The 138874-nt window shown below is 38.2% G+C and overlaps 2 protein-coding genes and 1 long non-coding RNA gene across 4 annotated transcripts; 1 reads left to right on the top strand and 2 right to left on the bottom strand.

Moving 5' to 3' along the window:
* Positions 1-24126: 24126 nt before the first annotated feature.
* Positions 24127-73486, bottom strand: LOC309870915 (charged multivesicular body protein 3). Of its 2 annotated transcripts, XM_082743517.1 has the most exons (6): positions 73277-73486; positions 49806-49866; positions 40295-40474; positions 29162-29283; positions 25859-25973; positions 24127-24728 (listed from the first exon to the last, which is right to left on the bottom strand). In XM_082743517.1, exons 1-6 carry the CDS (start codon positions 73319-73321, stop codon positions 24583-24585), a joined length of 669 nt encoding a protein of 222 aa, XP_082599643.1. In that variant the 5' UTR covers positions 73322-73486; the 3' UTR covers positions 24127-24582. The 2 variants fall into 2 exon arrangements, with proteins under 2 accessions (XP_082599643.1, XP_082599642.1); XM_082743516.1 differs by lacking the exon at positions 49806-49866 and having other exon boundaries at positions 73277-73449.
* On the top strand, positions 73458-75649 carry LOC309870927. Its single transcript, XR_014314872.1, has 3 exons — positions 73458-73539; positions 73883-74082; positions 75187-75649. It is a non-coding gene; the product is annotated as an uncharacterized lncRNA (long non-coding RNA).
* A 32354-nt stretch (positions 75650-108003) lies between these two features.
* Positions 108004-128902, bottom strand: RNF103 (ring finger protein 103). The gene is made up of 4 exons (XM_082743471.1): positions 128667-128902; positions 125977-126116; positions 117014-117129; positions 108004-110019 (listed from the first exon to the last, which is right to left on the bottom strand). Exons 1-4 carry the CDS (start codon positions 128890-128892, stop codon positions 108444-108446), a joined length of 2058 nt encoding a protein of 685 aa, XP_082599597.1. The 5' UTR covers positions 128893-128902; the 3' UTR covers positions 108004-108443.
* Positions 128903-138874: the final 9972 nt, after the last annotated feature.

Here is a 138874-nt window from a genome sequence, read left to right as displayed (position 1 = left end):
TTGGACAATAGGATTCTATAAAGAGATGTTAACTGATAAGCAGGACACCAAAAAAATAACAGATCTGGTGATCAGGGACTGAAAGCCGAGAGGATGGTGAGTGGGGGGTGTTGTCTTGAGAGATAGTTTCTCAGTACTCACAAAGTCATCAGGTTGTGAGAAGCCCACCTGTGTGAAGCAAGGTACATTTTTAAAATCCACATACAATAAATTAAAAGAATACTTAAACAAGTAGATTCTTAAAAGCAGCCAGAGTGGGGAAAACCTGATCCTCAAAGAAGTGACTGACTAACAGGTGACTTCTCCATGACAACAGTGGAGGTCAAAAGAAAGTAGACTCTGTTCTCTCTGTGCTAAAGACCAGAGCCCGAAACAGCAACACAGACCCAGCCAAATTCTTTCCCTGTACTTTATGGAAACTTTCGGACAAAAACCAGAATTTATTTTCGGTCCTTCACTGAAGGAACTTTTAAAGATCTCCTTAGGAGTGAAAATTAACCCATAGCATGCAAGAAAAAATGGAAGACAAGGGAAATTACAAACTCCTGGATACACCGAAACAATAATAGCATTAAACAATACTTTCAGAAGGCAGGTTAATTTTTCTTAAAAAGTTAAACAGTTAGAATACAGCTACTCCACTCTTAGGTTTACTCAAAGGATTGAAACTAAGGATTCAGATACCTGTACACACATGTTCATGGCAGCATTATTCACAAGAGCCAAACAGTGCAAACAACCCAAGAGTCCATCGCAGATGAAGGGATAAACAAGATGTGGCTTATACATACAATGGAGCATTTTTCGATCTTAAAAATGAAATTCTGGCACATGCTACAATATGGATAAATAAGCCAGACCCAAAGGACAAATACATGATTCCACTTACAGGAGAAATATAATCATATTCCTAGAATAGCCAAATTTCATAGAGACAAAGTAGACTGGTGTTGCCAGGGCTGGGAGGAAGGGGTAATGGGAGTTCCTACTTAATGGGTACAGAGTATTTGTATCTGTCTGGGTTGATGAAGGTCTTGGAGGTGGGTGGTGGTGATGGTTGCACAGCATTGTAAATGTACTTACTACCACTGAACTGTATCCTTACAAGTGGTTAAAATGCTCAATTTTTTATTATGTATATTTTACCAAAATAAAAATGAACTCCCAAATAGGGAAAGCCTTTGAAGTTGAATGAGAAAATGACCTCCTTGTTTTTTAAAAACTGAGTAGAAAAGCAGGAAAGAAGGAAAAAATGGGACTTTCCTGAATACTCCGAATGCAAGATAAAGATGGTCTGACTGTAATAAAAGACTCAACTATATGCTGCTTATGAAAGGTATGGATTGACTGTAGGTTCATGTAAACACTAGTCATATGAAAGTAAGTATGGCTATATTGATACCAATTTTAAGTGTTTAAGAGAAAGTGTGTTTTTTTACCAGAAAGTGTGTTTTGTTTGTTTGTTTTTAGGGGGGAAAATTTTTTTTTTTAGAAAATTTTTTTATTTGCTTAGAGTTGATGCTGTTAAGTCAGTTTCAGGTGTACAACATGATTGAACAACTCTATACATTATATATGCTCACCCCAAGTGTAGCTGCATCTGTCACCTTACGGTGCTGTTACATGATTGTTGACTACATTTCCTATGTTGTACCTTTTATTTCTGGTGAATTAATCGTCCTGCAACTTGGAAACCTAAATCTCCCCCTCCCCTTCACCCATTTTGCCCATCCGCCACCTCCCTCTCCTTTGATGATCATCAGGTTATACTCTATAGGTCTGGTTCTTTTTGTTGTTTCTTCTAATTCTTCTTCTTTTTTTTTTTTTTTTTAATTTATTTGACAGAGATCACAAGTAGACAAAGAGGCAGGCAGAGAGAAGAAGGGAAGCAGGCTCCACGCTGAGCAGAGAGCCTAATGTGGGGCTCGATCCCAGGACCCTGGGATCATGACCCAAGCTGAAGGCAGAGGCTTTAACCCACTGAGCCACCCAGGCACCCCTTCTTCTTCTTCTTTTTCTTTTTCTTTTTTTTTTTTTTTAAAGATTCCACATATACATGAAGTCACAAGGTATTTGTCTTGAGAGAAAAAGTTTCAGCAGGCATAGCAGGGTTGGTCAACTCAGTTGGAAGATACAATAATCCTGTTGGGTACACACTTAATAGCAGAGCTTCAAAATGAAGCAAAATTTGACAGAATTAAAGGGGAAAAGAAATTCACAATTACAGCTGGTCATTCTGCCTCTTTCTGTAGTAACTATAAAACCAGTATAAGTACAAAACAATTGAACCTATCAGCCAAATCAACATTTATTAGAACACTAAAACTAACGCTGTAAATAACACGCTTCTTTCAAGAGCATGTAGATTGTTCACCCAGGAAGACCAGACAGCTGCATGCATTTCAAAGGATTACATAAACTGAAATTTTATAGAGTATGTTCTTGATGGGATGATAGTGGGATTTAACGAAAAATCGGTAAAAAGATAACTGCAAAATTCCCAAGTGCTGAGAAAATAGGCAGCATACTTCTAAGTAACCCATTGATCAAAGAAGAAATCAAGATGGAAATTGAATATTTGAAACTGAGTAGTAAAAATATAACACTTCAAAAAATAGTAGGATTTAAAAAAATAGGATTCAGTCACAACAGGGCTTAGAGAGGAATGTATAGTTTTCAATGTATGTATTAGAAAAAGGTTTAAATTACACAAGTAATATAGAATATTTTGGAGATTTTTGCATCTTTGTTAATGGAAGTGTATGGGTCTAAAATTTTGAAATGTTTTTGTAATGTCAGGTTATGATATCAAAGTTACGATAACCTAAAACAAGTTGGGGAATGTTTTCATCTACTCTGAAAAAAATACATACAGGTGGTCCTTGAACAACAACAGCCTTTGCACTGCACACGCCCATTTATAAATGGGTTTATTTCGATAGGAAAATTTTTTTGAAGATTTGCAACGATTTTAAAAACTCTGATAAACCCTGAAGACTAGAAATATAAAAAAAAAAAAATTAAAGAGGTATGTCAAATGCATGAGATGTAAATAGGAACTAGTCTATTTTTTCATTTATACCATAAAATATACACAAATCTATTATGAAAAGTTAAAATTTAATGAAACTGAGGCACATAAACAGACTGTGCATGCTGCCATTCCCACTCAAGAAAACATAAAGATGCAGTGTGAAATAACTGCATGAAATTAATTGTATATATTGTGCCACTTCAGTAATTTCATAACCACCTCCTCTTGCTGTTGAGGTGAACTCACTTAAAACACCATGTAACACTAGTCATCTCTGCATGAGTAGTTCATGTCTTCAGTAAATTGCATATTGTTGTACAAAGTGCTCTTGGAGTTGTCACTTATTTTTGTATTTAGTGCAATAGCATAAACAGAACACCAGGGGACCCATACGAAGTGCCACTAAAGATGCTGGAGGTGCTCCCAAGAAGCAAAGTTATGATTACAAGAAGAAGTTGAATTGCTTGATATGTACTGTAGATTGAGATCTGCTGCAGATGCCCACCATTTCAAGATAAATGAATCAAGCTTGTTGTTAAAATAAGAAAAAGAAAACGAAATTCCCGAAGTCATGGTTGTGCTACACCAGCAGATGCAAAACATCTTTTGTGAAATACCTTTTTAGTGTATTGAAAATATTTATGTGGGTGCAGGATTCCTATAAGAAAGGCATACCCATAGACTAATATCATTTGGCAACAGCTTAAAGCAAAAGGAAGGTAAAGGATTTAAAGCTGGAGACTAGTGCCTGCAAAGGATGGTTTGATAGAAAGGTTTGGCTTTAAAAAATGTCAAGATCAAATAAACTTTTGGGACTTCATTAAAATCAAAAGCTTCTGCACAGCAAAGGAAACAGTCAAGAAAACAAAGAGGCAACTTACGGAATGGGAGAAGATATTTGCAAATGACAGTACAGACAAAAGGTTGATATCCAGGATCTATAAAGAACTCAAACTTGACACACACAAAACAGACAATCATATCAAAAAATGGGCAGAAGATATGAAGAGACACTTCTCCAATGAAGACATACAAACGGCTGTCAGACTCATGAAAAAATGTTCATCATCACTAGCCCTCAGGGAGATGAAAACCACATTGAGATATTACCTTACACCAGTTAGAATGGCCAAAATTAGCAAGACAGGAAACAGCATGTATTGGAGGGGATGTGGAGAAAGGGGAACCCTCTTACACTGTTGGTGGGAATGAAAGTTGGTGCAGCCTCTTTGGAGAACAATGTGGAGATTCCTCAAGAAATTAAAAATAGAACTTCCCTATGACCCTGTCATTGCACTCCTGGGTATTTACCCCAAAGATACAGACAGATGTAGTGAAAAGAAGGGCCATCTGTATCCCAATATTCATAGCAGCAATGGCCATGGTTGCCAAACTGTGGAAAGAACCAAGATGCCCTTCAACAGACAAATGGATAAGGAAGATGTGGTCCATATACACTATGGAGTATTATGCCTCCATCAGAAAGGATGAATACCCAACTTTTGTAGCAACATGGTTGGGACTGGAAGAGATTATGCTGAGTGAAATAAGTCAAGCAGAGAGAGTCAATTATATGGTTTCACTTATTTGTGAAGCATAACAAATCGCATGGAGGACATGGGGAGTTAGAGAGGAGAAGGGAGTTGGGGGAAATTGAAAGGGGAGATGAACCTTGAGAGACTATGGCCTCTGAAAAACAATCTGAGGGGTTTGAAGTGGTAGGGGGTGGGAGGTTGGGGTACCAGGTGGTGGGTATTATAGAGGGCACGGATTGCATGGAGCACTGGATGTGGTGCAAAAATAATGAATACTGTTATGCTGAAAATAAATTTTAAAAAATGCAAAAAAAAAAATGTCAAGATCACAAAAGAAGCAGTTTCTACTGACCAAGAGGCCGTAGAGGAATTCCCACGAGCCATTAAAATCATTGTGGAAAAAGAGTATCTGAGCAGGTTTTTAGTATAGACCAATGGCATTATTTAGGGGGAAAAGTCACAAAGAACATTTATTAGGAAGAGAAGCAAGTACTATAATTTAAGGCAGGAAGGGTTAGATAGGCTAATTCTATTATTACATGCAAATGCAGTTGGATTTCTGATCAGGACTGCCCTTATCTTTAAAGCTCCTGACACGCAGGCATTGAAGGGAAAAGATAAATACCAACTGTGGGTCTTTTGGTTGTACAAGGTCTGGACAAATGAGAACCCTTTTTCTGTATTGGTTACATTCATGCCTTGCCCCTGAAGTCAGGAAGTACCTTGCCCTCAAGGGACTGTGTATTCAAGTTCTTTTGATACTGGGTCATGCCCAGGCTTCTCAGAACTCTTGAGTTTAATTATCACTGAAGTGTCTACTTGCCCCCAAACACATCAATTGAGCCTCTAGATCAGTGAGCTATAGATATATTAATGGTGCATTCTACTCCATGGAAAGGATTGTCAATGCTATGGGAGAGAACTCTGATGGAACATCATGGAAATCTGGAAGGATTACATCATTTTTTGATACTGAAAAAGCTGTGAAAGCCATCAAGCCTGAAATAATGAATTCTTGCTGGAATAAACTGTTCAGATGTTGTACATGACTTAATGGGATTTATGATAGCCAATCAAGGAAATAGATTGTGAATATGGCAAACATGGTAAGGGGTGAAGGGTGTCAAGAAACAGACGTTGCAGAAACTCAAGAGCTAATAGACCCTGTATCAGAGAAATTATTGAAGACCTGATAGGAGTTAACAGTGCTAAACATTGATGGGAAAGGTGCAACGAAACAATGCCCGGAAACAAATTGACATTAGACAATTTGGGAGAAGAGTTCTGATTATTCCAGACTAATTTGACTTACTTTATAATCTGGACCCTTTGATGATACAGGCACTGGAACTAGAGCAAATGGGGGAAGAAGGATTGCTACCAAATAGAAACATTAAGAGAAGTGAAATAACAAGTTAGACATTATGATATATACCCGTAAAGTTACTGAGTGTGCCTGTCTTCCTCTGCCTCCTCTTCCACCCTGCCACTCCTGAGACAGCAAGAGCAACTACTTTCCCAACTCTTTAGACGACTCAACGTGAAGATGAGAGTGAAGTCTTTTATGAGGATCCACTTAGTCAATCGTAAGTAATCAAGCCACACAGTTAATAAGCTTAGTTGTTGTATGTGTGCCTGCATTTGAGAATATAGTAACTGTGTGGCAAGAATGGTATGAGGCATCATCAAGTATGCATTGTGTAGAACATCAGATGTAAGACTTGCATGGAAGTGGACAGCCTATCCTTACATAGGCATAAGGTGAGTAATATTTAATATAAAATTACTATATTAGTTTTTTTACTGTTCTGTAACTGCTTTCAAAGACTTACATTACCATATAGTATGTAATTTGAGAAATTGTGTGCCTGCCCATTATCACCTATCCCAGGTTTTTATGTAACATTCCCAATACTATGAATATGCTACATAATACTGTATGTCATGAAAATCTTACAGTAATTCATTAGTGCATAGGCTAGGGTATTATGAAGCATCTGTATCGATTGTACTAGGCTACATTACAGAGTCCTATTGCTGCTTCATTATCAATGCATGAATTGCTTGTAAATATGAAGTTCTTTTTCACATCTTTTCATTTATTATATCCAAAGTTAGTAATACATGTAACATTTACAGTGTTTTGTATCATATAAAATAATACTGATGTAGGTACTGACAGATGATCCATCTTGTAAACAGATGACATAAGTTTACAGTATTGATAAATACCATACAGTACTGTAAGTGTATTTTTCTCAGTGATGTTCTTGACATTTTCTATTCTCTGACTTACTTTATTCTAATAATATAGTGTATAAAACATATAACATGCCAAATACATATTAATCGACTGTTTACATTTTCATAAGACTTCTAGTCAAAAGTAAGTTATTGGGTTTTTGGAGAGTCAAAAGTTATAGGCAGATTTTTGACTGCTTGGGAGGTCAGCACTCCAAACCTCTGTGTTTTACAAGGGTCAACTGCACAGACTACTCCAGTTTCATACTTTATAATTTCAGTGTTTTCTAATTTTATTTTAGCTATTGGCCTGTCCTATATGGCTTTTACTCTGTTGAGGTACATCCTCCCTATACACACTTGGTTGAGAGTTTTTATCATAAACATGTTGTATTCTATCACATGCTTTTTCTGCATCTATTGACACGATCATGTGATTTTTAAGCTCCTTTTGTTAACATGTATCATGTTGATTTGCAGAGGTTGAACCACCCTTATTCCCTTAGGATAAATCCCATTTGGTCACGGTGTATGATCCTTTTACTGTACTGTTGAATTTGGTTTGCTAATATTTTTTATAAGATTTTATTTATTTGAGAGAGAACTTGCAAGCACAAGCAGGGGTAGTGGCAAGAGGGAGAGGGGAAAAAGCAGTCTTCCCTCTGAGCAGGGAGCCCAATAGTGGGCTCCAGCTCAGGACCCTGGGATCATGACCTGAGCTGCAGGCAGACGCTTAAGTGACTGAGCCACCCAGGTGCTCCAGTTTGCTAATATTTTATTGAGATTTTTGCATCTGTGTTCATCAGGAATATTGGCTTGTAATTTTTTGTGGTGTCTTGTCTGTTTTTTATATCAGTGTAATGATGGCCTTGTAAAATAAGTTTGGAAGTGTTCCCTCCTCTTCTATTTTTTGGGAAGAGTTTGGAAAAGATAATTTCCAGAGGATAAACCTTTGGAAAGGATTATTAATTCTTCTTTGAATATTTGGGAGAATTCACTAGGGAAGCCATCTGGCCCTGGACATTTTTTTGTTGTTGGGAGGTTTTTGGTTACTAATTCATTGTCCTTACTCTAGTATTCAATTTGTTTAGATTTCCTGATTTCTATTTCTCCATGTTTCAGTGTTGGTAAGTTGTATGTTTCTCGGTATTTATCCATTCTAGGTTGTAAAATTTGTTGGTGAATAGTTGTTCGTGGTAGTCTCTTATGATCCTTTGTATTTCTGTAGTATAGGTTGTATTTTTTCTTTTATTTTGGACTTTAATTTATTTGAGTCTTTCTGCTTGGTGAGTCTAGTTAAAGGTTTATCAGTTTTGTGTTTTGAAAGAACCAGCTCTTAGTTTTGTTGATTTTATTCTATTGTCTTTTTAGTCTCTATTTCATTGTTTTCTATTCCTCTTTGTTATTTCCTTCCTTCCACTAACTTTGGACTTTATTCTTTTTTTTTCTAATTCCTTAAGGTACAAAGGTATAATGTTGGGTTGTTTTGAGATTGTTCTTGTTTCTTGATGTAGGCTTTCTTGCCATGGACCTCCCTCTTAGAACTACTTTTGCTACATCCCATAAGATCTGGTATGTTTTATCTCTGTTTTCATTTGTCTCAGGTATTTTTTTATTTGTCTTTTGATTTCTTCTTTGACACACTGTTCATAGCATGTTTAATCTCCACATATTTGTGAATTTTCTAGTTTTTTTCTTTCAGTTGATTTCTAGTTTCATACAATTATCACTGGAAAAGAAGCTTATGATTTTATCATCTGAAATTTAGTAAGCCTTATCTTGTGGCCTGACATATGATCTATTCTGGACAAGTTCCATGTGCACTGAGAAGAATGTGTATTCTTTTAATTTGGGGTGGAAAGTTTCTAGTATATATCTGTTAAGTCCATCTGGTGTAATGTGTTGTTGAACACTGATGTGTTCCTTACTGTTTTTTGTCTGGATAATCTATCTGTTGGTGTAAGTTGGGTGTTAAGATCCCCTTCTACTATTATATTACTGCCCATTTCTCCTTGAGATCTGTTAATATTTGCTTTATATATATTTAGGTGCTCCTGTCTTGAGTGCATAAATATTTATAAATGTATATCCTTTTGTTGGATTGACCCCTTTATCAATATGTAATGCTCTTTTGGTCTCTTACTATAATATTTTTATTATATAATGTTAATTATATAATTATTAATGTATATGTTAATAATATCTATGTGTGTTTTACATATAGATATATTTTTTTAATTTTTTTTTAAGATTTTATTTATTTGACAGAGAGAGAGATCACAAGTTGACAGAGAGGCAGGCAGAGAGAAAGGGAGAAGCAGGCTCCCCACTGAGCAGAGAGCCCGATGCGGGGCTCGATCCCAGGACCCTGGGACCATGACCTGAGCCGAAGGCAGAGGCTTAACCCACTGAGCCACCCAGGCGCCCCCTACATATAGATATATTTAAAGGGTAGTATGACCATGTGGGTTTATCCCAAGGGTGCAAGAATAGTTTAATGTTTGCAAATCAATGCATTAGCTGAGGTAGTATCAGTAGGTTAAAAAGCTTTTGATAAAATTCAGCCTTTTTTGATAAAAATTCTCAGTAAACTATGATAAAGGGCACTTATTAAAGACTACTTTCTCCCAAAGGCAGAAATAGATCAGTTATGTTCTCTTTCTAACCATATGTACACAATATTATACTAGATATTCTAATCAGTTCAACGAGGGAAGAAAAATATTTGAAAGTAAGAAGTAAAATTGTCTTTATTCACACATGGCATGACTGTGTACACAAAAAATCCAAAAGAAATTATAAACTACAATAAACTAATTTAGTAAGGTCATAATAACTATATAAAAATCAGTTGTATTTATAAATATTAACAATAAACAAGTTTAAAATGAAATTTTTAAATGACATTTGTAGTAGCAGCAAGAGAAAATAAAATTCCTCAGAAGAAATATAATGAAAGATATGCAAGACTTTTACATTGAAGACTATAAGTATGACTAAAATTAGAGACTTACATAGAAGGAAAAGTATACCATGCTTCTATGTTAGAAGACTCAATATTGTTCAGATATCAGTTTCCCCCAACATTGTTAGAAGACAACACTTTTTGGTTCTCTCATGTTTCTGCATATACTGTGAGTGAGGCACTGACTACCCTTTATTTTGGACTATCTTCTCAAAGCTGTTTGATAGTAAATAGCCTTATAAGAGATATTATGTCCCTCTGGAAGAAAACTAGCCATTATAAAAGATTTGGATTCCTTAAGTTCATTATCCCTCTCCTGTAATAAACCTCTGTATATGGAGGTATCATCTGGCCCTCTTGACATCACTGTGGGAATTGGGACTTGCACTGCCCCCCAAAATTTTATATATATACATATATATATACATATATATGTATATATATATGTATATATAGTCTCAAATCCTTTACTGGCATCCATGAAAATGTGGCAAGCTAACTTGTTAGTATGTACATAGAGTAAGATGCTTGTAGAATGCAGTGGAATAGGGGCACCTGGGTGGCTCAGTTGGTTGGGCAACTGCCTTCAGCTCAGGTCATAATCTTGGAGTCCTGGGATCGAGTCCCACATCAGGCTCCCAGCTCCATGGGGAGTCTGTGTCTCCCTCTGACCTCCTCGCTCATGTTGTCTCTCACTGTCTCTCTCTCAAACAAATAAAATCTTAAAAAAAAAAAAGAATGCAGTGGAATAATGACACAGAAGGAAAATATGTTGCTTTAAAAGCACTTACTGGAAAACAAAAAGAACAAGTTAAACATGTAACTCAAAAAACTAGAAAAATAAGACAGTACACAAAAGGAAGAGACTAATACAAGCATACTAATACAATTTGTACTAATACAAGTTAAGAAATAGAATGACAAAATGGAAGCTGAATTTGAAAAAAAATAGTAAAGTAAACTTCTGGCAAGACTGATGAAGATAAAGTACAAGTGAACATATTGAGAGTGAAAATGAAAATATGAGTACAAATATGGCAGAGATTTAAAAAATCTTAAGTGAATTATTGTTAGTATTTTAATTTATTTTTTTAAAGATTTTATTTATTTATTTGACAGACAGAGATCACAAGTAGGCAGAGAGGCAGGCAGAGAGACAGAGAGAGAGAGGAGGAAGCAGGCTCCCTGCTAAGCAGAGAGCCTGGTGTGGGGCTTGATCCCAGAACCCTGGGATCATGACCTGAGCCGAAGACAGAGGCTTTAACCCACTGAGCCACCCAGGTGCCCCAATATTTTAATTTAAAACAGATGAAATAGTACTCTAGAAAAATTATCAAAATTGACTCTGAAAATCTGGATAAATAGTATTAAAATAACTGAATTACTAAAAACTTTTGCATTATAACCAGATGCTCTAAACGCAGCAGGCACAATTTAAAGGTGAGTTTATACAAGCTTAGAAAACAATCTTTTTTTAATGCAAAATCGCCTAGAGGATAGAAAACAAAGACTACTTAGTGGATTTTATAAGGCTTGTACACTTGATACCAAAAGAGACAAGAGTAGTAAAAGAAAAGGAAATTACAGGCCAGTATTACTTATAAACATACTGGCAAAAATCCTAGGTAAATTATTGATAAGTTCAAATCTAGCATGTATAAAACATGATGTGTCATTACAAAAAGATTAAGAAATGAAAGTCTCAGTATTTAGATATTAGCTAACATATTTAACAGAAGAAGGCAAAAATCCATGTGATCATCTCAAATATACAAAAAGTAATTTAATAAAATCAACATAGATTTAATTGTATAATTGAGTGGCATTCACAGATCTCTGTAACTAGCAACATTATCTCTTTCCAAAAGATTTCATCACCCCAACAGAAACTCTGTACCCTTTAAGAAATAACCCTCTTCTCCCTTACCTCTAGCACTTGATAGCCTCCAGTCAATTTCTATGAATTTATATATTTTAGATATTTCTTATAAATGGAATCTTAATATCTATGCTTTTGTGTGTAACTTATTTTACTCAGCATAGTGCATCAAGATGCATCCGTATTGTGACATGTTACCAGAATTCATACTATGGTATATACGGCTGAGTCATCTACTGCATAAGGCATTTTGTTAATCTGTTCACTTGACGATGGATACTTGAGTTGTTTCCACCTTTTTACTATTGTGAATAATGCTGCTATGAACACTTATGTACAAGTATCTGAGTCCCTGTTCTCAATCCTTTGGAGAATATAACCTGAGAGTGGATATCTGAGTCAGTGGTAATTATATATTCACCTGATGGAGGTACCCCCACAGTGTTTTCCACAGTGGCAGTACCATTATACATTCCCACCATGTTGGTTTCAGTTTTTTAAATCACCAACACATGCTATTTTCCATTTTCTCATATTCATAGGGGTAAAATGTCCTCTCGTTGTTTGCTTCTTTCTAATGATGTTGAGTATATTTTTGTGTGCATATTGGCTACTTGAATATCTTCTTTGTAGAAATGTCTACTTAAGTCTTTGCACATTTTTTAACTGGGTTGTCTTTTTGTAGCTATGGGTTCTTTATATGTTTTAGATATTAAACCATTAATAGTTAAGACATGCCATTTGCATATATTTTCTCCCATTCTGTGGGTTGTCTTTTCACTCTCTTGCTAGTGTCCTTTGAGGCAAACAGAGAAGGATAGATCAGACTTACCTATTTTTTACTCTTTTGGCTGTGCTTTTGGTGCTATATTTAGGAAAAAATGCCAAATTCAGTCCTAAGATTTGCTCTTATGTTTTCTCCTAGGAATTTTCTAGTTTAACTCTTAAATTTAGGTTTGAACTATTTTGAGTAATGTTTGAAGCTCACTATTTTGAATATGGATATTTCTGTTTCTTAGCACCATTTGTTGAATAGATTGTTCTTTCCCCATTGAATGGTCTTGACACCCCCATTCAGAAAACAGTTGATCATAGATGTGAGGGTTCTACTAAGCTTCCAGTATCTTCTATTAGACTATATAGCTATCCTTATGACAGTGGTGCACTGTTTTTATTCTTGTAGCTTTTTAAAATAGTATATATTAAAATAAAGAGTCATAAATCTTAACTCTGTTGTTCTTTAATTTTTTTTTTTTTTAATTCAGGGTCCCTTTAAATTCCACATGAATCTTGAATCTAGGTCTTTCCATCTCTAAAAACTAAAATGCATCTGAGTTTTGAAAGAGATTACACTGAAACTACATATAATGGTTTGAGTAGAACTATCTTAACAATGTTAAGACTTCCAGTCATCAATATGTCTTTCAATTTATTGGTGTCATCTTTTCCCTCCCAGCTTTATGAGACATAATTGTCATATTGTGTAAGTTTAAGATGTGCGAGGTATTCATCTGATATATTTACATATTCCTAAGTGATTATCTAGTGGTGTCTTTAATTTATTTCAGCACTGTTTTCTAGTTTTCAGTGTACAAATTTTATGCTTCCTTGGTTAAATTTATTCCTATGTATTTTATTGTTTGATATTACTGAAAATAGAATTGGTTTTGGATCATTCCTTGATAGTATATAGAAATGCAACTAGTTTTTCTTTCTACCAGTTTTTGCATGATTTTTTATCCTGCAGCTTTGCTGAATTTATCAGTTCTGACGGAGTGTACGTATGTGTAAGAGTTTTCTACATGTAAGACCATAAGAACAAAAATAATTTCACATCTTCCTTTTCAGTCTGGATACCTTAACTTTCTTTTTCTTACCTATTTGCTCTTGCCAGAACTTCCAGAGGATAAATTTTATTACCAGTGGGAATAAAAGCACTTCAAAGTAGGCATCCTTGTCTTGTGATCTTTTTTTTTTTTTCTTTGCTTCCCTGCTTATGCTTATATATTCAAATAAATCCACACTACTCTCCCCTTGCTCTTTTCCCTGTATTTTTGTGACACACTTTCTTTTTTTTTTTTGGATAATTAGGAAAGTTGTTGCCATGGAGGATTAACTCTGGATTCCATTTTGCACTTAACTTTGTAATCCCACAGGTGTTTTTTTTTTCCCCCCTCCAAGACTTTCAGTTTCCCATCTTACCATCTAGATTTTCAGTGTCTGATTAAACTACAATTTCTTTCTCTTTCTGTAAGACCTGAGGCTGAGAAATTTTTTTTTAATTTCCATAGGAAAAACTAAATTTGATCACTTAACAAGTGTGCTATGTATGGAAGATGCAAGAGGAATAATCTAGCTCAGATACTAAGAGTGCTGAGTGAAATCAATAGCAAGGTTTTTTTTCAAGTCCCTCATCACTTGTTTTATTTATTTTTCCATTTGTTCCTTTTACTTTTGGTGTCAGATTAAAAAAAAAAATCCTCTCCACGACCTATGCCAAGTGGCTTACGACCTGTGTTCATCTTCTAAACATTTTATGGCTTCTGGTCTTATGTTCAAATCTTTAATCCATTTTGAGTTAATTTTTGGGTATGGTGTAAGATGATGGTCCAGTTTGATTCTTTTGCCTATGGCTGTCCAGTTTTCATGACACCATATATTATATACTTACTCATTTTTCATCCTTTTAATCACTTGGTTTTTTTTTTTCTTATCATTTTGTTGTTGTTGTTGTTTGTTTTGTTTTAAATGTAAGCTCTATTCCCAGCTTGGGGGTTGAGCTCTCACAACCCCAAGATCAAGAGTCACATGCTCTACCAATTGAGCCAGCCAGGCATCCCATCTTAAAATCTATTTCGGTCTGATAATAATATAGAAACCCCATAGTGTATCACATTTGAGTACTATTCATATGGATTATCTTTTTGCCTTTTTTTTAAAAAACCATTTGTACTGTTTTAGCCACTGAGTTTTTTGCTTTTATTCCACTATATTTAACATACAGTGTTGTATTCATTTCAGGTGTGCAGTATAGTGACCCAGCAATTCCATCCATCACCCGTGTTCATCATAAGTGTACTCCTTAGTCCCCATCACCTGTTTTACCCATCCTGGTAACCATCAGTTCTCTATAGCTAAGAGTCTATTTCCTGGCTTGTCTCTTTTTTTTCCTTTCATTTTTTTTGTTTCATAAATTCCACATGTGAATGAAATCATAAGGTATTTGTCTTCCTCTCACTGACTTATTTTGCTTAGCATTATACCCTTTAGGCTCTGTCCATATCATTGCAAATGGCAAGATTTCATTCCTTTTTATGGCTGAATAATATTCCTCTTTGTGTGTGTGTACATGTTCATCAATAAGATGAATGGATAAAGATATGCCACTTGGGCTGCTTCCATTATTTGATATTATAAATAATGCTGCTATAATCATGGAGGCATGTATCTTTTTGAATTAGCATTTTTGTATTTTTGGATAAATACCCAGTGGTGCAATTACTGGATCATATGGTAGTCCTATTTTTATTTAACTTTCTGAGGAACCTCCATACTGTTTTATGGAGTGGATGCACCAGTTTACATTCCCACCAACCGTGCACGAGGGTTTCTTTTTCTCCACATCCACACCAACACTTGTTTTTTGTGTTTTTGATTTTAGCCATTCTGACAGGTGTGAGTGATAACTCATAGTTTTGATTTGCATTTCCCTGATGATGAGTGATATTGAGCATCTTTTCAGGTGTCTGTTGACCATCATCTGGATATTTTCTGTGGAGAAATTTCTGTTCATGTCTTCCCATTTTTTATTTGGATTGTTTTGTAGGTGTTGAGTTGTATAAGCTCTTCAAGTATTTTGGATACTTTTATCTGATTTGTTATTTGTATCTTCTCCCATTCAGTAGGTTGCCTTTTAGTTTTGTTGTTTCCTTCATAAAGCAAACACTTTATGTTTATGTGCAGGAGGTTTTTATTTTTATGTAATTCCAATAGTTTATTTATTTATTTTACTTTTATTCCCCTTGCCTTAGGACATTTATCTAAAAAATGTTGCTATGTCCAATGTCAGAGATACTACTCTCTGTTCTCTCTTCTAGGATTTTTAATGGTTTCACATTACTACTTTAACCCATTTTGAGTTTATTTTTGTGTATGATGGAAGAGAGTGGTCTGGTTTCATTGTTTTGCATTTAGCTGTCCAGTTTTCCAAACACCATTTGCTGAAGAGACTTTTTCCATTTGATATTCTTTCTTGCTTTGTTAAAGATTAATTGACCATATGAGTTTATTTCTGGGTTTTCTATTCAGTTCCATTGATCTATGTGTGTGTTTTTATGTCAGTACCATCCTGTTTGGATTACTGCAGCTTTGTAATATATAACTTGAAGTCAGAATTGTGATACCTCCAGCTCTGCTTTTCTTTTTCAAAACTGCTTTGGCTATTTGGGGTCTTTTGTTGTTCCATATAATTTTAGTATTTTTTTCTTCCTAGTTCTAGGTCTGTGAAAAATGCTGTTGGTATTTTGATAGGGATTGCATTAAATCTGTAGGTTGCTTCTGGTAGTATAGATATTTTAACAATATTTCTTCCAATCCATGAGCATTGAATGTCTTTCCATTTCTTTGTGTCATTTAGTTTCTTTCATCAATGGTTTATAGTTTTCAGAGTTCAGGTATTTCACCTCTTTGGTTAGGTTTACTCCTAGTTATCTTACTATTTTTGGTGCCACTGTAAATGGGCTTGTTTTCTTAATTTCTCTTTCAGCTTCATTGTTATAGAAATGCAACATATATTTTTTTTAAGATTTTATATATTTATTTGACAGGCAACTAGAAAGGGAACACAAGCAGGGGGGAGTGGAAGAGGGAAATCAGGTTTCCAGGTGAGCAGGGAACTCGATGCGTGGCTCAATCCCAGGATGCTGGGATCATGACATGAGCCAAAGGCAGATGCTTAATGACTGAGCCACCCAGGTACCCCTCTGTATGTTGATTGTATTATCAGTTCTATTTCTGTGTGTGGAAATTTTTAGGGTTTTCGATATATGTCATCTACAAATAGTGAAAGTTTTACTTCTTCCTTACGAATTTTGATGCCTTTTCTTTTTGTTGTCTAATTGCTGTGGCTAGGACTTCCAACACTATGTTGAATAAAAGTGGTGAGAGTGGAGATCTTTGTCTTATTCAGGACCTTGGGGAGAAAACGCTCAGTTTTTCCCTGCTGAGTATGATGTTTGATGTGGATTTTTCTTGAGACTTTATTACATTGATGTATGTTCTAAACCTACTTTAGTTGAAGGCTTTTGTCATCAATGGATGTTGTACTTTGACAAATGCATTTTCCTGCATTTATTGAGATGATCATTATTGTTTTTAAAAAAGATTTTGTTTGACAGAGACATCACAAGTAGGCAGAGACGCTGGCAGTGTTGGGGTGGGGGGAGCAGGATCCCTGCTAAGCAGAGATTCTGATGTGGGGCTCAATTCCAGAACCCTGAGATCATGACCTGCACTGAAGGCAGAGGCTTAACCCACTAAGCCACCCAGGTGCCCTGGTTTTTATCTTCTTAATGATGTAATGTATCACACTGATTTGCAAACATTGAACTACTCTTGCATCCTGGGAATAAATTCCACTTGATCGTAGTGTATTTTTGTGGTGTACTTTTTTTTAATGTATTTGTTTTGCACATATTGAGAATTTTTGCATCCATGTTCATCAGGGATATTGGCCTTTACTTTTTTTGTGGTGTTTTCATCTGTTTTTCATATCAGGGTGATACTTGCCTCTGAATGAATTTGGAAGTGTTCATTCTTCTGTTTTCTGGAATAGTTTGAGTAGAATAGGTATTAATTTTTCTTTAAATGTTTGGTAGAATTCACCTGTGAAGCTGTCTAGTCCTACCTGGCCTTTTGTTTGTGGAGTTTTTTGATTACTGATTCAATTTCATAATAGGTCTGTTCAAATTTTCTTTCTTCCTGTTTCAGGTGGAGAAGTTACAGGTTTGTAGGAATTTGTCCATTTCTTCAAGGTTGTCTGGTTTGTAGGCATATAGTTTTTTATAATATTCTTTTACAACTGTTTGTATTTCTGTAGTGTTGGTTATTTCTCCTCTTTCATTGGTGATTTTGTTCATTTGAGTCCTCTCTTTCTCTCAATGAGTCTGGCTAGAGGTTTATAATTTTGTTGTCAAAGAACCAACTTCTGGTTTTATTGATCTTTTGTTTGTTTTGTTGTTTCTGTATCACTTATTTCTGCTCAAATATTTGTTATTCTCTTCTTTCTGCTGATTTTGGGTGTTGTTTGCTCTTTTTCTGGGTCCTTTCGGTGTAAGGCTAGATTATTTGAGCTTTTCCCGGTTCTTCTTGTTAGGCCTATATCTCTATAAACTTCGTCTTACAATCAGTTTTGCTGCATCCCAAAGGTTTTGGACCATTGTGTTTTCATTTTTGTGTCCCCGTAGTTTTTGATCTCTTTGATTTCTTGATTAACCCATTCATTGTTTAGTAGCATGTTAGTTAAACTCCATGTATTTGTGGTCTTTCCAGATTTTTGGGGGGGACTGATTTCTAATTTCGTATCATTGTGGTCAGAAGAGATGCATGGTATGACTTTGATCTTTTTCAATTTGTTGAGGCTTGTTTTGTGGCCTAATAGGTGATCTGTTCTGGAGAATATTCTGTGTACACTTGAAAAGAATGTGTACTCTGCATTTTTTTAGGGTAGAAATGCCCAGAATATATGTGTTAGTTCCATCTGGTTGTTTCATTCAAAGCCAGTTTCTGTTTTGTTTGGATGATCTATCCATTGATGTAAGTGGGGTGTTAAAGTCCCATACTATTATTGTATTACTATTGATTAGGTCCTTTGTTTGTTATTAACTGTTTTATGTATTTGGGTGCTCCCCTATTGGGTGCCTATATATTATTTACAATTGTTACATCTTTTTATTGGATTTTCCCCTTTAGTCCTTTTGTCTCTTATTACAGGCTTTGTTGACATTTGTCTGACAGAACACACTCTGAAATCGTATAAAAGACCGCACTCCCATTGTGCAAGCTATCACGTTGACATTGCTTCTTGTCAGGCTGTTCTCTTTCACTGGACTGGGACCCCTGGCTGTTACTCACTCTCCCAGCTTGCCCAGAGCTAAGTTGGCTGACTGTTTAAAAAGTTCATGGCTCTAAGTCACGCTGGTAATACCAACTCACAGAACTCAGCCCCTCTGGTTTTCAAGGCCAGACATTATGGGGATTCATTTTCCCAGTGTGGGCTCCTTGGCACTTTCTCCTCTCTGTTAACCATAGCTCGCACCCTGCTGTGGGAAGCTTCCAACCACCATTTTCTGCTCTTCCTAACTTTTCTGATGGGGCTTCTTTCCTACCTTTAGTTGTGGAGTTTGTTCTGTCAATCTTCAAATCACACTCTGGTTTATTGACTTGGAAGTGAATGATAATGTAATTGTAAATGTGGGACAGTGCAGGCTTAGAGGTGTCCTACTCGAACATCTTCCTTGGCACCCTCCCCATTTTTTACTTTCGACCTTTTGTATCTGTATCTAAAATGAATCAGCATATAAATGTTTTTTATCTGTTCTCCCAATCTCCCTTTTAGTTGGAGAATTTCATCCATTTATATTTAATTACTCATAAGACTTCTCCCGTTTAGCTCTTTTCTGTATATGTAGTTCAATTCCTTTTTTTCATACTTATCTAAATCTTGTACTGTTCCATTTTTATTCCCTTGTTCTGTACTAGGTATATTCTTGGTAATTATTTTTGAGATTACATCTTATAACAATCTAATTTGAATACCAATTACATTTATAGAATCCCAAAACTCCACTTTTATATATCTCTGCCCCTCTTTATATTGTTATTGTCACAGCTTACATCTCTATACATTGTGTGCTCATTAACAAGGATTTATAATTATTTTATACATATTTGGCTTGAACTCCTATGAAAAAAGAAAAATTACAAACCAAAAGTATAATCCTGGCTTTTGTTTTTCAATGAAGTGGTCTTTATGATGTTTTTTATTCATTTGGCTTTAAGTTATTGTCTATTGTCTTTTTTTTCATTTCAGCCTGAAGGACTCCCATTATTAGGGAATACCTTAATTTATCCTTCATTCTGGAAGGATAATTATGCTGGGTATAAAATTCATTTACAGTTTTTTTCTTTCAGAACCTTAAATAGGTCATCTCAGTGCCTCTGACTTCCATGGTTTCTGATGAAAAATTAATCTTACTGAGGCTCCCCTTGTACATGAGTTGTTTCTCTTCTACTGCTTTCATTATTGTCTCTACTGTTCTACAACTTGACTATGGTGTCTCAGTGTGGATCCCTTAATTCTGTTTGGAATTTGTCAAGATTTCTTGGATGTGTAGATTCATATATTTCATATGAAATGTTTTTAGCCATTATTTCTTTAAATATTGTTTCTGTTCATTAGTCTCTTCTCTTAGAACTCCCATAATGCATACGAGCTTGAGAGTCTCACAAGTCCGTCAGGCTGTTCACTTTTCTTTTTCCTTCTCAAACTGAATTTCAGCTGTTCTATCATCAGAGTCACCAGTTCTTTCTTCTGCTTACGCAAATCTGCTGTTAAACACCTTTAATGTATTTCTGCACTTTAATTTTTGTACTCTTCAGGTCCAGAATTTCCATGTGGTTTCCTTTTAAATAATGTCTTAATTCATTGTCTTACTCTTTTTTTGTTTGTTTTTTACCTTTGGAGTATATTTAAGGCAGTTGGTTTAAAGTTTTTGTCTAGGAAGTGCAATGTCTGGGCTTCTTTGAGGATGGTTTCTATTAATTTAATTTTTTCTTTTGAAGGGGCCATACTTTCCACTTTCTTTGTATGCTTTGTGATTGTTATTGTTGAAAACTGGACATCTGAATATGCCAGAGTAATTCTGGAAATCATGGTCTTCCCCTTCCCCAGGATTTGTACTTAACTGAAGGCTTTGCTGTGGTCAGTCAGTATTTTGACAGAGATCTCTTTGAACACCAGGACCTTAAAAAACAAAGACACCTGTCCCAGTCTTTATGGACTGGCCCTGTGCTTGGACATGCTTAACAGCCAGATTATTGACAATTCTGTCTCAGCCTTCAGTTCCTATTTGCACCAAGCCTGTAGATCAGCCAGTGGTGAAAGTCTGGGGTCTTCTCAGATCTTTTCTGATATTTCCTGTGCTGGACATGCATGTTGTTTTCTACATGCTTTTGAATGTCCTAATATCCCAAAGAAATGCTCTCCTTGGCTTTTCCTCCTAGGTTTTAAGCAAGCTATTGTATGTCTCAACTGTAACATGCTGCCCCAGGTGAAGGTTTCACTTTTTAAAAATTGTTTCCTTAACATGTTTTCAAGCAGTGCTTACTGCTTTTCCTCCCTAAGTTACAAGATAGGCAAACCAGAGATGAGCACCTTGTGTTAGCCCTTCATGATGGCCCACAGGTTTCAGACAAACAGGTAATTTGTGACTTAAGTATATATACTCTCTTTCACTGGAACTAGGGACCAGAGTCCTATAGTGAGAAAGTGAGCTCCTATCTTCAAGATTCTCCCAAGCCAAGCTGGGAGAGGGCTTTGGCAAGAGCAAGTAAAATGCCACAAGGCTTTCATACTGTTTTTAAGTTGCTTTTTTCTTAATACAGTGTTCACTTGGTTGAGGTAAACTCTTTCTTTCCAGTTCTGACAAAGCTGGTTCCCAAAGTTTCTGGTACTTTTTAAAATGTTCCTCTGGAGGAATGGGTATACAGAGCTATCTACACCATTTTGCTGATGTTACACTATATATTTTTTTAAACTATAATTAATATATGAAGAGAAATTCATTAGCTTAAAAAGTTATTTTCCTACTGTGGTTTAGATCTGCACTTATGCAAAGGTTTCAGTGGCTAAAGAAATGTTTCTTGCATCTCAAAAAAAACCTGTTTTGAATAAATTTGGGAAAAGCATATGAAAGGCTCTGAAAAGTTGTATAGAAACCTGCTTTTTGTTTATTTGAACCCAAAATTTCCCACTTATTTCATATAAGAGCCTTTCCTATTGATAATCAGCATTTGAAGAACGTCTGTGTCACTACATTAGGACAAGAAAAGTCCTAGTTCTTCAGCTAGGGTTGGGTGGCAGGAAAAGGTCAGAGGCAGGCATGGCTACTATTATTTAGGAATAAATATGAGTCTTAACCCCTTCTTTTAAGAATTTCCGAGACAGACAAGGAAATATATGACAAGGAGGCCTAAAGTCATGTGAGCTATACAAGTGGGAAGTGCTCAGGAAGGCATGGCAATATGGGAGAATGGGGAGGGATGAGGAAAGGGAGGTAACGACCCATCTAGAGGGAAATGGTGGGTGATCACCACAAGCTGGATGATTATTTTTAGATAGGCTATATTTCCAAATAAAACAAAACAAATGGATTGGTGGTATGAGATACTATTCTGAGTACTCTTGACATTATTATTGATTTTTTTTAGGGCATCAAGTAGATTCAGTCTGTAGTTGGGGCGGAGAGAGTGCTAGCTGGTGCTGCTGGTGCTGGCCCTATGTTGAGAGGCTGAGGACAGAGGAGAACTTTAGTACAGGTATTTACACCATTATTTCCTTTCCCAGATTGTGGACCTTCCAGGGCCAGGGCAGTATCTTACTGTGTTAGCCCTTGTTTCCAATGATGCCCAAAAGAATATGGAGGGAAAATGGACTATATGACATGTTAATAAGCGAACAATGCTCTTTCCTTAACCTGAAAGCAGGAATGGAGAAACAGGGCTTCTTCAAACAATGAAAACAAACCAACCCTACATTTAGATCATTTTATTTGAATGGTTGGAAGAGTGACTATAAATATTCTGTCCATCCATCCACCTGAATAAATTTTGATTATCCACATAAGACAAAAATGTTCAGGGATTATGAGCATCCCTTAATTCCATTATCATTCTGTGAATAAACTAGCCAGATAAATGCAATCGTGAAACTATATCCTGTCAATATGTCTGTTCTTCTCAAGTTGATTTACAGATTCAAAGCAATCCCAATTGAAATCACAGCAAGTTAGTTTGTGGATATTGACAAGTGAATTCTAAAATTTATATGAAGAGGCAAAAGACCCAGAATAGCCAACACAATACTGATGAACAAAGTTGAGGGACTGATGCTATCTGACTTCAAGACTTACTATAAAGATACAGCAATTAAGACAGGGTGATATTGGTGAAAGGAGGCAGACACATCAATGGAACAGAACCGAGAGCCTGAAACAGGCCCACATAAGTACAGTCAACTGATCTTTTGATCTTTGAAAAAGGAGTAAGGACAATACAATGCAGCAAAGATTGTCTTTCCAGCAAATCATGCTGGAACTGGACATCCCACATGCAAAAAAAGAATATACGCACAGACCTTACACACTTCACAAGAATTAAATCAAAATGGGTCAAAACCTAAATGCAAAACACAAAATTCCCCGAAGAGAACATAGAAGACCATGGGTATGACCATGACATAAGATCTAACACCAAAGGCATGATCATGAAAGAATCATTGGGAAGCTGGATTTCATTTAAATTTGAAACTGGTCTGTGAAAGACAATAGGAAGGAGTGAGAAGACAAGCCACAGGTGGGAGAAAATATTCAAAATAAAAGACACATGTGAGAAAGAAGTGTTACCAAAGTATGCAAAGGACTCCTCAAACTCAATAATAAGAAAATGAACCACTCAATTAAAAATGGGCAAAAGGCCTAAACACCTCACCAGGAAAGATACACAGATGACCAAAAAAAAAGCATATGAAAAAATGTTCTAGCATCATAATTTGCATAGGGAATTGCAAATTAAAACAACAGTGAGATACTACTACATACCTGTTAGAATGGTCAAGATCCAAAACACTGATAACATCAACTACTCCCAAGGATGTGAGGATTAGGAACCGAGTCATGGCTGGTGGGAAAGCAGAACGGTACAGCCACTTTGGAAGCCAGTTTGGCAGTTTCTTAGAAAAGCAGACAGTCTTACCAGTGATCCAGCAACTGTGCTCCTTGGTATTTACCCAAGTGAGCTGAACAGCAGCAGCAACAGCAGAGAAAAGCGATTAGAGAATGAGAGAATCCTGCTCTCACAGATGTCTGTTCTGGGTCCAGCTTGCACTGGGAAGGAGGGCAATGAAACCTACACACACACACCTGTCAGGACACAGGACACACATCCAGCCAACAGGACAAGGAGTTACCCTTCTTGAGGATCCTTTTGGTTAAACAGATGACAGAAAGCAGAAGTGTGGCTCCATACCACATCTGTGAAGGCTGGGGAATAGCATCCTCGGAGCAGAAGCCTCTCGTGCTGAGTTCCCACGTCCCATACGACTGGCTATAGCACCTCCTCTCTTTCCAAGGTCAACATATAATTTGAGACTGCAAACACCTTGAAAATTGACTGCACATGACAATCTACGATGAGACCAAGTGTTAATGCAGAAATTTATTAAAATCCACTTTATATAGTGTTTTAGGGACAAAAAAGATAAGAGTTCTCAACATTCAGGCAATCAATTCTAATTTCCGAAGTGCTTCTGGAGAGACAGATTCCTTTGCCCTTTCCTCCAAAAGAAACTTCTGTCTATATTCCTGAAGATGATGCACTGCGAGAAGACCAATTCCTTTGCCCCCCCGCCAAAAGATACTTCTATGTATACCCGTGAAAATGCATTTATAACCCCGCCTCTCAAGGACAAACCCGTTGAAATCCCAAAACCTCGGCAAAGATGGAGAGATATGAGCAGAGAACCTTCTCAGAACGCAGTGCTCGTTCAGAGGTGTAGTGCAAGAGACACATAAAATGGTGGCCGCTTCAGAGGAGTGTGCCGGCTCCTGGCAGGCGGGCAGGGAAGGAGCGCGAGGGCCCAGCGGGGCGGCCCCTAGCTGCGGAGTGTGGCCAGCCGGGACTGCATGGCCTCCAGGGCCTCCTCCTCCTCCTCCTCGTCTTCTGATGCTGCCATGGCTCCTGGAGGTTCTGGCTCTGGAAGGGCGTCGGTCACTTTACTAGGTGCTTTGCCCAATGCCCCTGAAGAGAAATAGGAAATCAATTAACCAAGTATCCTCTTAAAGTGGTCCCTCATCCTCTCTGCCATTCATGCCTGGACGAGGCCAGCAAGAAACAGAAAAGGGGCAATGAGCGAGCTGTTTGCATGGGGTTTTGCTCACTATGACAAACGTGCAAACACCAGCTTGTCAGGAGACCAAGGTTACAATAACTGAGAATTCTGAGTTTTAGAATTTTGGTTCTGACACACTTGGTTTAAAATCCTAAACACCAAATACTTAATTTTCAAGATTCATGAAGATGTTAAATGCCTCTCAGTCAAGCTAAATGGTTTCTAAACCTCCACAAAAATGTTTTCCTGGAGCAACTAGGCCTATTCCCAACAATTTCAAAAGAAAGAAATAATTAATTTTAAAACATAAAAATTAAATGTCACCAATTTTTTATTAAACCTAGGTTCCAAAATCCAGAAGTAAAAATGAAGTTTAAAACCTCATTAACAATCTTTCGGAGATAACTACTATTTTTGTTTATTCCCTTTCCAGACTTCTTCTATAGGCATGTTTTTCACACCAGAGTATGTATCAAAATAAACAAGACTTTTCTCACACATTGTACTGTGAACATCTTTCCATGTCAGTGAATGCATTTCTGCATTACCACAGCTATAAAGTATTCCATTCAAACAGATACAATACAGTTTAACCAATACTCTATTATTAGGCACTTAACTGGTTTCAAAGTTTTCAGTATGATAAATAATGCTCCTATAGACGTCCTTGAATTTATATCTTTCATTCACATCCTTAATTATAGAATAAACTCCTGGAAATCAATTTGTTAGGTCCAGGGCTTTTGACAGCTACTGCCAAACTGCTTTCAAGAAAGTCTTACCAACTTAAGCTCCCAATGGCAGTGTTGTGAGAGCACTGTTTCTCCTTACCACTTGAAAACTCTTAGGAATTTTTAAAAAATCTTGGCATTTTTAAAAAGATGGTTATGGATATTGTGCTTCTTTTTCAAATACTAATTTTATAATCTAAAACGTGTAGACATAAGATAGGCCTAAAGAAAAAGCTACTAGATAACTTAGTGGCTGCAAGGAGAAGGACCACAGGAGGGGAGAAAGAGGAAGAATCTCGAGGCCATACCTGCTGTGATTTCAAAAAGAATTTTATCAATTTCCATTTCTGCTGCTTCTTCCATTTCTTCCTGATCATCCATGCTTTCAAAAGTGTCCTCTAACATTTCTTCTATGATACCAGCCTAAAGACAGAAAAAATCACATCATTTCCCTCGATAGGTCAATCTGGTCCCCAGGGACTCCTCTGTGGGTCCAGTTCCACCCAAGCTCTAGTGTCCCCAAGTCCAGACCACCCTTCTGAGGGCTAACACCAAGACAGATGGCCACCGGAAAAAAACGATGCTCTCTCCCTCTCCGAAAAAAGGCAAAGGCCTCAGGTAAACTGTTCTCCATATTCAGCACCAGGGCTGGGAGTGGGGGGCCTCTCTCAGCAGAGCCTCGTGGTAACCCAGACTGTAATTAGACAGACTTGGGAAGAACCTGCTGAAAATGAGTGTGCTCTGAGCTCTCTTAGGAAGCATGTGCCCTGGGGCACCACCTGGTGGTGGTTAAGCATCTGCCTTGGGCTCAAGTCCTGATCCCAGGGTCCTGAGATTGAGCCCGGCATTGGACTCTCTGCTCACTGGGGAGCATGCTTCTCCCTCTCCCTCTTCATCTGCCACTGCCCCAGCCCCTGCTTATGCTCTCCCTCACTCTCTCTGTCAAATAAATAAAATCTTAAAAGAAAAACAAAAGAAAATGGAGTGGAGTCTTCATAGACTCTATGATAACATGTACTAAGAGTAGAGCAGGGTTCCATGGAACCCTGAAGAGGCATAAAGAGTACTTCAGCGTGTCTAGGTTACAGCTGCTGGTACAGGCCAGTCCAAGGGGAGTCTGGCAAGGATCAATTGGTTCACCAAAGACTGACTCCATTCCTGAGAGAATCAATAAGACAAGGTTTCTGGACCCAACAAGGTCACTCCCAGACTCTACTGGAAGCCTCATGTCTGGCAGCCTGAAGCCAATCACTCGGCCTCCTTTGTTCTCGAGGTAGCATGGCACCACCACCGGGCAAAAGAAAACCATTCTTGAGCACTGCCCAACACAAAATGGACCCACAGCCTTCCTTGCCGAGCAGTGTCCTCGGCTCCCAAGTGAGACCCTACTGTTTTTTGTTTGGTTTTGAAGCAAAAGGTCCTAAGAGCATCCTCTAATGAAAGAGGCCCCTGGTATCCCCGGGCAGAAGACATAGGAAGGGATGAGAAGCAGAAGGAAAGTACGGGTTTAGGCTTCTGAGAAGTGGCCAGACAGAAAAATCCTAATTCCTTTGCCATTTGCAAGAGCTGAGCCCCTTTGCTTTGTACCTTGATCCAGACTCATGGAGCAGAGTGTCCCTTGTGGCAGCTCTGGCCCTGGCTCCCCGGCATTGGCAGGGCACGGTGTGTGCTCATGGACCATGCCGATGACAGCAGATGTGAAGCAAGCCCTTTCTCCTGCCTTTCTGCTGCCAGACCATTCTTACTGACATGAATCAGACTAATAACCGTGTTCTACCCATTCTCAGATCCTTTCCTCCCAACCTAAATGAACAAATCAACAAATGCACAGGTGGAGCCCTGTGACCTGAAGGAATATGATGTCAGCTTGGTGTTGGAGGCTACCATGCCAGAGGTTCAGGACGTGCTCCATAACCGGCTGACAGAGCCTACTGGAGTCCTGACTGTAACAGCCTTCCACATCCCGGAGGCAGACGTCATTCAGTCATTTATTCACTTATTCTATCTGCAACCATTCGTCAAATGCATGCTCTGTGCCACACAACAGGCCAGGGTCTGGGAACAAACGGGATGACTAACATCACGTTTCCTGCCCTCAAGGAGCTGGGCCCCTACCAGAGGCTTCAGTTTGTACTTGAGGATGGAGCCTGGAACGGGTATCACATGCAGGTCTGCATTACTGTATTACTTTCAGCATTCAGAAACCGTTGTGAAGGGCGCCTGGGTGGCTCAGTTGTTACGCGTCTGCCTTCAGCTCAGGCTCAGGTAATGACTCCAGGGTTCCAAGATTGAGCCCCACATTGGGCTTCCTGCTCAACGGGAGGCCTGCTTCTCCCTCTACCACCCCCACTGCTTTGTTCCCTCTCTCGCTGTGTATCTCTCTCTCTCAACAAATAAAATCTTTAAAAAAAAGGGGGGGGGAACCATTGTGGAAAAGACCCCAGATTCTAAAAGGGGCTTCCCCTCAGATCCTGGTGGCTATGTAAGTAGAATGAGTGGCCTGAAGTCATTCTAAGACTTCTCTGTAGAACTTTTAATCCAGTTCTACATGGACAGTCATCACAACTTGGGAAAAAAGATCCACACACCACTTTGATTTTTTTTTTTTTAATTTTTTTTTTTTTTTTAAGATTTTATTTATTTATTTGACAGAGAGAGATCACAAGCAGGCAGAGAGGCAGGCAGAGAGAGAGGAGGAAGCAGGCTCCCTGCTGAGCAGAGAGCCCGATGCGGGGCTCGATCCCAGGACCCTGAGATCATGACCTGAGCCGAAGGCAGCGGCTTACCCACTGAGCCACCCAGGCGCCACCACACACCACTTTGAAAGGACACACACTCCTTACCCAATTTTCTCCTCCCTACTACTGCCCAAGCACTTCTGGTTCCAAAGACCTGGGTTCTAGGCATTATATGTTGTCATTCCATCAATTTTCTCCCGTTCCTCTCTCCCATGCCCTAGAGCTTCGCACAGATTTCAATTCATAAATGAAATTCCCAAGGAAGAAAAGAAATTTTTCTACATAAGCTAATATATAAGAATCTGAGGTATCCAATTTTGGGGCTCAGGTCACAAGTCCAAAGTGAGAAACACATCTGTCTGAGGAACTTACTATCACCACTTGTGACACAGCTCAGGCAATAAGGTCAGACATGTGTGCTCCAACCCCAGATCTGTCATTACTACCAAAGTCACTTAGGTAAATTACCTGGCAATCTGAAGACTTGATTTCCTCCTGTGTAAAATGGGGTAAAAAAAAAAAAACAGCTTCCTCACAGGATCACTAGGAGGACTCTCTAGGACCACATGTATGATATACCACTGGCTGGTGGGGGGCTCAGTAACAATGTTTTCCTGAGCCTTGTCCCTGTCTGAAGGCCATCCGTAGAAGTCCTTTTTAGGCCTTGATCCTGGGACACTGGCAATACGACCCAGCCTCTGCCATGGTCAACTCAAAGAGTTTCAACCAGCGTTAAGAGCTGCTCCTCTGTCTTCAAAATCCTTTCCGTCTGGCAACAGTGATCTATCCATTCCTGCCCACTCCTGGCCCTAGCCCCCTACCATCCGCTGGGAGTGACTGCTAGGAATGGGATGCAGGAGTGGCCCCAGTCACCTTCATCATCTCTTTGGACAGCTCCCTCATGGTGGCCTGGATTTCTGGGATCTTCACGAGACTCTGCATGGCCTTCATCACTTCTGTGCTCTTCTGCAAGGAACCAGCCACTCGCAAAACCGCTGGGGGAAAAGTAACAGGATTGCTTAACAGAATGTAACACAGGACTGGTACAAAGAGTAACAGTTATAAGGTATTCTAATAGAACAGCAACAGGTGGACTCCCAAAGCTAGTTACGAACATACAGACTACATTACTCTGCTAGCTGACCCAGAGACTGACTTTTCCGAATTGTATGTGACTTTGGCTACAACAGGTACACATTCTCTGAGCATGCACAGACTAGAGAGTGGCCTGAAGGCATGCACCTGATCTTTAAGGAAGAAGTCAGCTAGGAATGACTGCTGATACCCAAGACAAGTCACCTACAGGAGAACAGCCACACTAAAAAATTCAACACTTTAGGCTACCCAACCGGTGTTCCTCATACACCAGCCAATGGACAGCAGCTGCTCTGAGAGAGACCTGTCACTGGTCCTCAGGAAAATCAGAGAAATAAAGACAAGATCCATAGTGAGTCTATGTGTCACAATATGGTGGTTACTGTTCCTTGTTAAGGAAACATTTCTGGTAGTCTGATCATATCCATTCTATATATTCTATCTAAGAAATCACAAACATAGCAGCTGATCATCCCTCTGCCCTGCCCCCCCGGCCACACATACATCTGAAATGTGTCCAAATAGAGATTTCGCACCCCTCCAAATCTGTTCTGGACTTTCATGAGACTTAAAGTTCTGAGCTGTTCAACTACTGCTTTCACATCTAAGGGAAGACAAGAGGCAAGGAAATGAGTGACTGCGGAAATGACTAACATACAATTTTGAGGTTCTTCCGAAGGAGCAAGGAAGCTTGCTAGTTGGAGAATACTTCATCCCCTTCACATGAGCATGAAGAAGTAAAATACTGACCTATTTATTGAGATTACAGCAGAAATACCAAGAATCTGTATGGCAGAAATAATAAATTATATATGCCATTACAATGATACAAAAAGTTCTAAAATATTAGTTACAATTCATTATTGTAAAAAGGTAAGTGATGGGAAGAAGGGCAGAAATGAAGCGGATTCCATACAGTTCTTTCTGAACTGTCATGTTTCATGTCCACACAGGCCCAAGTTTTATCCTAATATGGATCCTGAGTCCAGAGAGTGTGCTTGAACATGACATGTGTTCAATATTTTATTGAGCTGAATTAGTAAAAACAAATAAAATGATGGGAGACAGAAAAAAAAATGGTGGGACCAAAGTGTTAAAATACTAAAACATTAGTACTTTGAAAAAGGTATAAATTTCTGATTGTCAAAAAAGGGAAGAGTCAATATAGTGGGGACAAGAGGAAGCAAAAATAAACCTAGAAATAAAATTCCAAAAAATTTAATTTGATAATCAAGATCACGGCAAGTGGATTTTTTAAAAGGCCAAAAATAAATGTGTACTGTATAATGAAAACACAAAATAAAGAAGATTATATATACAGAGAAAAATAAAAGACTAGACTATGATGTAGTTTCTATGTTCCACAAGGAAAGAAGCATGTGAATCAGACAAAAATTACAAAACTGGTCACCGCTACAAGAGAAGGAGAAGACAAGCTACAAGCTGGAAGAAAGTATTTGCAAAAGGCTTATCTGAGAAAGGACTATTATCCAAAGTATGCAAAGAACTCTTAAAACTCAATAATAAAATGAACAACTCAATTAAAAATGGGCAAAGACCTAAACAGATACCTCATATCAAGATCTACAGATGGCAAGGGGAAAAAAAAACAAATAAAACCCCCCAAAAACCCCCAACAAAACCCACATGAAAATATAATCAACATGTCACTAAGGAACTGCAAATTAAAACAAAGAGATACTACACATGTACTGAAATTGTCAAAATCCAGAACACTAACAACACTCAATGCTGGCAAGGATGTTGAACGATAGGAACTCTACTTCATTTCTGGTGGGAATGCAAAATGGTAGTATGCCACTCTGGAACACAATATGGCAATTTCTTACAAAACTAGACATATTCTTACTATGATCCAATAACTGTACTCCTTGGTATTTACACAAATGAGCTGAAATGTAGATCTACACCTACAGATTAGCAGCTTTCTTGCTAACTGCCAAAACTTAGAAGCAACCAAAATGTTGCTTGAAAGTTAGCAATACCAAAAAAAAAAAAAAAAAAAAATTAAATTAAATTAAAAAAAAGTGAACAGAAACAGATAGTGTGGTACATACAGACATCGGAATATTCACTACTAAAAAGAACTCCCAAGCCACTAACAAATGAAGGGGACTTACTTCCATGCATATTGCTAAATTAAAGAAGCCAATCTAAAAGGCTTACACACCGTATGATTATAACCATATGCCATTATGGAAAAGGCAAAAACTAGGGAGGCAGTGAAAAGACCAGTGGTTGCCAGGGGTTATGGGGGAGAAAGGGTGTGTGAACAGGCAGAACACGGAACATGTTTTCACTACATACATTTCATAAAAAAGGATCTCTGGGGCACCTGGGTGTCTCAGTCAGTTAAGCTGTGAGGCATGGAGCCTGCTTAAGATTCTCTCTCCCCCTGTCCACTCTACTCTCTGACCCTGTGCACACGCGCTCTTTCTCTAAAGAAAAAAAAAAAAAAAAAACCTCCAAAAGGTTAAAACAACACAGAAAACATTAATAAGTTAGCATTATAAAAACCAGCTGTCATTTAGAATTAGATCAAAGTCACACAGAAATAAGCATTTCCTGGTTACAGCTCTTTCTGCTAGCTCCTCCCCAGCCCACTGCCAGGCCTTCCTGTTGCTCTGCAGTGTTCCAGGCTCCTCCCTCAACGTGCAGTGCAGGGCCTTGCGAGCAGCTCTCTAGAGTGGGGACAAGGACCATCAAATCTTCTCACTACGGTACCATTCTGGTAATTCATGTTTGCCCAAGGGACAAGATGTTTTATCTGAAGTGGATTCATGATTTTACTCCCAGTGCCTAACATTGTGCCTGACATGCTGACACTCAAATATGTGTTGAAGAAAGCAACAAATGAATTCAGAAGACAAGGAAAACTATATTCAAATTTGACTTTAGGGGGTGTCTGGGTGGCTCAGTCGTTAAGCGTCTGCCTTCAGCTCAGGTCATGATCCCAGGGTCCTCGGAATAGCCCCCACATCGGGCTGTCTACTCAGCGAGGCACCTGCTTTTCTCCCTCTCCCACTCCTTCTGCTTGTGTTCCCTCTCTCCGTCAAATAAATAAAATCTTTAAAAAAAAATTGACTTAAAAAATGTTAAACATCGTCATGTCTTAATAGCAAACACACTGGTAGTTAAATAAGACTCAAGTGCACCTACCTACTTAAATATTGGCATATTTAAGTCAAAAATGTGGTTTTCCTTTCTTGTACTTATCATTAAAATTCCAGAACTTTTTTTTTTTTTACAGAAAATCAATTTCATACGGCAAAAGGGGATGGACTAAAAGTAATTAGTTCTCCCCAAATTTTCAATTAGACATAGAATGGCTACATACTAGTGACAATAACAGACCAAATGTGGAAGAAATTAAAACCCAGAAATAAACGTAAGAAACAAAGCATTTAAAACCCAGAAACAGGCAGCCGCCACACGGAGCTGGCCCTCATTGGGACCCCAGCTGCCGTGCTCCTCCCCACGGACCCCCGGGCATCCAGCGCCCGTGCAGAAGCTGGTTTACACTCGTGGAGCCGAACGCTGCTGTGCGGCCGGCGATGCTTCCAGTCGTTGACGCTTCCAGTCGTTATCCGATGACCACCGTGTTCGAGCCGCCACGGAAGCATCCACCTTTTGCACGCCGCCTCGTCTCTGCAGCCCAGGGCGGCAGGGCCCTCGCTGACTGCTCGTCGCCGGACCCCCCCTCGCTGAGCGTGTAGGTGTCAGGCCGGCACGGAGCAGCTCAGAAGATAGAGGAACAGTCCACTTTGTAAACCGCACCGGCGAGACATTAACAGCCAAAGGAAAAGTTGGTGACTCTCTACTGGACATGGTGAGGGAAAATAATCTAGATATTGATGGTTCTGGTGCATGTGAGGGAACCCTGGCTTGCTCCACCTGTCACCTCATCTTTGAAGAGCACATACTGGAGAAATTAGAAGCAGTCACTGATGAGGAGAATGGCATGCTCGCTCTGGCACGCAGATTAACAGATCTCGACTGGGCTGCCAAATCTATTTGACAAAAGCTATGGGCAGCAAAGCTGAGAGGGGTGAAAATGTGGCTTTTTGATGATCCAGCTTGCTACAGATGGGACCTTAAAACTTCGAGGACAACTATGTCATGTCACTCACTTAATGTCAATTATATGTTCTTGTACACTTACAGCTCCATAAAAGTATTCCTATCAACTATAACTAAAACTAAAAAGAAAATCAATTTGTTAGGGAGGTATTTTTTATCCTTTTAAAAACTTCTACTAATACTGTATTTTGTTTGTGCAAAGGAAAAATATTTCATTTGAAAAAGACCATTTGCTCTATAGATTTTGGATTTGTGAAAGTTTTAAAGGAAAACATTTAAAACCACTGAATAAACACATGGACAATACATAACACAGATACATATTTATTTTAGAAGATTATTGTCCAGCAAATCTTACAGAAATTGAGTTTTAATTTTGTATATGCTAGATCATATTAAACATTAAATGCCAAATAAAGGGAAAAGTCTATGTGTTCCTATGTGTTTATTTATGGGGTTAGATTTGGAAACGTGGGTAAGAAATATATACAGACATATCTATTACTATATTATCCATTATATGTAATACATATAATTTTATGTTTATGTACATAAGAACATTATGTCCTTATATTACGGGTCATTTATATGTAAAATGACACACTACTAGAGTAAAGAAAACAAACTACCCGGAAGTTCAAATGACACTGTAATAGTAGTTACTGGTGGAGAAGAGGCCTGAGGCCAAAACAAGGGAATTGGTGAACACTTTTTATTTTATATATTTATGTAGTACTTTTTTAATACAGTAAGCCTGCATAACTTTTAAATTAAAAATTTCTGATTGACCATCAGTTTAAATTTCACAAACACTGTGTTTCACCTCAAAGATCCACACTTGGCAAACTCACTTTCAGGTGCTCCAATCAAAGCAAGAAAACAAAACAGAGAGGCCACAGAAGGAAACCGGAACAGGTCCCTAGGTGGAGGGGCTGCCCTAGGCTGACCCTCTCTTTTCATTGCCTTTCTTGCTCCTCTGGTCACTCTGCCCCAACTACCCACGGGCTCAGAGCTCCCATTTCCACGATGGTTCAGCATCCAGGCCTGGCCCACTTTTACAAAATATGCATAACAGAAATAAGTCAAGCAGAGAGAGTCAATGATCATACGGTTTCACTTATTTGTAGAGCACAACAAATATCATGGAGGACAAGGGGTGTTAGAGAGGAGAAGAAGGGAGTTGGGGTAAATTGGAAGGGGAGGTGAATCACGAGAGACTATGGACTCTGAAAACACAATCTGAGGGGTTTGAAGTGGTGAGGGGGTGGGAGGTCGGGGTACCAGGTGGTGGGTATTATAGAGGGCACAGATTGCATGGAGCTCTGGGTGTGGTGAAAAAATAATGAATACTGTTTTTCTGAAAATAAATAAATTGAAAAAATTAAATATATGCACAACATAAAACTTACTGTTTTCATCATTTTTAAGTGTCACATTCACACTGTTGTGCAACCATCACCACCGTCTCTAGATCTTTTTTTCATCTTCCCAAACTGAAATTCTGTCTCCATTAAACTCTCAGTGTCCCATTTCCCCTCTTTCCAATGCCCGGCACACACCGGTGTACTTTCCGTCCTTATAGATCTGACTGTTCTAGGTACCTCCTCCCGCAAGTGACATATAGTTGCTACCTATCCTTTGGTGACAGGGCTATTATACTTAGCATAATGCCTCAGGGTTCATTCACAGTGTAACAGCACGTCAGTATTTCCTTCCTTTTTAACTGAAGTTGAATGACATTCCGCTGTGTGTACACACATTTTGTTTATCCATTCATCCTTCAATGGACACTCAGATTACCTTAAACTTTTGCCTACTGTCAATAATGTGACTATGGACATGGATGTACAAATATCTGAGTCCTTGCTTTCAATTCTTTTAGGGGTATACCCAGAGCTGGAATTTCTGGATCACAAGGCAATTCTCTTTCCTGCCCCATCGAACCTCTCTTTTAATTTACTCCCCTAATTAAAACATACTCATCACCTGTCTTATTCTGCAAGAAGATGCTGTCAGAAAGCAATCACTTGCAAACCATCTAATCATGACAGTGTATTAATAGCTGACAAGGTTTAACGTATTACCCCTCCCAGGCACATCTGCATTTTAACTGAATAACATCTTAAGGAAAATGACTTCATCAAATGTTGGCTTTTCAAAGCAGAAGCAGGCAGAGGGCGGAAGGGGGGGGTGGACATCAAGGGCAAAACCCTAATATCTCAGGAACTCTCAGTACAGTATTTCTGATTTTCTCTTTTCTCATTCTAAAATGTAGACTCCTCCCTCCTGCCTTGTCCTTGATGCCACCTTCAGTTACCTTCTCTGCTGTATTTATTAATTTGCCAACAGGAACTTCCTACTACAGACCCTGGCAACAACCCTCCCTGGGAGTTCCTCCCACTGTGCTTAGGTGCTAGGAAGCAGGGGGATCCTGCTGGAGTCAGTCTGGACAGCCCCAAACGGAATCTCCATTTTCTCTTTAGAGCCTCTCCCCTCCCTGTGGTTTCCAGTGTCTTTAATGGCCCTGCATTCTTCCCAGGTTCAAGGGCTTAGAGCATTTCCAGCTCATTTATACCTTCGCCACGGCCATTTACTCTGCATCCAGACTAGGCCTTCCCAGTGTCCTCTCTTCACTGGGAGCCGTCAGACTGAGCCACTCAGGCCCTGCCCGCGACAGCAGCTCCAGCCACCCCCAGCCCCACCCACTGCCACCATTCCACGGGGCCAGATCCTCGTGGCACAGCCCTCTGTGCTTGCAGGGGGCCGTGGTGCTCCGCTGCCTATGAGATGAAGGACAGCTCCTCAGATTAACTTATAAAACTGACTCCAAGTTACCTTTGGAGCTTTACCTCCCACTGCCCTCCTTAATGTGCTCTTGTCAAATGGAATCAAGTGCTGTTTGCTGAACACAGCCCGAAACGTTCCCCTGTGCCTCGGTACACCCTAATCGGTCAACACAGAGGACTCCGATTCTCCCCAAGATACTCTTCCTCTGTACTCCCCTTGCATCTCACCTGTGCCATCACCATCGCCGTCTAAACCGGAGCTTGCCTCTGAAAACCCTTCCTCTCCTAACAGCTGTAAAAAACCATCCTCACCTTCCTGATCAGCCTCTCTGACCACCCCTCCCCCTTGCTCTCAGGCACCCCAACCTCCCAGAACTTCCTTCAGTGCTTTAAGTGCACAGTTCTTTTCGGCCCTGGGGCTTTCTGGCAGTCTGGATGGACCCTTCCCCATCCCCTGCCACCCACACTTCCTTCTTCAGGTATCATCAGTTCCCTTTTACAAGTCCCCTGGTGCTTACTGCGAATTTGCAGGACATCTACTTACTTCTTAAATTTATTATCTATTATGTATTTTTATTTTTGTTAAATTTATCTGATTATTTGTTTACCACCCCATACTCTAGAGGGCAATGACTGTCCTGTAATGTTGATTAATTCATTCCCTGTGCCCAACAATATATCTGGCACACAATACGGGCTAAAAAAAATGGATCAAATGCATTATCATTTTGCTCTTTGTAGCTTAGTCTATCTGCCTGAGAAGACCGGGGAAGGTCCTCAGGCAGCCTACACTCAATCTAGCCTCCCCACCCTTTCTCCCTCTCTCTTTCTTCCTTAAAAAAAAAAAAAAAAAAAAAAAGAGATAAAGGGAAGAAGGGGGTGGTGGGAAGGAGCTCTGAGAAACACAGTTCAAGGAACACTAGAATATTTCAGAAAGAAGACAATCAGTATGGGGAACAAATTGTGTTTATGAAGTAAGAAAAGGATGATTAAAAAAAAAAAAAAGATCTCTTTTCTGTAAATAAAATTAAAACAGCCAAAATAAAGATTTCAAGAAAAGAAATGGAAAATAAAGTTGAGGAAATTTCTCAGAAAGGAAAACACAGTGACAAAACTGATGACAGCTGATATTCTGAACCTACATGTAAAGCAATCACCCCATGCCAGGTGTTGAATAAGCCTCACACCTACCCTATGAGGAAGGTGCTATTATGATTTTCAAAATGGAAAACAGGAAAGGTAAGAAATTTAAGAATCGGTCTGGGAAATCTGACAACTAAAATCTTTTGCTTCCAGAAAGAAACAGAAAATGCAATGGCAAGGAAATAATCACATGAACACATCCAAGAACTAAGAGAACAGGGAATAGAAGGGACAGAACCCCTGTCTTAGGAAGCCATGTGGAAATATTCCCAGATGAAAGTGTTCGAGGTCTTGGGCTCCCAGAGGAAAATGCAGGGAGAAGGTGTGGGTACAGCTGAGGTGCACCAGCCAAGATTTCTGTGCAGGCATGGCAACTGTGACACACCCACAAAGACAGAAGTGGAGACGCCACCCATACACTAGGTGGCAAAGTCGGGCTTGTAGATAAAAATGTGCAAAGCAACACCTGGAGGAACGAGGTTAGGTGAGGTCATACAGGGACAGAGAACCTGGAAAACAGCAGAGGATCTAGAACGGAGCTTTGGAGCACTTGGACATTTAAAGACCAAACAGGTATCTTACTTCTTGGTTGTGATAAAGCCACAAATAATATATATTTGAAACCAAGAATAAAATATATTATTATGGGTGTATAAAGGATAACAGGCTTCTGACTTCTCTGCAGTACATACGAGAGCTTTCGTTATGCTCACTATTGAAAGAACACGCTACAGGAGAAGAGATTTTTCATGCAGATTACTTGTGAGCTGTAACTGTTTGGAAAGGTTTTTAGGAATGAGTACACAGAAAGAAAAGGTGAAAAGAAGACTGTGATCAAGTACACTAGTTCCCCAAGAAATGTTATTTGCTATGAACAAGGTAACATTTCTCAAAAATTACAAAGTCTGACAAAGACTGGTAAAGAGGTATGGAAAAAAGAACTCTCATCCACTGAACTCATTCATGACAGTGGTTACCTGTGGGGAGGCTGAGAGAGAAGGGGCTGGAACTGGGAAGGCTTATTAAAGGAGCTTCAACTGTAGTAATATGGCTTCTTCTATAATATAAAACTGAAGCAAATATAGCAAGTGTCAAATTTTATTAATTCTGGGTGATAGGAACCTAAGCATCTAGTGTATTATCCGGTGAACTTTTATCTTTGCAACTGGGGAAACAAAAGAGGCTGTGCATATAGTGCTTTATTCGTGGGAGAAGCGGGGAGCACAGTAAGCTGTACGTTTTCTAATGATGATTCAGTAAAGGAGATACTGAAAAATTTTACAGTAAGTTCATCATGGGAAACTGAACATGTATGCTGCAGAAAGAACAGGATGTAAGAAAGAAATCCTTGCTGGCTATGAAAGGCAAGAGTACACTTAAGCTTTCAAAATGACAGGTTAGATTAGATTATTTCTTCCAGGTACGCTCACGCTCTCTCTCTCTCTCTCTCTCCTCTGGCTTCTTCAAAGGCATGTATCTAGATTATATATCTAGTATTTAAAAAGCATGTGCGTGTGCATGTGTATAAATATGTATATGTATAATTACTTAGAGCTGAAATAATAGATTTTAAAGTTAAGAAGATGTGGTATGGTTGTTTTTGTTTTTTTTCCCCCTCCTTCCCAATCCATTATTACTATCTTCAGTATCTTCAGAAAGAAACTGATGGTTTATTCATTACTAGGCGTTTTTAACAACCACTTCTCAGTGTTAACATTGAACCCAAAGGAATACTTTCAGAACCAAATAAAACCAAATAATGGATCAGGTACTCATTTGGCACCAGCCCCTAATCTGAAACATTCAAGTCCCCTAGCTTTTGAATGTGCCGTATCATCAATGTTGTATCTGACAGCTGAAAACATTCCTTAGTGAAAAATTTCACTGTAATTTCTGAGTCAGTACTCAAGTCTAAATATCTGAGAGTCACTTGCTGCCATTCTCAAGGAATGATACTTCTGAGTTAGGACTTCTTAATTTAACAGAAATTAAGTAAAAAACCAGAAACCAAATGGATATAAAATTTAATTTATGACTCAAGCTGCCTCTGACCTGGAGACAGATACCTGTGAAAGATCACAACAGTATTATACTGGACAATAAAAGAAAACTCAATTATGTTTATTTTGTTTTAAATATTACAACATGTTTTTAAAATTAAACTGATAGTTCCCATGTGTGCTGAACACCCATTACATAGTGTACAGATTCCTAAAATGTAAGGAAGCATTAAAGGGCCAGAGATTAGCATAAAGGGCCAGAGATAAGGCACAAAAGGAAGTGGGTAAAAGCTAAAGACAAACATGGACTATTTTAAAATTCTGGCTAGGGGGCGCCTGGGTGGCTCAGTGGGTTAAAGCCTCTGCTTTTGGCTCAGGTCGTGAACTCAGGGTACTGGGATCGAGCCCCGCATCGGGCTCCCTGCTCCCCCCTCTCTCTCCGCCCGCCTCTCTGCCTAGTTATGATCTCTGTCTGTCAAATAAATAAATAAATAAATCTTAAAAAAAAAAAAAAATCTGGCTCCGGTGGTCTGCACCCAAACCAGGGAAATGCTCCTCTTCCTCCTCTAACGCACTTCTTACTCCCATAACTCAATGCTCAGGTCACTTTTAAGACACTATTCACACGAGGGAAAATATTCCAAGTAAAGCAGATTGATATGCATATCTTGCCATTATTGTAACAACACTGGCAAAGGAAAATGAATCATAAAATGATAGTAATAATCATATTTTGCATTTGTGTTAACACTCCAAAGACAATATAAAGAATAAAAGCCAGAGCTGAGACTTTTTCCTACTCACGGCAAGCAGCCAGGATTGGTAACAAGAGCAAGAGCGTCCGCACCGAAGAAGTTGCTGTAAGGTAACTGCCCTCTTACCCAGCTGGTTTTTCATTCCCATGAGCACGGAGTTCATGTGCGCTTTGGAAGCGTAGAGCTTGCTCACAGCCTTCCTTGACCTGATCATCTCCTTGGCTAGAACCACACAGACATCCTTCTGACCCTTCTTGGCAGCATCTTTCACTGACCGTTTCACTTTTTCTTCTTCTCTTTGGATATCTAAATTTAGAACATAACACAAAAAAAAACAAAAAATTAAAGGTAAGCCAGGAGATGTACTGGCACTCAAATCTGTTCTTAGGGTGATCTAAGTGTGCCTATTAAAAAGAAAATAGGGGCAGCTGGCTGGCTCAGTCTTTGAAGGCTGTGACTCTGGATCTCAGGGTTGTGAGTTTGAGCCCCACGTTGGATGTAGAGATTTCTTAAAAATAAAATCTTAAAAAAGATTAAAAATAAAAGGGAAAGAGAAAGGAAGATATAAACAAAATTAAAATAATTAATATAAGAGGCTTTCATTATTTCCAAAAACAGTTTAAAGTAACGTAAAAGTAAATTCTAGTATAATTAGGCGAAATTTCAAAACTGCTCTGGCAAGGGCATTTGTTGGTATTGGTACTAGGGACCTTTAAAAATACTGTAAATGTATTCCAGAGCTTGCTCTAATAATCAGCAGTGCTCCCACGATTATGAGAGTATAATCACTACATTCACTAATGACTTATAAAATCCTGCAACTTAAAGGAAAACCCGAACATATTAAAATTATCAAAACATTCCCTCCTCTCACCAGCCCCTAGTAACCATCCATCATTCTACTTTCTGCCTTTCTGAATGACTACTCTAGGTACCTTATATAAATAGAATCATAGACTATTTGTCTTTTTGTGACTAGCTTATTTCACTTGGCATAACATCCTTAAGATTGATCCATATTGTTACATGTATCAGATTTTCCTTTCTTTCTAAAACTAAATTGATACCCCATTGCATGTATATACCAAATACCAAATTTTGTTTATTCATTCATCAACAGACATCTGGGCTGCTTTTAACTCCGAGCTATTGTGAATAATGATGTTAGGAACAGAAGTATACAAATAATCTCCTGGAGGCCCTTTCAAATCTTTTGTGTACATACCATGTTATCATAGACTGGGTAGTTTAAACAACATAAATTTACTTCTCACTGTTCTGGAGGCTGGAAGATCAAGGTGCCAACAACCAATCTGGTTCCTGCTGAGAACCTATTTCCTGGTTTGCAGATAGATACCTTATTGCTGTAGCTCACATGCCCAAGAGATACAAACATTCAGTCCACAGCATTCTTCCTCTGCCCAAATTTATGCCCTTTTCACATGTAAAATGTATTCATTCCATCCCAACAACCTCAAAGGTGGTAACTTGTTCCGGCATCAACTTCAACTTTTTTTTTTTTTTTTAAGATTTTATTTATTTATTTCACACAAAGAGATCACAAGTAGGCAGAGAGGCAGGCAGAGAGGGAGATGGAAGCAGGCTCCCCGCTGAGCAGAGAGCCCGATGCTGAGCTCCATGCCAGGACCCTGAGACCACGAGGTGAGCTGAAAGGCAGAGGCTTAATCCTCTGAGCCACGCAGGCACCCTTCAACTTTTTTTTTTTTTAAATTTTAACTTCTAAAGTCCAAAGTCTCATCTAAATATCATCTAAATCTTACATGTGAAACTAATGTAACATTGTATGTCAATTATACTAGAAAAATAATTAATAAATATCTAAATCAGATGAGTAAGACTCAAGGTATAATTGATCCTGAGGCAAAATTCCTCTCCAGCTATGAACATGTCACTAGCATAGGATAGACATTTCCATTCCAAAAGGGAGAAATAGGAAAGAAGGGGTGACAGTCCCCAGCAATTTCAAAACCTAACAAGGCAAACTCCACTAGGTCTTAAGACTTAAGAATCCTCATTGATCCAGTGATCTTACTTCCAGACCCACTGAGGTGGCAATATCAACCCCATGCCTTGGTGGGGCACCACCATGCTGTGGCTTTCTGTGGAAGACCCACCCAACTTGAGGCTCTGCCAGGCAGGGGTCACATCCTTAGGGCCCTGCCAGCAGTCCTTTTCTATGGCTTTGGCTGGAAGCAGACTGGATTACTAGAACCAAGATAGTAGCCCTGATGATCTCTGAACCAGCTTTTGGAACATTCTTTCCTTTCTTGAAAAACAGTGCAGGTTTAAAGTCTAATGGTTTGTTTATCGTCCTGTCCTGAAGAATCTAAGTCTATCTAAGTCTGACAGCCCTCCTTCATTCTGGACCTATATCCATCTCTTTCCGTTCAAACTGTCAGTGATCCTGCTGGGGTCGCTGAAGTAGTCTGCGGTTAACATACATTCTAATCTCCTTACCAAACAGCTGGTCAACCATACCCTTGTTGTCTTCTTCCAAACATGCCTTCTCATTTTCTGCGATATGTACAGATTGAAACTATGCCAAATCTTTAAGTTCTGGTTCCTTTTTGTTTAACAATTCCTTCTTTGAAATAATAAATGAATTCAGTAACATTGCAGGATAATATGCTGAAATTGGATGCATTTCTATACATTAATAACGAAGTGACAGGAAGAGAAAGTAAAAAAACAATTCCATTTACAACTGGACCATAAAGAATAAATAACCTAGGAATAAATTTAACCAAGGAGGTAAAAGACCTGTATTCTGAAAACTATAAAACGCTGAAGAAATCAATGAAGATGACACAAACAAATGAAAAGATACCCCATGCTCATGGATTGGAAGAATTAATATTGTTAAAATGTCTATATTACTCAAAGCAATCTATAGATTCATTGCAATCCTTATCGAAGTACCAAAAGCATTTTTCACAGAACTAGAACAAATAATACTAAAATTTCTATGCAACCACAAAAGACCCTGAATAGCCAAAGCAAATTTGAGAAAGAAAAAAGCTGCAAGTATCACAACCCCAGATTTCAAGATCTATTCCAAAGATATAGTAATCAAAATACTATGGTATTGGCACACACAAAAAAGGCATATAGATCAATAGGACAGAATGCAGAGCCCAGAAATAAACCCACACAAAGTCAATCTATGACAAAGGAGGCAAGAATATACAATGCGGAAAAGACACCATTTTCAGTAAATGGTGCTAGAAAGTTGGACTTACGAAAAAAAAAAAAAAAAACTACACCACTCATACAAAAGGTATCTTATACAAAATAAACTCAAAATGGATTAAAGACCTAAACGTGAGACCTGAAATCATAAAACTCCTAGAAGAAAACATAGGCAATAATTTGACATTGGCCTTAGCAATATTTTTCTAGATAAGATTCATCAGGTAAGACTATACCAAAATGAAAGTTTTTGCAAAGTGAAGGAAACCATCAATAAAACAAAAAGGCAACCGACTGAATGGGAGAAGATACCTGCAAACAATACATACAAATAGAGGTTAATATCCAACATATATAAAGAACTTATATAACTCAACGCCAAAAGAAACCAAGCAAACACAAACAAAAAACCACCCCAAACAATCTGATGAAAAAATGGGCAGAGGATCTGAATATTTTTCCAAAGACACACAAGATGGCTAACAGACACATGAAAAGACGCTCAACATTACTAATCATCAGGGAAATATAAATTAAAACCACAATAAGATATCACCTTACATCTGTCAGAATGGGTATAATAAAAAAAAGACAAGAAATAACAATGGTTGGCCAGGATGTGGAGAACAGGGAACCCTCGTGCACTGCTGCTGGGAATGTAAATAGGTGAAAACAGAGAAAACAGGAGGAAAATAGCATGGTTCCTCAAAAACTTAAAAACAGAAATACCATATTATCCAGTAATTCCACTCCTGAGTATTTACCCAAAGAACACAAAAAGACTAATTCGAGGAGACATATGCACCCCTATGTCTACTGCAGCACTCTTTACAACAGTCAGGATTTGGAAGTAGCCCAAGTGTTTATCAATACATGAATGGATCAAGACGGGCTATATACACACAATGTAATATTACTCAGCCATAAAAACTAATGAAATCTTGTCATTTTTTTGACAACATGGATGAACCTAAAGGTTATTATGTTAAGTGAATTATGTCAGAGAAAGACAAATACTGTATCATTTCTCTTATATCTGGAATCTAAAAAATAAAAATGAAAGAAAAGTAGAAACATCCACAGAATACAAACTTATGGTTGTCAGAGGGGTGGGGGGGTGAAGGATGGGCAAAAATGGGTGAAGGCTTCCAGTTATGCAATGAATAAATCACTGGGATTAAAAGGTACAGTGTAGGGTATTTTACTAGTGTTGTACAGTAACAGATGGTAGTTACATTTGAGGTGAACATAGCATAATGTACAGAGAAGTTAAATCACTAAGTTGTAAAGCTGAAACTAATGTAACAACACGTGTCAACTATACTTCAATAGAAGAAAGAAAAAAACAATTCATTCTTCAGTTTCTCTATTTCTCCTTGTATTCTACCATAAACAGGAAGAACCAAGCTATCCCTCCAATACATCGCTTAGCTCAGTGGGTTAAGCTTCTGCCTTCAGCTCAGGCTGTGATCTCAGGGTCCTGGGATCGAGCCCCACATCAGGCTCTCTGCTCCTCAGAGAGCCTGCTTCCCCCCCACCCCTCTTTCTGCCTACTTGTGATCTCTGTCTGTCAAACAAATAAATAAAATCTTAAAAAAAGAAAAAAAAGAAGAAATTTCTTTAGCTAAATCTGTAACCTCATTGCTTGCAAGTTCTAACTTCCAGTAAACACTAGACCCCAACATAGTTCAGGCAAATTCTTTGCCATTTTATAAACAAATGCCTTTTCTCCATTGTCCAATAATCTGTTCCCCATTTCCATCTGACACCTCAACAGAATGAACTTTAACATCCATTATCTTTACCAATTTATGTACCGTTATTTAAGTGTTCTCTAACAAGACGGAAGATTTCTCTCCAGCTTTTTTTTTTTTTTTTCCCACTAAGCCCTCCCCAGAACTGCCATTAAAGTTCCATTCCTGGCAAAGTAGGCTTTTCTTAGCATGCAACTCAACACTCTCCTAGTCTCCACCCATTACCCAGTTCCAAAGCTGCTTCCACATTTTTAGACGTTTGTTATAGCAGCACCCCACTTCGTGGTATGAATGTATGTATTAGGTCAGGCTGCTATAACAAAAACCGAAGATTTGGTGAATTAAACAACAGAACTCATTTCAAACCATTCTGGAGACTGGGAAATCCAAGATGAAAGTGCTGGCTAGTTCAATTCCTAAGAGCCCTCTTTCGAGTTTGCACACAGACAAACACCTTCTTGCTGTATCCTCACATCATGGACACATTATCTTTCTTGTGTCTCTTCAGAAAAGGGCACTAATCCCATCCATAAGGGCTCCACCTTCATAGTCTAATTATTCCCAGACCCTACCACCACCTCCATACTATCACACCGGGGATTAGGAATTCAACATATGAATTTTGGGAGCAAAACATTCAGTCCACAGTAATACTCGAAAGTGTTATTGTGGCATCACATGGCAATTCAATTTTTAACTCTTTGAGGAATAGCCATACCGTTTTCCACAGCTGCTCTGTCATTTTACACTACCACCAACAGTGACCACTGGTTCCAGTTTCTCTACATCGTGCCCACACTTATTTTCTGTTTTGGTTTGATTGATAGCAGCCATCCTAGTGGGTCTGAGGTGTTATCTCATTGTAGTTTTTTTTTCTAAGATTTTATTTATTTATTTGTCAGAGAGAGAGAGAGAGTGAGCACAAGCAGGCAGAGTGGCAGGCAGAGGCAGAGAGAGAAAAAGGCTCCCAGCGGAGCAGGGAGCCTGATGTGGGACTCAATCCCAGGACCCTGGGATCATGACCTGAGCCGAAGGCAGCAGGCAGCGGCTTAATCAACTGAGCCACCCAGGCATCCTCATTGTGGTTTTAATACACATTTCCTTAATCATTAGTAATTCTGACTATCTTTTCATGTGCTTATTGACCACCTGTATACCTTCTTTGGAGAAATGTTCTAAGGACTTGAAAGTCTATTCAAGTCCTTTGTCCATTTTTGAATAGGATTTTTTTTTCAGTTGAGTCCTAAGAATTTTATATATATTCTGGATATTAATCCCTCATCAGATATATGATTTACAAATATTTTCTTCCCTTTGGTGAGTTATCTTTTTATTCTATTTATTTTTACTATGTTCTGTGATTCATAAAGCTTTTAATTTTCATGAAGTCCAATTTGTTCTATTTCTGTTGTTGCCTGTGGCTTTAAGGTCATATCCAAGAAATCACTGACAAATCCAATGTCATGATGCTTTTGCCCTATATTTTCTTCTAGGAGTTTTATAGCTTTTACGTTTAGGTCGTTGATCCATTTTGAGTTAATTTTGAGTTAATCTGTATATGGCAGTAGGTTAAAGTCCAACCTCATTCTTTTGCGTATGGTTTATCCAGTTCTCCCAGCACCGCCTGCTGAAAAGACCGTCTTTTCCCCACCAAATGGTCTTGGCACCTCTGTCAAGAATCATTTGGCCATGTTTTATTTCTAGGCTTTCTATTCTATTTCATTGGTCTTTATGACTGTCTACATGCAGGTAGAACACTGGTTTTATTTCTACAGCTTTATAGTAAGTTTTGAGATTAAGGTGGTATAAGTCCTCCATCTTTGCCCCCCCCCCAAACTGGTTTAGCTCTTTCTGGAGATTCTATATGAATTTCTAAATGGATTTTTCTATTTCTAAAAAAAAAAAAAAAAAAAAAGTCATTGGGATTTTGATAGGGATTGCACCGAATCTGCAGATCAGATCAGGTGCTACATTAAGTATTCCAATCCATGGACACAGCAGGTCTTTCCCTTTATTTATATCTTTAATTTTTTTTTCAGTAATGTTTTTATACTTTTCACTGTGTAAGTCTTTCACCTCCTCGGCTAATAATTCCTAAGGATTTCATCATTCTTTTTGTTGCTACTGTAAATATGATTGTTTTCTTAATTTCCCTTTCAGACTGTTCACTGTTAGTGTACAGAAATGCAACTGATTTTTGGGTGTTTTGTATCCTGCTAATTTGCTGAATTCATTTATTAGTTCTAACACTTTTGTTAGAATAGATTTGTTTGGAATCTTTAGGGTTTATACACATAAGATCACATTATCTACAAACAGGTAATTTTACAGGTGCCTGGGTGGCTCAGTGGGTTAAGCCTCTGCCTTCAGCTTAGGTCATGGTCTCAGGGTCCTGGGACTGAGCCCCACATCAGGCTCTCTGCTCTGCAGAGAGCCTGCTTTCCCCCCTCTCTCTCTCTCCCTGCATTTCTGCCTACTTGTGATTGCTCTGTCAAATAAACAAATAAAATCTTAAAAAAAAAAGTAATTTTACATCTTCCTTTCCAATTTGGATGCCTTTTCTTTCTTTTACTTAATTGCTCTGGTTAGAGCTTCCAGTATCTGTTGAGGAGAAGCAGCCAAAGGCAGACAGACATCCTTGCATTGTTCCTGATTGTAGAGAAAAACCTTTCTTTCACAACTGAGTGTAATGTTTGCTATGGATTCTTCACATATGGCTTTTATTACATTGAGGCAATTTCCTTCTATTCCTAGTTTGTTGAATGTTACCATAAAAGGGTGTCAAATTCTGCATCAACTAAGATGCTTATGTGTTTTTCCCTCTTTATTTTGTTGATGTGTTATATTACATTGGTTGATTTACATATATTGAACTATCCTTGCATTCCAGGAATCCCACTTGGTCATGGTGTATAATCCTTTTGAAGTCTCTGCACTTTTTTTTTTTAATTTCTGCATTGGTGTTCATATTCCTATACTGTCAGTTGACTTGGATATCAAGGTAATGATGGCTTTATAAAGCAACTAAGGAAGTGTTTTCTCCTCAGTTTTTTGTAAAAGTTTGAGAAAAACTGAGGTTCTTTTAATATTTGGTAGAAATCACCAGTGAATACATCAGGTTGGAGACTTTCCTGTCACAAAATTTTTTCATTACTAATTCAATCAAGTCTATTCAGATTTGCTCTTTAGTTTCAGTTTTGGTAGGTTTTATTATTTTAGAGATTTGTCCATTTCAAAATGTGTTATCCAATTCATTGGTACACAACTGTTCATAGTAACCTTATATATTTAGTTTCTGTAGAATCATAGTAACAGTCCCACTTTCATTTCTAATTTTAGGGACTTGAGTCCTCTCTCTCTTTCCTCCCATTTTTAGTCAATCTAGCCAAAGACTGGCTAACTGTGTTGGTCTTTTCAAAGAACTCACTGTTGGTTTCTTATTCTGTTTTCTTATTCTCTATTTTATTTAGCTCTAATCCTTATTACTTCATTTATTCTGCTAATTTTAGGTAAGTTTCTTGTTCTAAATCTTTAAGATACAAAGTTAGAGGTGGCTGGTTTGAGATCTTCCTTCTTTTTTAATATTAGCCTTTTTATAGCTATAATTTCCTTCTGAGACTGCTTCTGATACATACCACAAGTTTGGATATACTGTGTTGTGGCTCAGGTCATGATCCCAGGGTCCTGGGATCGAGCCCCGCATCAGGCTCTCTGCTCAGCAGGAAGCCTGCTTCCCCAACATCCCTACTCTGCCGCCTCTCTGCCTACTTGTGATCTGTCAAATAAATAAATAAAATCTTAAAAAAAAAAAAAAGAAATATATTTTCCTCAATTTACAGCCATGCTAAGATAGACAATTAGTCATGAAAATGGAATTCCATTCCTTATTTATGCACAATTTAATCTGAATTCCATAAGGCATTCCTTTATAAGTAGAAGAAGTGTTTGTTTTTTTGTTTGTTTTATAATGGTTTACAACACAACTGATTCTTTTACAATTTTGGTGGTCAGAAGTCTAAAATCAAGGTGTTGGAAAGGCTATGTTCTGGAATCTTCAAGGAGAAATCAGTATCTTGCCTTCTCTAACTTCTACAGGAGAACTGCATTCTGTGGCCTGTGGCCTCTTCCTCCATCTTCAAAGGACATTTTCCTAACATCTGGTTCCATGGTTACCTCTCCTTTTCTCTCACCTTTTCCTTCTTGTAAAAACCCTTGTGATTATATTTGTCCCACCCAGACAACCTAGCATAATCTCCCCACCTGAAGATTCCTAATTTAATCAGATTTGAAAAGTCCCCTTTGCCACATAAGGTAACATATTCACAGGTTCTTGAGAGGAGAATGTGAACATCTTTGGAAGGCCATTATTCTACCTATCGCAATAATGTTAGCACCTGCTTTGTTTCCAACACTAACCTGATCTCTAGGAAATCAGAGATAAAGGAACACAGCCCCTCCCCCTTTCTGAGCTGAACTGCAGGCCAAAGGAAAGATTTAGTTCTTATAAAATGTAAAGCTTTTTCTTATAATGATTAAAAAGTAAAATAATTAAGACAACCATAAATAATTAATATAAGAATAAACTAGGCCTTACAATGGGGTAGATGCAATTTATTTTTATGAATATAAGATTAACAAGAAGGTAAGGAATAGGAGACAAAATTATAATTTACCTCTTATTTGCCTGTCAACAACTCTCATTTCCTTTCTTATCTTCAATGACCATTCATTGACCTGGGAAAAATTTTAGAAAAAAATTGTAAGAAAAGCCAACACTCCTAGTTCACCAAATTTTTTTAAAATGCTACATTTATTCTAGACAAAAAATAAATAAATCCATTTCAAACAAAAGCTTTAGGGCCAAACTCTATTTTTTTTTAATCTTTTTATTCACAGTACAGAAGTCCCAATTTATTTAAAAATTCTTATCTGAAGGTAGGCAGTAAGAAGTACTTTATACAAGACTTCAGAGAGAGTTCAGGACCCTGTAGGTACATAAACATTTTTCAGGAGGTGCCCAGGCATAGTAAAAAGTGATCTTTAAAAGTTGAAAACCTTTCATTGGGGAGGGTATGTGCTATAGTGAGTGCTATGAATTGTGTTAAGACTGATGATTCACAGACCTGTACCCCTGAAGCAAGTAATATATTATACGTTAATAAAAAAATAAAAGTTGAAAATCTTTTGAAACCTATTTCAAAACCTGTACTTCCTGTGTCAAGAGTTCACCTTTTCCTTCCTCTTTTCAACAATAATGCTTCTTCATTTTACAAAGGACAGAAATTCCTCTGACCTATGTCCATTATAATGATATATTTCCCTTAGAGGCAAAAACATCTAAAGCACTAAACATAGAGCCAAATGGAAATAATAGTGTGGGTGTTGAAAAAGCACTGAACTACTCTAATGTCTATCGAATTCTTATGCAACTGAAGTGTTTTCTAATTCTTCAGTTTCAAAAGAAATTGAAGGAAAATCAGTTATCGGCTGATAATCATTAAAATGAAATTTATATTAAATAACTATATGCCCTTTGCCATAGGACACAGAATTTCAAAGAACTTAGTGACAATGACATAATAAAACTTCCATTACCATCGATTTATTTATATTAAGGGTGTTTCTCAGCACTGGAGTCTTATAAGACATAAAACAGGGCTTTCTTCCTGTTGTGGCAGCTTGTGATGAGGATCTCTTGTCTGTGCCCACAGCCATGCAGTCCACAGACTCTCTACAGTTGGTGCAGGTCTTTGGAGCCAGGAAGATGGGCACAGCTCTGGCACTCTGCCAACGGGGTAACAGCCTCATTAGGTGGATGGGTGTTCCCTGGAGATGATCCAACCATGCACAATGCAATCCAAGCTACTGAACCCTCTTCTGTTTCTGGGCAAGGAGTGATTAGCTGGCATGGAGCCCTCAGACTATGAAGGGTGGTGGTCGTAAGACACAGATTCACACATTCAGTCCACCTCCAAGCCAGGGAGGCCTATTACCAGAAATAGGTGGTTAGGCTTCCAAGAAGATTAAAGACATCTTCATCTAGTATGACTAGATGCTGCTGGTAGCTGACCCCCATCACTGCAAATCCAAAAAAGTTTGCCTGTGATCACTACCAAAAATCGAACCAGTAAGCCCATCAGGAGAATCAGGATTCACCTTTACAAAAAGCAATGACTGCGGGATTTAAACTTACAAATAATGAGACAGGAATAGAATTGATGCTGAACCTTGTAGCATTCATCTATGGGGACATAACTACAGCATTAAAAAATTTATAAAAATATTGGGACACCTTTGGCTCAGGTCATGATCCCGGGGTCCTGGGATAGAGTCCGACATCAGGCTCCTTGCTCAGTGAGGAGCCAGCTTCTCCTTTTGACTGTTCTAAATAAAACCTTTAAAAAAAAATCTATACAATTAAGAGAAAGTAGACTTCCAATAAATTTCACTTTTTAATGATTTCATTAAAATCCTTATTTAACAAAATATATAAAAATTTATTTTGCAAAAGCTGTAGTAACTCCAACCAGAAGAAATATTAAGGTACTTAAAATTACATGGATATGTGATTTTTAGAATTTTAACATTAGGTTTATATATATATATTTTTAAAAGATTTTATTTATTTATTTGACAGACAGAGATCACAAGTAGGCAGAGAAGCAGGCAGAGGGAGAGGAGGAAGCAGGCTCCCTGCTGAGCAGAGAGCCTGATGTGGGGCTCAATCCCAGGACCCTGGGATCATGACCTGAGCCGAAGGCAGAGGTTTTAACCCACTGAGCCACCCAGGTGCCCCAGGTTTATATATTTCTTAAGGTAAAATTCATATAACATAAAAATAACCATTTCAAAATATACAATTCAATGGCATTTAATGACTTCATAATGTTGTAGAATCATCAACTCTCCCTAGTCTCAAAAACTTACTAACACATCAGAAGAACACACTATACTCTTTAATCTCTCCCTATGTCCCCCTTCCCCCAATCCCTGGCAACCACTAATTTGCTTTACCTCTTTTGATCTTTTTACTTTCATATAAAAGGGATCATACAACATGTGGTCCCTTGTGCCTGGCTTCTTTCATTTAGTGTAGTGTTTTGGGAGTTCATCCATGTTGTGGCATAGATCAATACTTCAGTCCTGGGGCGCCTGGGTGGCTCAGTGGGTTGAGCCTCTGCCTTCGGCTCAGGTCATGATCTCGGGGTTCTGGGATTGAGTCCCGCATCGGGCTCTCTGCTCGGCGGGGAGCCTGCTTCCTCCTCTCTCTGACTGCCTTTCTGCCTACTTGTGATCTCTCTCTGTCAAATAAATAAAATCTTTAAATAAAAAAAAAATACTTCAGTCCTTTTCATGGCTGAATAATATTTGTTATACTTATACAACACAACTTGTTCTTTCATATATCCTTTGATGGACCTCTGGATTGTTTCCATCTTTCAGTTACTGTGAATAGTACTGCTATAAACACTTGTATACAAGCATTTACTTGAATTCCTATTTTTGATTCTTTGGAATATGTATCCAGTAGGAGCAGAATTGCTGGGTCATATGGTGATTCTATGTTTATCTTTTCAAAGAACTCCAAAACTATTTTACAAATTAGTTTTACCATTTTAAATTCCCTCCAGGAATGTTCAAGGGTTCTTATTTCTTTACATCCTTGCCAATACTGTCAGCCTCCAATGTTTTAATAACAGTCAACCTGCTGGATGAAATGAAGCAGTTATTTCATTATGGTTTTGATTACCATTTCCTTAAAGATCAATGAAGTTAAGTATCTTTTCATGTGCTTGTTGGCCACTGGAACATATTTTTTGGAGAAATGTCTATTCACGTCTATTCATTTTGTCTTTTTGTTGCTGGCTGTATGAGTTCTTTATACATTCTAATAGAACCTTATCAGATGTAACATTTACAAATAAATTCCCCCATTCTATAAGTTATCTTTTCACATTCTTGATGTCCTTAAGATGCACAAAAGCTTTAATTTTGATGATTTTCAATTTGCCTATTTTTTCTTTTGGTGCTCATGCTTCTGATGCCATAGTTAAGAATCCACTGCCAGATAGGAGGTCATGAAGATTTGCCCCTAGGTTTTTATCTAAGAATTTTATAGCTTAATAAGGGTTTTAATTTCTGTATATAGAATGATGTAGGGGTTGAGCTTCACTCTGCATGTGAATATCCACTTATCCCAGCACTATTTGTTGAAAAAACACTACCCTTCCACTATTAAATGATCTTGGCACCTTGCAGAAAATTAACTGGCTATACATGATGGGTTTGCTTCTAAACACAATTTTATTCCTAGTCTATACATCTATCCTTATGCCAGTACCACACTCTTAACATTACCATAGCTTCACAGTAACTTTTGAAATCAGGAACTGTGAGTCCACCAAATTTTCTTCTTTTTCAGGATTGTTTTGGCTATTCAGGGCCAGCTGTACTCCATATGAAGTTGGAGATCAACTATTTATTTTGGAATTTTGATAGGCATTGTACTGAATCTTTGGGTGGTACTGCCATCATAACAGCATTAAGTTGCACAATCCATGAATTTGAAATTTTTTCCAGCAATATATTGTAATTTTCAGTGATTTGCCTCCTTGGTTAAATTCTTTCCTCGGTATTTTGTTCTTCTAGATACCTTTGTAAATGATTTTGTTTCCTTTTTAGATTTTTCACTGGTGTGAAAAACAATGAAATACTTTATGCTTGTCTTAAAACCTGTCAATTTGCTGAATTCACTTATAAGTATTAGTGCGAATTCTTTGGAGTTTTCTATATATGGAATCATGCCACCTGCAAAGAAATAGTTTCACTTTTTCCTTTTCAGTGTGGGTATCTTTTATTTCTTTTTCTTGCCCAAGTGCTCTGGCTAGAACTTCTAGTACAATGTTGAATAGTAGTGGCAAAACCAGGTTATCTTTGTCTTGTTCCTAATCTTAGGAAAAAAGCTTTAGTTTTTCACAATTCACTATAAAATTAGCTGTAGTTTTCATAAATGCCCTTTATCATGTTAAAAAAGTTCCCTTCTATTCTTAGTTTGCTGAGTGTTTTTAAATCACAAAAGGTATGTATGTATTTTGTTTCAAGTCTAATAGGATGACTTTTATTTCAAGCATAGAAGTGCTACATTAAGAGAAACCCATATGGTGAAAACAGAATGGAAGTAAATGGCATTTCTCCTTTCAAGAAGAAAGAGAATAATTTAAAATGTCTGACTATAAATAAGAATGTGTGCATGTATGTTTTAAATGAATATTGATGGGAATCACATTCCTGTGATACTTTTAAGAGAGTGATGTAATAATTTTACAACATTTATAATATGCCAAAAATTAAAACCTGCACGACTCTACTTAAAACCTCATTATGATAAAAAAATTAAATGATGATTTATAACTATTCAAAAGGGCACACAAGTAGTCAAAATTATTTTAGGAGATACATGAAAAAATTTGAAAACACGGTTATAATCTAACCAGAACTTTCAGAATCAGCAGAAAAGGAAATCCAAGTCTCACAATTCAAATGTTCACTGAGCTCAATGTGCTACTGATGCAGCAGGAAACAAAGATTCTACCTTATGAACTTACATTCTAAGGAAACAGTAAGTAAATAAAAAAGGAAATACTCTGTCACAAAATGAGAGCTAAGGAGAAAATGAAGCAAGGAAAATAGGATGAGGGCAGTTGTTGGAGGGAGGTTCGCAATTTCATACAGGGTGGTGGAAGAAAGCTCAACAGCTAAGGTGACTTTTGAGCAGACTTCGAAAAATTTGAAAGGAAACCATGTGACCATCCACTATGGGGGGGGCAGGGAGGACTCTAACATTTTAATCAGAGTGAAAACAAACACCACTAATGGACCTAAACAAAAGAGTATCCTTCCCTGTAGACCAAAAATGAATTTGGATAAATAATTTTGTTTGAACTAGCAACATGGATGGGTAAAGCTATTTGATTCAGGTTTATAGAAAAAATACTGGGACTCCTGGGTGACTCAGTCAGTTAAACATCTGTCTCTTGATCTCAGTTCAGGCCATGGTGTCAAGGTTGTAAGATCAAGCCCTGCGTCCAGGTCCACACTGAGCATGGAGTCTGTTTAATATTTTCTCTCTCCCTCTCCCTTCACCTCTCCCCCCAATTCCACCTATATGCACTCTCTCTGAAAGAAAGCAAAAAAGGAAAAAAAATTATCTTTTATATTATAGTTTTATAAGGCAGCAAGTTACTCCTAATCCTATTCATTATAAAGCTAAACATAAATTTTAGATTTTTATTCTCATGGGTCAAAGTACTGATTATGATTAGCTCCTATTATTTCTAATGCTTTCACAACTGCTAATTCCTGAGGATACCCAATCAGGTGGAAGCAAGGCACCCATGAGTACAAACCTGTAGCAGTTACAAGAATTCCAGGAACCACATGTAAGATAAGTTTCACAATTTAAATCCAAATCTTAATGCAAGGCAGAATGAACCAGTGCAGTGATTTTCAAACTTGTTTTTAGTAATAGAATCTTTCAAATAAATCTAACATGAAACTCCACAAATATAAGAAGTATAATATCAATACACACTTATACATGATCAGATTGAAAATTTTTACTATAAATAAATGATAGGTTATCTGTCTTGATGAAAGACAAAATTTTAAATGCGCTGTTACAGTGTTACACCAACCTTAGCATCCAATTTATTTCTGTATTTTGTTTCCATGTCCAGTACTGAGAAAATTCTAATTCAAAAAGAAGCTATTTCTTATGCTATTACTACAGTTTGTCTTTCAACTTAATGTTATCCATTGCTTAAATAAACCCAGAAGCTCAAAATAAGTCATTAAAAACTGGTTGTTTTAGGGCACCTAAGTGGCATAGTTGGTTAAGCATCTGATTCTTGGTTTCGGTTCAGGTCGTGATCTCCAGGTCATGAGATCAAGCCCCACATCGGACTCTATGCTCGGCGTAGAGTCAGCTTGCATTTCTCTCTCCTTGTCCCTCTGTCCGCCTCCCCATCCCGTGCCGTGTGCATACACTTTCTCCCTAAAACAAATGAATCTTCAATTTAAAAAAAAAAAAAAAAAAAAAAAAAACTTGTTTCAAAGTTTCTCATTACAGTGCTTAACTGCTCATATTCAAGGGGTGAGTACTCAATCCAATACATTAGATGACAATGGTGAAATGACTTTTGTAAAAATGCACCGTTGCACTGTTCATAGTAGCAAAAGACTAGAAACTACCTAACATATATCAATAGAACACTAAACATATTAGAGAATTTCCATAAAGTGACATTATGCTCTAACTAAAAAGAAAAAAAGCAATGCAACGAGGACTACCCATGGATTTAACTCCCAAAATATAAAGGAAAACAGCAATGTAAATGACATTTACAGTATGACATATATGTTAGAGAAAGAGGGATAAAGAGAGAAAGGAGAAAGAGAAGGAACAGAGGAGGAGAGGAAAAGAAGTGGAAAAAGGGAAAGACAGAGATATTTATATGTTCATATATTATAGACTATCACTGGGAAAATCCATAAGAAATTAGGCTGCTTTCAGGGTTGGAAACTGAACAATTTGTGAACAAGAGTGAAAGACTTATTTTTTATTTTTAAGATTTTATTTATTTATTAGTAGGCAGAGAGGCAGGTAGAGAGAGGGGGGAGGCAGGCTCCCCACTGAGCAGAAAGCCCTATGTGGGGCTTGATCTCAGGACCCTGTGATCATGACCCAAGCTGAAGGCAGAGGCTTTAACCCACTGAGCCACCCAGGCGCCCCAGATTTAGTTTTCAGGATACATAAAGATATACTTTGCTGCCTTTTGAATTTTGTAGTATGTACAAATATAATCTATTTCAAAAAATATTTTAAAAAAAGAATAAGGAAAATATCAGGTTCTGGATTGGAAGAATACTGTTAAAATGTCCATGTTACCCAAAGCAACCCACAAATTCAACACAATTCCTACCAAAATACCAACATCATTTTTCACAGAACAAGAATACTAAAATTTGTATGCAACCACAAAAGACTCTGAATAGCCAAAGCAAACTTGAGAAAGAAGCTCAAGGTATCATAATCCTGATTTAAAAATATATCACAAAGTTATATGTAGTAACAATATGGTATTGGTAGAAAAATATATCAGTGGAACAGAAGTGAGAATTCAAAAATAAAACCCAAGCATATATGGCCAGTTAATCTATGACAAAGGAGGCAAGAATATAAAATGGAGAAAACACAATCTCTTCAATAAATGGTGCTGGAAAACTGGACAGCTACATGTCAATGAATGAAACTGGCCTACTTCTTTACACCAGTCACAAAAATAAACCCGAAATGGATTAAAGGCCTAAATGTGAGACCATAAAACTCCTAAAAGAAAATTTTAGGCAGTAATCTCTTGGACATCAACTACAGCAATATTTTCCTCAGGCAAGGGAAACAAAAGCAAAAATAAATCATTAGGATGATACTGAGCTAGATGATATTGAACTAGATGATACTGAACTAGATTCTGCACCATGAAGGAAACCATCAATAAGATGGAAAGGCAACTAACTGAGTGGGAGAAAATATCTGCAAATGATATATCAAATAAGGGTTAATATGCAAAATATATAAGGAACTCCTATAACTCAACACCAGAAACACAAATAATCTGACTAACAGGCAGAAGACATAAATAGAATTTTTCCAAAGAAGACATACAGATGATCAAAAGACACATGAAAAGATGCTCAACATGACCAATCATTAGGGAAATGCAAATCGAAACCACAATAAGGTATTACCTCACACTAGTCAGAATGGATAACATCAAAAAGACAAGAAACAAGTGTTGGTGAGGATGTAGAGAAAAGAAAGTGCTCACACATTCTGGCAGGAATGTAAACTGGACCAACTGCTATGGAAAACCGTATGGAGTTTCCTCAAAAAATTAAAAATAGAACTACCATACAACCCAGTAATTCTACTTCTGGTATTTACCAGAAGAAAATGAAAACACTAATTCAGAAAGATACATACACCCCATGTTTACTGTAGCATTCTTTACAACAGCAAAGATATGGAAGCAACCTAAGTGTCTGTCTATAAATAAATGAGGAAGACACACACACACACACACACACACACAACTCAGCTGTAAAGAGGAATGAAATCTTGTCATTTGTGACAAGAATGGACCTAGAGGGTACTCTGCTAAATGAAATAAGCCAAACAAAAACAAGTATCACATGGTTTCATTTATATAGATGATCTAAAAAACAAACACAAAAAAATAACAAGAGAGAAACGAACTCATAAATACAGAGTACTGGTTGCCAAAGGGAAGAGAAGTGGGAGGATGGGCAAAATGGGTGAAGGGGATTAAGAGATACAAACTTCCAATTATAAAATAAATGAGTCACGGGAATGAAAGTTCAGAGAATTCAGTCAATAATACTGTAAAACATTTATTACTGATATTCATAATTTATACAATCACTGATCTCTAGGTTGTATAACTAAAACTTATTGCATAACAACTATATTTCAATTAAAAATTTTATTTTATTTTATTTTTAAAGATTTTATTTATTTATTTGACAGACAGAGATCACAAGTAGGCAGAGAGGCAGGCAGAGAGAGAGAGAGAGAGAGGAGGAAGTAGGCTCCCTCAGAGCCGAGAGCCCAATGTGGGGCTTGATCCCAGGACCCTGGGATCATGACCTGAGCTGAAGGCAGAGGCTTTAACCCACTGAGCCACCCAGGTGCCCCCAATTAAAATTTTAAAATGTAAGACTATTTTACACTGAGTTTATAAGTGCTTTAAATCATCTTTGTTAGAAATACTTAAAAATTCTATAATATTAGACTCACTGAATCTTCTTTTTAAATTGTTTTAGATATCACACTCCCTTCTGTTAGATAGTCACCCAAAACTTCAAAACAGTTAAACCGAAATTTTGTTTCAGTTTCATAAATGACACTTAATCAGCTTCTTCTACAATAAAAAGTTGAAAAAAGTAAAATGTGTGACAAATGATAATTGAAGATTAACGTCAATGTGTCTTCGTTACAGGGAAAAATAACAATTGATGGATTACCTACACTTACTTCCAAATCAGAGCAAAATAAAGTGAAGTTTTTTGGCTTAGTGAAAAATAGATTTTCATCTCTTAAAAAAGACCTTAATGTCCTAAGTCATACATTTCATTTTAAGGACCAATATAAAGCATATATAGGATAACAACAGGAAAAAAATAGCAAGAAGGAAAATTGTGCAAATGGCTGCACATTTCCCTATCCCACTTTGGGAAAGGAAATTTACCAGACTCTCATCTTCTTTTAGTCTTCTTGTGTCACCAGAAGTGGGCAAGAAATTAAATACTTAGGAATGTCATAGTCCAGGGACATAGGCCACTAAACATAGACTTAATAAGATTGTAGAATGCTTCCAGTCCCCCACATCTTTCCACCACACCAACAGGGCTACAGTATAACAACCAATAACAGCTAAAAGAGATGCAAAATGGGAGTTGTTATGAATGTTCAAGATAACAAAGGAGGTAAATACAAGGACACTAGAATAACTTTAATCCTATAGCACCTACAGCTACAGCAAATATTAACAAACTCCTAGCCTGACTAAAATAAAACCTCATACTTCAGACCAATTTACCTCAGTTCCTATTACCTTATATATCATGTCCAGTTTTCAAGGCATTCTAAAGGCAAGAAAAAGTACAGTCTGAAGAAACAAAGCAAGCATCAGAACCAGGATTAGATGTGACATAAAGTCTGACATTCTGTGATTCTTATGGGAAAAAAAAGTCGATATTATCCAAGAAGAGATGGATAATGAAGGCAAGTACAGGGATGGAAACACTAAGAATCAAAAGGAAATGCTAGGAATATAATATCATAGCAGAAATGAAGAATACCTTTGAGAGGTTGATCAGTAAATAAGACATAGTCGAGAAATGAATCAATGAATTGGAGACACTGAAATTTTAAAAAGAAAAACATGAAAATGAAAAGAAAAGAATGTCTAAGAACTGTGAAACAATTTCAAAAGATGTAATACATAATTGGAATACCTGAAGGAGATAAAAGAGGAAATGGAACAGAAAAATTACTTGAAATAATGATGGCTGAGAACTTTCCAAAATTAATGACAGACACCAAACCAAAGATCCAGGAAGCAAAGAGAACACAAATGAGAATAACGGTCCAAAAAAATGACAAATAGTAGATATCATATTCAAACTGCAAAACACCAAAGCAAAGAGAAAATCTTGGAGGAAAACAAAGCAGAAAGAAAACCACTTTATCTATAGGAGAACAAGGCTGAGAATTACCAAGGACTTCCTGTTAGAGACTATGCAAGTACAAAGAGGATAGAGATATTTAAAGTGTTGGAAAAAAAAATCACCAACCTAAAATTCTATGTCCAACAAAATTATCTTTCAAACGAGAAGGAGAAATAAAGACTCTCAAGTAAAAATTGAGGGAATTCATCATAGATTTGGCCTACCAGAAATGTTTAAACACAGTTCTTTAGGGAGAAGAAAAATTATGTAGTTAGAAACTTACATCTATATAAAGAAAGGGTACAAAAAAATAAAAGCAAATTTTTACTTTCCTTATTCTTAAGTGATTTAAAAAATAACTATTTAAAGTAATAATAGTAAATGTGTACTAGATGAAAACACTATACAGATAAGTGAAATGAAAGAAAACAATGTCATATTGGACAGGAGGGAGGATTGGGAATACAGTGTTAGAAGATAACTCATTTCACATTTCATGTGAAACAGCATTATGTTATTAGTTAATAAATTATTAGTTATAAATTAAGTTTGTTAATTGCAAATGTATTTCAAAATCTGGGATAATCGCTAGAATTTTCTTAAAAACATACAATTGATATGTAAAAACACGAGATAAAATGAATCATAAAGTGCTCAATTAAAACAACACAAGGCAAAAAAAACTTTTTTTGAGATGGGAAAAACTAACAAAGTATAATAGACACCAGTTACAACACTGTAGATGTTGATGCAGCTATATCAATAGTAGTTTTAAATGTGAAGAGTCTAAATAAACCAACTAAAAGATGGTGTGCCAGAGTGGGGGAAGGAAAAATTAAAATCAAGACCCAACTATATGTTGCCTACCAAATACCCACTTAAATATAAAGACTAAAATTAAAAGGTTAAGGCATACAGAAATATACCATGCAAACACTAATTAAAAGCAAGCTGTGGGGGCGCCTGGGTGGCTCAGTGGGTTAAGCCGCTGCCTTCGGCTCAGGTCATGATCTCAGGGTCCTGGGATCGAGTCCCGCATCAGGTCTCTGCTCAGCGGGGAGCCTGCTTCCTCCTCTCTCTCTCTCTGCCTGCCTCTCTGCCTGCTTGTGATTTCTGTCAAATAAATAAATAAAATCTTAAAAAAAAAAAAAAAAGCAAGCTGTGGGCGCCTGGGTGGCTCAGTCAGTTAAGTGTCTGCCTTCGGCTCTTGTCATGATCTCAGGATCCTGGGATTGAGCCCCATGTCAGGCGCTCCGCTCAGCAGGTAGTCTGTTTCTTCCTCTCCCCCTTACTCCCCGCTCATTCTCTGTTTCTCTCTAATAAATAAAATCTTAAAAAAATAAAATAAAAAAAAGCAAGCTGTACTCCTACCTCCAGTATATGGAGTCCAGTTACATGAGTCAAAGACCTAGCTAAATCTATAAAACTCTCAAAGTATCAGATTTAGCAATGGATAATTAGAAATGTCCCAAAAGCATGAATAAAAACAGAAAAAATACATAAACTGAACCTTGTTAAAATTAAAAACAACTGGGGGACCTGGTGGCTCAGTTGGTTAAGCCTCCACTCTTGGTTTAGGCTCAGGTAAAGATCTCAGAGTCCCCAGATGGAGCCCTGTGTCAGGCTCTGTGCTCAGTGGGAAGTCTGCCTCTCTCTCAAAAAAATCTATTTAAAAAAAAATTTAAAAACAACTGTGTAAAGATTATCAAGAACGTAAAAAGATAACTATAAATTTGGAGAAAATATTTGCAAATCATGTATCTGATAAGAGCTTATTATATGTAATGAACTCTGACAACTCGACAACAAAGTCAGCCTAATTAAAAATCGTGCAAGGACATAAACATTTCTTCAAAAAAGACCAATGGTCTGGAAGCACATGAAAAGATATTCTACTTCATTGGTCATTAAAGAACTACAAGTCAAAACCATGAGATACTACCTCACCCCCCAGCAACTGGGCTATCAAAACAAAAACAAAAAACATTGTTGGCAAGGATGTAGAGAAACAGGTACTATTTTATGTTGCTGGTGGGAATGTAAAATGGTGAAGTCACTGTTAAAAACAGTTTTGGAGTTTCTTAAGAAGGTAAATAAAGAATTACCTTATGAGGGGCACTAGGTGGCTCATTGGGTTAAAGTCTCTGCCTTCAGCTCAGGTCATGATCCCAGGGTCCTGGGATCAAGCTCTGAGTCAGGCTCTCTGCTCAGCCAGGAGCCTGCTTCCCTTCCTCTCTCTGCTGCCTCTCTGCCTACTTGTGATCTCTGTCTGTCAAATAAATAAATAAAATCTTAAAAAAAAGAAAAAAGAAAAAAAAAGAATTACCATATGATCCAAAAATTCTACTCTTAGGTATATACTCCCAAAAATTGAAAACAGGTACTCAAACATTTAAGAAAAAAGTGGTAACAAATTTCAAAATAAAATCTTCAAGAAAAGTATGTGGGAACACTTCTTTTTTAAAGATTTTATTTATTTATTTGATAGAGAGCGTGCATAAGTAGGCAGAGCTGCAGGCAGAGAGAGAGGGAGAAGCAGGCTCTCCACTGAGGAGGGAGCTTATTAACTCATTTCTAGGAGACCAGCATTATCCTAATACCAAACCCAAAGACATTACAAGAAAGGAAAAGTACAGAGTAGTTAGTATTGTTCATGAACACAGATGTAAAAGCCCTCTACAAAATGTTAGCAAATTGAATACAAAAATATATAAAAATAATTATAAACCTTAGTTTATAATAACCAAGTACAATTTATTCCAGGTATGGAAGGCTGGTTTAAAATTCAACAATCGGGCGCCTGGGTGGCTCAGTGGGTTAAGCTGCTGCCTTCGGCTCGGGTCATGATCTCAGGGTCCTGGGATCGAGTCCCGCATCGGGCTCTCTGCTCAGCAGGGAGCCTGCTTCCTCCTCTCTCTCTCTCTCTGCCTGCCTCTCTGCCTACTTGTGATGTCTCTCTGTCAAATAAATAAATAAATAAATAAATAAAATAAAATAAAATTCAACAATCAATCACTGTAATCCACCACACAATTCTTATTTCTTTGTCATAAGAATTGACAAAGAAAATCTGACAAGATCCAACACCTACTCACAATAAAACCTCACAGCAAACCTGAATGAAGGAAAACCCCCTCAATTTAATAATAATTTAAAAAATCACAACCCCCAGGGAACCTGGGTGGCACAGTCAGTTAAGTATACTTGGTTCTGGCTCAGATCATATCAGTCATAAGATAAAGTCCTGCATCAGGCTCTGTCCTTAGCATGAAGTCTGCCTAAGACTCTCTCTCCCTCTGCCCCTCCCACTGTGCTTGCTCTCTAAATAAATCTTAAAAAAAAAAAAAAAAAAAAAAATTGCAGCCCCTCCAATTACACCTAACATCATAAGTAATGGTAGAAAATTAGAAGCTTTCACCCTAAGGTTGGAACAAAGCCTCTACTCCTATTCAACATTGTAGTGAAGTCCCCACTAATACAGTAAGACATGCAAAAGAAATAAAAGGCATACAGATTGGGAAGAAAGCAACTAAACAGCCTTTTTTTTTTTTTTTTTTTTTAAACAGAGGACACTGTTTTCTATGGGGGAAAAAAATCCCTAAGAATCATTAATATAAAAAAAAAAAGAAACCTCCCAGTACTAAAAAGTATAGCAAATTTGTAAGACAGAATGTAAATATATGAAAGTTGACTGTTTTCCAATATACCAGTAATAACTAGAATCTGAAATTTGGTTGGGGGGGGGGCCTTTACAACAGCACCAACCAAACAAAAAACCCAATCAAGTATAAATCAAACAATATGTATAGATAAGATCTACTGGAAAACTATAAATTGCTGATGAAAGAAATCAAAGAAGATATAAATGGAGAGACCAGTCCATGTTCATGGACTGGAAGACTCAACATTAAGGCATCAATTCTCGAGCTCTGCAGATTCAATGCAATCCCAATCAAAATTACCACTATCCATAATTGTAGATATCAACAAAGAAATTCTAAAATCTATATGTAAAGACAAATGACCAAGAATAACCAACATAACAGTGAAGAAAAACAAAGCTGAGGGATTCCCCACTATCAAACTTCAAGACTTACTATAAAAGGTACAGTACTCAACAGAATAGTATCAGCCAAGGAACAGACACACAGATCAGTAGAACAGAATGGAGTCCTAGAATTTGACCCACATAAATATACTCAACTATATACATGAAAGTAGATATTTAAAAATTAACATATAATTTATTGTTTCAGGGGTACAGGTCTATGATTCATCAGTCTTATACAATTCACAACTACCACAGCACAAACCCTCTCCACTGTTCATCACCCAGGTACCCCATTCCTCCCACATCCCTCACTCCAGCAACCCTCAGTTTTTTCCTTAGGTTAAGAGTCTCTTATGGTTTGTCTCCCTCTCCTTTTGTCTTATTTTTCCCCTTGCCCGATGATTCTCTGTCTTATTTCTAAAATTCCTCTTATCAGTAAGATATGATAATTGTCTTTCTCCAAATGACTTATATTGCTTAGCATAATACCCTCTAGTTCCATCTCTGTTGTTGCAAATGGTGAAATTTCATTTTTGTTGACTGCATAATATTCCATTATGTATATATACCACTTCTTCTTTAACCATTCATCTTTGATGGACACCTAGGCTCTTTCCATATTTTGGCTCTTGTGGACTGAAAGTAGATTAAAAAAAAAATTTTTATTTATTCATTTGACAGAGAAAAGAGACACAGCAAGAGAGGAAACATAAGCAGGGGGAGTGGGAGACGGAGAAGCAGGCTCGCAGGGAGCCCAATGTGGGGCTCGATCCTAGAGCCCTGGGATCATAACCTGAGCCAAAGGCAGACACTTAATGACTGAGCCACCCAGGCACCCCTGAAAGTAGATTTTTTTTTAAATAATTAACTGAAACAAACTCATTTTTAAATGGTCTAAATTCAAATCTTGCAGATAATGCTGATTAAGCTCAATTTTCATTTTAATAACAGCTTAATAAATTATACCCTAAATTTATACTTGAAGTATTTTGATAACTAGAAGCCCTGAGGAGTGAATTGGAACAATTTAATAACTACGTAGAAGGTGGTAACTAGGGACACATGGGTGGCTTAGTCAGCTGTGTCGGTCTTCAGCTCAAGATCCGAGGATCCTGAGATCAAGTCCCACATTGGGCTTCTTGCTCTGTGGGAAGCGTGTTTCTCCCTCTGCTTGCTGCTTCCACTGCAAGTGCTCTCTGACAACTAAATAAGATCTTTAAAAAAGAAGAAGGCGGCGGCGGCAACTAATGGATAGAACAATTTCAAATGACCATCAGAAAATATTTCTTTCCCCAAATGTTAGCAATAGTCAGAAAAATAGTTAAAGAACATGTTTTCTGAACTTGTATATATATATACATCTGTATATTTTGTATATTATATACTTGTATAAAATTGTATATTATAATTACTTAGACTGTCAAAAGTCAAAAGGTCAAAGAGCTTTTCTTATTCATTTAGCCATTGCACAATGTCTGGCACAAAGCAGATGCTCAATAACTTATGTTGAATTCAATTGCATGGAATATGCATTGTGAAGGGGCATAAAATTTCAGCGATTAGTAACAATGAAAAATCTAAAGAAACTTTATATGTTTTTGAATGTCAAAGTTTCACAAAATCTTGTTAAAAAGAAAAGAAATAACTTTAAAAATCAAAAAAGACTTTGCAAAACAAAAATATACCTAGGGAGAAATGGGAACAACCAAAATTATCCAGCCATACCCGTGGTTCTCCACCTGACTGTATATAGAAGTCACCTGGGCAACTTTAATACCAACTTAACTGGGCTAGTAGTAGAGCCCAAATGATAGACTTAAACTCTCTAGGTGATTCTAATGTTCTATTAGGGTAATGTTCTATTAGTCCAAGACAAACAGCTCAAGAAAATGTATCAAACAAATCTTAGAACTGTAAAGATCACTACAAAAACGGGAAATTGAAAATAGATAAAAAGGAAATTAACGGGGGCGCCTGGGTGGCTCAGTGGTTAAGCCGCTGCCTTCGGCTCAGGTCATGATCTCAGGGTCCTGGGATCGAGTCCCGCATCGGGCTCTCTGCTTGGCAGGGAGCCTGCTTCCTCCTCTCTCTCTCTCTGCCTGCCTCTCTACCTACTTGTGATTTCTCTCTGTCAAATAAATAAATAAAATCTTAAAAAAAAAAAAAAAAAAAGGAAATTAACGTTTTAGTCCCGGTATTATTTTAATAATAAATGAAAAGTATATGTAATCGATAAGTAAAGGTGAAAATTTAAAAATGAACACAGTATTAAACAAATACATCTGTAAAGTAGACAATATGCTATGAAAACCAAAAGGAATCTACAGAGTTTCACACTATCAAGAAAACACTTTATACAAGTTCATTCATAGAGTCTATGACATGCCAAGCAAACTGGGCACAGGAAATAAGAGGGCATTTTCCAATAACAGTGTGGAGATGAACAGTAAGCCAAATAAATGAAAAACAAGATTATTGAATTTCTGTTACCATCCGTCACTGAAATTAATTCCAGAAGGACTGATAATTTAAATACAAGTACAGAGTACAAAACTGTGTTACTCTAAAAAGACAGTACAGAAGAGTACCTTTTATGATTTTAGATTTAGGAAAGGGTTTCTTAAATAAGCAGCAAAAATCAGGGACCGATGGGTGGCTCAGTTGGGTAAGCATCTGCCTTTGGCTCAGGTTATGATCCCAAGGTCCTGGGATGGAGTCCCACATCAGGCTCTCTGCTCAGAGGGGAGCCTGCTTCTTCTTCTGCCTGCCACTTCCCCTGCTTGTGCTTGCTCCCTCATGACGGCACGCTCGCGTGTGCGTGCACTCTCTCACTCTGACAAATAAGTAAATCTTAAAAAAAAAAAAAAATCAGTAAGTGTAAAAGACTGATATTTTTAACTATGTTGAAATTAAGAATTTTTATTCATCATAAGACACTATTTAAAGAAAGGAAAAAGACCACAAATTTGGAGATCTCACCACATAAATGGTTACAAATAAAAAGCATTTATAAAAAGTTGGTATCCAGAATATATAAAGACATATTCAGAATAGAGATTTCCTATGAGTCAATTTTTTTTCCTGAATTCTGCACACTATATGAAAAATCCACAGGATAATTTGTCTCTGGATAATGTTATCTCCTTCCAGAGAAGACTTACATTTGCTTTTGGCAAACACCTAGCCTAAGGGCACTGGCAATTGGTTTTTAATTAAATTTAATGAATGCAACCAGAGATGTGAAACCGGACTTCAGTCTTTGTGAAAGCCATTTTACTCCCAGCTCACTGCCACTGCTCAAGTGTACCCTTCTCAGAGACCCAACCAAAAGCCTTGGGAATTTACCTGAATAGTATTATCACTGGTATGCCCTGAACTCTAACCTTTGAACTATATCTAACCATAGGGTCTGTGAAGAACTCCTCAAATCCTCAGTTTCTTAACCACTGCATTAGGAATTAGAGGATCTCTTTAGTGGGACAGTGGTCCCAAATGACTGGGCTCATGTAATCGAGCTTTCCTTTTTTTCTGGGATTTTGATTTTGTAATTCTTCACTGCTTTAATAATTTTAAGTGATTACAAATAGTTAGGCTTTTTATCTAGCTCTTCTAGTTATATTTGGCAGAAGGGCTGGTTTCAAACAGCCTAGTCTCTAATCACCTCATGTGTTTTTTAAAGGATGATTTCTTAGTTCTCTCCAATTAAAAGGCCTAGAAGCAAGAACATTCCAGTAGCATTAAGTACCATGACAACCTAAATTTTGTTTTCTAAATACCATTCCCTCTAAAAGAAACCAGTGCTCCTTAGAGAAATGGCTGATTCCAGGTCCCAGGCTAGGAGATTCTAATCACACTGCTACAGACAGAATGTTTATGTCTCCCCCAAATTCCTATGTTAAAACTTAATCCCCGGGTGCCTGGGTGGCTCAGTGGGTTAAGCCGCTGCCTTCGGCTCAGGTCATGATCCCAGAGTCCTGGGATTGAGTCCCACATCGGGCTCTCTGCTCAGCAGGGAGCCTGCTTCCTCCTCTCTCTCTCTGCCTGTCTCTCTGCCTACATGTAATCTCTCTCTGTCAAATAAATAAATAAAATCTTTAAATAAATAAATAAATAAAACTTAATCCCCAATGTGATAGTGTTTGGATGCCGGGCCTTATGGAAGTGACTGGGTCATGAGTGCCAAACCCTCATGAATGAGTTTAGTGACCTTACAAAAGCCAACCCCAGAAAGCTTGATTCGTCCTTCCGCCATGAAGACACAGTGAAAAGACAGCCATCTATAATTTAGAATCATGTCCTCACCAGACACTGAATCGCTGGGTACCTTGGTCTTAGGACTTCTTAGTTTACAGAACTGTGAGAAATAAGTTTCTATTGGGTGTAAGCTACCTAGTGTAGTCAATAGTATTTTGTTACAGCAGCCTGAGCAAACTAAAACTATATATATATATATCTCCCCCCTACTTTTGACCCTTAGCTTCCTAGCACCTCTTCCTAAAGGTGATGTCTGTAAACTGGGATTCTGTGTATTCTTCAAGATTTAAAACATACATATAACTAGAAATTCACCAAAAGGAACAAATAACTGAACTTAGGTCAAAATGTGCCTACTGTGATCACTGTCAGATAGATATACAAAAGGACAAGTGGGATGTACTTCAAATATGTAACTGTTCTCTCATTACCTCTACTTCTGCTCATCAAGCAAATATCTGATAGGCACCTTGCTCTTGCTAAGGGAATTCAACACTATGCTGACTCAGTGAATGATAACATGATACTTGCTCTCAAGAAGCTTACAATTTTGCTGAGTGGACACAAGTAGAAAAATATTCTCCCAGGATAACCTTTTCTCTGTTTTCCTTGATCTCCTGAATTCTCTCCAAAATGGACACTGTGGTTCCTTCCCCTCCACCATCAGTATCCCATCAAACCTGCTGTTTTCCTGAATTCTCCTATTTTCAGTTCATGGTACCAAACTGAGGGGAATAACAGGTTGCTGTTTAACCTCACCTCCACTCAACCCTTAAGAATCAGCTTTGCACTCTTATTCCAAACCCAGTAGATCAGTAAATTCCGACCACATCCTAAATATTTCTAAAATCCATCTAAAATCCATCCTCTCTATCCCCATATTTCCACTACTGGTTAAGACCAGCATCATCTCTCACCTGGACCACAAACTGACTCCCATACCTAATTCTCTTCCCTCCAATTCTTGCTCCAAACCACTATTCTGAATGCTCCCATCTCTAGTGGGTACGACTCACAGGACTTTGCTTATCTACCTCTGCAATTTTATATTTGACACTGCCATCAGTTCCCCCTGCATCCCATTCAGTTATTTCATCCTCTAACCACACCTGAGTTCTTTCTGGTTCCTCCAATCTATGTTCCACACTTCCATGCCTTGCACATGCAGTTTACTTTCCTTGGGATGCCCCCTCTTTCCTGATCATCCATCCATCTGATCTTGTGATAAGATCTAGAAACCCTCCCTGATCAGGTCTTCTTCCCCGCATTGAACAGTTAATCACTGCCCCACTGTGACATCACAGATCTTGTATACACTTACACCACTGCCCTTATTTACTCTAAAATAAGAGGATTTATTCACATGTCTCCCCCAGTAAACTTGGTAGTCTTTGATGTTGTAATCCAGTGTCTTACTTTGAAAACCTGGTATCCACCCAATACACACGAAAATATCTCAATAAATGTTTATTGTATGAACTAAGTAAATCAACCCTTCTCTTATTCTCCATCTCCCTGTCTTATCTTTTTTTCTGACAACAACCCACAACCATGAGACATGACTTCGTTTAAGGATAGAAGTTAGTCATAGGATTTAGGAATTCTGATGCTATGACTATACTACTCTAGCCAAAGGGTAAATCAGCGGAATCCCTGTGTAAGGATAGCACAATTTTCCAGAAGTACCTTAAGTCCAACAGAACAATCTCTTTCCAACACAATCTCATGTCCTCTTGATTCCCATTCCAACATAGTCACAGGTTTCTAACTAAATTACAAGGCTCCTTCATCCTTAGCAGGCCCAATCTATTCATCACATGGGCACTTTAAGGTAGAACAAGTTTCACCACTTAAAAGTCTCCATCAATGCATCAGGGATGCCTGCGGGCAATAACTTTAGTCTGTAAGGCTCCTTAAGTAGCCATAATGTTTCCCTGCTATATCCCTTGAAACACTGTTCATCTTAAGACCATTTGGCTTTAGGAATATTTGACCACCAATTAAATAATACTAAAAATCCTATAAATAGTCAAGAACAATTCATAGGAAGGTGATGTGTGGAAAAAATGATAGTAAACGGCCAAATCATTTCTGATCATCCCAGTCTGGGGGTGATCACTCCAACCTCTGAGCTCCTGTAACTGTTTATATAGTACCCAACCAAGACTTGTTCTTGAAATGCTTATCTTACTTGCTAGATGATACATTCCTTCAGTGTTTATTTCATCTGTATGATATCCCACTGGCAGGCATATATATTTTTTTAAAGATATATTTATTTATGAGAGTGTAGAGGGAGAGAGAAACCCAAGCACAGAGAAACCCAAGACAACTCCACACAGAGAACAGAGTCCTGCATGAGGCTGGATTTCATGACCCACAAGATCACAACCTGAGCAGAAACCAAGCTGGAATCCCAACTGACTGTGCCACCAGGTGCTCCCTGACAGGCATTATTTTATAAAACAATCTCATGGGCGCCTGGGTGGCTCAGTGGGTTAAGCCGCTGCCTTCGGCTCAGGTCATGATCTCAGGGTCCTGGGATCGAGGCCCGCATCGGGCTCTCTGCTCAGCAGGGAGCCTGCTTCCCTCTCTCTCTCTCTGCCTGCCTCTCTGTCTACTTGTGATCTCTCTCTGTCAAATAAATAAATAAAATCTTTAAAAAATAAAAATAAAAAAAAAATAAAACAATCTCATGCATAAACCCTAAAATGTACTGGTTGTTGACTCACTTTCCTAGGTATGATGCCGTACTGGAAGGTATTCTGACATATTCTTAGCAATTACATTTATCATTTAAAAATACTCTGTTATACAAGAAACACATATACAAGAGATCAGTTTAAACAGTAATGGAACAGTTTTCCCAGAATCTTGTTTTATGGAATGGCAAAGCTAAGGTCAAACACTGGAGGAAAATAATCTTTCCCTAACATCAAAAATACACTTCTACAATAACAAGCATCTTTGAATACACACACACACTACAAAATGTGCATCTGCAGAATGCTCTACAGCTTACAAAGTATTATCACACGCTCCTACCTCATTTCAGCTCCACAATTTTTATTTTACCAGGGAGTAAAACTGAGTAAGTTGCCTACAGAAATTAACATTTATAGAGGATGTAGTGTTCTAGGACCTATGGTTAACAAATATAACCATCATTAACACACATTATATGTAAGCAACTTCATGATGTAGGACATTGCTTTCTAAAAACATGCCTGCAGGGACGCCTGGGTGGCTCAGCTGGTTAAGCAGCTGCCTCCGCTCAGGTCAAGATCCCAGTGTCCTGGGATCGAGTCCCACATCGGGCTCCTTTCTAGTCAGGGAGCCTGCTTCTCCTTCTGCCTGCCATTCTGTCTGCCTGTGCTCGCTCGCTCTCTCCCTCTCTCTCTCTGACAGATAAAATCTTTAAAAAAATAAAAATAAAAACATGCCTGCAAAAGCTGCACAGATGAGATCATTAAATACAGGATTTCGGGGTTTTTTTTCTTCATTATGGGTAAATTTGTACTGGGTGTTGTAAAGCAATGCTTCTCAAACTTTAGCGTTCACAAAAATCAGTGAAGATCTTGTTAGAATTCTAATTATGGTTAAAAAGCTCTTGGGCAGGGCCTCAGATTTCTAACTAGCTGCCAGGTAATGCTGACGAGGCTGGGCTGCAGTTGGGTGGCCAGAGTACAGAATATATAAAGAATTAACCCTAACTAACACTACCAAAAAACTTAACAAAACTTTACAGTTTTTTTTTTTTTTTCATCTTCCATGACTCTGAAGTGAAACTTTCATCATTTCTACTCGACAAGACTAAGGCACAGAGAAATGAACTTTCCTTAGAGGACAATGCTGGGGAACCAGGATTCAAACAGGAAAACTGACTCTGCGGGGCACTGAACCGCTACACACTACACCATTATCTCAGTTTACAGGTAGATCCGGAGTTCGAAGCCAGGTCCTGAGTTAGCTTTAGTACCATTCCCACCAGTCGGGTCCTTACTATAATTAACGTGCCTGCAGTCAACATCACGTTGTAGGGCAGGGAAAGAGGAAAAAGGAAGGAGACCCTCCCATTTAACACAGGAGGTTAGAGGGAAGGGTCGGCGGTGGCAGGGCAACCTGGGGTCGACTCTCGGGCTACCGGCAGGTGCGCCAACAGTCCGGAGGCGGGCGTTGGGGCGGGGCGTCGGCCAGGGAAAGGTTCCGGGCGGGACGTACCAACGCGCGCAGGGGAAAGGCTTTCCTGCGGCCAGAACCGCCTGGCTACCTCCGCGCCCGGGGCCGGGACTCCGAAACTCTTTATCCGGCTCTCGGCCACTCTGTGGAGTGCTGACGGAGCAAGGCTCTCTTTAGCCACAGCCGCCTCCTTAGAGATTCCTCCTCTGGCCCCTCGGTGGAGTGGAAGGCCCCGGAAATGGGGGCCGAGCGGCACCTGGCCAGCCGGGAGGGAGTGTGGCCAGTCGCTTACGAACTCCACTACGCCCCACGCAAATCCCCCGACTCTTCTGTCATCCCCGTAGCCCTTACCAGCTCTTTGGGCGGCTTCTCCTGGGTTTTCCCAAACAGCCCCATGGCGAACCAAACTCGTCTTGCCCCTTCCGGCTTTCCGTTCCCTGCGCCCAGGCAGGTCACGGGCAGCCGCCTGGGCGGGGCAGGCGATAGGGAAGGAGCCCAGACTCCCAGAAAAAGGAGCGGCCGCAGGGAGGGTCGTGCGCATGCGTCCGGCACATGCGCAGAATTGAGCTGGGCGGGGTTTCGTCGGAAAGATTAGTGGTGTTGCGCATCTTCTGGTAGGTGTTTTGTAGATGCTCCCGACGAGTTAGGCGTGTTTTAGTCAGGTGTGGAAGTGATTCCTTTGGAAGATACGAATTTATTAGCTACATGTGGTGATTGCAGCTGCTCCTTATACTTCCGCTAAATCTGTATGTTGTTGCACAGAAATCTGTATCTCCGCCTGCACAAGGTTCAGGGTTACAACCACGTTGCGAACGGCGTGTATCTCCTAGGCACATCACATGCAGAAAGCCAGAAATGACCCCTTCTTCCTCCCTCTAGACTTACTCCTACCCTGTGTGGTCGCCGCCATCACCTAATCATTCTAACCTGGGCATTATCTTCTCTCCTCTTATCAAGTCTCAACAATGGTAACATCTCAATGTGTTCGAACTCCCGCTGTCACAGTGTCACAATGTTCAAGCCATCGTCATTTCCCACGTGGATGATTCCTGCCTGGCATTTGTGTGTGTGTCGTCCTGTGCGCCGCATGGACCATGACCTTAATCAAATTCTCAAAGGTATCTGTGATTTAAAAGGACCAGACTCATTTTAGCCTGGTAAGCTGATTGAACCTGTGCAGTGAGCTGATGGTTGCTGTCATTACCAAAGGTCTTGGTGAAGCGACCACTCATTTAGTGCCCACAACTCCATACTCCGTCTCTCGTGGGAATGTAAAATGGTACAACCATTTTGGGAAGGTTTTGGCAACTTATTAAATGCCAAACATACACCTGACTTATGCCATTCCACTGCTAGTTAGTGGAGGTAAAGCATAGGTCTTTTACAAAGACATAAATGGCTGTTCGTGGCACCTTTATTTGTAATAGCCAAAAGCCAGAACTAGTCCAAATGTCCATCGAAAGATAAATGGATAAATCAGTTGTGATAGACCCATGCGATGGAATACAACTCAGTAATAAAAATGAACAAACCATTGATACACGGGACAACATGGATGAATCTCAAAATAATTATGCTGAAAGAAGCCAGAAATAAAAAAGAGTAGTACTGTAAGATTACATTTATATAGCATTCTAAAAAATGCAAACTAGTCTATAGTGACAAAGTAGCTCAGTGGTTGCTAGGGGACGGTTAGTTTAGGAAGAGGCAGGAAGGACAGACTACAGAGACACATAAGGAAGCTTTTGGAGGTGATAGATATTCTCTTAATTGTGGTGTTGGTTTCACAGATTTATACAATGTTAAATGGATACTTTCAATACGTGTAGTTTATGTCAATCATACTTAAATAAAGTTTTAAAAATAGCAGTACAGGTTATTGTAAAAATTAAAATCCCATTCTTAGTTCCTCAGGGGAAAAGTTCTCAAAGGACCTTATAATTATTATAATTATAAGGACACCTGGGTGGCTCAGTTGTTTAAGTGTGTGCCTTCCTCTCAGGTCATGATCCCTGAGTCCTGGGATCAAGCTCAGTGGGGAGTCTGCTTCTCTTTCTCCCTTTCCCTGCTCATGTCCTCTCTCTTACTCTCTTTCTCAAATAGATAAATAAAATCTCTAAAAATATATAAGTATACATAGTGTGAGATCTTTTCCTTCGGAGAATATGCTTTTATATATTTTTACTTAGTTGGGATCATATTACATGTATTGTTTTGCAATCTCCTTGTTTTAAAAATGATTTTATTGATTTATTTTACAGAGACACATCGAGAGAGGGAACACAAGCAGGAGGAGTGGGAGAAGGAGAAGCAGGCCTCCCACTGAGCAGGAAGCCCTGTGGGGGGCTCCATCCCAGGATTCCAGGACCTTGACCTGACCAGAAGTCAGATGCCCAAAGACAGAGCCACCCACATGCCACTACAATCTCTTTTTAAAAAAATATTTTACATAGATTTTCATTGCCGTTAATATTTATAGCTAAGGAATTCTGTGGCAGGAATGCACTAAATTTTTTAAATCATTTCACTATTGTATGAGGTCAAGTGGTTTCCAAATTTTCCCTATTAAATAATAAATGTAGACATAGTTTAAATTTTAAAAATACAACCAATGTTCTCCATATAGGTTGCACAGTTTTGAACTACCAACAGTGTATGAGAGCATCCTATTCCCTAAATCCTTGCTAACAATAAATGTTAATAAATATTTTGCACTTTTGCCAATCTGAGGCTATAAAGTATTGTTTTTAATTTTCATTTCTAGGATTACTAGTCTAGGTGAGCATCTTTTTGTATATTTATTAGCTATCTGAAATTCTGTTAATTACTTCTTTTATCCTTTGCCCATTTTCCATTGAATTATTTTCCTTCTTTCCTTTCCTCCTTTTTTTTTTTAATGTGAAGTAACTCTTTGAAAATGAGAAATCTGCAGACATTTTTAAAAAGATCTTATTTATTTGACAGACAGAGATCACAGGTAGGCAGAGAGAGAGGAAGGGAAGCAGGCTCCCTGCTGAGCAGAGAGCCCAAGGTGGGGCTCAATCCCAGGATCACTACCTGAAGGCAGAGGCTTTAACCCGCTGAGCCACCCGGGCACCCCTGCAGACATGTTTTTAAAGTTTCCTTCACCATATCACTCCTCTACTTTTTCTTTCTTTTTGAATGAACTATAAGGCAGCAAATATTCATGTAGAAAGATACTGAATTTCCATTGATTCAACAATATTTATCAAATGCCTACTATGGGTCAAACATTCTATAGGCTCTAGGAAAACTAGAGTGAACAAAAAAGAGCCTCATACAATCTGGTGAGGACAGGTATTAAAAATGGTGATCCATAAAATTAAGTGAATTACTACAAATGCACAAAATTCTGACCCTAAAAAGAACACGATGGTTAGTGAGTCATCCCTGAAGGTCATATACAAGGGAGCCTTGAAGGGTGAGCCAGCAGAGGTATGAGAAATATCCAGTACAAAAGAAACAGCATGTGCCCAAGAGCCTTCCCGGGTTTGGGGGTGGGTTTTGGGCCACAGGCACTTCAGTTCCTAAAGCTGTACTTGTTTTAAAGCTGTTTATCAAGGGTGGAGAGGCCAAGGAGAGTGTGGAGGAAGGCTGGACTGGGCATGTGGCATCTAACTGAAATGCAGAGTCCATAGCTACTCATAGAGCCCTGTAAAACACCAATGCAGTTTTCCTCAGTGACTAAAAGGGCACCGTGCATCTTCCACACATTTTCCAGGCTCCACCCTCGAAGCAACATACCCTCTACTTGTGTCCTGATATTGCTTTGGCACTAGACTAAACTGGCTACAGCTATAGTTTGTCCTTCATGCATGGACCTCAGGAAGCATGCACCAGATCCTCCCACCTGCTAAGACTCACATCTGAGGGGGTGGGAAGAACTAAGTGAGCAGGCATTCTAGCTCTCTGCTCCTGCCAAACACAGCAAGTGTTTAACAGGATCACACTCCCTTGCCATATGTTCACAAAGACGTTTATTCACACACAATTTCAAAGGTTTTATGTGCATTCTCCTGATCCCTGAAAAATATTATAAATAGATGCATATCCCTCACTTGAAAGGTACTGCAATGCCTAAGGCTTTAAATATTTCCCTGAAAAAAAATTTCCCTGAACAAAAAATAGAAAGGACTGTTTTTCCTCCATACCCCAGTTTGTCCTTGCTCATTTCTGCAATATTTCCCGTCTTACAGAGCATTGTAGCTCACAACTGCTCCCCATTCACCAGGTAGGCTGTTAAATGAAATGTTTTGGGCAAAAAAATCACAACCCAATTCCTAGCAGGAATTTTGGCCTAATAAAACCAAAATACACTTCGTTTTGTATAACAGATGAATTCTGAAAATGTTAGATGTAAACTGAACTATAGAAAATTGAATTCCTTTCCATGCCTTATATAATAATTTGGGGATGGATATTCCATGCCTTATATAATAATTTGGGGATGGATCTATCTAAATTTCTGGCTAATCTTCAGATCTCAGGGGTTCCTAGCCACAGCTTATGACTTGAGAGAAGGCTAAGAAAGACCTTGAGTCATCTGCTGATTTCCAGCATTCCTCCACCAACCCTGCAATTACCCTGTACTGGTTCCGCAGGGCTGCTCTAACAGAGTACACCAAAACAGGTGGTTTAGAACAACAGAAATTCATTCTCTCACTGTTCTGGAGACTAGAAATTCAAAATCAAGGTGTCAGCAGAGCCATGCTTCCTCTGAGACTATGGATAGAATTTGTCCTTTCCTTACCCTAGGTTCTGCTGATGGCTATCAATCAGTGGCATTCCTTGGCTTGTAGGTGCATTACTCCAATCTCTGCTTCTGTCATTACATGGTGTTTATATGAGTCAGCTTGGGCTGTCATAATAGGATACCATAAATTGGACAGCTTAAACAACAGAAATTTATTTTCTCACAGCTCTGGAGGCTGGAAGTCCAAGATAAGTACGAGCATGGTCAGGTTCTAGAGAGAGATCTCTTCCTGGTTTGGACTTCTTGCCATGTCCTTACATGGTAGAGAGAGCAAGTTGTGGTATCTCCCTCTCTAATGAGGGTACTAAGCTCATCATGAGGTCCCTACCCTCATAATCTCATCTAAACCTAATTATCTCCTAAAGGTTCCATCTCCAAATGCCAACACATTGGGCACAAATGCATTTTTAAGGATGACACAATTCAGTCAATAGCAATGTTCCCTCTGTGTCTCTCTTCCTCTTCTTATAACTAAACCAGCCACATTACAGACCCATCCAAATCCACCAGGACCTTGTCCTAACTAATTATATCTACAATGATCCTATTTCCAGATAAGATCACATTCTGAGATACTGGAGGTTAGGACTTCAACATCTTTTGAAAAGGTACAAATTCATTTATACATGAATTCTCAACTGTGGAGAAGAGAGAAGGGGATAGAGGATGGGTGGAAAATGTTTAGCTGAATCCTTTCAAAATAGACTTCCATCTTCCCTGAGTGGCCCAAAAGTAGGGACAGTTTCCACTTGGAAGGGGTAAGTAGATATCTGAGGCCTAACTCTAGCCTGAAAGATGTACTTTCCCTAGGAAATTACAGTAATTACTATGGCCACCACATATTGCCCTCTAAAGTAACATCTCCACCATTAATATTCTCATGGGAGACTCAGGTGACTTTTCTTACTTCCACACAGCATAGCGGAGACAAAGCCTGAACTTTGGCAGATCCAGTTGGAATATTTAAGTGATACTTTACAAAGTTGCCAAAAACAGTATCAGAATATCAGAATTGAAAGAGTAGCATGTGACTCACACATTCAACATGATGCTAGGCTGAATATTCTGAAAAACTAGCTACAAACACAGAGTCTTATTAAAATATAACCAGAACTATTTTATGTGCATGGTTGATCTCCAAAAAATTAAGAGAAATTGGTAATATCTGCCAATAACAGAAACTTAGAACCTTGTGTTTGTGTTTTAAAAAATTCTATGTAGCTTATAGATGGTAAAGTACACAGATCTTAAGTGTATGATCTGTTGAGTTTTTCTGTTGAATTTTTACATATGTATATATAAAATTTTTTACATATGTATATGTAAAACTACATAGTAGTAAGACTACTATACTAAGACTACTATGTAGTTTTACATATACTACTATGTAGATCAACATTTAAAACTTTTAAATCAACATTTAAAAATTTTACTACATATGTAAAAATTTTTACATATGTATTTACATACATATTTATATATAAATTTTTACATATGTATATGTAAAACTACATAGTAGTAAGACTAATAGTAGTCTTTGGAAACATTTGGAAACATTTTGGAAATGTTTTAAAGTAAGACTACTTACTCCTATGTAGTTTTACATATACTACTATGTAGATCAACATTTAAAACATTTCAAAAATCTTAGAAGGCTCTATCATGCTTATTTCCAGTCAGTACCCACCAAAGATAATCATTATTCTGACTTGTATCTCCATAGATTAGTTTTCTCTCTTCTTGATGTCACATAATGAAATCAAATAGTACGCTTGGCTTTCATGTCACATAATGAAATCAAATAGTATGCTTGGTTTTAATGATTGGGCAGAGGAATAGGAGGCAAGGCTTTAAAGGATGGGAAATGGTAAAGCAAAATTGAGACTCCCTGAAGAGAAGAGCCTTCCAGACTCCACTCCCAGTAAAAGGACAGACTATGGAGAGAAATCTATCTGCTGACAAAGAGGGGTAAGAAGAAAATGTTTGTTTCAGGCCACATATCTGGTGAAAAAATAAAATTAAAAGGCTTCCTTAAGAAACCGTAATTATAAGGCTGCTTTTCTGTGGGTTTAAATAAACAGTACTTCCTTTGTGTTGCAAATCCTAGGCCTAGATATTAAATTAAACTGTTCCTAATTTTAATTAATTAAACTGTTCCTAATTTAAACTGTTGAAAACTTTATGGGGACCTAACTGTTAACTTGTAATTGTATAACCTGCTAAACTATCATTTCATAATGGGGGCAAAATAAGGACATCTTTAAGAGTAAAAATGGTTAGAAACAGACCAAAAAAGTCCACAAATGGACAGATCAACAATAAACAAAAATCTGAAGAATGTGCTTTACAGATAATAGTGTTGGTCTTAAAAGGAAGGCCTTAGATACAAGAAAAAATGATAACAAATAATTTAGTGAATACTGTGGTCAATCTGAAAAGAGTTGATTGAATAAACAATAATAATATTGAATTTGGGGAGATTAAAAGGGTAAAACTAAGTCATTCCACAACAATAATGTGAAATAAATGGGTGGGAAGTCATTGGAATTAAAATGATCACAGGGGAGTCACACATCTTCCCTTATTTCCCCATAACAATGAGATAATGAAAACAAGATAAAATTTAATATTCTTTGGGAAGGAGTAAAGATATTGAATAATTTTAAACATAACGTAAATTTGTTAGAATTTAAGGATAATCACTAAAATAAAAGCAGTATTTCCAAAACAGTAGAAAAATGGAATTAAGAATATTAATCTAGGGCCGCCTGGTGGCTCAGTCAGTTAAGTGGCTGCCTTCAGCTCAAGTCATGATCCAAGGGTCCTGGAATCAAGACCAAGGGCAGGCTCCCTGCTCAGCAAGGAGTATGCTTTTCCTCTCCCTCTTACTCTGTCCTTCCCTGCACTTGTGCTCTCTCTCACTCTCTCTTAAATAAATAAAAAAAAATCTTTTTTTAAAAAAAGAATATTAATCTAAATAAGGTAGAGGGATGCCTGGGTGGCTCAGTCAGTTAAGTGTCCTACTTTGGCTCAGGTCATGATCTCGGATTCTTGGGACTGAGCTCCACATCAGGCTCCCTGCTCACTAGAAAGTCTGTTTCTCCCTCTCCCTCCACCCTTCCTCACACTCATGCATTCTCAGTCTCTCTCTCAGGTAATTAAAATCCTTTTAAATAAATAAGGTAGAAAAGGAGACAGAAAAGTTGGGAAAAGTAGGAGGCACAAAAGACAATGATAGAAATAAAGACATATCAGTATTCATAATGAAACGCTCTAAACTCACCATTGAAAAGAGATTCCAGACTAGGCTTTTTTTTACATTTAGGTTTAAGGTACTTAAAAGGGACACAAATGCAACATAAAATTTTTAAAAAATGGAAGAAAGACCTACACAAACATATTTATCAAGCAATTATGAACCCAAACAAAGCTGTTATAGCTATATTATTTTATGGCAAAATAGCTTTTTATGTACAAAGAAGTTTATAATGTACAAATTTCAATCCACCAGGAAGCTAATCATATTATCTTTATTTAAAAAAAAAAGAGGGGCAGAGGGAGAAGCAGACTCTCCACTGAGCAAGGATCCCAACATGGGGCTCTATCCCAGGATCCTGGGATCATGATCTGAGCTGAAGGCAGTCACCCAACCGACTGAGCCACCCAGGCACCCCAAGAACTGACAATTTCAAAGAGAAATACATAAACCCACTATCTTAGGGGTAAATCTGAACTTTTTTTTTTCAATAAGTGATAGATCAGGAAGACAATCATTTGATAAAGACAGAGAAGACATAAAAACAAGACATGAATTGGTAATCTAATTGTCATATTTTGTATACAACAGACAGAACAAGTTATCGCATAGCAAATGTTTAACAAAGTTGACTGTGTACTAGAATATAAGACAAATGAAGAAGTCATCCTGATACACCCCACTATATGACCACATTTCAACTGGGTTAAAAATCAATGACAAAAAACAAAATTTAAATTATTTTTGAAATGTGAAAATATTTTTCCAAATAATTCATAAGTCAAAGAATAGATCTTAATGGAAATTGGGGAGCCTGACTCCTACCACACCTGGTAGTCACAGGACAACCTTTCCTCTCCCCACTGGGATGGTGTTAGAGGAGACCTAATAGAGACTCAAGACTTTCACTATCACCCTGTGATACTGAGATGACCCTAACCATAGTGTGGTGGAGAACTGGAACTCTCATCTCTACTTAGCATTTAGGAGGAATGCTTCTCAGTGTCCCTGGCTGGCTCAGATGGAAGAGTATGTGACTTTTGATCTCAGGCTCATGAGTTCAAGACCCATGTGGGGTGTAGAAATTACTTAAATAAATAAAATTGTTTTTAAAAACTAAAAAAAAAAAAAAAAAAAAAGAGGAACACCTCTCATGTCTCACTGAAGGCTAAGGAGGGAACTTGGACTTCTATCTTCACTTGCAGGTAATGAGGTGGTGCCTCCACTTTTCCTACCAAAACAGCTGCAGAAAAGAACAGCAGAAACAGGTTTAAATAAGATGCAGTATCTCAGAACTTAATGGGAAATGTCCAGGTTTCAAGTGAAAATCACTCATCATACCAAGAATCAGGATGATCTCAAACTAAATGAAAAAATAAAATCAATATATGCTTTACTAAGTTGAACAGTGTCTCCCAAAAATTCATGTCCCCTGGAAACTTTGAGTTTTACCGTATTTGAAAATAGGGTCTTAAAAAAAAATAGGGTCTTTGCACATAAATTAAATTGAGTAAAGATTATATGGGATTAAGTTGGGTCTTAAATACAATAAAGATGATGTCCTTTAAGAAGAGAGAAATTTGGACACAGGCACGTAGTAGAGAAAACCATGTGGAGACAGAGGCATAGACAGGAGTGGGTATCTGTAAGTCAAGAAACACAGAAGATTGAACTATCAAAAGCTAGAGGAAGCAAAAGCTTGAAGAGGCAAGTCCTTCAGAGAAAGTATGGCTCTGCCAAAAACCTGGATTTCACTTTAATTTCTAGCCTGAAGAAATATGAGAGAATAAATGTCTGTTGTTTTAAGCCGCCTAGTTGTAGTTATTTGTTGTGGCAGCCCCAATAAACTTAATATAGATGCTAAGAATGAAATAACACAAATTTTCAGATTACTTAATAAAGATTAAATTCCATGCGTTTTTAAATGCTTCAACAAGTGACTTAAAACATGACTAAAACAAATAATTAAAAATCTCAGGAAAAAAGGAACACACAAAGAAGAACCAAAGGGAAATTTTAGAATTAAAAAACACAATAACTAAAATTAAAACATTCATTTGGTAAAATGAATGGAGAAGACAGAAGAAATCAGTGAAATGGAAGATAGAACAATAAGCCAGTACCCAATCTGAATGACAGAAAATAAATGGAAAAAGAATAAATAGTACCTCAGAGACCTGTGGGACTGTAACAAAAGATAAAGCATTTATGTCATCAGATTAATGGAAGAAAAGAAATCTATAGGACTGAAAAAGTACTTAAGGAAATAATGGCCAAGGAAAAGAAAAGAAATAATTACTGAAAATTCCAAATTGGCAAGAAACATAAACCTGCAGATTTGAGAGACTGAGCAAACCCCAAAAAAGATAAAAAGAAATATACTTTAAGATGAATGGTAGATTCAACTTTTGAAAATGAAAAACATCTCAAAAGCAGCCAAAGAAAAATGGCATCTTAACTATCTGGGATAAACAGTTCAAATGGCAGTGGATCTCTTATCAATCCACGGGAGACAGAAGGAAGTAGCACAATATTTTTCAAGTACTAGAAGAAAAGAATCATCAGAAGATAATATTCTTCAGAATGAAGGGGAAATGAAGACATTTTCAAGTTGAAGGAAAACTAAGAGAATGTGTCCCCAGAAAACTATCTTAAAAGAAAAGATAGTTACTTTTTTTTTTTTTAAGATTTTACTTATTTTTTTGAGAGAGAGAGAAAAAAAGAGAGCAAGTGAGCACACGAGGTGGGGGCAGAGGGAGAGGGAGAAGTAGACTCCCCTGCAAAGCAGGGAGCCTGGTGTGGGGTTGGATGCAGGGCTGGACACAGGGCTTGATCCCAGCATACTGAGATCATGACCTGAGCTGAAGACAGATGTGGTTGTTTTTTTTTTAAGATTTTTTTTTTTTTTAATTTGAGAGAGAGACAGAGAACATGAGTGAGGAGAAGGTCAGAGAGAGAAACAGACTCCACGTGGAGCTGGGAGCCCGATGCGGGACTCGATCCTGAGACTCCGGGATCATGACCTGAGCCGAAGGCAGTCGTCCAACCAACTGAGCCACCCACGCGTCCCTGAAGACAGATGTTTAACTGGCTGAACCACTCAGGTGCCTCAAGAAAAGATATTTTCTAAACAGGAATGAAACAATAAAAGAAGGAATCTAAGAACATTAGGGAGCAAAAAAGAACAGATTAGGCAAAAATATGGATTGAATACAATGGGCTTTTGCTCTCCTTTTGAATACAATGGGCTTTTGCTCTCCTTTTGTCACTTTTGTATGGTGACAAATTTCTAAACTGTGTTCAGTGATTGAAGCAAAAATTGTAATATTGCCTAATGTGATTCTAAATAAAGGTAGAAGAAATACTTATAAATGGGGGAAGGAAAAGAGATCTAAAGAGAAATAAGGTTTTTTTTTTTTAAGATTTTATTTATTTATTTGATAGTGAGAAAGAGAAAGAGAGCACACACACAAGTAGGGGGAGCAGCAAGCAGAGGGAGAAGCAGGTCTCCCACCGAGCAGGGATCCTGATGCGGGACTTAATCCCAGGACCCTGGGATCATGACCTGAGCCGAAGGCAGATGCTTAACCAACTGAGCCACCCAGGCACCCCAAGAAATAAGGTTTTTATACTTCACTTGAACTGGTAAAATGGTGACACTGGTAGACTGTGATAAGTTATATACATATAATGTAATACCTAGAGCAACCACTAAAAAACTATACAAAGAAGTACACTAAAAAAATACCATAGAGATATTGGCCATCAGGGAAATGAACATCAAAACCAAGTGAGATGACTTCAAACACACTTGAATGGGTATAATTAAAAAAAAAAAAGACAAAGTGTTATTGAGGATACAAAGAATTGGATCTCTCATACGCTGACAGTGGGAATGTAAAATGATGCAGTTTGGCAGTTCCATAAGAGGTATGATACCATATGATTTAGCAATTCTACTACAGAAACATATATATCAAAACGAAAATATATGTCCACATAAGAACTTGTACACAGATATTCATAGTGGCATTGTTCATAATAGTCAAAAAGTAGAATTAACCCAAATGTCCATCAACTGGCAAATGGATACATAAAATATATTATCCATGTAATCAAATATTATTTGGTCATAAAAAAGGAATGAAATACTGATTCATGCTACAATGTGGATGAAAAATTGAAAACACTATATTAAATCCAAAGGACACGTAATTTTGCATAGAATAAGCAAATCCATAGTGAGAGAACATAGATCAGTGGTTTCCAGGAAATGGGAAAAAGGCAGAATGGAATGTGATTGCTAATAGGTATGGGCATTCTTTTTGGAGTGATGAAAGTGTTCTGGAATTATATAGTGGTGATGGTTGCACAACTTTGTGAATATAGTAAAAGTTATTGAATTGTACATATGGAGATGAAAAGTACAACATAGAAAATAGAGTGAATAATATTGTAATAATGTATGGTGACAAATGATAACTACGCTTACTGTGGTGAGCATTAAGTACTGTGAAGATTTTTAAATGAATGAATCATGTAGTATGTGAATTCTGTTTCAGTACAGCAGTTTTTTAAAAAAACAATATAGATATATCAAAATGGAATTCTAAAAAAAATGTTCCAGTAATCCATAGGAGAGGAAAAGAAAACAGAGAGAACAAACAAAATAAAATAAAAACAATCACACTTAGTCTGAGCATATTGAGAATTATATTAAATGTCATGGTCTAAATACAATTAAAAGAGATTGATAGAAAGGATTAAAAATATAATTATATGTTAGTACAATAAACTCAGTTCAAATAAAATGATATAGGCAGAATGAAAGTAAAGAATGGCAAAGTTATTTCATGCAAACATTAATCAAAAGAAAGTACGAGTGGCTAAATTATCAGAAAATTTACACCTAAGATCAAATAAATTCACCAGAAACAAAGATGTACACTATACCATGATAAAAGTGTCAATCCACCAAGAAGACATGGCAATCCCAAATGTGTACACACCAACAACAGAAGTGAAAAAAATGGGAAATAAAAATTGATAGAACAGAAATAAACAAATACACAATTAGAGTTTGAGATTTCAATACTACTGTCTCAACAACTGATAGAACAACTAAGAAAATCAACAAGGACCTCATGATGAAAAACATCATCAACCAACTGGATAGGATCTAAATGACATATATAGAACACTCTACACACAACAGAATGCATACTCTTTTCAAGTGTCTACAGACCACATATCAAGGGAGACAATATCATGGGCCATAAAATAAATCTCAAGAAATTTAAAATAAGTTAAGTCATACCAAGTATGTTGTCTAGCAACAGTGGAATCGAACAAGAAATCAATAACAGAAAAATTCTCCAAACACATTGAAACTAAACAACACACTTTTAAATAATTAATGGAACAAAGAGAAAGTTTCAAGAGAAATTAAAAATGCATTTGAACAGAATGAAAATGAAAATACAACATATTAGTTTGTCTGGGTGGCTCAGTCATTAAGAGTCTACCTTCAGCTCATGTCATGACCTCCAGGTCCTGGAATCAAGACCCACATTGTGCTCCCATCTCAGTGAGGAGTCTGTGTCTCCCTCCTCTTCTGCCTCTCCCCCTGCTTGTGTTCTCTCTGTCTCTTGCCCTCTCTCAAATGAATAAATAAAATCATTAATAAAAGAAAAGAAAATACAACATATCAATGTTTGTGGGGCATAGCTAAATCATTATTGAAAGGAAAATTTATTGCATTAAATGTACCATTAGAAAAGAAGAAAAGTTTTAGATCAATAATCTAAGTTTCCACCTTGAGAATATAAAAAAAGAAGAGCTAAGTAAACCTAAAGCAGAAGGAGGGACAAAATAAAAAGCAGAAATCAATGAAATTGAAAATAGGCAATAGAAGAAATTAATGAAACAGATCCATTTTCTTTGAAAATACAAACAAAATTGACAGACTTCTAGAAAAAAAGACGTAAAAATAAAAAAAAGAGAGAACACAAATGACCAATATCAGGAATGAAGTAGAATATCAATACAGGACTTACAGACACCAAAGAGCTAATAAGGGATGAAATGGACAATTTCCAGTAAAACAAATGTTACCACAACTCACCTAACATGAAATGGATAATATGATAGATAGTATTGAAGGTAGAATGATGGATAATATTCAATTAAGGAAACTGAATCATAATTTAAAAACAATTACCAAGTAAATACAAAAAAATCTATATAAAAGGATTTTTCCCAAAAAAGATATTTCTGGGCTCAGATGGATAAACTGGAGAATTCTATCGAATGTTTGAAGAATAATTAGTGCAGAGATTGATGCATAAATACAGACAGTAAACTGATGGTTGCCAAGAGTGGCAAAATGAGTGATAGGGAATGGGAGGTTCAGGCTTCCAGTTGTAGAATGAATAATTCATGAGGATGAAAGGTACAGCATAGGGAATATAGTTAACGGTACTGTAATAGTGGTGTAAGGTGACAGATGGTAGCTACACTTGTGGTGAGCATAAGATGATGAATAGAGTTGTGAATCACTATGTTATATGCCTGAAACTAATGTAAACATTGGTTGTCAACTATACTTCAATTTAAAAAAGGAAACAAGAAAAAAAGAAATAATAATTAACACCAACTATACACAAGCTCTCCTAGAAAATAGAAGAGGAGCAAATGTCCCAGTTCATTTTATGCAGGTAGTATTATCCTCATACCAAAACCAGACCAAAAAAAAAGTATAAATAAAATAAGAAAACTAGTGATCAATATCTCCCATGAATATAAACACAAAAACTCTTAACAAAATACAGCAAAGATAATTCAGTAATATGTAAGAAGATTAAACACCATGACTGAGGGGCTTATTCCAAAGTTGGGGGGGTGCTGGTTCAGTATTTGAAAATTAATCAGTATAATCTACTGTAACAGGCTAAAGAAGAAAAAAAATCACATGACCATATCACTCAATGCAGAAAAAAAAATTTTGACAAAGTTCAATATCCATTTGTGATGAAATAAATAAATAAACTTTCAAAAAATAGTAGCAGGGGAAATTCTTCAACTTGATAAAAATCATTTACAAAAACCCCTGCAGCTAAAATTAAATTTACTTTTTAAAAGGTTTTATTAATTTATTTGAGAGAGAGAGACAGAGTGCATGAGCATGGGGAGGGGTAGAGAGAGACGGACAAGCAGACTCCTGGCTGAACATAAAACTTGGCATGGGGCTTGAGCCCAGGAGCCTGAGTTCATGACCTGAGCGAAAGTCTGAAGCTTAACCAAGTGAGCCACCCAGGCATCCTACTAACATTAAATTTAATGGTGAAAGATTGAATACTTTCCCCTAAGACTGTGATATCCACTTTCACCACTCTTATTCAATTTAGTGCTGAAAAGTTTTAACCACTGTAATAAGATAAGAAAAACAAATTAGAGGCAATCAAATCAGAAAGGGAGAAATTAAACTGTTATTTACAGATGACATAATTGCTTATGTAGAAATTTCAAGAAATCTACCAAAAACCTTTAAAGAACTAAAAGAGATTTCAGTAAGGTCACAGAGTAAAAGACAAATGTACAAAAAATATCTTATATGATATTTCTATATACTAGTGATGAACATATGGACACCAAAATTAAAAATACAATGCCATTTACAATCACTCAAAAAATGAAATACTTAGGCTTAAATCTAACAAAACATGTATAGGACTTGCATGCTGAAAATTAGATAACACAGACAGAATCATGAAAGAATCAAAGATCTAAATAAAATGGAGATGCATACAATGTTCACAGATTGGAAACACAATGTGGTAAAGATATCAGTGCTGTCCACATAAATATACAGGTTTAACACAATTCTTGCCTTGAAAAAAGCTAACTACAAAAATACATTCTTTTTGTATACAATCAACAATTAAAGAACAAAATTTGTTGGCCCTAGCAACTTCTTACTAGGTATGTCTCTTGGGGCAAGGGAAACAAAAGCAAAACTAAACTGCTGGGATTATGTTAAAAAAAAAATTCTGCACAGAAAGGAAACAATCAACAAAACTAAAAGGCAACCTACAGAATGGGAGAAGATATTTTCAAATGATATGTCTGATAAAGGCTTAGTATTCAAAGTATATAACCTTATAAAACTCAACACCTAAAAAGTAAATAATCCAATTGAAAAATGGGCAAAAGACATGAATAGACATTTTTCCAAAGAAGACATACAGATGGCCAACAGACACATGAAAATATGCTCACCATCACTCATTATCAGGAAAATACAAATCAAAACTATAATCAGGTGTCACCTCACACCTGTTATAAGGGCTAATGTCAACAACACAAGAAGCAGCAGGGGTTGTTGAGGATGTGGAGAAAGGAGAACCCTCCTGCACTGTTGGTGGGAAGGCAAACTGGTGCAGCCATTCTGGAAAACAAGGTGGAGTTGCCTTGAAAAGTTAAAAGTAGAACTACCTTACAATCCAGTAATTGAACTACTAGGTATTTACCCAAAGAATACAAAAATACTAATTCAAAGGGATACATGCACCCCAATGTTTATAGCAGCATTATCTACACTAGCCAAATTGTGCAAAGAGCCTAACTGTCCACTGACTGATGAATGAACAAAGGAGATGTGGCATATAGATACAATGGAGTATTACTCAACAATAAAAAAAATGAAATCTTGCCATTGACAATGACGTGGGATGGAGCAAGACAGCATTATGTTAAATGAAATAAGTCACTCAAGGAAAGACAAATACCATATGACTTCACTCACATGTGGAACTTAAGAAAAACAAATGAACATGGGGAAAAAATAGAGAGAGGCAAACCAGCTCTTAACTATAGAGAACACACTGATGGTTACCAGAGGAGAGGTCAGTGGGGAGATGGGTTAAGTAGGTGATGGGGATTAAGGAGTGCACTTGTGATGTTGTAAGCACCAGGTGTTGTATGTAAGTGTTGAATCACTAAATTGTATCTCTGAAGCTCATATACTATATTTTAACTAACTGGACTTCAAATAAAAACTTAAAAAATTTATAAAACACTTATTTACAATGTCACAAAAAGTCAATCAAGTAGGAATAAATTGAATGAAAATATACAAGACCCCTTTATAGGCAACTACAAAACACTGCTGATATAAGTTAAAGAATATCTAAATAAATGGAGATATATGCCATATTCATGAAATGGAACTCAGTATTGTAAAGACATCAATTCACCACCAAAGAGATCTATAGACTTAATGTAATCCCAAAACCTAGAAGGGTTTGCTGCAGTGAATTTTGATAAGCCAATTTGAAAAGTTTGTGTGGAAATGCAAAATACTAACATTGGAAGATTTATGCTACCTGATATCAACAGTATTATAAAATTCTAATAACTAATGTTATGAGGTGTTGGTGTAAAATTATTATAGAGATTAATGGAACAGAGTAGAGAACCCAGTAGCAGAACCTGGTTTATAACAAACACCACCACAATTCATCAAGGAAAATTATATTCTTTCCATTAAATTCCACAAGGTCAATTTAGATCTCCATAAGAAAAAGAAAAAAAAAAAAGATCTTTGGTCCCTACCTCACGCCAAATTTATTTCAGATGGAGCCATAGACTAAAATATGATAGGTAAAAAAGTAAAGCTGCTAGAACAAAACATAGGAAAATATCTTCCTGACTTTGAGGTAGGCAAAGATGACTTAAACAGAACACAAATTTTAAACAACTATAAAACAATCATTAAATTGGATTTTTTAACATTAAGAACTTTTATTCATCAAAAGATGAGGGTGAAAAGGGAAGCCAAAAACTGCTTAATATTTTCAAAATAAAAACACTCATATCTAGCATATATAAAGGACACTTACATATTAATAACAATAGACACATCCCAATTTTTTAATGAGCAAAATACTTGAATAGACACTTCATAAGAGAATCTTCAAATTGCTATTGAGATTATGAAAAGATGATCCACTTCATGATTCATCAGAGAGATAAAAATTAAAACCATAATTAAATACTACTACATCCCCACAAGAATGGTTAACATTAAAAGCACTGACAATGCCAAGTGCTGGAAAAAACATGGGGACTCATATACTGCTGGTTAAAGTACACATTGGTATATTTAGTTTGAAATATTCTTTAGCAGTAGCCACTAAAGCTACTATATATATTCACTTTATGATATAGCAATTCCATGGTTTATTATATACTCAACATAAGTTTTTGTCCATTAAAATACATGTATAATATTCAAAGTTGCTTTATTCATAATGGCAAAAACTGGAAATAAATGTCCAACTTGTGATATATTCGTATAATAATATACTAATTAATACAGCAATACAAAAAAAGAACTGTAGATACAACATCATAGTTGAATCTCGGTGGAATTGCTTACTGGGCATTTCTTGGACTTAAATTCTGTGTAAAGTAATCAAGAAAGTGCCCTGTGCAGACAGCCGAGTAATCAGGGGCTTTACCCTGTTTGTTTCCTTCCTCTCAGCAATCTCAATCTCATATTCCCTGTTGTCCATTGCCCCAAAACAATTACTCATGTACTTTTGTCTGGATTTATAGTTATGGTAAGAAGACCAGTCCAGTACCAGTTACTGCATCATGGTCAGGAGTAGAAATCTTGAGTTATTTTAAGAAGTAGTAGGAACTGCACCTAGGAAAAACGGTTGAGAGAGGAACATGCACTATGTAATTGCAGGAGACTTTAAGCATGCTGGAACTACAGACTTAGGATATTTAGGTGAAATGATGATCAGCAAATTTTGGATACGTTGTGACTGGGTTGCTGTCATAGTTAAAGGTTAATCTGTTATCACAGAAAGGCCTCAAAATGCAATGACTTAAATTAAATGAAAATTTGTTTTGTGGAAGATTCTAGTAATCTCCATAGCCAGGTAGCTCAGTTTGAGGTCAGGAACCCAGGCTGGTGAGGCATCTCTGTATAATTGTCTCACCTAACCTCCAAGGTTGCATCGGCTGTCACTGTACCTGGCAGGTTAGAAGCAGAGAAGAGAAAGTGATAACACATATACCCAGTGTTTTAAGTCAAGATCCAGAAGTGGCGTGTATCACTTTTGCTTACATTGTACTGTTAAGAATTAGTCACAATGGTCACAACTAACTACAATGTGGGCTGAGAAATATAGTTGATAGCTAGGAATTTATTCAGCTAAAATTCTAGTATAATGGAAGAATGGGAGAATGGATAGCAGGGAGGGGGAGAACAACAGTCAGCAAGTCTGGCATGAGTTGAGTATGGGTCATCCTAGTGAAATGCCCAGCAGATAGTTCCATACGGGGACCTGGTATGGAATAGAGTGATCTGAACTGGAGAGGTGGATTCCGAAACCGTCAGCATATAAGTAGGAGTTGAGGACATGAATATTGATGAAATTGCCCAAATGAGTTGAGAACTGGACTCAACTTGACTCTGATGGAGCAAGGGAGGATCATCCCAGGAAGGAAATTGTTTTAAAAAAAGGATCCAAGAAGTAGGAGGAAAATCAGGTAGAGTAGTACCAGAGAAATCTGAGGGAAAGGAATTTCAAGGAGGGAGTGGTGAATAAAGTCACCATATGCAGAAAGTACTGTAAGTACAAAAATGCATTAATCAGATTTAATTATTAATTCAACTGGGGCTGTGTGGGTGGCTCAGACAGTTAAGTCCCGGACTCCTGATTTCTGCTCAGGCCACGATCTGAGTTGTGGGATTGAGCCCCTCCTGGGGCTCCAAGCTCAGCATGGAATTTGCTTGTCCCTCTCCCTTCGCTCCACCCTCCTACCCCCCACTGCTCTTTCTCATGCTTTCTCTCTCTCTCAAATAAATAAACAAAATTTTTTAAAAAATTCAATTGGGATTAATCCAAATAGTTACAAATAATAAACAAATGAATGTTGAATAAAGAAATAAAGGCCTAAAGGGTTAATAATGAAAACCAAAGGAGAGATAAGGGCAATGCAAAAGAGTGACTTTTATTGCAGGTAATTGCTGAAATGTGATTGGCCATGAGTTGAGACTTGTTGAAATTGGGATACATGGGAATTCATTATATGAATCTCTCCACTTTTGGATGTGATTAATTTTTTTTTTTTTTAAGTAGGCTCCATGCCTTGCATGGAGCCCAGCACAGGACTTGAACTCACAACCCCAAGACCAAGATCTGAGCTAAGACCAAGAGTTGGATGTCTAACTAACTGAGCCACGTAGGCAATTTTCTGAGGAAAAAAATGGTTTAGGGGTGCCTGGGTGGCTCAGTCAGTTAAGTGTCTGCCTTTGGCTTAGGTCATGATCTCAGGGTCCCAGGATGGTGTCCTGCAACCTCACTCCATGGGAAGCTTGCTTCTCCCTTTCCTGCCCCTCCTCCGTGCTTGAGCGCCCACTCTCTCTCAAATAAATAAAATCTTAAAAAACAAACAAACAAACAGAACCCAAAAAACTCTGAAATGAAGGGTCCTTTCTCCAATTTCTATATAACCCAGTCTGGTGCATATCATGCTGTAACCTGTCTTTTACCACTCAACCTTTCCACAGTCATGAATATACAGCGGTCTGTAGATCTGCCATGATTTGGTAATAGCAGAGAATACGCTCAGCGGAAGTACAAGAAAGCTGATCTCATGTCGCCTTTTCCCTGTTTTGGAGATAATTCAGGGCAACCGGATGAGTTGGTCGCTGGACTCATGAGGTTGGGCTTTAATACCTTAACAGTTCACAGGTTTCTCTCTAAATAAAAATCCTGATTAAATATGTGCCATTTTGATGAATAGATGTAGATATCATAATAAATTTCAGAGTAAGGTTATATTAGAACTAGTTTTTTTTTTTTTTAAACAGATTTCATTCTCCTTCCCATGGTGACATGGAACGTATCCAAATCTGACCATTCGGCACCTGTTACGGTTATATTGCCAGGTAACTGCATGCTTTTCTTTGGATCCTGGCAGGGGGACTGTTTATAGATTTTTGCAAACGTAGCATGCCTTTTGTTAGATGATGAGTGTGCCAATCTATTCTTGACAGGGACATTCACAACCTAAACTAAGGTAGAAGATTGGACAAAACAGTTTTTACATTTGCTTCTGACACTCAGATTCTATTATTTTAAACAGGAAATCTGTTAAGAATGACACTCTTCTGGGGCACCTGGGTGGCTCAGTCGGTTGAGCAGCTGCCTTCAGCTCAGGTCATCTTCCCAGGATCCTGGGATTGAGTCCTGCATCAGGCTCCTTGCTCAGACGACAGTGTGCTTCTCCCTCTCCCTCTGCCTGCTGCTCTGCCTACTTGTGCGGTCTCTCTGTCAAATAAATAAAATCTTAAAAAAAAAAAAAGAAAAAAAGAATGACACTCTTATTTTTCCTTCTCATCAGACAAGTTAAAGTGCTTTTAAAGCAAAGCAATATACATCAAGTTTGGTCATAGTCCACCATGTTCAATACTAACAAATAATTTGAACAATACTGTTTTAAAAGCCCAAAATATTTGTGTTTGGCAAGAGGCGTCTCTAACCCAAGCCTCTGGCAACAAAGCTGGGAGTCAGCTTGAGGCATTTTGTTCCAGAAACCTACTGTTTTAGCCACTTGACTCAGGAATTAAGTGAAACTAAATGGGGAGCATTTAAATAATAAAAACAAAAGCGGTCCTGGAGATAACAGAATTCTAACTTCTGTTTTACTGGTCTGAAATCCAACTACTTTGTTTTTGTGCAAGGACTTCATAAAACCCCAAGTAAGTTACCCATGTAGAAATATCACCAGACCCCACATCATCAACAAATAGACGATGGTCTCAAAGTACATTCCCAAATGAGAAGAGCTCATAGAATTTTACCAACAGTAGTGACAGTGACTAGATAAATAATATACATGAACATCATCTTTCTACTCTACAACTGGAGGCATGTTATGGATAATTGGTGAGACTGTCCCACACATCTCCCTAAATGGGTTTTTCAGGAAACAGAAACTCTACTTTGTTGGAATGTTTTAAAGCATTTTAAAATTCAATAGTTTTAAAACTATTTTGAATATAATAAAATGAATTTTCCTGATTTCTTCTGCAAATGGTACTGATAAAATGTTTTTCTGGACAAACACAGAATCATTGTCAGTGAGATAGTGAAATTCAGGAAACTGACACTGTACTTACTGGCCACAAACTACTGTTTTGTTTTTGGGTTTTTTGTTTTTTTTCTTAATACCTTTAACCTCTAACTGTCAAACTATTGTAACTATGATTTCTTTGCCTGCCCTGCCTCTAGTAGGCTCCACTTCCTACTTCCAAGTCTCTATCTGTCAGCATTGGGGGGTACACTGGTGAGCATAGCTGCCTTCCAAAATCTCTATCTGTGTAGCTTCGGTTCTATAGATTGGGAAGCTAAATCACCAAACTCATTCAAGTTCTGTGTAAAGTAAGAATAAATTCTGAGTAAGCATCTGTGTGACTCTTCATTCATTCAGTAGATGCTTTAAGAAAACACTAAGTGTCCATCAATGGGTATATGGCTAAAAATACGGTATATATATATCACCATATTTGTACCTCTACATTGTATATACCAGATATATATATAATGGAATATTATTCAGCTACAAGAAACAAGGAAATCTTGCCATTAGTGACAACATAGATGGTTCTTGAAGGCATTATGCTAAATGAAATAAGTCAGACAAAAACAAAGGGTCACAGAAGGATGGGGGTGTCTGAGTGTCGCAGAGCTTGCAGGTATTGGAACGGGAAAGCCGGCTGCAGAGACAGAGCCGACAGTAAGCTCACAGCTCGATGTTACCTTGAACTGGTCGCAGGCTCGGTGAGCTCGGAGCGCGGCCGGAGGTCAGGCAGACGGGAGTAACTGGGTGCTGTTCTCTGAGGGCGCACTGAGGAGTGGGGCCCTGGGCTCTCGGCTCCTCCGGGCGGGAGACCAGGAGGCCGCCATTTGTATTCCCGTCCTCTGGAACTCTACGGAAAGCGCTCAGGGAACAAAAGCTCCTGAAAGCAAACCCGAGCGGATTACTCACCCCGGCCCCTGCGAAGGGCGGTGCAATTCCGCCTGGGGCAAAGACACTTGAGAATCACTACAACAGGCCCCTCCCCCAGAAGATCACCAAGAAATCCAGCCAAGACCAAATTCACCTACCAAGGAGTGCGGTTTCAATACCAAGGAGAGCAGCAGAATTCCAGAGGAGGAGAAAGCCAAGCACGGAACTCATGGCTTTTTTCCTGTGATTTTTTTTTAGTCTTGCAGTTAATTTAATTTTTTCTTTTTTCTTTTTTTATTTATTTATTTTTTTCTTCTCGCCTTCGGGTAAAATTTTTTTTTTTTAACTGTTACCTTTTTCTTTTTTAACGATTTTTTACTAGTTTATCTAATATATATATTTTTTCTTTTTCTTTTTTACATTTTTCTCAGGTGTTTTCTTTTTTAAAAAAAATTCTTTTCTTTTCTTTTCTTTTCTTTTTTCTTTTTTTTCCTTTCTTCCTTTTTGAACCTCTTTTTATCCCCTTTCTCCCCACTCACGATTTTGGATCTCTTCTAATTTGGTTAAAGCATATTTTCCTGGGGTTGTTGCCACCGTTTTAGTATTTTACTTGCCCCTTCATTTACTCTTATCTGGCCAAAATGACAAGACGTAAAAATTCAACACAAAAAAAAAAGAACAAGAGGCAGTACCGAAGGCTAGGGACCTAATCAATACAGACATCGGTAATATGTCAGATCTAGAGTTCAGAATGACAAGTCTCAAGGTTCTAGCCGGGCTCGAAAAAGGCATGGAAGATATTAGAGAAACCCTCTCGAGAGATATAAAAGCCCTTTCTGGAGAAATAAAAGAACTAAAATCTAACCAAGTTGAAATAAAAAAAGCTATTAATGAGGTGCAATCAAAAATGGAGGCTCTAACTGCTAGGATAAATGAGGCAGAAGAAAGAATTAGTGATATAGAAGACCAAATGACAGAGAATAAAGAAGCTGAGCAAAAGAGGGACAAACAGCTACTGGACCACGAGGGGAGAATTCGAGAGATAAGTGACACCATAAGATGAAACAACATTAGAATAATTGGGATTCCAGAAGAAGAAGAAAGAGAGAGGGGAGCAGAAGGTATACTGGAGAGAATTATTGGGGAGAATTTCCCCAATATGGCAAAGGGAACGAGCATCAAAATTCAGGAGGTTCAGAGAACGCCCCTCAAAATCAATAAGAATAGGTCCACACCCCGTCAACTAATAGTAAAATTTACAAGTCTCAGTGACAAAGAGAAAATCCTGAAAGCAGCCCGGGAAAAGAAGTCTGTAACATACAATGGTAAAAATATTAGATTGGCAGCTGACTTATCCACAGAGACCTGGCAGGCCAGAAAGAGCTGGCATGATATTTTCAGAGCACTAAACGAGAAAAACATGCAGCCAAGAATACTATATCCAGCTAGGCTATCATTGAAAATAGAAGGAGAGATTAAAAGCTTCCAGGACAAACAAAAACTGAAAGAATTTGCAAACACCAAACCAGCTCTACAGGAAATATGGAAAGGGGTCCTCTAAGCAAAGAGAGAGCCTACAAGTGGTAGATCAGAAAGGAACAGAGACCATATACAGTAACAGTCACCTTACAGGCAATACAATGGCACTAAATTCATATCTCTCAATAGTTACCCTGAATGTGAATGGGCTAAATGCCCCTGTCAAAAGACACAGGGTATCAGAATGGATAAAAAAACAAAACCCATCTATATGTTGCCTCCAAGAAACTCATTTTAAGCCCGAAGACACCTCCAGATTTAAAGTGAGGGGGTGGAAAAGAATTTACCATGCTAATGGACATCAGAAGAAAGCAGGAGTGGCAATCCTTATATCAGATCAATTAGATTTTAAGCCAAAGACTATAATAAGAGAGGAGGAAGGACACTATATCATACTCAAAGGGTCTGTCCAACAAGAAGATTTAACAATTTTAAATATCTATGCCCCCAACGTGGGAGCAGCCAACTATATAAACCAATTAATAACAAAATCAAAGAAACACATCAACAATAATACAATAATAGTAGGGGACTTTAACACTCCCCTCACTGAAATGGACAGGTCATCCAAGCAAAAGATCAGCAAGGAAATAAAGGCCTTAAACGACACACTGGACCAAATGGACATCACAGATATATTCAGAATATTTCATCCCAAAGCAACAGAATACACATTCTTCTCTAGTGCACATGGAACATTCTCCAGAATAGATCACATCCTCGGTCCTAAATCAGGACTCAACCGGTATCAAAAGATTGGGATCATTCCCTGCATATTTTCAGACCACAGTGCTCTAAAGCTAGAACTCAACCACAAAAGGAAGTTTGGAAAGAACCCAAATACATGGAGACTAAACAGTATCCTTCTAAAGAATGAATGGGTCAACCAGGAAATTAAAGAAGAATTGAAAAAAATCATGGAAGCAAATGATAATGAAAATACAACAGTTCAAAATCTGTGGGACACAACAAAGGCAGTCCTGAGAGGAAAATATATAGCGGTACAAGCCTTTCTCAAGAAACAAGAAAGATCTCAGGTACACAACCTAACCCTACACCTAAAGGAGCTGGAGAAAGAACAAGAAAGAAACCCTAAGCCCAGCAGGAGAAGAGAAATCATAAAGATCAGAACAGAAATCAATGAAATAGAAACCAAAAAAACAATAGAACAAATCAACAAAACTAGGAGCTGGTTCTTTGAAAGAATTAATAAAATTGATAAACCCCTGGCCCGACTTATCAAAAAGAAAAGAGAAAGGACCCAAATAAATAAAATCATGAATGAAAGAGGAGAGATCACAACTAACACCAAAGAAATACAAACTATTATAAGAACATACTATGAGCAACTCTACGCCAATAAATTTGACAATCTGGAAGAAATGGATGCATTCCTAGAAACATATAAACTACCACAACTGAACCAGGAAGAAATAGAAAGCCTGAACAGACCCATAACCAGTAAGGAGATTGAAACAGTCATTAAAAATCTCCAAACAAACAAAAGCCCAGGGCCAGACGGCTTCCCGGGGGAATTCTACCAAACATTTAAAGAAGAACTAATTCCTATTCTCCTGAAACTGTTCCAAAAAATAGAAATGGAAGGAAAACTTCCAAACTCATTTTATGAGGCCAGCATCACCTTGATCCCAAAACCAGACAAGGATCCCATCAAAAAAGAGAGCTATAGACCGATATCCTTGATGAACACAGATGCGAAAATACTCAACAAAATACTAGCCAATAGCATTCAACAGTACATTAAAAAGATTATTCACCACGACCAAGTGGGATTTATTCCAGGGCTGCAAGATTGGTTCAACATCCGCAAATCAGTCAATGTGATACAACACATCAATAAAAGAAAGAACAAGAACCATATGATACTCTCAATAGATGCTGAAAAAGCATTTGACAAAGTACAGCATCCCTTCCTGATCAAAACTCTTCAAAGTGTAGGGATAGAGGGCACATACCTCAATATCATCAAAGCCATCTATGAAAAACCCACCGCAAATATCATTCTCAATGGAGAAAAACTGAAAGCTTTTCCACTAAGGTCAGGAACACGGCAGGAATGTCCATTATCACCACTGCTATTCAACATAGTACTAGAGGTCCTAGCCTCAGCAATCAGACAACAAAAGGAAATTAAAGGCATCCAAATCGGCAAAGAAGAAGTCAAATTATCACTCTTCGCAGATGATATGATACTATATGTGGAAAACCCAAAAGACTTCACTCCAAAACTGCTAGAACTTATACAGGAATTCAGTAAAGTGTCAGGATATAAAATCAATGCACAGAAATCAGTTGCATTTCTCTACACCAACAGCAAGACAGAAGAAAGAGATATTAAGGAGTCAATCCCATTTACAATTGCATCCAAAACCATAAGATACCTAGGAATAAACCTAACCAAAGAGACACAGAATCTATACTCAGAAAACTATAAAGTACTCATGAAAGAAATTGAGGAAGACACAAAGAAATGGAAAAATGTTCCATGCTCCTGGATTGGAAGAATAAATATTGTGAAAATGTCTATGCTACCTAAAGCAATCTACGCATTTAATGCAATTCCTATCAAAGTACCATCCATCTTTTTCAAAGAAATGGAACAAATAATGCTAAAATTTATATGGAACCAGAAAAGACCTCGAATAGCCAAAGGGATATTGAAAAAGAAAGCCAACGTTGGTGGCATCACAATTCCGGACTTCAAGCTCTATTACAAAGTTGTCATCATCAAGACAGCATGGTACTGGCACAAAAACAGACACATAGATCAATGGAACAGAATAGAGAGCCCAGAAATAGACCCTCAAATCTATGGTCAACTCATCTTCGACAAAGCAGGAAAGAATGTCCAATGGAAAAAAGACAGCCTCTTCAATAAATGGTGCTGGGAAAATTGGACAGCCACATGCAGAAAAATGAAATTGGACCATTTCCTTACACCACACACAAAAATAGACTCAAAATGGATGAAGGACCTCAATGTGCGAAAGGAATCCATCAAAATCCTTGAGGAGAACACGGGCAGCAACCTCTTCGACCTCTGCCGCAGCAACATCTTCCTAGGAACAACGCAAAAGGCAAGGGAAGCAAGGGAAAAAATGAACTATTGGGATTTCATCAAGATCAAAAGCTTTTGCACAGCAAAGGAAACAGTTAACAAAATCAAAAGACAACTGACAGAATGGGAGAAGATATTTGGAAACGACATATCAGATAAAGGACTAGTGTCCAGAATCTATAAAGAACTTAGCAAACTCAACACCCAAAGAACAAATAATCCAATCAAGAAATGGGCAGAGGACATGAACAGACATTTCTGCAAAGAAGACATCCAGATGGCCAACAGACACATGAAAAAGTGCTCCATATCACTCGGCATCAGGGAAATACAAATCAAAACCACAATGAGATATCACCTCACACCAGTCAGAATGGCTAAAATCAACAAGTCAGGAAATGACAGATGCTGGCGAGGATGTGGAGAAAGGGGAACCCTCCTACACTGTTGGTGGGAATGCAAGCTGGTGCAGCCACTCTGGAAAACAGCATGGAGGTTCCTCAAAATGTTGAAAATAGAACTGCCCTATGACCCAGCAATTGCACTATTGGGTATTTACCCTAAAGATACAAATGTAGTGATCCAAAGGGGCACACGCACCCGAATGTTTATAGCAGCAATGTCCACAATAGCCAAACTATGGAAAGAACCTAGATGTCCATCAACAGATGAATGGATCAAGAAGATGTGGTATATATACACAATGGAATACTATGCAGCCATCAAAAGAAATGAAATCTTGCCATTTGCGACATGGATGGAACTAGAGCGTATCATGCTTAGCGAAATAAGTCAAGCAGAGAAAGACAACTATCATATGATCTCCCTGATATGAGGAAGTGGTGATGCAACATGGAGGCTTAAGTGGGTAGGAGAAGAATAAATGAAACAAGATGGGATTGGGAGGGAGACAAACCATAAGTGACTCTTAATCTCACAAAACAAACTGAGGGTTGCTAGGGGGAGGGGGTTTGGGAGAAGGGGGTGGGATTATGGACATTGGGGAGGGTATGTGCTTTGGTGAGTGCTGTGAAGTGTGTAAACCTGGTGATTCACAGACCTGTACCCCTGGGGATAAAAATATATGTTTATAAAAAATAAAAAATTTAAAAAAAAACACTATACAATATCACTTACATGTGGAATCTACAAAAAAGGGGGGAAAAAACCCAAAAAAGAACAAAAAGGCCAAACTCAGAAACAGAAAGTAGAATGGTGGTTATCAGGGACTGGAGGGTGGGGGAAATGGGGAGATGCTTGTCAAAGAGTACAGACTGGGGCACCTGGGTGGCTCAGTTGCTTAAGCATCTGCCTTTGGCTCAGGTCATGATCCCAGGGTCCTACAATCCAGCCCCACATCAGGCTCCTTGCTCCACAGGGAGTCTGCTTCTCCCTCTGCCTGCCACTCCCCTTGCTTGTGTTCTCTCTTTCTCTGTCAAATAATTAAATAAAATCTTAAAAAAAAAAAAAAGAGTACACATTCCAGTTAGTAGATTTGTAAGTTTGGGGGCTCTAACGCACAGCATTGTGATTATAGTTAAAAATATTGTACTTATTCACTTGGAAGTTGCTAAGAGAGTGGATCTTAAAAGTTACTAGAAATAATTATGTGATGTGATGGAGGCATTAGCTAATGATACCATGGCCATTAAACTGTAATATATTTATTAAGTCATCATGTTGTACATCTTAAACTTACACAATGTTATATGTCAGTTTTATCTCAATAAAGTTAGAAAAATAAACTAAAAAACAAACAAAAAAAGAAAACAGATAGTACCTGACCTTTGACATCTGTTTGGGTGCCTCTGTACTTTTAAGCTTATTTTTGTTATTAGATAAATATGTTATAAATTCAGTTAGGTACTGTCAATTCTAAGAGTGTGTTTTAAAACAGACTGTATATGAGAATATTCAAGCCCTATTTGTTTAGCATATAATACAAAGCACCTTTTAGTCCATCATCACATAAACTAAGAGAACTTGACAGTAAATAACAAGTATACAATTTAGCATCAGCTTAAAGGATAATGTAAATTTGACAAAAGACTTTTCCTATTGTCTTTTCCACAGATGCACTTATTTCTAAGTGAAACAATCGTAGAAAGAGCCTTGAACAAGATAGAATCTTATCCAGAGGTTTTAAAGAAGCAACCACAGCTTTGACTGGCTGATGTCATCTCTTAAAACACACACACACTGTTGCCCCCCATCACTCCTTCTCAAACTGTTTCACTGGGCTCTGAAGACATTCAGATTTGGAAGCTGTGTCCTAGTCACATCTTTAACGATCTTGGTTGTTCTGAATTTCGACCACCTATTTAGTGGGGATTCCTTCTCATCTACCTGTTGCACATGGATATTATTAAGTAAAATTATCTATTATATACAGGTCAATAAAAACTTTGGCTGAAAAAAAAAAACTTTGGCTGAGAAGATGGCACAAAAAATTAAGCAAAGAGATTGTCTAAACTGATCATTAATCAATAAATTTTGGCAACAAGAACCAGAATAGAATGATTAAAACACAGATGATTCAAAATGTTATTTTAACAATGAAATTTCCATTCTTTCTTCTCTAAATTTTATTTTTATTATTATTATTATTATTATTTTTTTAAAGATTTTATTTATTTACTTGAGAGAGAGACAGTGAGAGAGAGCATGAATGAGGAGAAGGTCAGAGAGAGAAGCAGACTCCCCATGGAGCTGGGAGTCCGATGCGGGACTCGATCCCGGGACTCCGGGATCATGACCTGAGCCGAAGGCAGTCGTCCAACCAACTGAGCCACCCAGGCGTCCCTCTAAATTTTATTTTTAAAGATTTTATTTATTTGACAGAAAGAGACACAGTGAGAGAGGGAACACAAGCAAGGGGAGTGGGAGAGGAAGGAGCAGGCTCCCCACTGAGCAAGAAGCCCGACGTGGGACTCAATCTCAGGACCTTGGGATCATGACACAATCCAAGGCAGACGCTTAACAAATGAGCCACCCAGGCACTCTTCTCTAAATTTTAACCAAATCCAGTAGCAAAAAGGACCCAACACTTCACCTCTGCTACCTTTTGTCCCTTGGATAGTTTTTAAAGTAACAATAAAATGGCCAAGGGGAAAAATGTGGGAGCAAGAAGAAAGAGCACATAAATAATCTTCAGGTTCCCAAATATTCTAGAGACGAAAAGAAGTACGGGACTACAAAAATTTAAAAAAAGAAAAACCTCAAGTTTTTTTTGTCTTGGAGCAGGCCATAAATACTGATGTCTTTGTCAGTACTAATAAAAATATAATTTATCTTTTCTACCTACACTAGATGGGTGATAAAAAGTTTGGCAAAGGGCAAAATTAAAATAGATTTTTAAAATTCAAGCCAGTAATTACCTACTGAATATCAACTCTGGGTCTGACATGTTAAGGCTATAACAGTAGATTATAGCATTACTCCTGCCCTCAAGGATCTCAGCAGACTTACACAAAAACATGAAAGAAGGCTGTAGAAAAACTTTTGAACAGAACACAATCATATATCCTACTATACAGTTAACCAGAGTTCAGTAACCACAAAGCCCACATACTTGGAAAATTTAGTTCTTTAAATTCAATAGGTAGCTCTATGAATTCAAACTTTCTTTTTAAACACAGTTCAAGTGTAGAGTCAACCTTGACTATTTCCTTCAATTCACTGCCTCCAGGAAAATCTGACAAAAAGCACTATTGGCTATGCTTAACAATTAAGGGTTAAGCTTCCCTGTAGATCTGATCTTCTGGCAATTATTTCCTCCTCAACTTCATTGTATTGTTTTTACTGTATGTCTAACATTCTAAATGTATGTTTATTTTATGCCCTGCCCTGTTGATATTTAGATGAATAGTGCACAGGTGCTACCTTAAAGTAGTTCACCCAAAAGAGGCACATGCATAGTTTCAACACAATGCAGTTAAGTATGACAGATGTGTGCAAGATATCAGTGGGATGTAAGGGCACATATCAAGAAAGGGCAAGTATCACTGAGATTAGAAGGGCACATATCAATCTGCTCCACTGCTGGTGATACTAAGTTTGATCACTTGAGTAAGAGGACAGCTGGCTGAGCTTTCAGTGTAAAGACATCTTTATCTCTTTATAAGCCTGGGGTGGGGGTGGGGAGGAAGATGGGTAGGAGGGTTTCTGGATAAAGTGGGATCTAGCCATGGGGCGCCTGGGTGGCTCAGTGGGTTAAAGCCTCTGCTTTCAGCTCAGGTCATGATCCCAGGGTCCTGGGATCGAGCCCTGCATTGGGCTCTGTGCTCAGCAGGGAGCCTGCTTCCTCCTCTTTCTGTCTGCCTCTCTGCCTACTTGTCATCTCTGTCTGTCAAATAAATAAATAAATCTTTAAACAAAAAAAAAAGTGGGATCTAGCCAGACAAACCAGAGAAGGGGTGGAGAACATTAGGCAGAGGTTAAGAACAAAGCAGCAAGCTGAGAAAAGCTAGAGCATGGACCTGGAGAGATAAACAGCCCAGAGTGTGGTAATGTCTCTAAGAAGTCAGGCAGGAAGATCATGAAGGGCCTTGAAAGCTGATTTTAAGGAGATTGGTTTATCTTCTAGGGTAGTAGTCTCCAACGTATGATGTGCCCTAGGAAGCTAAAGAAATTTTAATTGTTTTTTAAAATGTCTATGCTTTTGTGTACATCTCATAATGGGACAATATTATAGGTCTATGACCCACTAACTGAAATCAGGACCCTAAGAGGACCGGGGGTAGGAGAGACAATGAAAAGCTGTTTTACTAAGTACTGAAAAGCATCCAGGAGAGGCTGTTCAGCAGATGGCTGAATATAAAACTGGAGGTCTGGGGAGGGGCCTTTGTCTGGACATGTAAACTGGAGATATCCACAGAAAACAAGAAAGAACAGTGGACCAATGGCAGAACTCTAAGAAACACTAACATTTACAATAACGTGATTACCTTTTTTTCAAAAGGAAAATTAAAAGCACAAGGAGCAATGTTTGCATTTTTATTTAAAAAGAGCTCTCAGAGGCACCTGGGTGGCTTAGTGGGTTAAGCCTCTGCTTCGGCTCAGGTCATGATCTCAGGGTCCTGGGATAGAGCCCCGCATCGGGCTCTCTGCTCAGCAGAGATCCTGCTTCCCCCTCTCTCTCTGCCTGCCTCTCTGCCTAGTTGTGATCTCTTTCTGTCAAATAAATAAATAAAATATTTTTAAAAATAAAATAAAATAAAAAGAACTCCCAAACATTAAGTAATAGCTGGTCCTTAATATTGTCATTAACATATGAAAATTAGCTTCAGTCTACCACGAAGGAGAAAAAAGAGTTTCTGCTAATAAGCCAGCAGTAATTCAGAATAAGAAAATTATATTTTCTTACCATTTTGGAGGACAGTCAAGAAAAGATTTTAAAAGTGCACCATGAAACTCAGACCCGATCTCAGCACTGGGCCAGGGAAAATACAAAATGAGTCTGGAACACCTTTGGTCAAAAAGCAAGCAAGTGCTTCAAGATTAAAAGGGATATATCAATAGCACAGAAGAGTGGCCTAGAGGAGTTCCCACTTACCAGATTTGGGATGATTTGGAAACAGAAAAGAATAATGAATATTTACACACTGACTGTAAAAAGAAAGTAAGTCCAGTAATATTCAAAGTATGTGAGAAAAAAAAATGGAAAAATAGCTGTTTTTCATACATACACACACACACAAATGCTACCTAAAAAATGTAGAATAAAGGATGCAATTACAAAATCCCCATGTTGGGGCACCTGGGTGGCTCAGTGGGTTAAGGCCTCTGCCTTTGGCTCAGGTCATGATCTCAGGGTCCTGGGATCGAGCCCCACATCGGGCTCTCTCTCTGAGCAGGGAGCCTGCTTCCTCCTGTCTGCCTCTCCCCCTACTTGTAATCTCTGTCAAAAAAATAAAATCTTAAAAAAAAAAAAAAGAAAAGAAAATCCCCATGTTATGGGGTAACTGGCTGGCTCAGTCAGTTGAGTATCTGACTCTAGATTTCAGCTCATGATCTCAAGGTCGTGGGACTGAGCCCTGAGTCAGATGCCATGCTTAGAGGGGAGTCTGCTTGAGATTCTCTCTCTCCTTCTGCCCCTCCTAATCCCACCTCATCGCCCCCACTCTCGCTCACTCTAAAATAAATCAACCAATCTTAAAAAAAAAAAAAAAGAAAAGAAAATCCCCATGATAAACTCCTATTTAATACCCGATTTAGACTAATAATCATCAGTGGATGTTAAAAACTTTGGGTTACTAACATAACACTAAACGTTAACTACACTGGAATTAAGTTTAAAAAAAAAAAACTGGATATTCACATGGCCTCACAGGTTCCCTCTTAAGTGAAAAAGTATCTTACAATGGATAGATATTACTTTAACCAAATTTAGCTTCACCAGTAATGGGATGAACTAATACAAAGTGTCTACTGATGACATACAAATGGGAGGTACATATCACCCAGGCAATATTGTTTAATTTAAATCTAATCATGAGGAAACAGACAAATCCAGAATGTAGAACATTTTATAAGCCAACTAGCTTTTACTCTTCAAAAATTTATCAGGGAAGACTACTAAAAAAAAAAAAAAAAAAAAAAAAAAATGCAAGGAACTGCTCTAGAGAGAACATGAAAGGAAGACCAACCCAATTCATGAACCTTATGTGAGGTTCACAACAAAAATAAAACAAAGCATATAAAGATATAAAGGATATTTTGGGAGCAAGTGGGAAGTAGGGATTATATATTAAGTATTACTGAGTCAATGTTAATAAATATCTTGGTTATGATGATGGTACAGTGGTTAGGTAAAAAATTCTTATTCTTAGGAGACACATGGTGATATATTCAGTGGTAAAGCAGTACTAAGATGACTAACATTTATTTTCAAAGGGATCAGCAATAAACAGACAAAAAACATTCAGAGAAAAGAAAGAAAAAAGATAAATACACACATAGAGAAGATAAAGCAAAGATAACAAAATACACTTTGTGAATTAGAAAAATGGATGCTCATTGTATGGTTTCCAATTTTTCTGTAGTTTTATAATTTTTAAAAATCAAAGTCAGGACAAATGTAAGTAATCAATGTGTGGCTAATATGCTATAGTTGATTTTACTTAGATGAATATACTACTCATAAATGACTTAATACTTAAAAAAAAAAAAAAAAAAAGAAAGAAAGAGCCCACCATGAAATTCTTTTCCATCAAGCTAACCAAGCTAAGAGGCTGATTAATGCCACCTCTGGCTAGTATTGGCAACATAATTCATCTTTTTGTTTTTCCTCATGAGTCAAGGATCATGTCTGACCTACCTGTAAAATTAACAAACTAGCAAAACACCTATAGCATTCAGCCACCTCATCAAAACAATTTAACATTGGAAAAGCTGTAATCTTCTGGTTTTAAAATAATTTATTTCATAGGTCTGTTTTAATTTCATGTCTCAGAGCATACATTATTTAACCAAGAGGTGCTGGACAGAGATTGTAAAAAGGGAGGAAACATTTAGGATAAGAAACTGCCTCAATTCCATTAGAATTTGATCCTACCTTGTAAAGTCTTGCTAGGATAAATTTCTATCATACTTCTTTTGTGCTTACAAAAAACATTAACTTCTGAATTTCCAATGTTGTAAATAAAAATTTTTACAATTAAGTATGCATTCAATTGACACACAAGGCAACCAAGTAATTGTCATCAACATTAGCATAATGTGTATTTCCTGTCACTGCACTAACATTAAACTAAACTTCAAACCACAAAAACATTGTGACTAACATTAAAAAGGCAAGCTGTAAGATACTCAAAGCTTATAAAGGACAAATTGCACATAGTTAAGATGGGACATCATTTGACAAGGGCTGGTGTTGTGCATATGGCTGCTTTTTTTTATAAGAAGGCCACCGGCAAACAGGGCAACAGTGTCGGCCTCCAGCCAACCACATCACAATGCAATTCTGATGGAACACATGACCACAAGGCAACCCCATTAGCAAACATCCATCTTCAAAATTCTCTAGGCAAACAACACATTCAGTACAGTGCAGCATATCAGCAGGCCAAGTTAACCAATCAGGTTCCATATCTTCATTAGTATTATATGATCCATATGACCTCCCCTTCCTTTCATACGGGCTGGTCTGACAATATTTATTGGCACATGAACAAGCCTCAGCATCACAGTGACTTGTTCTTCCTGGAGAATTGTGAACTATGCTTTGCTTATCTTCAAATACTTCCTTTTCACTGCTAAAAGTGTCTGTGCTCTCGCTATCTGAGTCATTTTCAATATCTTGAGAACCCTCCGACATTTCCTCTTCAGACTGGACTCCAAGACATTTAAATCGCCACATTGGCAAATTTTTTATGTAATCAGTTGGTATCAGAGGGTGAAGCCAAAGGTCAGGGAAAGCTAAGCGCTCCAAGAATAAGTCAGGGTCTTCGTCCCAATCAGATTCTACAGGAAAGTTCTGAAAAGAAGCAATCGGGTGGAAGAGGTAGCTGGTGTACCAGTCCCACAGACTTGATAACCATTCTAAGTTATTGGCATTGACTTCATCATTGTTGTTGTTGCGCCGTCTCTTCTTCTCAAAGTAATCGATTAGTAAACCATGTCCAAGGTACGTACTGAGAAACAGGGCTGGGTGCGAAGAATAGAACATCCAGTCTGCCCTCACCCATGAAGCCAGTGTGGTTGTATTGGAATATCGCAACAATTTTAAGCTATATTCATAAAAGCTATCTAGGTAAGGGAGCTGTAAAAAGCCCAACACAGGTAGCCAGGAAATAATTAATAGAGAATTATATGTCCCTAAAGTGCTTATGAGAACCACAAATCGCTTTATGGTTGCTCCTTGTGTGATAAATAAGTCCATCCAAGCCATAAGATTAACTAGAACCAAGCTCAAAACAAACAGATCATTTACTTCAGGTTGCAATGAGCGCAAGAATGAATCCATGGCCTGAAGGGATATAAATTCACCTGTGTGGTTTCCGTATCTGTAAATTCCTTCAGGAGTTCTAAGAATGTATGACGGCATGTTATATACACCAATATCTGTCATGTAACTCTTATTGTCCCAATTTTCCACATTAACAAAAATAAACTCAACTCTTCCAGTAAACTTTATACTTAGTGCAGAGAAGAAAGCTGGGGGTTGGTCAAGGTTTGCAAATAGGTATATTTTTACCCAATACTGATCACTTTTATTCCATTCTTCTTTCAAATGTTCAGCATTATAAATGGTTTTGATCCGAGATGCTGCGTGAGCAGTTATCCACTTAAAAATGTGCTCTACTTCAATTTTGCGTCCACTATATTCTTTAAGCATGACTTTCCCTTTAGAAGTGCTTGTTTGTGGGACAGACATAATGAGTGTGGATCGTACCCAGCCTCTTCTCCTGCAGTATCTGTAAGAGAGTAAACTTTAAGTGAAAGGTAGGCTCATGGATGAGCTAGCTTGCTCATCTTCACTGTCGCACAATTTGTTTTCCCCTAATGAACTTCTTTGGCACTGAAAGATACTCTCTCCCCAAAACCAAATAACGTCCAAATAATCAAAGCAGTACCAATACCTGGCAGTCATACAAAAACAAAAGCAAGCTCTCTTTTTGTAGTTTTGTTTCATATCTGTTATTTTTTTTTTTTAAGAAAAGGCTTTAGTCAAGGAAATCAGTAAATACTTCAGCATTTTTTATGTGCCTACTACTTCATTATGTGCTTATAAGATCAAAAAAAAAAAGGAAAATAATTCTTGTTCATAAGGAATTTAAAATCCCAATAAGGAAACAAAACAGAAATATAAAACCGTATATATTCAATTACTAAATAAGGTAAAAAAAAAAAAAAAGGTTAAAAAAAGGAATATCACTGAGAGTTTGAGCTGGTGAAGATGTCATGAAAGGTTTGGGAACTGAATGAGGTCTTGAAGGTGGTTAGATTCAGATGGGCAAAGAAGAGAGAATAGATTATCCTACATGCCAAGTCCCTGACTTGAATGCAAGCTCCTTGAGGGTAGGAGCCAAGCTCTACCCACTTATTAACCCAAGCACCCACATGATACCTGACACACATGGGCATGGTAAAAAGCAATTCATACAAAAGCTCACCTAAGAAGGAGCAAGTCCCATACTTTCTTGTACTCTTTCATCCCTTTAATGAAGATTATGAAGAGGAGTATTTAATGCAGATGAAACAAAGTAAGTTTTCAGATTAAGAAGAGATTCAGTTAGAGGATGAGTAAGTATAGAAGAATTTAGCTAAAATTAAATCATTTGTTTTTTTTTTTTAAAGATTTTTTTTTTTTTTTACTTGAGAGAGAAAGTGAGAACAAGAGAGACCATGAGTGGGGTGAGGGACAGAGGGAGAAGTAGGCTCTCTGCTGAGCAGGGAGCCTGATGAGGGGTTCAATCCCAGTACCCCAGGATCATACCCTGAGCTAAAGGCAGATGCTTAACTGACTGAGCCACCCAGGCACCCCCATTTGTTTAGATTTAACCAGTGTGGTCATGACTCCAATCCTTTTGGAAATGGACAAGTTCTTGCTATATAATTCGTGACATCACCTTCCCCCTAAAAAACTAGATGAGAAATAAAAGGAAATACTGAAAAACCAAATCAGTTGTTGTAGGACAGTGGAGAGATTGTAGGTGCAGCATTTCCCATTTTTTAAAAAAATGTATTTTTTCCCCAAAAACCTACCATGTGAAGTTTTATGATATGTAAATTTAACTCAATAAAGTTGGAAAAAATAAAATCTACCATGCAGGTACAATTTTTTTCATTACAGATTTGTAAATGGATAGTAATGAATATTTAACCTCTTATTTTGCTATTTAAAATATTGATATAAAAATCATAAAATCAGGACGCCTAGGTGGCTCAGTGGGTTAAGCCTCTGCCTTCGGCTCAGGTCATGATCTCAGGGTCCTGGAATGGAGCCCCACATTGGGCTCTCTGCTCAGCGGGGAGCCTGCTTCCCCTTCTCTCTCTGCCTGCCTCTCTGCCTGCTTGTGATCTGTCAAAAAATAAATAAAATCTTAAAAAAAAATCATAAAATCTTAAGTGTTACATTTTACTTAGTAAACATGGATTATGTGTGTGTGTGTATACTTCATCATGTGTGTGTATACACACACACACACACACATATATTTTAAGTTTGATTTATTTTAAGTAATCTCTACACCCAATATGGGGTTCAAACTCAGGACCTTTATATCAAGAGTCACATGCTCCTCTGACTAAGCCAGCCAGGTGCCCCAACATGTATTATATTTTATTGAAATAAGCACACTACACATTTATATGATCAGAGTGAAAGTCTCAACATAGGTCATATGGTTTTGTATTGATAATACAATTAGTTGTATCTCAGGAATTTTGTGATACAAATTCAGATAAGTGAAGAGAGTATGTTATGTCATAAAGACAAGGTTAGTAATGACTCTAAGAAACTACCTGGGTGACTCAGAATCACAGACCATGATTCAGCTTCTTGTTGAGTTGATTCACTTCCTTAACAGTATAGATTCCACTAATATCAATACTGCTTTAAGTGAAATGGTTCTAGAATTATGAATTCCTACAAAGAAAATATCCTGTATCCCTTAACCCTGTATTTGTAAAATGCAAAGTAATAATTCATTGACATGAATTCTATTTTTACCCTCCACCCCGAGAAGCAATAAGTCAAATAGATAATTGCCTTATTTACATCTTAAATATTTTTAAGTAGCTTTAATTTTTAAATTTCATATGACACTTGTGATGACACATTTCTACTCATGGTCATTCTTTTTAATCTTTCTATAACTATCTCAGAGAATATTGGCTACTGAGTTGTGCCATAAATTAAACGCCAATTTTCTGACAGGAAACCTTACTCTATAAAATAGGCAAAGAAGGTCTTAGTGCATACATTTCTTCATGTAAAAAAAAAATGTATCACATGCTTTCTTTTCAGTTCACAGTTGGGTGACGGCTTTAAGGTCACCCTGATTGATAATACCATAAAAATAACCTCTAGTTCTTCAAGTAAGCCTTTTGAGATCTCTTAGAGAATTTGAAGACTAAAAATGATAGAAAACATGGTTAGTTTGTTACTCCAGTTTCTTGTGTGACATTCAGTACTTAAAAAGAAACCTTAGTGTTTCTGTTTAGGCAATGTGGTTTCTTCAGATGAGGTCAGTGGCCTCACTGACGTTGCAGGCCTGCTCTCCCATCTCCCCTTCACTTTCCCTTCTCTGCTTATTCCACCGGCCCTCTACCCTTTCACTCTCACCATAAGCCCTCCTGACCCACTTGCTTTTCAGCTCCTGCAATTTCAATGTTCTCCATCTGCTCTTTACTATCCCCCATCTCTCCAACCCCTCAAAGACATACCCCACCTTGTTTTCTACTTTCTTCAAGAAAAGGCAAGAGAATAGATGTAACAGAGGGTTTTTTTTAGCCTTGTAAGCTATATTGCTTGATTGGAGAATGAGAGGTAAGTTGAGTATGTGAACAAAGAAATTAAAACTGCTGTCCAACAGAGTCAGGTGCTGCCCAAAGGTGGTAGCCCTGAATATTCTCAGGGCAGCTAACAAGGTCAGGAAAGTACTGCTATCCAACGGGACCAGCACATCAGAAGAGGGTGCCCTGAGACCACACCAGAGATGGAACTCCAGTAAAGAAACCAATACAAATAGTGGAGCAGAGAGCCCGGTGTCTATAAAAATCTGAAATGAAGATGATGACTTAATTATTCAACATATGATTAAAACACTTGCTGAAAAACATTATTCCCTGCCCGGTTATACATTCCCCCCTTTTTTTTTTAAAGTAGGCTCCACGCTCAACATGGAGCCCAGTGCAGGGCCTGAACTCACGACCCTGAGATCAAGACCTGAACTGAGACCAACAGGTGGACACTTAACAGACTGAGACACCCAGGCACCCCTGCATTGACATTCTGAACACACTTTTCCATATCTATTTTATTTTATTATTTTTTTCTTTTTTTTTTTTTAATATTTATTTATTTGAGCGAGAGAAAGTAAGACAGAGCATGAGCAAGGAGAAGGTCAGAGAGAGAAGCAGACTCCCCGTGGAGCTGAGAGCCCGATGTGGGACTCGATCTCGGAACTCCAGGATCATGACCTGAGCCGAAGGCAGTCGTCCAACCAACTGAGCCACCCAGGCGTCCCTCCATATCTATTTTATTCTTCTGTATCTCCAAAATCCTCACAAGGAGAAAAAAAATGATCCTGACTAAGCACAGCTTTTATGGCAACAACAGTTGTTACTCTGGTTGTAAGATCTTCCCAATAAAAGGAAATATGAATATGACAATACTGAAACTGATGAGTAGGGGTTCCTGGGTGACTCAGTGGGTTAAAGCCTCTGCCTTCAGTTCAGGTCATGATCTCAGGGTCCTGGGATCGAGTCCCACATCAGGCTCTCTGCTCAGCAAGGAGCCTGCTTCCCCCGCACCCCTGCCTACTTGTGATCTCTCTCCCTGTCAAAACAATAAAAAAAAATCTTAAAAAAAAAAAAGAAAAAAACTGATGAGTAACTATGCATCAAAACGTTCACCTTTGGATGAACCATACGTGCATGAGCAGAGGAAGGGGAAGGAGGAGAGGGAGAGGCAGAGAATTCCAAGCCGACTCTGCATTGAGCACAGAGCCCATCACGGGGCTTGATCTCATGACCCATGAGATTATGACCTGAATGGAAATAATAAGTCAGACGCTTAACTGACTGAGCCACCCAGGTGCCCTGAAAAGTGTCTTAATAACAAAAAATAGTTGCAATCAACAAAAAAAGCAAAATTTTCTTAAAAATAATCTGTTCTATCATAAATAAGAGGTGAGATTATTTGAAGATGAAGGATTTAGAGAAAAATATATGGAGGTTGCTTTTACTATCTCTTTACCATTCTTCAGCTAGTACAGACTCAGAGTTTTTCTAAAGAAAAGCTAGAAAAAGTTGCATTAAAATCTGTTAGACTCAATTATGATACTTCTGATGCATTCTGCTTTATAAGATTACACCAAAAAAAGTAAAATACTTACTGTTTCCTTCAGTTTTTCATATTAATAGATTATCATTTTCTGTTGTGCTTAGTTTATTTTTGAATTCTTAATGTTATATAACAATTTATATTAGACTATGTGTTTAACCTTTATATTTTCTAATCTATTTATAAGTTACAGTGTTGAAATGTATTAATTAGCTCATGGATTTTTTACAATCAATTCTGAATATTTTTTGAAAAACAGTGAATACTGGGAGCGCCTGGTGGTTCAGTGGGTTAAAGCCTCTGCCTTTGGCTCAGGTCATGATCCCAGCCCCACGTCAGGCTCTCTGCTCCGCAGGGACCTGCTTCTTCCTCCTTCTCTGCCTGCCTCTCTGCCTACTTGTGATCCCTGTCAAATAAATAAATAAAATGTTAAAAAAACAATTGTGACTTTTGGGATTACCTGAAAAAAAAATCAAAATATTGGTATTTTAATTTGTTCTGGTATAGCAATCACTAGTACGGGGGAGAAAGATCTTTCACTCAGAGACTATTTGGGAATGATGAGATCAGACCAAATGCAACTGCCTTTGATAAATAAAGGACAAAAGTAACAACAATTTCCTTTTCATCAGAACATTAACACTAGGGCTGTTCTGGACATTTCAACAAAAGGCATTAGATATGATCAAGATTCTGTGGTGAAGATGAGAATGCAAATTCTGTGGGTAGATGAGGAGACTGTGAATTAGGAGATACAAGAACTTTCTTTCTTATCTCCAGTTCTCTAGGGACTCTACACCTTAGGGTGTGGATCACACCCTATAATACCAGTAAGCAAAACAATCTTGAGGTAAAATGAAGCAAACATGGATTTAAAGAAGAAAGGAAAATCTGAGTAGTATAATACAGTAGTATTGAAGGGTTTTCTACAGCTAATGGGCTTCTCACTGGGGCCACATATAAAGGACACAGATGAATCAGATCTATTACTTACATTAGAAACTACCCAATGTTGTGGGGTTTTCTACATACACATCATATGTCCTATCCTCAGAACTAAACAGAACATGCTGTACATGCTAATCTTTTATTAAATATTTACTGAAAGAGTAATTAAATGAATGAATATATGTAAAAGTTAAAACTTGATGGCACTAGAAGTTGAAATAAAAAGCATTTTTTTTTTAAAGATTTTATTTATTAATTTGACAGAGAGAAATCACAAGTAGATGGAGAGGCAGCCAGAGAGAGAGAGAGGGAAGCAGCCTCTCTGCTGAGCAGAGAGCCCGATGCGGGACTCGATCCCAGGACTCTGAGATCATGACCTGAGCCGAAGGCAGTGGCTTAACCTACTGAGCCACCCAGGCGCCCTCTTTTTTTTTTTTTTTTAAGATTTTATTTATTTATTTGACAGAGATCACAAGCAGGCAGAAAGGCAGGCAGAGTGAGAGGGAAGCAGGCTCCCTGCTGAGCAGAGAGCCCGATGCGGGACTCGATCCCAGGACCCTGAGATCACGACCTGAGCCGAAGGCAGTGGCTTAACCCACTGAGCCAACCAGGCGCCCATAAAAAGCATTTCTTAAGAAAAAATTTTTTTAAAGATTTCATTAATTCATTTATTTGACAGACAGAGATCACAAGTAGACAGAGCAGCAGGCAGAGAGAGAGAGAGAGAGAGAGAGAGAGGAGGAAACAGGCTCCCCGCTGAGCAGAGCTCAATCCCAGGACCCTGGGATCATGACCCAAGCTGAAGGCAGAGGTTTTAACCCACTGAGCCACCCAGGTGCCCCCAAATAAAAAAGCATTTCAAAGAAATAATTTAATAATGAAGCAAGAAATAACACAACAGATAAAATACTGTAGATGATGACAAAAAAGAGAAATGCCTGCAAGGATTCTTGTCTGAGAAAATGGGAAAACAAAACAAAACACAACAGTAAAGAACAGAAAAAGGAAAGGTAGAAAGGGTACATGCCTGATGAAAGAAAAAAAGGATGAATCTCCATTTGGACAGTTTAGGGAGAGGAGTAGGGCAGATGGAAATGAGCATCCTCATGCAAAGCAGAGGTTAGAATTATGACAAAAGATTTCAATCAGTACAAAGCTATAAATGAGCTGAAGTCTTTTGGGGAAGAAAAGTGAAACTAGAAGGACTGACGACATAGTCTTGAGTCACCCCCACTAGAAAGAATATAGAAGAATGTGATAAAGTCATCTCAGAAAGAAAGTAAATAGCTGCCAGTTTATCAAAAACTATTAATCAAGCACCTGTATAACTAACAGTGTGCTAAACATTATAGTTAGCTTTTAGTTCAAAAAGACTTCTCATATCATTGTCTTCATTAGTTAAGACAATTCTGGTCAGAACTCAAATTCTAAGAAATGCCTAATCAACTCACCTGGGGTCACTGGAACAATTAAAAGTGCCTGTTCGTATTCCAAATCTTGACACCTTTTTCACCATTTTCTCCCAGTGGATTTTACCAACCAAGGGACTTCTGTCATTTGCTATGACCTGTTTGCCCAGAAAGAAAAACAGAAACTTTAATTACCTAAAATGAAATCGAACTAACCACTTACTATCTACAATACACTTTTATCTTTTGCAAAAAGATTCTGTTCCCAATTACATCATCACAGCAATTCTTGTAGAAAGAACTACTGTCCAGCTGAAAAGGCTTAAAACACTGAATACAGTGCATTAAACTTCCACACTCTGTGGCAGTTACATAGAAGGGGAATCAAAACCATATTAAAAAGCTAGCCACATTCTTCACCCTGTAGTTCTATTCTCTAGAAATAAGTTACACAGGAAGTAAATGGCCTTTGGAGGCATTTCTCGGCTCTAAAAATTTTAAACAATAATCCAAATAGAGCTTACTAGAAATTATCATATGTGGGCTCAATGAGTTCAAATTTCACTTTTTAAAAATATTATTAAGGATCCGAGAGTCAAACATATGTTTTCTATTAAACTATGCTTTAACTAAACCAATACTATTACTTCTACAGCTTTTTCTTAACAATCATGAAAAGGTTCAAACATATAAAAAAAAAAATTGCTGTAATGAATTCTACACTCTTGAACTTCTTCAAATTTGCAAATAGCTTTCAAACACAAGTAAGACTGGGAGAAGTCAAAGATATTTTAAAAAAAGAAAAGAAGGAAAAAGAAAAAACTCTAATAAGTTAACCTCCAAAATGAGTCATGGCTTTTTAGACTTTCTAATCGTTAACACCTTTTCCTTTTATTCCCTAATCTTTCTGCTTTGAATGAAGGCAGGACTTCAACAGACACACCAGTAAAAAACAAAATTATATGTTAAAAACAAAAACAACTGAATAGGAACTTAAAGGAAAGTCAAAATGTCTCTAGTCTTCACAAAACCATCTGTTTGATTTATTTTAAACCTAGGGTATATAGGCCAAGTTTATTTTTACAAAGGCTATGTAACTGATGTTATCTAATTCAAAATTACAACACAATACTCGGGGGCCCTTTCTAGGAGGAAGGGCCATTTTCATGTTCACAATGCCTCCAGGAAATGAAATCCCAGGTGCATGAGTGAAATGAGTGCCAATATATACCCCTGGGAGACAGTGGTACAGCTACCTCATTGTGGCCTCTCTGCTGGGAAGCCTAACAAAGGGCAGCAGAAAGAGACAGAGCATGTGGTGGTGACAAGTGACTTGAAATTCACTTTATGTCCACTAACCCCTGCCCTACACCATTGCTATCATCCCCACATCTATAGAGACTTATATGCTATACATAACATTTTGTAGTAACTCTGATGCTTCATAAATATACAAACATATACGCAATTTAGAGCATTAAACAAATGGTTATAATGTGCTTTTTAGTAAAAATAGAGGTCTTGTTGAGGGAGACATGAATTATTTATTCAAATGCTCAGATGGTGGAGGTAAGCAGAAAGAAGGTAATCTGAGGACATGAAAGCTCTTTCTGAGGAGGTTTATGCCAGTTATGTTACCCACTAAGTCCCTAGTTTTCATTTTTCCATGATCCAAAAGGTTTGGATACATTTTATCTGAATAATCAGGAGAAAAAGCAGGGCAGGCATTTCTCTTCCTTCCCCCCACCACTACTCAAGAGTCAATGTGGTAGTTCTTCTTTCCAACAAGTAATCAAAGAAATCTCAAACTTATTTTTCAGTTTACTAAGAAGGTTTAAGAAGTCTCCATGCAATCATATACCACTCTACTCCCTACTTTTTAAAATAACTCTTAAAGAACTTCTTTTCACTCCCATTTCCTGATCAAGGCTGCAAATGACCCAAACATTTCAGGTCAGTGTTTATAATGACATTGCACCAAGGGGTTAATTAAGAGGTTGTTCTAATCAATGTAAGTTATGGCCCTATATCTAGGGGCATCTTTCAGTGAATATCCTGTCCACTGTACAAGTATCTTTCAGACTTAAAAGAGTTCAATTCTAGGAAAAGAAGTAGGAATGAGAGGGGGACATTGGCAGGCACTGCTGGTTACAGCATAGGCCACACAAGTTTGTGATCAGAGGTAGGAACATCTGAGCAGGTGCATGACAATGTGTAACCCCAGGGCCTTATTTATTCAGCAAGCTGTACCCACACCTGCTTTTGAAGAGTTTAATCATCCCTAACACAGAGGGCCACACAAAAATGAAAACTCCTGTAGGCATTCATTGCATGAAAGCATTTTATTTAACTCTGAAGTTCTATTTATGCAATTAGAAATTGCTCTGTTCAATGTCCTATATAGTTCTATTATTCAACTTATGGCTTGGCATAAATTAAATTTTACAGAAGTTGAATTAGATCACCATTAAAAAATTTAATATTTTCACAAAATAACCCACCTGGCTGAGTCACATGGCACTAACAAATACTCTAGGCCTATTACTACTGTGTCACACCAGTAAGAGTTCCCAACTTACAGCTCATGTCCAAAAAGTATGCATGACGATTCTGAGTGGCACTCACATTGCTGGTCTTATTAAAAGTAGAGACATATTCCTTGGCAGTTCAGGAAAGATGTTGTGTTCTCTGTGGGAAATATTTTCAGGACTAGAAAAAAACTAATGAAAGTGCAGCCTGAGTTCCAAGTCTGGAACAGAGTTGGTAGCATAAGCTGGAAGTGAAGGAATCTTACCCTCTTTCTTCCCTAGTTATCTGCCTCTCTAACTGGCATCCCTACACTTGTTCACCATTGCATTTCCTGCAATTAATACAGTGTCTAATTCATCTGGGTACTCATTAAACGTGTATGCTGACCTAAATTATTTCAGCTTTTTACAGCTTAGTAACTTCATTCTTCTATATCTGACTAAAGTTCTCTAAAGCCACCAAATTTTTCTTATGTGTTATAAGTCCCTTCCCTAGCAACCTATCATCTGGAATATTTTCTGGACAAACATTAGCATAAACAGTACCTTGCTATGCAATTGTATATTAATGTTTTGGACCCCAGTCAGATATGCGGACTTTCAATTCAATGAATTTAAAAATACACTTTTTCCAGGGGTGCCTGGGTGGGTCAGTCAGTTAAGTGGCTGCCTTTGACTCAGGTCACGGTCCCAGGGTCCTGGGATTAAGCCTGGCATTGGGCTCACTGCTCAGCGGAGAGCCTGCTTCCCCCCCTCCTTCTGCCTAGGTTCCACTTCACAGTCTAATAGAGTTCTTTAGCATCAAGATGTTAGCACCATCACGGGCCATCTAACTCAGCTGAAAGATAATCATATACTAAGATTTTTACTGGTCTACACATTTTAATAAACCAAACTCTAAGCTATCTTAAGGCAAAGGCTATAGTTTATTCACCTTTGTGCCCTCAGTGCTAATCCCAAGGTTCAGTTGGCTCACATTAGATTTCAAAAAATATTTGTTACATGGTTAGATGAATGGATGAAACCAATGGTTTGCTGGTAGACATTTAATAACTAGCTCTCCAAAAGAAAAAGGAACTTCTTATTTCTATTACTTGTTGATTTCCTTGGTATAAATACTACCATATGGTGATTTCAATTTCCCAACATGTTATCTCTGAACATGGAACTGGGAAGAGATGTTAACAATCAACCTTCATGAAGCAGTAGAAGTTGGCTCCAGCACACCACGCATGGAACTGTGTTGGATAATGTGTGATGCTAACTGCCCATATTCTCTGATGTCAAACTAGTGTGGTCCGGTTAAACCTTCAAAGAAAAACTGCACCTCAGGTTCTTATCTATTCCCTTCCTCCTGTATTACAGGTGTTACAATTGTATAAGAAAAAAACCATATACTTTTGCCTAATTTTTAGATGTGGGTTTTATTACTAATCAGAACATGTGCCATATAAATCTAGGCTAAATTAAATAACAAAACTCCATAGAACAGGAGTGCTAGGCTATGATATTTTCTGCATTTGTCAGTATTTCATTATTTTTTTTAAAGATTTTTTTATTTATTTGTCCGAGAAAGAAAGAAAGGGAGAGAGACAAAGCACAAGCAGTGGGGAGCAGGAGGCAGAGGAAGGAGCAGGTTCCCCACTGAGCAAGGTTTCCCACCACCTCCCTGACCCATGCAGGACTTGATTCCAGGACCGTGGGACTGTGAACTGAGTCAAAGGCAGATGTTTAAACCACTTGATCCACCCAGGTGTCCCCCTATATTTCATTACTAATGGGGAGTTTCTACTTTCAAAATCATAGCCCAACTTAAATAAATATATGCAAATTATATAAGATCATTAAAAGTGAGGACAAGTGATTGATTGACAGAAACAAAATTAAATGGCATTTAATTATTTCTTTGGTATCCCTACTAGCTTTCTTTATGAGTAAACAAAAGTAAAAGTTTTTCACTAGTATAAAATAAATGATAAAATGGCTTACCATGTATTTTACCTTTAGGGTAGTGTCAAGAAAGACACTTATTTACTTTAACAAGTTTTAAGACAGCTATTAACTCTTTTTAGCCAAACACGAAATATAGTAACATAATACTTCAGCAAATATTGACCCAAAGCTTTACTTTAAATCACATGATGTTTTTCACTGCTACCTCAATTCTAGTGACGTTAAATTCCTTATGATGGGGATAAAGCCAGTAGGGAACAAATATCACAGTCCTTCTTTGAACAAGGTGAGAAAGGAGAAACAGAAATGTTAAGATAAGGATGAACCCATAAAACCCACAGAGCATGCTAACTTTTCCATTTCAGAAGCCTAACCACTATTCCATCTGCCTCTCTAAGCGTTTTTTGAACAGGAAAAAAAAAAAAAAGTAACTATCTTTAATTTGTGGCGCTCAGAAGATTGGGTGGTGGTAAAAACCAAAGAATTCACAACACTAAGTGATAAATAACTGAGGAGAGATATGAGCTGAGGAAAACTCAGAATGTTACAAAGAACTGTTAGAAAAAAAGAGGACTCAGTTGTTCCATGGGTTACATAGTATACTGATGATAAAGATGTCCCATATGTGTTGCTGCCTGGAAAACTAAAATTAGCTCTTTTCTTTTCATCTCATATTACAGAGAATACAGGACAGACATGGAAAACCTTGACATGAAAAGGAGCATCCTAATACTCTGGTTCAATGTAAAGATAATTCATGAGCATGAATACATCTTAAAACAATTAAGAAGAGAAAAATAAAAAGGCCATTAACATGTATCATGCAGAAAATAAAAGCATGAATTGCACATAAGATACAAATAATAAGAAATATAGAAAGAATTAAATAAACTATACAAATTCAATTTTTCTTGTGTAGTATCACAATTCCATATGTTTGTCACCAAAAAAGATAATCAACCTAGGTTACCAATCTATAATCTATAATCAACCCAGATTACTAATCTACTCCAGAAAAATGAAATGACCACGTGATAGAATTACTAAGTCATATACCCATTTATTAAAGTTACATTTTCCCTAAATAAGCAAATCCAGACATCCTTTCAATGACATGATTTATAAATCTAAAGTGTTTATTATCAGTTATATGCCATCTAGCATATAACAAATATACATAGCATATAGCAAAAATACATTTTTTTCTCAATAAATACAAAAGAAAACCACAATTCATGGGAGTAAGGAATAATATTAGAAAAGTGGGAGGAAAGGAAAGAACTCTGATGTGCTTCAATATTTCTTACACAGCATACCTAAAATAAAAGCAATCTAAGGAGGATTGAACTGGCCAGGATCTATGCATGACAAAAATTTTTTTTAAAAATGACAGAGCAAACTGAAATTAGTCAGGTTCTTTTAAAGTAAATAGAAACGAATAATTCAAATCACTAAGAAAATTTTTTACAGTTATCATAAATATGACCTGAGCTGAAAGAATGACAAGCAACCAAGAGAATACTTATCTTGTTTCTAGCAGACATTTTCAATTTAAAAACAAAAACCAACAGCCCTCTCTTAAGAGCTAAAACCAATGTTTGTGCTAATTAGCTTAGCTGGTGACTTCAGAATGCCAGAAGACAGGGTTTCAATCTCAGTCTTCTCAGTTGTCCTGCCAGAGATGATTGTTCTAACCCAAGCCAGGCATCTGACAGATGTAAGTGACTGGCCCCAAGGGACACAAGCCAGACACTGGTGGTCAGTGCAAACACTGAATGTCATTAGAAAAATTAAATGTATGTCCTACTATCATTAACACATGGAAAACCACATACATATATTCCATTTTCCTTAAGAGTCATTTTTCAACTACTAATACCTTGTGAGGCTTAAAAAATATTTGAGAGGAAAATAATTTAGTGATTAGAATTTATAATGCTAACATTCACTATCATTCATTATTTGTTCTACATTTCACTCAGGTGTCCCTTTATCAGAATTTTTTTGCCACTCTCTATCTCCTTATTCTTCTTTTTAGTATTTTCCACTAACTTGATGCTATATTAAATATTTACTTATGTATTGCATACCTCTCCCAACTGGAATGTGAGGTGCCTGAGAAAGCAGGGACTTAGCCTGATGTATGTTCCTGGTATATCTCCAGGGCCTGGCATACAACTAACTGCTAAATAAACTAGTTGAATTTTGTCACCTATTAACAGAGTTTAATTTATGTTTATCTGTATTATTATTTTTTAATTTTATTTATTTATTTAAGAGAGAGAGAGAGGGAGAGAGAGCAAGCAGAAGAAGAGGCAGAGGAGGAGAGGGAGAAAGAATGTGAAGCAGGCTCCACGCTCACATGAGGGGCTTGATTCCACAACTGTGAGATCATGACCTGAACTGAAACCAAGAGTCAGAAGCTTAACCAACTGAGTTACCTTGACGCCCCCACAGTTATCTTTTTTTTTCCCCTCAAGATTTTATTTATTTATTTGATAGAGAGAGAGATCACAAGTAGGCAGAGAGATAGGCAGAGAGAGAGGGGAAGCAGGCTCCCTGCTGAGCAGAGGCTTAACCCACTGAGCCACCCAGGCACCCCCCGACAGTTATCTTTAATAGAACATTAAAGAGCAGTGAGGGTGCCTGGGTGGCTCAGTGGGTTAAGTGTGTGCCTTTGGCTCAGGTTACTCTCAGGGTCCTGGGAACCAGTCCCATATTGGGCTCCCTGCTCAGCTGGGAACCTGCTTCTCCTGCTTACGCATGTTCTTTCTCTCTCTCTCAAATAAGTAAATAAAAGCTTCTTTTAAAAAGTCTTAAAAAAAAAAAAAGAACATTAAAAAACAGTAGATCATTTATAAGCCTAGAATATATGTTAATTAGTGAACCAGAATGTGTTCATTGTCTACAGGCAGAATCCTACATACCAAAAGAATATTTAAACTTTGACATGGCTTTTTCAAGTCTGGAAGGTGTTCAGCATCTATTTATCATTCATCTTTATGGGATCACTCAATGTATGGAGACACATTTAGATAGAGAATACAGATAAATGGGACAGGCGATTCAACTCAGTATCAGTAAATAAAATTAAAAATTATCAAAGCCAACAAGTCTTTCTTGATCAGACCATCAGATATAAATATCTGGGAAAGGAAATGGAATAACTATTTACTTATGAATTAAAGCTTTAGAGATGCTAGTTTATTTTTCAAACACAATTAATTGACAGAGAAATAAACTAGAATTTGATGGATAATCCACAGACTACACCCATAACCTCCCAGGTTCTCCCTTTGCTGAATTTAAAAATTACAGAATTAGTGTATTTGACAGGTAAAAGGTCAAACACAATTGGAAGACTGCATGTCAAGGAAAGTGATGAATAGCTTATGTAATCACCTGAAGAATTCCCAAACCTCAACTCTTTAACCTTTAACTCCGTGGACCACAGTATTATTCCACTCTCTTTACATGTATATGTTTTATTTGAGGCCAGGTACAAGACAAAATCTGTCTATCCATAATTATATTGCAAATCTATGACAGGACCAGATCTGCATCTAAGGTCTCTGAACTCCTAGCTTTTTTTTACTATGTTTTGACATTACTGTCCTCAGAAAGAAATATGAAGAAGCTGTGAATCTAACTTAGCCAACCCCAGAGTGAAATGACAAGAGTACTAGACAAGAAATCTGGGGCCCTGGGATTTGATCCTGATTCAATAATCATAATTTTAGCGAAAATCATGCTGTTAATTTATTTGATATTTTACTTTAAGTGATCTTATATTTTTAAAAATTTAACTTTAGCCTTGTCCTAAATAATATTTATGAAATTACATGTTCAATATAATACTGACTAATTTGCATTAAAATCCATAAATGATAATGTATGCCCACTCATTTACCATGAGTGATATATAAAGCACACTCTGTGAAACATAAAAGACTATTTTTTAGGCCCTTCATAGCTCTACATAGCTCTAATATGCTAATTAAATTTCACAGTTTTGATATCACAAGAATTTAGGGTTTAAAATGATCATTTCATCAATTTCACAAGCTGAGTAATGAGCACTCCCCACCATTCCCCACAATATCTCATCCTCTATAGTCATGAAGTTGGCTATTTCCCCAATAGAAGGATTTTCTTATTTTGATTTCCAGGTTCTTCCTTTAGATACAAAAACCGCTTGGATCACTGAATTAAAAACTGTTAACCAAAACTGAAACAGTGCAAATAGCTCAACAAAAGGAATATATCTGTGTAGTTCTTACTTTAATGAAGATCCAACAACTACAATGGATTTGTCAACTCTGTTTTCCCAAAGCTTTCTCTCCCCTCTCTTCAATTTTCATTTTCCTTGGTCTGCAAAACCTCTTTAAGAGGTCACTGGAGCCTCCCTATGTGGGCCGACTTATGTTTAAGAAAAATGACACAGGTACACAAAAGTGTCACTAGCTGGCGAGTGAATACTATTCCGGTGAAAAATAATTTTACTTCTATCACTGTTTCTTATACCTGAACCAGCCAGATGCCATCCTTTGTGTCTTCTACAAGCTCATAGAAGTGCATTTCACCACTGAAATTGGTACTAGAAACGGATTCAGATGCTTCTTCTTCCTTGAGGGCAGAATAGAGCTCACCTTCCATCAAGTCACCTGAAGAAATGAAAAAAATAACACCAGTTAGATTTCAAAAATTCTACATTCCCGGGGCACCTGGGTGGCTCAGTGGTTAAACGTCTGCCTTGGCCTCAGGTCATGAGCTTCCAGGTCAGTGGGGAGTCTGCTTCTCTCTCTCTCCCTCCGCCTCTCCCCTTGCTTGTGCTTCTTCTCCCTCAAATGAATAAAATCTTAAAAAAAAAAAATCTACATTCCCAACTTCAATAATTAATTCCATTTTACACTGTTAAAAGTCATATCACAGTACTTTCATCTCAGTCTATAGAAAAGAAAAGTAGAACCTGAATATACCCATTTAAGATTCACTCAGTAAATATGTCATAAGAACCTACTAGTATCAGGCAAATATGAACAGATAAAAATCCACCTTCTCATGGAGCTTATATTCTAGTGGGGTCATCACATAACCTGTTAGGAAATTACTTAATTTCCTGCTAAGTCCAAAAAGCCATCACGGTATTATTTAGTTTTGTGTGTAACATGCTGGGCTTCAAATAATTTTTAAACAGTATGATTTATATACTTCTGACTTATAAGATTTAGAAATGGGCTTATAGAATTTGCCATTATCACTTGCTTAAAATAGCATAAGGCTTTTAAGACTTGATGGTTAGATACAAAATATTACCTGTAAGAAAAAAAACCTCCACATTAATACTCAAATTTACAGTGTAAATTGAGAACTTGTGTCATCAAATAAAAAGTAAACACTACTGTCAAATTAATTTTTGCCTTAATGTAAAAACAAGCATGACTGCAGCAAAATCATTTCTAACAAACATTTAAATTATAAAGTTAAATTGCTACACCAAGACCTCTCTGCTATAAAATGTGTGATCCTAGTCATACTGTTGTGAGCTGTGTGTATTCTTTAAATGATATGCACATTCTTTGTATACCCACAGTGACAAGTATTTTTAGGCCCAAAGGAAGCAACACTAAATAAAAGTCAAAAGAAAAAAGTGTTACTAATTTTTTTACCATGAGAAATGATTTGGCTTTGGTAGTTCTGATACTTCTAAACCTAGAAAATTAATTTATTAGACATCTACTTTACTCCATTTCCCATCTCCCACCCCTGTGGTAGAAGTCACCATAAACCAGTGAGTAAACAAGAGGCAAGGAAAAAAAAATGGGTTTTACGTTTTCTTTAAAAAAAAAAAAAAAAAAAAAAAGCATCACATCTACAGAGGGTTCCCTCCTCTACTCCAGTAGAGAGATACAAATTTGACAACCCTCAACCTGCAAATATGTAGTGCTAAAGTCGTCTGAAGTTAGTATTCTTAATGGCTACAGGGTACTAAATAAGGAAAAAAACTATCTTGTAAAGGACACAGCAGACAGATATATTTGAAACAACAATAAAGATAACCATCAGTTTCAACTGCTTCCTACAGCAACCCAGAATGTCTTTCTCAAGTTACAGTACATTCCCCTTCTAGACATTTACCTAAACAAAGATATATTTTGTCCAGGGGTGAAAAAAAAATAACATATTTCTTATTCAATCCTACCCCCAAACCAACAATCACTGACAATACACTGCTTGAGATGTTAAATAAATATTCTCTTAGCTATTTCCATTCTATTTCTCATTCCATTTAAGTTGATGCAGCTGTATCCGACTTCTAAAAGGAAAAATAAAAGTTTACATCCAAGACATAAAGATTTTTTTAAACACTGACAGAAATATAAACTCTTCCAAAACAAAACAAGGTAGGCATTCACAAAACATATTCATTCACTTTATTTTCACCATAAAGTATGAAAAGCTAATACTGTATACAGTTAACACTTTCTCTATAAACTCATGATTTAAAATTTAAATCTTAGTCCTAAATGCCTCTTTGATATTAAGGATTCCAACATTTTTTCTTCCTATCATTATACTATGATTACTATCCTGACAAATACTGCTATCTACAGACAACGTTTTGGGGTTTTCCTTTTCTTATATCCCTATGAATTTCAACCGACAAATAATGCTTTCTAGTTTGCCTGCAACTGGGTGACAGTCTTTAATTTTAAAAAAATTGTTTCTTGGGCGCCTGGGTGGCTCAGTGGGTTAAGCCGCTGCCTTAGGCTCAGGTCATGATCTCAGGGTCCTGGGATCGAGTCCCGCATCGGGCTCTCTGCTCAGCAGGGAGCCTACTTCCTTCTCTCTCTCTCTGCCTGCCTCTCAGTGTACTTGTGATTTCTCTCTGTCAAATAAATAAATAAAATCTTTAAAAAAATAAAAATAAAAAAATTGTTTCTTAGTAAACAATGTTAAGAACTTGCACTTATATCTGTTTAAAAAACAAAGCTTAAAAAGACACAGCAACACCCGGGCAAATAATTCCAGTCCTCTTCTCAAAACTGGATTCACTTTTTTTTTTTTTTTGGTAGAAAACCTGGACAGCTCTCGGAGTAGTCGGCTTAACCCTTCCAGGTAATGTCTCATTCTGGAGGAAACAGCAAGAACGAGGAAGCCCAAGTCACCCCCTCCACCCGGTGGAGGGGACCCCAGGGGCGTCCCATACTCGCCTGACTTCTCCACCAGCTCCCGGACATCCTTCTTCTCGGGCAGCCCTGAATATCCCAACCCCCGGCACTCCAGAATGGTCTTCAGCTTCTTGAAGCTCAGCGCCACCGGATCCACCAGCTGGGTGGCCAAGATGCCAGTTTCATACCACACAATGGCCTCAAAAAACCTGGCCAGGACGAACAGGACCAGAAAATAGAGGAGCAGGAAGAATAGCTTCAGCCACATCTTCCCCTGCGTCTTCTCTCTTTACAGAGAGCTCGGAAGACGAAAAAGAGGGGCGCAGAGCGGGGGAGTGGGTGCTCACGCCCGCCGGGGCGCGGGCACTGTCCCAGCGTGGTCCGGCCTCGCCGCCCTCACTGTCGCGCCATCGCCGGCCGCGGGGCTGGGGGTTTGGCTCCCGGTGCGGGGGTGAGGAAAAGAGGAGGAGGGGCCCAGGCGCAGAGCCTCTCGCGGAGCCTTCCAGTCAGGAGATGAGAAGAATAAAAGGGAAAAAACTAGAAAAAGCCCATCAGTCAAACACCGAAAGGAGCGGGACGCGGGAGGGCCGGCGGGGAGGAACAAAACGAGGGACGTTACCCGGGCGGGGGGCACTGACCGAGGTGGCGGGTCGGCCTTCCAGCACCGTAATCTCAAGGGGAGGGAGGAGGCCCCCCCAAATCATTCAGATCCACAAAGGAAGCGGGGTTCTGGCGGGAGGCCGGGGCTGGAGGGGCGGCGAGCCCGGGAGGCGGTTGGGGCCGACCGGCGGCGGGCGGCGGCTGGTCAGGAGAGCGAGGCGCTCCGCCCGGCCAGGCCCCGGGCCCAGCTCGGGGAGGAGCGGCCGCCGCAGCGCAGCGCCGGGAGCCCAGGCCCCAGGCCCCGCCGGCCGCCCAGGATCCGCGAAAGGCGCGGCGAGCACCGCGGCGGCGGCTCCAGGTTCTCTCAGGCCGGCGGGCGGCGCCTTTCAGGCGGGCGGGCGGGCACCGCGGCCCAGCCCGGGAGGGGGCGTCGCGGTCTCTGCAGAGAGAAATAGGGCGCGCGGGCCGAAGAAGAAAAGCAAAAACAGGCCTGAGAGGGCTCCCCGGGCGGCCCTGGGGCGGCTTCCTGGCCTCGGAGCGCCCGCCCCGCTCAAATGGGCGGCGCGGGTCTCGGCCGCCGTCACCTACGCCCCCGCCACCTCGCGAGGCCGCGACGGTCGCCTCGGGAGCGGAGGATCAGCTGGGGCCGCGGCCCGGGCCGAGACATAACAACTGACGTCGGCGGCGGGGCGGGGCCTCGGGCGGGGCAGGGGCGGGGCAAGGGCGGGGCCACGATGGAGCGCTCGCCCCGGCCGCGTTGGGGACAAGTGGGCGTGGAGGGGGAAGCGGGCCGCTAAAGCAGGGGTCTGGAAAGCCGTGCGGGGCCGCAACCTCCGTTGGGCTTCAGAACAACTCCCAAAGTTGCCTGTCTGGTGCCTTCTTCACTCTTTCCTTTTGTCCTGAAGATGTTCAGCACATGATTTTGGGCTAAGGGTTGGACTTTGGACTCTGTCACTTTGTGTATTTTTCGTACAAATAGGGCAGTTAATGATCCTCTTAAAATCGGTAAAACTGGATGAGTACGTTCATGCTAGGTCCTGGTGCAGTGGAAAAATTTGGGCCCTGTCGTTTGAGAGGGTAGAAAACAATGATTTTCCGTTTCTCGAGTGAGAATGTAGTTTGTGCACGACGTGTATTGGAGGAGGTTTGGCCAAAACGGGAGTTAGAACCAGGCCCACTTGTCCCTCCGGTTATAATTTTTCCTCCCCCTCTTCAGTGTTAGGGGTGTTAAAAGCCGGGTATTGGGTCGGTGAGTTCCCAGGACAAACGTGGCTGAGTGTTGATATGTCCCTGTGCAAAGTTTACATGTCTTTTCTTTTGTTACCTTTCCTGAGTGTGGCCACTGCTAGTAGGAGAAACATATATAAAGTGAGTGATGTGTGTGACTATTCACTATCCAGTTCTGTGTTTAACCTCCATGGAGCATACTCTTTTCTGTCAAACCCTGTACCAGTCTTGAGGGAGAAAGAGGTTGCATAATTAAACTGAGGAGGCTGGCTTCTACCAGCTCCCTTGATCAGGAAAGAAAAGACCCAGGAATTGTGCAAAGCTGCAAAGCCGTCAAATATCCTGAACCAGGGAGGGGAGAGGGTGTAATTTTAGGAAGAATGAAGGTGTGATCTTCCATCACGGAGCAAATGAGAAATGGAAACCAAAAAAACGGACCGTGAGAATGTAGCCTCAGAACAGCACCCCTTTAAAATAAAGCACACAAAGGTATTTCAATGGCCATCTAGTGGAGGAGAACTTGGGAGGGGATGGGCCCAAGGGAGCAGGCAGGAAGAATCAGAGGAACAGATACAAGAATGCATACCCAGCTCTAGGCCTCTGCTCCTGTGTCTTAACTAGCTTTAATGTGGCTTTGTTTCCATGGCTGGCAAATCAACATGGGAGGCTATATTAAACAGTTCATTCTAACAAGATTGTTTCTGAAATTTCGGAATCCTTAGGCATGTCAAGGTGACCCTGTGACTGGGCAATGTTACTGTCCAAACCTTGACATATAATGAACCCTCATCTCAAAGCAATGTACTCATTAGTAAAGAGAGACTGACCCCAAATCAAATAAAAGTTGGACTGTGAGCTGAGGAGGGAACCATCCAGGCTAGAGTTTCAAACTGGAAAAATACTAGAGTGTGGGAGGGACTCCAAAGAAGGAAGTAAAGAACTCTTTTGGCATTTCTTTTTGTTTCATCTGCCTGTGATCTCAATCCCCTTGCCTTGTTCCTTCCTGGTTAAGCTCTTAGAAAAGATAACAGCACTGATCAAAGAATGAACAGGACTGGTGGGATACAGTGGTACAGGCATTTATTTACATCCTTTTTCAATAGGATGTACAACTTTCCAAAGGGCAGTTTACAATAGGAGTTAGAAGGTGCCCTGAAATACATGATGATTGGCCCAGTAATCCCACTTCGGGGAAGTTGTCCTGAGGAAATAATTGGACATGTGCACAGAGATGTGTGTGCAGAATTTTGCTGTTGCTGTAAAAGAATAATAATAGAAATAATAGAAAAAATAATTATTAATTATTAATAATAGGAAAAAAGAGTAAGAACAAGCAACCCAAATATCTAGCAACAGAAGGCTAGTCAAATACAGTAATCTAAATGGTGAGCTACTAAGCCGCTACTAAGAACCATATAGGCAAATGACTGTAGACATGAACCTATGTCCAAAAGAGAGAGTGTTTGGAGAAGGAAAGCAGGTTACTAAGAATTTTGGATCATATAATCCTATTTTTTGTGTTAGTAGACAAAGGTAGAGATATATATACACTGAAATGTAAACCACGTTCATTTTTAGATGATGGGATTTGGATAATTGAAATTCTTTAATTTTGTGTTTTATCTCTATTTCATTATTTTTCTGCAATAATCATGCATTATTTTTATAATTTTAAGATATGTTTAAAAAAAACAACCATTAAGACTGCTTCCCTGGTCTGGAGGTTTGCAGCAGGAATTTATTCTCTGAGACTCTGAGGGGTGGGCTGTCTTTCCATGAGGGTGATTTCAGTTTCCACGTTGCCTAACTGGGCAGACTAATTATAATTTCTGTTCAAAGACCAGTCTGACAGAAGGATGTTTGAATTATTCATTGGTTTTCATAATCTGTTTCTCTTACAGCCAGGCTATTAACCTGAGTTCTTGATTTCGCTTCTCAGATTCTGTTTATTTGTGGGATGACATAAATCCTTATCATTTGATATTGTGGCAAGAACATGGGAACCATCTTTAGTGGGCCTGATCCAGTGTCACCTAGTATCTACTAGCTGTATCACCTTGTTAGAAAATCACAATATCTGTCTGAACTCATTTTTCTCATCTGCTAAATGGGATGCTATGTTTATCCCATGAAGCAGTTGTAAGGATTAAATGAAGCAGTGAGTGTAAAAAGTGCTTTGAAACAGACATATTGCTTATATGTAAGTAGGTAGATATTTTACATTCATTCTTTTATTCAAGCAATATTTATGACAAATCACCGAGCTTTGTTACTGAGATGAAGTCAAACAGGATCTTGTTGCCAGGTTATTTGAAGTCTAGTAGGGGAAACTTTCCAAAATTGAATATTTTTTAAAAATTAAAAAAAAAATATAGACCTCTTGTAGACCTAATAGCAGAAATACACGAAAAATACAGATACAAGTTCTCTAAAGTAATATAAAATGCAGAATCTATTTAGAGGTACAAATAAAAATATAGAAAAAAAATAGAAGCTAGTTCCTGGTTTTATGGGTTTCAATGAATATATTTCATCATTTGTTTTCTTTTATAACTTTCATTTATTTTTTAAAAAAATTTGTATTTGAGGGGCGCCTCGGTGGCTCAGTTGGGTAAGCATCTGCTTTTGGCTCAGGTCATGATTCCAGAGTCCCAGGATCAGGCCGTGCATGGGGAATCCCAGCTCAGCAGGGGGTCTGCCTCTCCCTCTGCCCCTCAACCTGCTCATACTCTCTCTCTCTCAAATAAATAAAATCTTTAAAAAATAATTTTAAAATTTTTGTACTTGAATATAGCTGACACACAACCATTAGTTTCAGGTATTCAACATAGTAACTCAGCTTCTGTACACGTTATGCTATGCTCACCACAAGTGTAGCTACCATCTGTCACCGTACAACATTATTATAATATCATTGACTATACTCCCTGTGCTGTGCCTTTTATTCTTGTGACTTCATTCTATAACTGGAAGCCTGCTTGTATTTAATTTAAAATGAAGAATTAATTTTAGAGGAAAAAAATCAAAGTCTTTGGCTGAGCTGGATGGAATATGGAATATGGTTATTTTATTTAGGATCCAAAGAGTTCTCACTTTCTATTTTACTTCTATCAAAGTATCACCTATACACAGTTTGAAAAGTCAAATAACAACAACAAAAAAAGTCAAATAACACTTCAAGTCTTCATCCAAATCAGAACAATTTTGAAAGTGAAAGGGACAATGGTAATAAAATTTTTAAAAAGATTTTTATTTTTTCATTTGACAGAGAGAGATCACAAGTAGGCAGAGAGGCAGGCAGAGAGAGAGAAGAGGGGGAAGCAGGCTCCTCGCTGAGCAGAGAGCCCAATGTGGGGCTCAATCCCAGGACCCTGAGATCATGACCTGAGCCGAAGGCAGAGGCTTAACCCACTGAGCTACCCAGGCAACGCAAGACAATGGTAATAAAATTATACCAGACTAACAAGGGTAAGCTGGGACTATCCCAACAAACCCCATCTATGAAAAAACACATCCTCTGTTTATCCCTACCCACTAGGACAAAACTACCATTTCTCAGAGAAAACTACCTTCAATTCTTTGAAGTATTTTTCTCATGTTTTCTTTATATTTCCAAATTAGCGGTTTCTACTACTTTTCTTAATCTTTTCATTTGTTACATTACCTATTGATTTCTTACTACAGAAAATGAGGAATGATCTCTTTTACGCCCTCCATGCACATGCCATTTCCCTCTCTCATTCCCAAAGTGATTATATTCTATATTCATTTCTATGTTAATGTGACCACATAAATCTCGTTGATGGCTGAACCACATCATTTATATTTCCTTTCTTGTGCAATCGTCCATTTTCCCTGGAGTTAATAATTAACTCATATTTTGGTTTGTTCTATCTTCGATGGCTCTGTCCATTTATTCATCCCCAAATTCTCGGTCTGAACTACAAAACAGGTCAAATGGTTAATGTATCAATTCCATATTTTATTGGAACTAAATCCTCTGTCCGGGTCTTCCTGTTCTATGCTAGACCAACTCCTCTCCAGACTATATGCAGCTTCATCCCAGGACTTCCCTTTCACAACCCTTCTATGTTAGATTCTGTTTTCTTCTTTTTTTTCTTTTTTAAGATTTTATTTATTTGTCAGAGAGAGTGAGCGAGAGCGGGCACAGGCAGACAGAGTGGAAGGCAGAGTCAGACGGAGAAGCAGGCTCCCTGCGGAGCAAGGAGCCCGATGTGGGACTCGATCCCAGGACGCCGGGATCATGACCTGAGCCGAAGGCAGCTGCTTAACCAACTGAGCCACCCAGGCGTCCCAGATTCTGTTTTCTTGATCCCATGGTTGCATGTTTGTTCTTTCACTTCTTTGTTTGCATGGAACACGTCTCATCCTGCAGAGACTTATTAAAAAAGCGGGCATTGAGATAAGCTTCAGAGACCTTACATATCTAAAAATTCTTTTACTCTAGCCTCATTCTTTTCTTTTTTCAAAGTTAGGGAAGACTTGCAAGAATATTACCAAAACCTCCTTTATGCCCTTCACCAATTCACCAATTAACGTTTTTGCCATGTTTGCTCTCTATATTGTATATACATTTTTTTTTCTTGAGCCATTTAAGAATTGGTTTCAGTTACCCTTCATGTTTAAATGATAACTTGGCCAAGCATATAATTCTAAATTAGAAATCCCTTCCGCTCAGAATTCTGAAACTTCTGGCTTCTGTTGTGACTTGTGTTTTCTCTCTGTAAGCTCTCAACTCTTCTTTTCATCCTTGGTATTCTGGACTTTTATGATGATGTGCCTGAGTGCAAGTCTCCTCTCCATTGTGTCGAGCCCAGTGGCCCTTTTAATATGAGTTGCCACAGTTACCTTCAGTTCAGCGAGATTCTTTGATAATTTCCTCTGTTTCTCACTTTTCTGGAACTCCTGTTAATGAGATTTTGAAACTCCTACATTGATCCTATAATTTTATTCTTTCCTTTCTCTAGTTTTCCTCTTTTTGCCTTTTGTTCTACTTTCTGGGAGTTTTTTTTTTTTTCAACTTCATTTTTCACCCCTTCTACTGAATTCTTAATTTTGTCTATCCTATTTTTAATTTTCAAAAGTTCTTTCTTGTCACAGGGATGTGCCTTTTCTGTAACACTCTGTTCCCCTTTTTAAAGAAATGCATGCAATACATTCTCATATCTCTCTGAAGATATTAATTAATAGTAATTCCCCCCCTAAGTTTTCTTTTGCTTTTTGCATTGCTTCTTAGACCTGGGTTCATTTTCGATCTCTTTATTTTGGACTTAGTCTTTCACCTTAGAGGCTGTCTTTAATTACTTTGTGACCCCTGGCTCTCTCCTTGTTCATAGATTCATAAATGGGAGGTACTGAAAAGTTCTCTGAGTTTGAGTGGGGCTCACTGAAGGGTAAATGGCCAAGCTACAGCCATTTCACTAGGAGGATCTATAAATTTTTCTCCTCAGCTGTTTGTTTTCTTCAGAGAGAAATCCTGCCTGGAAACTTCAGGTATGGTTATCAGCATCCTGGGACTGAGTGGGAGAAGGAGGCTGGGAATATCAAGTCTCAACCATTAGGGTTCCTCATCTCCCTCATATGACCATGACAGGAATTTCTAAGTCCAGAACTAGTCTGTTCATTTCAGAAGGCAAACCTCCCGTCTTCCTATAGGGTCAGAGAGGGGCAAGTGCTTGGCTATACAGGGTCAAATTGTACCTCATGAAATTTTTCATAAGCCCTCCTGTTTTCAGCCCTACCCACCACCTTGGGCTTCCAAAATATCATGCTTCCAATTTCAGAACCTTTCCGGAATTCTGTGGCACCAACTGTTTAGTGTGGCAGAGGTAGTGACACAGGTCCCCTACACCATGGCCTCTGACCAGCAGTCTAGACAGAGAACAGCTTTTAGCTTTTCTTGTAGTTAGGTTGGGTAAGTGACTGAATTGAGAGCAGTGGAAGGCAAGTAGGGATGTATACCTCTTTCAAGCCTGGCCCTCATAAATGGCCTCCAGCCTGAGAAGATTAGGTAGCCAGGGAGAGAGATGACGGAGAGAACATCCCTGAGACGTTTGTACTGCAGCAGACCTGGGACCCCTCGGATTTGTTCTTAAGTTTCTATTTTCTGTCTCTACATCTCTAAATCCGAGACTCAATCAGTTGCACTGAGCCAGAGGAGCAAGAGTGGGGCTTGCAAGAAGCTCAGAATGGTAGACAAGGAGTATAGGAGAAGTGATGCCAACATTTACCAATTTACCTTCTGGTGAGGACAAGGAGAATGACCTATGAAAAGGAAATAACCCCATTTTCTTTGCTTTGATCTCTAACCCCATTATGAAGAACACATTTTGGTTAAAAAAAGAAAGAGGGAGGGGGGAAGGTGGTAAAAATGACTAGCAATGGTTAAAAGAAAGGCTAGAAATTTAAGTCCTATGTGGGTAGGTTAGGTATTTATCATCTTATGTTTGATTGATACACCCTGCTAAGCACAGATTCAAGGCAGGTAAGGGAATCACTTTAAGTCTGTCTCCAGCATATAAACATATTTGATATTTCCCATTTCAGCACAGAAATGTTAATTTCATTCATAACTAATAATAAAATGATGATATGGGTAGCGGTTGGCTTAGATAAGCTCACCTTCAGCTATGTCTCCTAGGAGCTCTTCGCTCTGGTATAAGGTGATGACAGAGAGGGCTTTCCCCCTTTCTGTCCATAGCAAACAATTGTCAAACAACCAAGCAAAGATAACTGAAATGATCTATTTCTTTATTGCCAGGCCAAATGATTCACATTTTGAAAACTTACTGTTGGACAGGGTACTATTACATACTTCAGCTGATTTGAATATGGCATTTACGTTCATTAAACGAGAAGCATTAAGATTAAGGTTTTAGGCCTATAGCTACTACATTGTTTCCATGAGAAAAGCAGTTTCCCAAATGCCTTCACCAGGAGCATCCCCTGCTATGATTGTGAGAACTGTCCAGCCTGCCCTCTCCGTGTGGACATGACCCTAGTGACTATCACCACGGCACTGGTAAGTTGGGTTTCCAGTGCGTTAAGGCCATTATTTGCTGGAATAAAAGATGTCCCAAAGCAATACTCAGAGACCTATGTGGCACTCACGCTAGAATCTTAAAAAAAAAAAAAAAAAAAGAAAGAAAGAAAGAAAGAAAAAAGAAAAAGAAAAGGAACCTCTTTTCACTGAGAGATACCTGCAGGACACTGAAATGAATGCACCCTGGGGGAGCGCTGCTCCCTACACTTCCGTCCATATGATAAACAGCCCTTCTCCACTACTGGGCCAGCCAGCCATCCAGAGTCACCAGAGATTTCATCTTCCAACCCAGGAACATCTAGCAGTAAAGCTCTATATAAACACTCATAAGACAAAGGTAAATAAGGGTGGAGTAAGCAAATAGAAAGTCACCTTTCCTCCTGGAGAAAACCATTCCTCCTCTGATCACCTGAAGCTACAATGACATAGGGTCTGACTAGAGCCCAACAGGGCTGACTACATAAGTACAAGCCCCCTCCACCATCCCCCACCCAGTACTAAATGAAAATGCATGCTTCCTTGTTCAAAATGCAGGAAAAACTCATCCTTAAAAGGTACTATAGAGGGCACCTGAATGGCTCAGTTGGTTAAGCGGCTTACTCTTGATTTCTGGGTTATGGGATCAAGTCCCCCACCTAGCTCTGCACTCAGGGAGAAGTCCGCTTGAGGATTCTCTCTCCTTCTCCCTCTGCCTCTCCCTGACCCAGGGGGGTGGAAAGTGGGGAGGGGGTGCTCTCTCAAATAAATACATCTTCAATAAAGGGTACAATATAGAGTTTTTCCTTTCTTTTCTGGTGGCTTTCTTGACCTGTCATGGTGTTTTTGATTTGCCATTTAATTAACTCTCCCTGGGTCAAGGGCTACTCATGGGGTAAGCACAGGTCCTCAGAGGAACCCAGACTCCCTCCCTCCTGCCCTAGACCCTGCAGCTGACAGTGGGCTCTGAAACAATTGCAACCTCAACACTGGGACTTGCTCAGTACCTGGATTGGAGGTGGGCAAGAGACCTGTCCCCTAAGAGTCTCACTCGAAATAGTTGTGGTGCTGCCAACCCTGGGTAAGGATGGCTGCTGCCAAGCCTTGCCTCAGAACACCTCAGGGTGCCCAACCCCAATCCTCCTGGTCCTGAGTCCAAGACTCCGCTGGGTGCAGAGGGCCACAGCAGAACATGGACACCCCCCACACCTTCTTTCATACTGTGGAAATAGCTCTGTTGCTGCCCCCTTCACAGAGGGAAATGCTGACCTGGGGAGGGGTGGGGGAAAGTGGGGGGAAGGTGGGCAGGGCTCCAGGCACCAGGTGACAGAAAGCAGACTGCCAACGAGACTGGGGAGCTGGCTGCCAGGAGGTGGGGAGCTGA

Source organism: Mustela nivalis, assembly GCF_964662115.1.
Source record: "Mustela nivalis genome assembly, chromosome: 8".
NCBI classification, from domain to species: domain Eukaryota; kingdom Metazoa; phylum Chordata; class Mammalia; order Carnivora; family Mustelidae; genus Mustela; species Mustela nivalis.
This window is presented reverse-complemented; position numbering and strand designations above follow the sequence as displayed.

Excerpts from the sequence above, each read along its gene's own strand:
- RNF103 (XM_082743471.1), bottom strand. The coding sequence starts at position 128,892 with ATGTGGCTGAAGCTATTCTTCCTGCTCCTCTATTTTCTGGTCCTGTTC. Across the intron at positions 117,130-125,976 it reads ATGGCATCTGGCTGGTTCAG|GTCATAGCAAATGACAGAAG; the intron begins GTATAAGAAACA and ends CTGGGCAAACAG. Across the intron at positions 110,020-117,013 it reads AATTGTTCCAGTGACCCCAG|ATACTGCAGGAGAAGAGGCT; the intron begins GTGAGTTGATTA and ends ACTCTCTTACAG.
- LOC309870915 (XM_082743517.1), bottom strand. The coding sequence starts at position 73,321 with ATGGGGCTGTTTGGGAAAACCCAGGAGAAGCCGCCCAAAGAGCTG. Across the intron at positions 25,974-29,161 it reads TGTCCAAAGAGATGATGAAG|GCTGGTATCATAGAAGAAAT; the intron begins GTGACTGGGGCC and ends TTCTGTCTTTAG. Across the intron at positions 24,729-25,858 it reads TCTTTTTGAAATCACAGCAG|GGGCATTGGGCAAAGCACCT; the intron begins GTATGGCCTCGA and ends ATTTCTCTTCAG.